This window comes from Monodon monoceros, unplaced genomic scaffold, assembly GCF_005190385.1.
Source record: "Monodon monoceros isolate NGI ecotype Baffin Bay Population unplaced genomic scaffold, NGI_Narwhal_1 Super_Scaffold_1, whole genome shotgun sequence".
NCBI lineage: Eukaryota > Metazoa > Chordata > Mammalia > Artiodactyla > Monodontidae > Monodon > Monodon monoceros.
Genome location: NW_021703765.1, coordinates 26,146,193 through 26,290,371, shown reverse-complemented (window position 1 = coordinate 26,290,371; position 144,179 = coordinate 26,146,193). Strand labels below are relative to the sequence as shown.

The following is a 144,179-nucleotide window of genomic DNA, read 5'->3' as shown; positions in this document are numbered from 1 at the left end:
CCTTCCTTATTCTATTTTCCTTTAAAAGAATCCATCTCTTGCTCAGGTGAAAATTGAAGAAGCAAAGCGAGAATTAGTAAGTAGTTCCATTTTTCCTTCCGATTTTTAAAAAATAAATGCTGACATAGCTAAAGCTCCCTTTCTCCTCCTTCTTTCCTTTCTACTCAGAGGTGAGCCACAGTCCCAGACTTGCTGTGTATCATTACCATGCATCTTTTAATACTTTTTTGGCATATACGTATCTTTTTTTTCATAAAAAATACATAGTGGTCTTTTAAAATTTTGTATAGATTTTCCTGTATGGAAAAGGAGGGTTGAGAGACATAGAATATTCTAGGCAGAAGGAATTAACAAAAGCATAAGAGCTGAAAAATGGAGGACTTTTTCAAGCTTCGGCCAGTGAAGCAGTCCAGCTGCTTAGGAGTATGCAGTGGAAGATAGGGCTGAAGAAGGTCAATTGGTTTATGAGATGAAGGACCTTAAATATAAAGAAGGTTGTTCTTGGAGGCTGTAGGGGACCACTGAAAGTTGTTCTGTGTTACCTTGTTTTTTAAGCTAAAGAAAATGTGATAAAGGTTATGCTTTTTGATCAGGCCAGTTGTTTAAGAAGATTTTTCTGGAATCAGTGTATAGGGTGGATTGGAGGAGGGAAAAAGAAAATTGCAGAAACTAGTTGGCCTGTTTAGGCCAGATGAGAAGTAATGAGAACAGTGGCAATGAGATTGGAAAAGAGTGATGTGAGAGACATTGCAGAAGTATGTTGCTTAAGGAGTAAAAGTCAGAAAAATCTATTCAAGTATCACTGCAGTCATTCACCTCTCTAAAGGTTCCCCCCCCACCTTTTAATGTTTAATAGCATCAGGAGTCTGAAAACTTTTGGGGTGTGGGAAGTGGGGAGATATAAAAGCAAGGGGAATATCTCAAAGAATATTTAATATTTTGTAATGGTATTTTTAAAAATTTCTGTTTCAATGTTTTTCCTTTTTGCTTCCCGTATTTTAAATAACATTACAAGTTAGAGCACCTTCTTTATGTCCTTATTTATAATATTTATGCTGTTTCTTTCTTCCTTTAGGATACTGTTGAAGCTGAACTTACAAAGAAAGTAAACATGATGGAACTGTGACCAGAGCCAAATAAATTTCATCTTAACAAAGTAAACTGAATAGGACTTCAAAGAATTATTTCCTCATGGCATTCCTTACACCTTAATTTCTGTGTTCTTAGATGAGATAATAATGTCATTATTGATAGAATAGTGGTTTCTGATTGTGTATTAAATTTTTATGCTCAAATACAGTTTTCATATGAAAAAACATTGGTTTTCTATGCTGTTGGTGGTTAAATGTCCTTCAGTAGTTCTCTTAGGTGAACTGTGACTGTTGTCCTGCAGTCGCTCACTAGGTCAGCTAAGTGAAGGGGAAAGGTTCTGCAACTTCAGTTATGTTTCTCCCACACCCCCGATCAGCTTACCTGCCTACCTCCAAATGTTAATATATGCAGGAATTTGGTTTATGAGAAAGATGACCTTTTAAATCAGTAGTAGAGAGATAGGTAATTCAACACATGGTGCTAGATCTGTACTTCACCCCTTATATCAGGGTAATTTCAAGGGATCAAAGATTTAAATATTTTTTTAAAAAGTTAGTAAAAGAAATCATGGAGGAGTTTTAATGTTTTGATTTTTAAATAATCACAGAGTCAGAAACTTATGACAAATCCAGGAGCCATAAAAAAACGATTGAAATGTTTGAAAATTTTGAAATACCAAAACTTCCTGTATGGCAAAATCTTTCATAAATAAAATCAAACCATGACAAGTGTAGTGTAGAGAAGAAGAGAGATTTTTCACTATGTAGCTTTTTGGACTTCAAAAAATTTTGTACCATGGAATCAAGAAGCAATTAGTTTTTTAAAGATTATCTAATTGACCTTAAAAATTTCCCTCCTTTTCCACAAATATATGGCTAAAGACATTTGTATTTCCTTTTTTGGAGACTGTCCATTTCCTTTAGCCATTTAGGTATGGTGGTTTGATCTTTTTCTTAACAGTTTAAGACAGCTCCTGATGTGTTAGCTATATTTGAATTGTAAATATTTTCCAAGTTTGTCGTTTGTCTTTTAACTTAATTGCAGTGCTTTTGGTAAGGTAACTTGGTAGGTTGACTGTAGAAATAACCACCATAATTCTTCCCATGCCTGTGCACTCACCCTTTGTATTGTGACCTTGCTACTTCTCCCGTTGAGAGGTGGAGTCTATATCTAGCAAATATTAGAAAAACAGAGGATTAAAAACTGGTTGTGTGGGACTTCCCTGGTAGTCCAGTGTTTAAGAACCACCTTCCAAATTAGGGGATGCGGATTTGGACCCTGGTCGGGGAACTAAGATCCCACATGCCATAGGGCAATTAAGCCTGTGCACCACAACTAGAGAGGAACCCACACACCACAACAAAGAGCCTGTGCACCACAACTAAGACCCGATGCAGCCAAATAAATAAAATAAAAAACAAAACAAAACTGGTTTTGCATTGGATCTTGCCCTCTCTTACTGCTCTAGAATTCTGAGACTATCATGTGAAGAAGCCTGGACTATTGGAGGATGAGCTGAGACAAGTAATTCCAGCTGAGCCCTGTTCCCACCCCAAGACCAGACAGGCTGCCAACTGCCAAATATGTGAATGAGTCCTTCTTATACTGTCCAGCCCCACTTGAGCCACTAGCAGACTGCAGAGATCAACCACACTGATGCAGGCTAGATGCCAACAGAGTCAACCCTTAGAATCATGAGAAATAAGAAATGATTGTTGTTTGAAGCTTATTTTAAGTTCGGGGCTGGTTGTTAGCTGCAGTAGCTAGTTGATAAAATAGCTTTTGAAACTTATGTTCAAAGAAAAAGGAGAGCAAAAAATGTACAATATAAGAATCAAAAAAGAGGGACTTCTCTGGTGGTCCAATAGGTAAGGCTCCTTGCCAGTGCAGGGGGTCTGGGTTTGATCCCTGGTTGGCGAACTAGATCCTGCATGCGTGCCGCAACTAAGAGTCTGCTTGCCACAAGTAAGAAGTCTACATGCTGCAACTAAGACCCGGCACAGCTTAAATAAATAAATAAATAAATAATCAAAGACAGAGGCAAGCCAGATTTGGCTCACAGACTGTATTTGTCAACTCCTGCCCTACAACAATAGCTATAAAATGAAAACAAAGAGGTATAGCTAATACATCAATTGTGGAGTTAGCATGGAATCATAAAAAATGCTCAGTCCAAAAGAAGTCAGGAAATGAAAAAAAAGGAAAAGAGACAAATAGAAAACAAGATGGTAGATTTACACACAGCCATATCAATAATCGCATTAACTGTAAATGATTTAAATACTCCAATTAAGAAGCAGAGATTGTCAGCTTGAATAAAAATATCAAGACAGTTAAATGCTGTCCCCAAGCAACCCACTTTAAAGATACAGGTAGACTGGGCTTCCCTGGTGGCGCAGTGGTTGAGAGTGTGCCTGCCGATGCAGGGGACACGGTTTCGTGCCCCGGTCCGGGAAGATCCCATATGCCGCGGAGCGGCTGGGCCCATGAGTCATGGCAGCTGAGCCTGCGCGTCCAGAGCCTGTGCTCCGCAACGGGAGAGGCCACAACAGTGAGAGGCCCGTGTACCACACACACAAAAAAAAATACAGGTAGATTAAAAGTAAAATCGTGGAAAATATATACAATGTAAATAGTAACTATAAGTTTACAGTAATGTCAAAATAGATGTTAGAACAGGAAATAAAGTTGTACATTTCATAGTGATAAAGAAGCCAAAAGCATCCAATGGGGAAAGAATAGTCTTATGGTGCTGGGACAATTAGATGTCCAAATGCAAAAAATAAGGTTGGACCCTTAGCTCACAGTGTATATAGAAGCTAAAAATGAATCAAAACCTTCAATATGAGCTAAAACTATAAAACTCTTAGAAGAAAAGTTAGAGACAAGTCACGATCTTGGATATGACAAAGGATTCTTAGATATGAAGCCAAAAGCACAACCAACAAAAGAAAAAAATAGTTAAATTGGACTTTATGAAAATTGAAAACGTTTGTGTTTCAGAGGACACCATTAAGAAAGTGAGTAGGCAATCTACAGAATGTGGGGAAATATTTGCAAATCATATGTCTGATAAGGGACTTGTACCAGAATCTATAAAAACTCACAACTCAATAATAAAAGACAAATAACCCAATTAAAAATGGGTAAGGGATTTGAATAGACATTTCTCCAGTCTAGATATATATGAATGCTTAATTAGCACATGAAAAGATGCTTGACATTAATTATCAGGGAAATAAAAATCAAAAACTCAGTGAGACACCATCTCATACCCACTAAGATGGATAGAATAAAAGAGACATAATGACAAGTGTTGGTGAGGATGTGGACAAATTGGAACCCTCATACACTAATGGTAGGATGGTAATATGGTACAGTCATTTCGGAAAACAGTTTGGAAGGGTCTCAAATTACTAAATATCGAGTTACCTTCTGACCCAGCAACTCAACTCCCAGCTGTATACCCAAGAGAAGTGAAAACACATGTACATACAAAAATTTATGCATGAATGTTTGCAGCAGCATTATTCATAACAATGCGAATGCCCATCAATGGGCAAACAATGTGGTATAGCCATACAATGGAATATTATTTAGTCATAAAAAGGAATGAAGTACCCAGACATGATACAACATGGATGAAACTTGAAACCATATGCTAAGGGAAAGAAGCCAGTCACAAAAAATCACATATTGTAGGATTCCATTCATATGAAATGTCCTGAAATATATAGAGATAGAAAGCAAATTGATGACTGAAGGATGAGGGATAGGAGGTAATAGCTAAAGGGTACAGAGTTCCTTTTGAAGTAATGGTTGCAAATGTCTGTGAATACATTGAAAACCATTGAATTATATACACTTAATTTTTTTAAAGATAGCTATTATTATTGGCTGCATTTGGTCTTTGTTGCTGTGCGGGGACTTTCTCTAGTTGCAGCAAGCAGGGGCTACTGTTCGTTGCAGTGCACGGGTTTCTTATTGCAGTGGCTTCTCTTGTGGAGCACGGGCTCTAGGCGTGTGGGCTTCAGTAGTTGCAGCACACGGGCTCAGTAGTTGTGGCTCACGGGCTCTAGGGTGCATGGGCTTCAGTAGTTGTGGCACGCAGGCTCTAGGGTACGCAGGCTTCAGTAGTTGTGGCATACAGGCTTAGTTGCTCCGTGGCATGTGGGATCTTCCCAGACCAGGGCTCGAACCCGTGTCCCCTGCATTGGCAGGCGGATTCTTAACCACTGTGCCACCAGGGAAGTTCTATATACACTTTAAGTGGGTGAATTGTAGGGTAAGTGAATTATATCTCAATAAAGCTGCTGAAGAGAAGGTATACAGATTAAAAAGGAAGAAGTAAAACCATTTTTATTCACAAATGGAGTTAGTAAAGTGAGCATCCATGCCAGAAAGGTAGGAAAATAAGAGCAAGATAAACCCAAAGAAACTAGCAGGAAATAATGAAGATATGAGCAAAAATTAATAAAGCAAAAGAAATACAATAGAGAGGATCAACAAAGCGAAGAGTTGGTTCTGTAAAAAAAATAAACTAGAAATCTGCCGCGTCATCTACATTTTTTTTTTTTTTTTTTGGCCGCACCACACAGAATGTGGGATCTTAGTTCCCCGACCAGGGATCAAACCCGCATCCCCTGCATTAGAGTCTTAACCACTGGACCACTAGGGAAGTCACTCGTCTAAATTTTTAAGTGTATAGATATAGCATTGTTGTTTATATCCTCTATTTCCATTATCTGAAGTGAATCCCCTTTGGTTACTTGTTCCAGTAGGATTGGGGGTTTTAAAAAAGAGCTGGTCTAGGAAGCCAGGAAACCTGGATACAGAGGGCAAAGAGAAATAGACTAGGTCATGGAGGAGTCAGGGGCATGGCTCAGGCTGACAGTCCGCCCATTTGTAGATGTGCCAGGAGGGATGTGAGGTGTGGGCAAGCAAGCATCTAAAGCAGCCCCTAATTAAACCTTCTTGCTCTAATTCCATTTCTAGGTCTCTAACCTGCATATTTCTTGGAAATATCAAATATACCCATATGTATGGGTGTGTGTGTGTGAAAGGGACCTCTCTTCTTTTGTCTCTAGTTCTGACTGCATGTCTGTCTATGAGAACCACACCCCTACATACTTCTGCATTTATTCCAATGAACAAAGACACTCTTGGATAATCACAGCAAAATGATCAAATTTAGGAAATTTAACATTGATAAAATTGTATTATCTAGTGTATAGTCCATACTCAAATTCCTCTAATTGTCTCAATGTGCTTCATAACAATTGTTTTTCCAATCCAAGATCATACATTGTATGTAGTTGTGTCTGTCTTAATCCAGTTTTTCATATCTGATTCTGACCATTTTGCCTTTACTGTTTCATTAGACCCGCATTTCTAGGTCTATGAAACTCCCCCCACTCCAATTCAGCTGTCTGAGCGAGTCCAGTCAGGGTGGCACATACCTAGAGACTATTGCATATATAGGTCCAAGCCCTGCAGAGTCACTATCCTTTGCCCAAAGTTCTGCCCTGTGGGCGAGGGAGGGGGAGGTGCTGTACTGTCAATAGATTTGCCTTTATCTATACTAAATTAAAAACTCATTGGGCTTCCCTGGTGGCGCAGTGGTTGAGAGTCCACCTGCCGATGGAGGGGACACGGGTTCGTGCCCCGGTCCGGGAAGATCCCACATGCAGAGGAGCGACTGGGCCCGTGAGCCATGGCCCGCAGAGCCTGCACGTCCGGAGCCTGTGCTCCGCAACGGGAGAGGCCACAACAGTGACAGACGCGCGTACAGCAAAAAAAAAGAAAAAAAGAAAGAACTCATGACCTTGGCAGGGGCTTGAGTTACCAGCAGAATGGGATTAGCTATTACAGCTTCTGCTCCTTGGGAAGCATGTGAAACTGAATATTGAGTAAGAAGTGCAGCTTGAATGAAAAGATGCTCCTCATCAAATGTGTCTGAAGCTATTTTAAGAGAAGACTGAGGATTGTGTGTGGATGTCCTTGGAGCCTGTTTGGTTGCCAGGGGAACTTTTTCTTGTGAGTTATCACAGGAGCACGTGACAGCTGGCTCACCATAGTCTGGCTCTGACCCTGTTCCAGGACAGCTGATGCCCGGGCTTTGATGACACACCACTCAAAAAGGCTGCTCTGCCAGCTTTATTTAGTACTATGATGCATGGATGTCCTCTTATTAGCACAGCTTCCTCTCACACTGTGCAGGTTTATGTTTTCAGGTTTATCTTACAGTGCTCAGATCTCATATTTACAGTTTTCTTTCAGTTCTGCAGCAACAGTTGTGGGCTGACAGCCTGCCTCCACTGCGTTGGGAGGGAGAATTGCTGTATTTTCCACAGCATGTTCAGACACTGAGCTTAAAACCTGGCTCTTATACTACCTAGCAATGTGACCTTAAAGACATCATGTAAACTTAGGTATCGAATGGATATAATAGTCGCCCTACCTGCCCTGTTATTTGTTCTTTCACTTATTTATTAACAAATTTTATTAAATACTATGTGTTGGGTACTTAGGCCACAAAGATAAATAAGAATTTCCCCTCAATCTCAGAGAGACAGCTTATACATTTACAGAATATCAGACTGGAAGTGATTGTTCAGTCCAAATTTTAGTCTTACAGACAAGGATATTGAGGCCCAAAGAAATAAAATGACTGCCCAGTTGTCACACCCAGTCACTGACCAAGTTGGGATGGGAACCCAGATTGCTTATTTCCCAACCCAAAGATCTTTCTTCTGTATCACCTACTTTTGGCTAAACTGTAATAAGTCTCAATATCCTTGCTTAGCTTTTTTAAAAAAATTAATTTATTTATTCATTGCTGCACGCAGATTTTCTTTAGTTGCATCAAGCAGGGGTTATTCTTCATTGGGTACACGGGTTTCAGTAGTTGTGGCACGCAGGCTCAGTAGTTGTGGTGCACGGGCTTAGTTGCTCCACAGCATGTGGGATCTTCCCGGACCAGGGCTCGAACCCATGTTGCATTGGCATTGGCAATGGCAGGCAGATTCTTAACCACTGCGCCACCAGCGAAGCCTTCCCTGCTTAGCTTTTAACTACTTTAGAAATGTAGACTGGGGATGCCCAAGCTCCTCAAATGTTAGAAGAAAAAATTTCCTTAAGAAAATAACAAAAAACTCCAAACTACTTGTAACCACAAAAGTAATATCTGTTTATTACAAATAATTCCAACAATTCAAAAGTATATAAAATTTGAAGTCTAAGCTCCTTCCTACTCCTAGCCCCAATTCTACTTCCCAAGAGTAACTGACCACTTATTCTCTACTATCATTAGAGTGAATCATTCTACACTTATCTATGCAAATCCAACATGTACACATATATATTTTTTAAATATTTATTTATTTATTTATTTATTTATTTATTTATTTGTCTGCGTCGGGTCTTAGTTGGGGCATGTGGGATATTTATTTGTGGCATGCAAACTCTTAGTTGCAGCATGTAGGATCTAATTCCCTGGCCAGGGATTGAACCCGGGCCCCCAGCATTGGGAGCACAGAGTCTTAGCCACTGGACCACGAGGGAAGTCCCCACATATTTTTATATTTTTTGTAACACTGTAGTATTTCAACGTACAGATATATTATACTTTATGACTTTCAGATAGCTCCAATTCAAAATACTTTATAAACATCAAAAATTATCAGATATTCCCTCCCCCTTTAGGGTTGTAAAATTAGTAACCAATGATTGAGAAAGTATACAATAACAAAAAGCTAATATTATTCAGAAATTAAGACTTTATATCAATTTGAACTTATTCATCAAACAGCAGCCCTAGATATTTGAAAAATAGTTGTCATATATGTGTGTGAGATATGGTATATATTCAGCCTGAAGCTTTTTCTGTGTGTATGTATAGATTCTGGGTCCTTTTGATAACTTTGTTGCCCCTGTCCCATCCCCTGTTCCTTTGTTAAGGGCCACTGCTCTAATGCTGCCAAGGATCATTAGCACAAGTTTATACTGTAGTACCAAATGCTCTCTATTGGCCAGCAGGTCCCTCTGAGTCATTGTGTCGGTTTTGAATTGCATTTAGCTGCATATAACAAAAAATGCAAAGAAATGCTTGTCTCTTTCTTGTAAAATGCCAGAAGCAGGCAGTTCAAGGTAGAGATGGGGACTTCTCTAGTCATCAGGGAAATCGGCTCCTTCTTTGTGGTTCACATGGTTTTAGCACTGGTTTCTATCCTCAAGGTCACCTCACAGTCATATGATGGCTGCTGTAGCACCAACTTTCATGTCTACATCACTTTGGACAATCCTACCTGCAAAGGGTAGGGGGCTGAAAAATGTAGTATTTTTATGGGCACATTGTTGCACAGAATAAATTTGGGTTTCTATTAGTTAAGAAAGAGTGAGAATGAGGATTAACAAGTAGGGACTTCTAGTTACCCACCCTAATTACAGACAAAATTCTTTTACCTACCAGTCCTGGGTTGAATTTTCTTTTAGCTTCCATTCTCTTCTTTGTGGAAATAAGATTTCCTTTCTTTTTATTCAGCTTTGTCACTTCTCTTTCTGCCATTTTTTGTTCTAACAAAGCTCAATTATTCTTTCTCTTCCAATTTGAGAATTGAGCTCCCTTCTGTTTGTATGTATGTATGTATGTATGTATGTATGTATGTATGTATGTATGTATTTATGGCTGCATTGGGTCTTCGTTGCGGTGCGTGGGTTTCTCATTGCTGTGGCTTCTCTTGTTGTGGAGCACGGGCTCTAGGCATGTGGGCTTCAGTATTTGTGGGCTCAGTAGTTGTGGCACGCAGGCTCAGTATTTGTGGCTCGCAGGCTCTAGAGTACAGGCTCAGTAGTTGTGGTGCACGGGCTTAGTTGCTCTACAGCATGTGGGATCTTCCCGGACCAGGCCTCAAACCCATGTCCCTTGTATTGGCGGGTGGATTCTTAACCACTGTGCCACCAGGGAAGCCCCTGTTTGTATTTTTAAAGTAAATCTTTTAGAGATAAATGTGAAATGGATGAGTAAGCAAGTCACAGAACTGTGGATGATTAGTAATGATGAAATTATTAGAGGGGAGATTATAAGAAAAAAAGCACGTAAGTTTGGAATTTTGTAAATGTGAAAACATCATTAATGAAAGGTATAGACCATAGATAATAGTAGATACAAACTCATGTAAATTTAATTCAAAGTTTTTGGTGCGATATAATCTAGAATACTGGGTGAACAATAAATCTGGGCATTACATGTGACCTAAAAATAAATAAGTAAGTAAGTAAAGTAACTCTTTTAAAGAATAATTTCTCTCTTCAACTCTAGGTTTACAAATATGTATTATTCTTAAGCAACTTGTTTTTAGAGTTAATTAATTTATTTATTTTTGGCTGAGTTGGGTCTTTGTTGCTGCGTGCAGGCTTTCTCTAGTTTCAGCGAGTGGGGGCTACTCTTCGTTGTAGTGCGCGGGCTTCTCATTGCGGTGGCTTCTCTTGTTGTGGAGTACGGGCTCTAGGCGTGCAGGCTTCAGTAGTTGAGGCTCACGGGCTCTAGATCGCAGGCTCAGTAGTTGTGACGCACGGGCTTAGTTGATCCGCGGCATGCGGGATCTTCCCGGACCAGGGCTCGAACCCGTGTTCCCTGCATTGGCAGGCAGATTCTTAACCTCTGCGCCACCAGGGAAACCCTAAGTAACTTTTTTCGAAGCAGAGTACATATAGCAAAATCATAAGGGTATATAGCTTGATGAATTTTCACAAGGTGAACACACCCATGTGCACATCACCCAGATTAGGTTGTGTATAGAATATCACCAAGGGGCCACTTCCATATGCCCCGTTCCAGTCATTACTCTCACAAAGGTAATGAAAATCCCAACTTCTGTCAGGCAGATTAATTCACTCTGTCTTAGAACTTTAAGTGAAATCATACCGCATGTACTCTTGTGTCTAGCTGTTTTCACACATTATATATTTGACCTTTGTCTACAATGTCGCATATTGCAGAAGTTTGCCTATTTTGATTGCTTTAGAGCAGTGATTCTCAATCGGGGGGGTGGTAATAATCCCCCCAGGAGACATTTGGCAATAGTTGTAGACATTTTTGGTTGTCACAACTAGGAGAGTGCTACTGTCATCTAGTGGGCAAAGGCCAGGGGTGCTGTTAAATATACTACAGTCTTCACAACAAAGAATTATCTGGTCCAAAAGAATTATCCGTGCCCTACTTTAGAATACTTCATTGTTTTATTTATCCATTCTACTGTGGATGGACGTTTGTGTTGCTTCCATTTGGGGTTATTATGAATAAAGTTGCTATGTATGTTCTCATACATGTCTTTTGGTGCACATATGTTTGCATGTATGTGAAGAATACACCTTGAACATGTGAAGAATATGTTCAAATTTAGAAAATACCGCGAAAACAATCCCAAAATGAGTGTATTAATTTGCATTCTCACCAGCTGTATGTGAGTTCCAGTTGTTCCACATCTTCATAAATCCTTGGTATTATCATTAAAAAAATTTAAACCATTTTTTGGGTGGTATTATCCCCCTTGTAGTGTTAATTTGCAATTTCTTGGTGACTAATGAGGGTGGAACGTTTTCACGTGCTTGTTGGCTATTTAGGTACTTTATTTTGTGAATTGCCTGTTTAGTCTTTTGCCCATTTTTCTGTTAGGCTGTTTGCCTTTTTCTTATTGGTATGTAAGAGTTATTTATATCTTCTGGATATGAGTTTTTTAATCAGCTATAAGTATTGCAAATATCTCCTCTCATTCTGGGACTTGTCGCTTTACTCGTTTAATAGCAGCTTTTGATGAACAGAATTAATGTTAATATCCAATTTATCAATCTTTCTCTTTTCATTAGTGCTTTTCACCTTCATTTTAAAACCTGTGTTCACTGGGTTTATAGTTATAGGTTGGCAGTTATTTTCTTTTAACACTTTATTTTTTGTTTGTTTTTTTTTAAATATTTATTTATTTTTGGCTGCATCGAGGGATCTTTCGTTGCGGCGCATGGGCTCTTTGTTGTGGCACACGGGTTTCTCTCTAGCTGTAGCACACAGGCTCCAGGGCGCGTGGGCTCTGTAGTTAGCTCACTAAGCCGCTTCGTTGCCCCGAGGCATGTGGGATCTTAGTTCCCCAACCAGAGATCGAACCCTCATCCCCTGCATTGGAAGGCAGATTCTTAACCACTGGACCACCAGGGAAGTCCCTTAACTCTTTAAATATATAATTCAAGTATTTCCTTACTTCCATCATGTATTAGTTTTCTATTGCTGTGTAACAATATTACAGCTAACTTAGAATCTTAAAACAAAACACATTTATTATCTCATAGTTTCTGGGGGTCAGGCATCTGGACACAGCTTATTTGGGTCCTCGACAGCGCTACAATTAAGATGTTGGTCAGGACTGGTTCTCTTCTGGGGCTTGACTAGGAAAAGGATCCACTTCTCTGTTCATTTAGTCTGTTAGCCGAATTCAGCTCTTGAGGTTGTAGGCATACAGGCAGCAGTTTCTTGCTAGCTACTAGCTGAGGCCACCCGAAGTCCCTTGCCAAATGAGATTCCCCAACATGGCCACTTACTTCTCAAAGCCAGCAAGGGTGATAAGACCTCAGTAAGAGGGGCACCATGATCTAATGTAATATAATCATGCAACCTCATAATTAACATAATGTACTCACACACGTAATCGTGTACATCTTGTCACCTTTGCCTTATTCTGTTGGTTAGAAGCAAGTCACAGGCCCTGCCCATGCTCAAGGGTGGATGAGACCAGGATGTGAACACCAGGAGGCAAGGACCATGGGGGACCCCCTGAGTCTATACACACATTTCTGCTAAGAAGTCCCCTGTGTTAACATGGTTCATTTGAAAGTAATGTGTGTATTTTTTCTGTGACTGCTTTTGGTTCTCAGCAATCCTATGATGTTCTAAGTGTGTTTTTCTTTGAACTTCTCTTAATTAAGGATCATAGAACTTCTTGTACTAGTGGCTTAATATTTTTCATCTATTTGGGAAAATTCAGCCATTGTGTCTTCAAGTACTGCTTCTGCTTCATTTTCTCTCCCCTTTCTGGTACTCCCAATTACCTAGATGTTAGACTGTCTCACTGTAGCTCATATATCTTACATGCTTTTCTGTATTTTCCATTCTTTTTTTTCTTTCAATTTTTTTCCATCTTTTTTCTCTCCTTCAGTATGGATATTTTTACTAACCGATCTTACATATTACTAGTCTTGTTCTTAATCTGCTGTTAGACACATCTATTTCATTAAGTTCAGTTATTGTATTTTTCAGTTTATAATTTCCATTTTGTTCTTTTTAAAAAACATGTAACTTCCAGTTCTCTGGTGAAGTTCTCCATCTTGTCTTTTCTTGAACACATCAGTCACATTTACCACCTCAGTTCAAATCCTTTTATAGGAAGCAAACATCATCTCACAATCCTGATATCAATTGGGCTGTGAGGTAATACATCCATCAGTACATATATTTATAACTTACAGACCTCAGCAACACTTTGAACATATAAAGTGCAAACACTGTAATTCATCTTTCATCTTCCATTTTATTATTCACATAGGACGCCAGTGATAACACACCCATTCACTTCAACACTGGCTAGATGAAAACCTAGTGGGAAAAACTCTAAGCCCTTGGTTCATCTAATAAAATCATTGCCCAGGGAAGAAATTCTGGAGGGGAGGTACCCAGGCTTGCTCTCTGAGCAACAGTGTCTATTTGGAATAAAATGGATTTCTTAGGAAAATTTATGAATGAGAGTATGACAGCAGCCTCTGGATGTCCCCAACGACCCCTGCCTTCTGGGATCCTCTGTGTTGTCTACACCCCTCCCTTTGAGTGTGGGCTGAGCTTAATGACTTCATTCTAACAAATAGGACCCATGAGGCACAGTTATGCTAAAACTTTCTTTGTTGTTTAGCTGATATTCAAAGTTAACGGGGTGTCTTGTATTTTGTTTTATTTGCTAAACTGGCAACCAGTGTGTATTCTCCACTGATAATGTCTCTAAATTAAAATTCCAATTGTGAGTAGCCAATGGAAGTAGCCAATTCCAATTGTGAGTAGCCAACTTTGGTCATTTATGCAAGTAAAAGTAGAAAGAAATTAGGTTTTGGACTTCCCTGGTTGTCCAGTGGTTAAGACTCCACGCTTCCACTGCAGGGGGCATGGGTTCAGTGCCTGGCTGGGGAAGTTCTGCATGCCGTGTGGTGAGGCCAAAAAAAAAAAAAAAGAAAGAAAGAAATCAAGTTTTGAACCTAGTCCCTTACTGAATTCTCTCATTGTTCTAATACTTTTTCAGTTGAATCTCTTGGCTTTTCCAGATATGTAATTATTTCACATGCAAATAATGATAAATTTACTTCCTCCTTATCAATTTTGGTTCTTCTAATTTTTTTCTCAGGCAGTACTATCATACCAACGTGCTAACGGTAGTAACAGCAAAAGTTTTAGTAATTGTTAATGTGTAATGAACTCTCCCAAATGGCATAAAACAATCATGGATTCTGTGGGTGAGAAATCTGGGCGAGGCACCGTGAGCATTTTTCATCTTTGCTCCTTACTATGTGGAGCCTCAAGTTGGGCAGATTTAAAGGCTGGGGATGGTTAAAGAGCTGAGGGGCAGAATCACCAGAGGTGTCTTCAGTCACTGGCCTGGCAGTTTTTGCTGGCTTTGGGCTGGGTCTCAAGCTGTCAGCCTCTGGCTAAAACACTTACACATGACCTCTCTGTGTGGTCTCTTCATGATGGCTGGTTTGGGCTTCTTTCTAATATGATAGCTGGCTTTTAAGAGAACATTTTGGGCTTCCCTGGTGGTGCAGTGGTTGGGAATCCGCCTGCCAATGCAGGGGACACGGGTTCGATCCCTGGTCTGGGAAGATCCCACATGCTGCGGAGCAACTAAGCCTGAGCTCTAGAGCCTGCGAGCCACAACCACTGAAGCCCGCGTGCCTACAGCCTGTGCTCCACAGCAAGAGAAGCCACCGCAATGAGAAGCCCGCGCACCGTAACGAAGAGTAGCCCCCGCTACCACAGCTAGAGAAAGCCCATGTGCAGCAATGAAGACCCAACGCAGCCAAAAAAAAAAAGAGTGAACATTTTAACAGAGCAAGCAGAAGTGTAATAGCATTCTTATGATCAACTTTGAATGTCACAAAGCCTCACTTCCATCATTACTGTATCAAAGTCCACCCACAGAGTCAAGAGAAAGGGACATAGACTCCCTAGCCAGTGGGTGGATTGTCAGGATTACATTCTAAGAGGAGCATGTGGGATGGAAGATATCACTGTGGTTGTCTTTGGAAAATACAACCTGCTAAAAGGAACAGCTTTGCTGTGTTGCTGAGTTGAGTGGAGATTCTTCTACTAAAGGGGCTTTACCTTTAAGCCTGGGTTCAGATTTATTTATTAACATGTCAAGGAAGTCCCTCTATTCTGAAATTATTGAGTTTTTAAAAAATAAATAATAGATGGTGAATTTTTTCAAATGCTTTTTCAGCATCTATGAAGAGGCAGTGAAATAAGGTAAAAATGAGTGAGGTTGTGGTTGCTCCGTTTGAGGCAGGTCTGCAGTTCATCCATTCATTCAGTATGTTTCTGAGCACTTACTGTGTGCCAGACACTTTGCTAGACACTAGGATGAAACACTGAACTCAAACAGAAGTGGTTCCCAGCCCTCATGAAGTTTATAGCCGAAACGATCCAGATCCAATTAACTGCCTGATCTGGTTTTTGTGCCAGCAAGCACAGAAAAAGTTGTCCCCTTCTGCTCTCCTACCCTAATCCCAAACAAACTCAGTAACCGGATCAGCAATTCTCTCATTCCTGTGACAGGAATCTCTTGTCTGGATTGTGTTTGAAGGACATTGGGTATTTACATATATAATTTTGGCCACCAGGGGGCAGTCATATTTTAAAAATACGTTCAAAGGCGAAGAAAACGGACAAACCCATTCCTTGAAAGGCTAGCCCTGGGGTTCTGGGGCCAGAGTCAAAAATCACATGGTGGGATTCACTCCAACGGGGACACAGCACAGCACTATCCCACTTCAGGCCTGCAGATTGCACCAATTTGTCATGAGGCCCTGGCGCCTTGAGTGGAGGATGATGTAATGAAACCTGACCCAGGTTGTAATGAAGTAGATCAGAGGGTCTCCCAAACCAAACACGTCAGAGGAAGTTAACTGCACGGGAACTCCTGGAGGGAGAGGCCTAGAGCACCTCCCACCCCCATCACCTTTCAAGTCCTCCCTGAAGAGTGAGCATTTACTAAGCACTATCTATTCAGCTGCCCGGTCTGTATCGGGCAGGAGAAAAGCAGACGTTCTGGCTACAAAGCAAGGCCTCGCTTGCACAACATTATGAGAGAGCAGTAAGGACAGCCGGAGCCAAACAGAGTCCAGTCAGGAGTCCCCCACCACGCCCCCCGGAGAAGCACACAGAGCACCCAGGCCCCCAGCTTCTCCAGGGGCAGCATGAGCCCTTACCCTTGGGGTCCTGCCAGCATAGCTGTGCTTCCAGGAGCTCCAACTCTTCTCTGTTCTCTCTGTAGCCTAGGGTGAGGCATCTATTTCCAGTGTATTGATTTGTCTTATTTTGGTTTTTGCTTGTGTCCAAAGTGGTTTATCAAAGCCCCACATCCCCTCCCCATCTGGGGCTGGAGCAGTTTTGGGAACAGAGAAGCAGGAGAGACTCTCAGGCTGCTTCCCCACCCAACCTCCCCCTGTTAGCAAGGCTGTTGCCCCAGAATCATAGCCCTGCCCCTCCCTCAAATAGAAACCAATTGCTCTTATCTAAGTTTTAGGAAAAAGCTTCGAAGAGAAAAAAACAGTTCGAACAAACTAGGCCCAAAATGGCGGAATAACTATAGCTCTTCGTAATGCATTAGCAACTAAATGACACACCCACAGGCGCCGTGACAATTGACAATTGCCATGACGACTACTGGAAAAGCCCATACCAGGGCTGAAAAGGAGAGTTGTATCAGTACCAGGTCCAAATCACACCCTTATTCTCAGATAATTCATTAATACTCCTCCCACTCTTTCCAAATCCCTCCCTTTTACTTGATCCTGCTATACTGTATATTTGGTGTCTCTGCCCTAACTGGGTTGAGAAGTTGATTTCTGAACTAGGTTCCTGCCTCTCCATTCTTTGGCCATTGAATAAAGCTTGTGCTATTCCAGTCTTAGCGTCAGTTTTGTTATCGGCTGCACAAATTCGATTGGAAAAAGAACCTCCCTGGTTGAGACAAGGGGTCTCAGCCTGGGCTGGGACCCCAGAGCAGGTCCAGTCAACCAATTTGGTAACACCAAGTCAATGAGGGCAGAGCCCACTTGAATGAGAAGAAGGAAAAAGGAGGAAAATAGTTAATATCTTAAAAATATTCTCCATCCACAGGGTTGTGAGAATGCACAAATCTTAGCCCAAATCTGGTGTGAGCAGGAACTCAATGAGTATTAGTTATTAGATGTCTACAATCCCTTACTGGAATTTCCGAAGCCCCAAAGCTCTAAAAACCTAAAAGTCTTTCATAATTCATTTGGCAAAACCCAATCTGACCTGTACTTATTTTGTGGCAAAACTGCATCTGAACCACCATGCAGCTAATTTTGGTCTACGTGTACCACTTGGTGTGAGTAATCATGTTTCACTGCAGAAATCTACAGTGTTTGATTGGAGTCCTGTCCCAGACTGCACCGCGGGTGTTGTGAGTCTAAGGTGTGGCTGATTGTCTTTTTAAAATCTGGAACAATCTGAATCCTGAAACATAACTGGTCCCTGAAACCTGTTTCTGTATGAAACCTAGGTTCTATATCTTATTTCTGCTTTTATCTAGCTATGTGACATGTCATGTGGTGAACCTAAGCTCCACATCTCCTGCATTTATTCCTGCCCTGTAAGATCCATGCCCTTTGAGTGTGGGCTGGACCTGTGACTTGCTTCTAACTAATAGAATATGACAAAGGTGAAGAGATTTTGAGGATGTAATTAAGATCCCAAATCAGTTGGTTTTTATTTAATCAAAGAGGAAATGATCCTAAGTGGGCCTGACTTAATCAGGTAAAAGCTTTAAAAGAGGGACTGGGCCCTCCCTGGGGCCAAGACTCTCTCACTTGTTGGCTTTGAAGAACTTTCCATGCTGTGAAAGGGCCTATGGAGAGGCCATTGGCGAAGAACTGTGGGCAGATTTTAGTCGCTGAGAGCACTTGGCTGACTACCAGCAAGAAAAAAAAGACCTCAGTTCTGCAGCAGCAGGCAGAGGAAGTCTGTCAATAGCCTGAGGGAGCTTGGAAACATCTTTCCCCGCGTGAGACTCTGATGAGATGGCAGCCCAGTTGATACCTTGATTGCAACATATCAAAACTCTGAAGCAGAGGACCCAGCTAAGTCAAACTCAGACTCCTGACCTATGGAAACTGAGCTAGTAAATGTGTGTTGTCTTCATCCACTGGATCGTGGTTGTTGGTTATGCAACACAGAGAACTAGCACATCAGAGACGGTCCTTAACCTCCATGAGCCCCAGCTGCTCATCTGCAAACTGGGGAAATGGGTAGACTAAGGTCACATCTAGGAGTCTTTCTGGCTGTAGCTTTTGGAGACTCTGAGATGCTGGGTGCTTTGGTTTGGGCAGAAGAGATAATGGTCCTTTAGTGGGTGAGCAGATGTGAGGCAGGGGGCTGTGGGTTCCAAAACAATGCACAGGCAGAGAAAATGCAGACAGCTGAGGACTCCCCCTGAGTCCCTGGCGACCCACCTCCCAGGCTGGACACTGCCCACAGCTGGCACCACTCCTGGCTGCAGAGGCAATCGTCTTTCAAAAGCAGGAAAAACAAACATCCTCTTTTCCCTGCTCTGTAAGGGAATCTCCAACACACTGGACACTGCCCCATCTCTATCAGTTTAGTAAGGGCAAAAGTCCATTCCCAGCAATCTTCATCTCAAGACACCTAAAGCTCTTGGGCTGGTGGTCTCAGGACGGGGAACTCGCAGGGAGCTGAGTCAGGGAGGGCGTCAGGTTTCCTGTGAGTTCTTGGCAAACCTCTGAAGAGGGTAAGCTTTTACTTCTGTGTTTTCCCACTGAGCCCACTGGCCATGTGTCCCTGCTTTCTACACTCCTGCCTCCTGTCACAGGGGCCCCAGACTACCAATGTGCCCCAGAGGTAGAGCAGCCTTCCCTCCTGCAAAGACTCACTCAGACACAGCTGACACTCTCATTTCACTGGCTGAAGCGATGGTCCCTTATTAAATTCCTTGGGGGATGACCTCATTAAGCCTTGTTATGGGTCACTTCTATTTTAGGGAGAATAAATTTCCTGGAATCTTTCTATGGACATCTAGTTAATTGAAACCTGAAGTAGGGGTTGGGGGAAGGGTGGGCACGAGTGAGGAGGTGGAGGAAGCCTGAAAGGGTGAGGAGTGGGGAGCTGGTTGGAAGGAGGACGCAGGGGGTACATATGAGGGGAAACGATAAGGAGGAAGACACAGGCCGAGGAGAGGGAGGGAACACAAAACAAGCGTCCACTGCAGCCTGATCTGCTGAGATAGCCTCCTAGCTGCCTCGCAGGCCTCCGCGCTCAACCCTGCCCAGACACGTAAGTCCAGACCAGCGTGATACGATAAGGGCCTAGGCCAGGATATGGCAACAGAGATGGAAAAGAAGGAGATATGAGAGAACTTGGAAACAAATTTGATATAGGGCTGGAGGAGAGGAAAGAACCCAAGATGACCTTGAAAGATCCTTGCAGAATGGGGAGAGGTGCCAGAGTACAAGCCCAGTAGAGACCTCAGGTCAATGCCAAGTCCAGGGCTCTATTGTTTGAAGAATCTCTCTTCACCCACTTCTGAAAAAGCGACATTTCCTGTCTCCAGTCTTCTGGCTCTTCAGCCATTCATGCATGCATGCAGCTAACGTGAATTCAGTACTTACCAGATTGGACCCAGGCTGAGGACTGGGCAATGCAAATGTAAACACACTTCTTAGGCCAAGTGACTTGAGTCCATTCAGAGCAGTTAGCGACTCAGAATCTCTTTTACTTCAATTCCCTCTTCAAACAGTTGTGCTGATCCTTAGGATAGGTGCCGCAGAGAAGCGGATATAAAGAGGGAAGAAAGTTTTGTGTTGGGGACCTTAAAGTCAAGTGAACTTATGGCATGTGACAGTGCTGGAAGACAGGTGACCACGAATTAATTGTGTGGCTCTTGGCTGGACTCCAACCAGGCCTGGGTTCTTTCATCTGTAAAAGGAGGGAGTATGGTTAGATGATTTCTGAAAACTCCTACCTTTGTTTTATGCTTTGTTTTTGATGTGAAAGTGTTATGAAAAGTTTGGTTTCTACATAGATGTGATGTAGTCCTTTATTTCAGAAAACAATAATAATGTGAGTACCCACAGAGGGATGTGGGGTGTGACCTGGAACTCTGTTCCTCACTCCGATGCGTCCATATGGAGGGGGCTTCATTTGAGCCACAGTCCCGGTGTCGCTCTTCGGAAGAAAGACATCTGACAGCAAAGTTTGAGGGAAGGACCTGAGCATGCTCTGCTAAAACCAGCTGTGTACCTGTTATGGGCTGAATTGTGTTCCCCCCAAATCCATATGTTGAAGCTCTAACTCCCAGGACTTCAGAATGTGACTGTATTTGGAAATAGGACCTTTAAAGAGATAATTAAGTTAAAAAAAAAAAAAAAGAGATAATTAAGTTAAAACGGGGTTGTTGGGTTGGGCCCTAATGTACTTTGATTGGTGTCCTTGTAAGAGGAGATTAGGACACAGACAATACTGACTGAGGGGTGACCATGTGAAGACACAGCAGGGAGGAGGCCAACTGTAAGCCTCGGAAGAAACTGAACCAACTGACACCTTGATCGTGGAATTCTAGACTCTAGAACTATGAGGAAATACATTTCTGTTAAGTCACCAATCTATGGCACTTCATTATGGCAGTCCCAGTGAATTAACATATCACTCTAGGGCCTGCCCCACTGCAGAGAGGGTATATTCTGGGCTGCTCACCAGGCAGTAAATCCACTACTTGGGAGAAGGGCTGAGGTTGTCCAGTCTGTCGACAGGGGCCGTGACATATCATGAAGTCTGTGGGGCCTGCACATTTAAACCGTGTCCTCCAATCTAGCTTTTATTTATCATAAAGTTGACACTTAAATGTTCACCTGTTGCCTGTGTCTTATTTCTCAACTGGTTCCGAACTTTTATGGTTTTTTTGGTTCCAAACTTGAGGAGAGGGAGAGAGAGGGTTATTTATTGCACCTCCATCCCCGAACCTAGCAAGAAAAAAGGAAAGAAAAAAACCATCTCAGACCATGTTACAGATAAGTCTTCCCTGGGGATTTTGTTCTTTTTTCTAAACTCCTTGTTCACTGTTGCCCTCATCACTCCTGAATGAGCATTCTGACTCCGGCCGGGCCCACACATTCCCAGAATGGCTTGGCTCTTTTTTTTTTTTTTTTTTTGCGGTACACGGGCCTCTCACTGTTGTGGCCTCTCCCGATGCGGAGCACAGGCTCTGGACGCGCAGGCTCAGCGGCCATGGCTCACGGGCCCAGCCGCTCTGCGGCATGTGGGATCCTCCCGGACCGGGGCACGAACCCGTGTCCCCTGCATCGGCAGGCGGACTCTCAACCACGGCGCCACCAGGGAAACCCTTAGCTTTTTTGATTCCATTGTGACATCTGCCTAGAAGCCTTTCCTCCTCTTTTCTATGCTGCAAATTCTCTTCATTCTCAGAGTCTTGGTTCAGAGTTCTCCTCCCAGGTGTGTCCTTCCTGGGCACAGGCCAAGTTTGCAGCTTCCTGGTCTCCTATTATGACTCTGTGTGCACATTCCCATTATGTTGTCACATGCTCCTAATGTTAGGTGACATTGGAAGGGCTGTACCTGGAAGGGCTTTTGTGTCTTGTGTCCTCAGTGCTAGCACGGTGCTTGGCTGCAAAGCATGTGTGCATAAAGTGCTGGAGAATGAATGAGTGGCAGGATGTTTTTTTTAAAATAAATTTATTTATTTATTTTTGGCTTTGCTGGGTCTTCACTGCTGCGTGCGGGCTTTCTCTAGTTGCGGTGAGCGGGGGCTGCTCTTCGTTGCAGTGCACGTGCTTCTTATTGCAGTGGCTTCTCTTGTTGCAGAGTACGGGCTCTAGGCTCACGGGCTTCAGTAGTTGTGGCACGTGGGCTCAGTCTTTGTGGCTCATGGGCTCTAGAGTGCAGGCTCAGTAGTTGTGGCACACGGGGTTAGTTGCTCCACGGCATGTGGGATCTTCCCAGACCAGGGGTCAAACCTGTGTCCCCTGCATTGGCAGACGGATTCTTAACCACTGCGTCACCAGGGAAGTCCCAGGATGCTGGTTTTTTTTTTTTTTTTTTTGCGGTACGTGGGCCTCTCACTGCCGCGGCCTCTCCCGTTGCGGAGCACAGGCTCCGGACGCGCAGGCCCAGCGGCCACGGCTCACGGGCCCAGCCGCCCCGCGGCACGCGGGATCCTCCCGGACCGGGGCACGAACCTGTGCCCCCCGCATCGGCAGGCGGACTCTCAACCCCTGCGCTACCAGGGAAGCCCCCAGGATGCTGTTTTGACATACTAATTTGTGTGTTTCTTATAGTATTCTGCCTGCCCCTTCCATTTCAAGTAGACAGCAAGGTTGGTAATTTCTTGTTTCCGTGATTCAGGTTGGGTGCAAAGCAGGAGGTTGAGGTCAGTGACTCTTGTCCTCTGAAAAAAATCTAAGCTCACTGGGTTTCATGTGTGTTGTAGGGGGATGGGAGACGGCCTTTGAGAGAGAAGAAATCATGGGGGCCTGGAAGGTAAGAGAGGTGTGGGTGATCTCATCCCTGCACAGCCGTCCATGATGGAGGTGGCCCATCCTCCTTCGTGGAGTGGGAGGCCTTTGAGGATCCAGCCTTGGCAAAGATTTCTCCCCATGCATAACATGGAAAGAGACCCCAGCTACTGCCCACCACTGGGCTTTGGCAAATGACAGATCTGTGTGGATGGGAGACTAGACCCTATCCTAACTTTACAGGCACTTGTGGGTGCTGAGTGGGGAAGGGAAATGAAGCTTCAGCAATGACTGACATGGTCTTTCCTGCCAGGAGGGGGACTTAGGGTAGAAATTAAATTGGTTTATAGGACATAAAGAAAGTGAGCTGGGGGCTTCCCTGGTGGCACAGTGGTTGAGAGTCTGCCTGCCGATGCAGGGGACATGGGTTCGTGCCCCAGTCCGGGAGGATCCCACATGCTGCGGAGCGGCTAGGCCCATGAGCCATGGCCGCTGAACCTGTGCGTCTGGAGCCTGTGCTCCACAATGGGAGAGGCCACAACAGTCAGAGGCCCGCATACCGCAAAAAAAAAAAAAAAAAAAAAAAAGAAAGTGCGCTGGCTTCAGATGGCCAACAGGCCCATGAAAAGATGCTCAACATTGCTAATTATTAGAGAAATACAAATCAAAACTGCAATGAGGTATCACCTCATACTGGTCAGAACTGCTGTCATTAAAAAGGCTACAAATAATAAATGCTGGAGAGAGTGTGGAGAAAGGGAACCCTCCCTCACTGTTGGTGGGAATGTAAGTTTATGCAGCCAATATGGAAAACAGTATGGAGATTCCTCAAAAAACTAAAAATACAGTTGCCATATGATCCAGCAATCCCACTCCTGGGCATATATCTGGACAAAACTATAATTTAAAAGGATACATGCACCCCTATGTTCATAGCAGCACTATTCATAATAGCCAAGACATGGAAACAACCTAAATGTCCATCAACAGATGAATGGATAAAGAAAATGTGGTACATATATACAATGGAATACTACTCAGCCATAAAAATGAAATAATGCCACCTGCAGCAACATGGATGGACTTAGAGATTATCATTCTAAGTGAAGTAAGTCAGAAAGAGAAAGACAAATACCATATGATATCACTTATATGTAGAATTTAAAATATGATACAAATGAACCTATCCAGGAAATAGAAACAGACTCACAGACATAGAGAACAGACTTGTGGTTGCCTAGGGGGAGAGGGGTGGGGGAGGGATGGAGTGGGAGTTTGGGGTTAGCAGATGCAAACTATTATATAGAGAATGAATAAACAATAAGGTCCTACTGTATAGCACAGGGAACTATGTTCAATAACCTGTGATAAACCATAATGGAAAAGAATATAAAAAGAATGTATATATATATATATATATATATATATGTATACCTAAATCACTGCTGTACAGCAGAAATTAACACAACATTGTAAATCAACTATACTTCAATTAAAAAAAAAAGACTCAAAAAAGAAAAGAAAAGGAAAGAAATTGAGTTGGAGGGCTTAGATTATCATCCACTAGGGGGAGTTCCCTGGTGGTCCAGCAGTTAAGACTCTGTGCTCCCAATGCAGGGGGCCCAGTTTCGATCCATGGTCAGGGAACTAGATCCCGCATACATGCCACAACTAAAGATCCCGTGTGCTGCAACTAAGACCTGGAGCAGCCAAAATAAATAAATAAATAAGTAAATAAACATTTTTTAAAAAAATAAAAAGAAAGAAATGAACTCTGGATCCTTTGTTTAGGTCCTGATATGTTGCTTCCCCTTCCCCATCTTCCGCTCCAGAATTTTTTTTTCTTTCGGCCTAACCGCATGCTTGCGGGACCTCAGTTCTGTGACCAGGGATTGAACCCTGGCCACGGCAACGAAAGCCCAGGGTCCTAACCATTAGGCCACCGGGGAACTCCCAGGAAATTTTGCTAAGGGCTGAACTGGCCCATAATTTACTTCATCGTCACCTTACCTGTTGCCTGGAATGTGGCAGTTTGGGGAGTGTGTTATCATTCTTGAGACTGTACAAGTGCCCTCACAGTAGCCTGGGGCAGCCCCAGAAGGAGAATCCTTCAGCCAATGGATGTTTCCTGCCGGAGACTAAAGGCCCCAGTGGGGAAGGTTCTTCTATTTTCCCCTCAATGAGGTGGAGAGTGGAGCAGCTGGAGGAGAAGCTCCCCCCGGGGTGTGTGGGGGGACTGAGGCCGGTGGGGTGGGGGGTGAGGGGGAGGCTGTACAGGATGGGAAGATCCCTCCAGGGCGCACGGTGCTGGGGACCATGAGACACACAGATCTCTCTCCATGCTGAGCCACCTCCAGCCCAGTTAAGACTCCTTAGAAACAGCCAGCACCTCTCTTCTCTCTTTAGCCCCACCTTGTCCCCTCTGCTCTCCCCTCCCTCCATGCAGCGACCAGGCTCCCCAGGAACAGTGTGGTGAGGGAATCTCTACCTGCTCCCTGGTGGTCGGCCTTGGGGACATACCGTCTGGTGGTGGGGAGGGGAGGGTAGGACAAACAGGAACAGTCCCTGTTTCGGGGAGAGATAGGAGCTGGGCAGAGGCAGCGCAAGAGCAGCAGAACAGGCACTGGCTGGGGTGAGCCCTCTATGTCAGTCTCTTCTGTCCCTATATTCTGGCAGGCCCTCTGGCAGGGACAGGGTCACCTTGGCAGTGACTGTTCATCCCACACCCTTGTAGACAGGGGCAATGTCTTTTGGGCCTCCCAGGAAGATAAGCTCTCTCCTAGCTGTTCCCGGCTTTTGCAGTTCAACAACGTCAATTTAGGGTTTTGGCTGAGAACACATGTCTCCAAAGGGGCAGTTGAAGGCACATGATTATCCAAAAGGATGTGGCCAGCTAGCCTGGAAGCAAGCTTCCTGCAGTCCTTGTGGCAACGGGAAATCCAGTTTGCGTGATATGAGGAGAGAGGCTCTTGAAACTTCTGAAGTTTAAAAAGCCTGGAACATTCCATATTTGTATTCTACCTACACTTTAGACCCAGTCTCATCCCACCATAGAGTGGGACTCTTCCCACACAACATCAATCTTTTCCTTCTCTGAGTTATTTGAGCACTAATAACCAATAACACAGACTTAGTTCTCAGCTCTCCTCCTATTGTTCTTTCTCTTTGAGTTATTTTTGACCTTTTGGATTGTAAATTCTAGAGCTTCTTGGTATTTCCCAGGTTCCTGGTATAACGGGAATGCAGAAACAGTTGGCTTTGGGGCTCGGTGAGAACGCACAGATGACTGTTTGTCGGATTGGCTCTCCCAGGTCATCAGCGTGTTGTGATTTGAGAATGCTGAAAAACCTGGTGAACCAAAAATATCTTCCTCTCCCCAACTGACCTGCCTTCCTTTTATGTCACTTCCTGACAGCTTCTAGAGAAGTGCTTATTTTATTTTAATTTTTTTTAAACATTCACCTTTTTCTAATAAATTTATTTATTTATTTTTGGCTGCATTGGGTCTTCATTGCCGTGTGTGGGCTTTCTCTAGTTGCGGTGAGCAGGGGCTACTCTTCTTTGCAGTGCGCGACCTTCTCATTGCGGTGGCTTCTCTTGTTGCAGAGCACGGGCTCTAGGTGCACGGGCTTCAGTAGTTGTGGCAGGTGGGCTCAGTAGCTGTGGCTCGCGGGCTCTAGAGCGCAGGCTCAGTAGTTGTGGCGAACGGACTTATTTGCTCTGTGGCACACGGGATCTTCCCGGACCAGGGCTTGAAGCTGTGTCCCCTGAATTGGCAGGCAGATTCTTAACCACTGCACCACCAGGAAAGCCCAAGAAGTGTTTATTTTATTTGGACAAAGTATTCTGTCACCTGAGAGGGGTAATATGTTAGTCAGCTACCACTCTAGCAAGAATTAGGTTCCTTAATTAATTGTTTTTAAGACAAAAAGAGTAGAAGCCTTAGAGACTGAGTCCTAGACCAGGAAGTTTTGGGTGTCAGAAGGTGGGGGAGAGAGGCAAGGAGGGCTAAAGTCCTAAGGCCTTGAGTGGTGGGAGGTAAAGGCACTGACTGGGTCAGGGAGGGTCCTGGACACGAGTAAACACACACCAAAGACAAACTGATTTTATTGTTTCGCCTTCTGTAAGGCCGCCTGTATAGCAGAGGTAACTCATTCAGGAGACACTGTCTTATCCATTAGTTCTCTGAGGGCAGGGATGGCCAGTGTACATCCCTCAATCTGATCCACAGTACATGAGTGCATGTTCTCTTGGGTGACAAGAATGGAGCCAGCTTTGCACTTGCTCTCCAACTTTGTAAACATACTGGACTTGTGGTGGGCCTGACTTCACTCAGTGAGGCCTCCCTATTGCCCCAGAAAGGGATCTTGAGATGCCTCCCTGCAGAGCTGGACTCGTACCCTTCTAGTGCCTCTGAAGGACTCGTGGCAGAAACCACAAGCAGAATTAAAAAGCCAGAACAGCTCTACTAAGTGCTTTAAGGAACACATTTTTTCAAAAAAGTATAATTAGTAAAAATATACTGGTTTTCTGCAAAACAAGAGGGTGATCTCTAAGCCTCCTTCTTAGGCCTGGTGGTTACTCGTGGTTCCCATTGAATCACAGTTGCTCGAGATGGGGGAGGCCTTTGGAAGCTGTCTGGTGTCCTGTGCTCCCGGGAACCTGTACGCCTGGCTGGTGGGGCTCTCCCAGACTGCTGACACCCCCATAATTTCTGTAAATCTCTGTTTGTCTTTCTCCTCGGGGACCCTATCCTGTTTTCCCAAAGCCTGGTTCCTTTGCACTGACTCCTCAAGAGAGGAGTCACATGAGATACTCTGCTTCATTTAATTTTAGGTTATTGTTGCTGCTGTCAGTCTATTGAAGTTCTGTAATGAATGCCTGTATTGTTCTCAGTCCCCAAGCCTTTTTCAAATGATCAGCACATTATAAAACACAATAATGAGTCTAATTCCCCACCCCCTAATACACACACGCGTGCACACACACACACACACAAAATGACACTGCTAAGTCCTCCAGACATGAACGGTAGTGGAAAGAGTCTGGGATTTGGAGGCAACGGAGCAAGGTCACCAGCACTAAATGGTCATCCATTTAGTGCTGGTGACCTTGGGCAAGTCGTTCATTCATTCATTCATTCATTCAGAATAAGCATTTATTCAGAATCTCCTTGTGTCAGTCTGCTATATAATCTCTGCAAAATGTTAACAACACCCGCCCCACTACCTTCCAGGACAGTTTGGAGGAGCTAATGAAGTCATACTTATGAAGTGGTCAAGGTAAACACTAAACAAGAGTACGTTGACAGTATTAATCGGCAAAAAGATAAAAACAAAATTGGAGCGTGGGGGACAAGGGCCCCAACCGCAACACCTGATATATCGCTTGTGTGAGAAATACACCTATTCTGCTGTCCGGTGGTACTTGCGCTTTTGGAGCCCAGCCTTTCCTCAAGCTGGACCTACTTTGCCCGGGATACCTTTCTCTACATTTCTGTCTTTGGAAGCCCTGCTCTTTCTCCAAGGCCCTGGTCAAAACTTCCTCTTCGAAGAGGAATTAATTTCTCCCTCCCTCATGCCCCTCCTCTGCGTCTGCGATTTGTTTCTAGATGGAGCCCTGTTACCACACTGACCAATGGTCTCGAGGGAGGTGACATGTTCTCCTCCAGGACTCCTGGCTCTGCCCTTTAGCTCATGTGACCCTGGCCAGGTGCACTGTCTTCTCTGGGCCTCTGTGTCCTCTTCTGTAAAACCTCCCTCCCCTTGCTGACTGTGTGCCTTGTGCTCAGGGGGCAGGCCTCTGATGGGTGTCTTCTGAACGAGACTGAATGGCACGCATACCTTGCTGCTCTCCTAAGAGTGCAGAGGAGGTTCCACTTAACTGTGTGCGAGTGCAAATGAGGAATGCTAGGATCAGACCCACCCAGCATGTGCTTCCTGCACCGTCGCCAGGAAAGAGGAATTCCTCTTCAGAGGCACTCCTTTATGTTTCCATACCCCTGTGCGAGGTAAGCATTAAACTACTCAGCCTTCCAGAGGCTTGGGTGTGAGCAGCACTGACTGCCAGCAAAGAGTTGGACGTGGTCACAGGGAAAGGAGGTGAGGAGTCTGAAGAGAGATTTGGCCTAGGACTGGTCTTGCTTAATGTCACATGTTTATTTGAAGCCAAATGTAACATATTTATTTAAAGTCAAAGTTTAGGATCCTGTGTGGTTGCTTTTCTGACACCAATTCTCCAACAACTGGGTGTCCAACCATTCAGTTCAGTTGTGACACTAACTGCCCAGAATTAGTGCAGATCCCACAGGTTCAGGGCTCGGTCCCATGAGACTGTCCCACTTCAGACGCCAGCCACAAGCAGGGGCCCTGGGCTACCCACACTTATATTCTGCAGACTATAAATTCAGGGGTTCCCATGGCTCCTCCTTAAGTTTGATAACTTGCTAGAATGACTCACAGAACTCAAGAAAGCACTTTCCTTACTATTGCTGGTTTATTATAAAGGAAACAAGCCAGGAACAGCCTGTGGAAGAGGAATGTGGGAGTGGGACTGCCAACCTGGTAGCTCTCTCAACTCCATCACGTAGGGGTTATTATCCAGGTTTTATTATGTAGGCATTGTTAATTAAATCATTAGCCATTGGTGATTGAAGTCAATCTCCTTCCCGGAGGTGGGGGAGGGGCTGAAAGTTCCAACCCTTTCTCTCTTCAAAGGTTAGTTCCTCTGAGAAGCTGCCCCCCTCCTGAAGCTACCCCAGGGGCCAATCAAGAATCACCTCCTTAGCAAATCAACTATACTTCAATTAAAAAAAAAAAAATCACCTCCTTAGCATAAACTCAGGTCTCTTGCAAATAACAAAAGGCACTCCTATCACCCAGGAAATTCCAAGCATTTTAAAGGAGCTCTGTGCCAGAGACCTGGGACAAAGACCAGATACGTGTTTTTAATTATACACAGATCCCCTGATGTTGTTCTTTCTTAAATACTGCAGTGTTTGGAGCTGCAGGGAAGGTGCAGGACTGGAGATGTTCTCCTCAAAGCTGATGTTGATCAGAAGCTTTTACAAGTCCTTTCTTCCAGATCATTCTGTGTCTTTGGAAGGCATCCTACCTGCCACCCACAGGGAAGGTCCCTAGGGCTACAGGCCCTTCCCTTCTTTCCTAACACCTTCTTTCTCGCTTGCAGACTGCAGTTCTTGGCAGTTCTCGCTTCTCCCCTCCCTCCGCTCCCGGAGGTCCACATGTCCCCTGCGGTGGTCAGCCTGGGGTCAGTGCTCTCCTTCCTCTCCAAGTTGTTAGTGGGCCACGACAATATGCTTTCTGCTGGCTTTGACCGGAACATTCCCTAGAAGTCTGCTGAGAACTTCGGACCCTGCTTGCCCCATTAGTGCTTAAAAATGAAGCCCAGACTCCTTCCACTCACATTAAGCCCCAGACATGCCTGCTAGCCGTCTCCCGCTTCATCCCTCGCTGTCCAGTCACAGGCAGCCGGGCCCTTGGATTGTTGTCCTTCAAACATCCCAGGGGCTTTTCCACCTCTTGTTCCTTTTCCCTGTTGACTTAAAAAAAATGCACAACATAGGGAGTGGCTGCAGTCTGATGGCTGCTAGATGGCAGGTATTCTTTCCCTTCCTGAGTTCCCTCAGGACTCACCAGCTCATCAGCTGGCAGTGGCTGTAATTGCTGATGACTGTGACATCCTTTGTTTACAGGAAAGATTCTATTTCTCCTCCCCCAAATGTCAGCTTCTCTGCACAGCTGTCCTTCAGTCACAGACATTTATTTCCTTGCTCTGTCTGCCATTCCCTGTGCTGGACACCAAGGGAGCTGAGGGAGGACTGCCTAAGCTTTGCCCTTGAGGCACTGACTCTTCTTCCTTTTCAACAACTGTCAGGCCTCCTACCCTCCTCACAGCCTCTCACCCACTTGGCATCTGGTGCCACTTCCTTGTTTTGACATCTTTTCAGTTTCCTGTGTCTCCCCAGCTAGATGCTTAGATGGATTTCCTCCATCCACACCTGTGCTGAGTGTGTCCACTACAGAGCAGGACAACATGACCCGGCTCCCTTGCTACTCTTTGGTGTGTCAGATGGATGAGAAAGAATATGCATGGCAGGTGCAAAGGAGGGTAAATGTTATGAGGGGAACAAGCAGGTGTGGTGACGGGTGGTGGGTGCTAGTTTAGATGGGGTGTCAGAGGAACTCCTCACCCCTCCCACCCCAGAGGTCCCACAAAGCTATTCTTTTATTAAAAAAGAGGCCAAAACATACTTGTTGAAAAATTTAATACTGTCCTTTGCATTTATTTCCATTTTTTAATAGACTTACAGACTTTCCATATAGAAGGGGTGTCACCTGATTGGAAAGAGGAACTTGGAGCCCAAGACAGAGGCACCTCCACCATCCACCCCAGAGAACTGTATGGGGGCTGCGGGTGGTGCCGCTCCCAGACACCCCTGGCCACCGCGTGACTCCACCTTCACGGCATCCCTCTGCCCTCTTTCATTCTGGTTCCGCGTGAACTTGTTGCTCTGGAAATATGAGTCCCTAGACACCGTACTTGACCAGTGTGAGTCTGTGCTTGTAGGAGGTGCTGGCCTGGAGTGTTGCCATCAGAACAACGGCCTTGTTGAGAGTGTTCTCTCTGAGCCAAGAGTTCTGCTGAGAGCTTTACACAAGCTCATTTCGCCCTCACCCCTCGCAAGAACCTGCAAAGTAGTATCAGTTTTCGCCATGTTTGACAGGTGAGGACGCTGAGGCACAGCGAGGTTGCAGAAGTGCCCAGAGGTCACTCTGCTGAGGGAGGCAGAACCCGGTCCAAATCCAAATCTGTCAGGCTCCAGAGCTCTCGGTCCTGGAGACCATGTCACCTTCCACTACTTGGAATTCTCAGGCTGCTTCCGGATGGCCTTCCATATGGAGGGCATAATTTAATTCTGCGGAATAATGCCGTGGGGCAGGACAGGTGATGCTAACTCTGGACATGGTGACTTGTCTGCAATTATGTGGCCACCGGGGTCAAGAGGTTCAACATCACCCCTCCTCCCCATTCAACTGTTCAACTGTCTTATAGCAGGTGCTGGGGGATTGTAGTGGATGCTGGTTTTGCGGGTGGGAGGGGGGAGGTAATGGTGGTTACACTGAGGGAGGGGTAGCCTAGAGCTGAGGTGAGGGTTCCATCCCTTGGATCTCCCGTTTTCCTTATCTAACGAGTGGTTCTAAAAACAGCATCCACCTTACAGGGGCAAATTTTGGAAGCTGCCTGCTCAGTCAGAGAGAACAGACTATAGTCAAAGCAAGGCCAGCCACATTGTGATGCTACTGCTTAGGCCACGGTTTCTAACAGGCACCTGCTGCAAGCCCAGCCCCAGTCCCAGTGGTGCATCAGGTGCAAGCAATGAAGCTGAAGGGTGATTCAGATGGGCTTGGCCTTGGCCTCCAGGGTTTATAAAAGAAATTGAGCATAGAACCACTGATATGATCCAGTAGTAATACTACAGATAGGCCAAGGGGTGGACATGTTGGTAGGACAGTGTCTGTGAGCAGAGGAATCTTGAGAGAAATTTCCATAGAGGCAACAGGATGGAGGGTGGGTGATGGTGTGATTTGGACTGGGCTGGTTTTATGGGGATGGGATTTCAGGGGCTGGGAGAGCTGAGTATGTAGTGCAAAGGAGATTCTAGGAGACAATTCCAAGGCAGAAGTAGGATCAACTGCCCAGCCCTTCCTGCTCCTACAGAAGGGGAAGAAGAAAGCAAGTGCCCTATTTAGCAATCTAAATATGGCAGTAATAGGGATGTTAGTAATTAGTATATCAAACATCCCAGACTCTGAAAAAAAGCAGTCCATTCACTGTAGGGACTTGACTTGTTGGTATCAAACAGAAGGAGCCAAGATGGTACTTCAGTAGTCAGGGGCCTACCTCAGCATCTCTACAGCATTGATGAGATAAGACCATCGAGGGGCCATTTTAAAACTGAATGTATTTGTCCATATTCATTCATTCATTTCCAGACTGACAGCTGTGATTTTAATAGTTAGTTCTTTTCTTTTCTCTTTTTCTCCTGAAAGAGACTGGGCTCTTGTCATTACCCCACAAATTCTCAAATTCCTTGAGGACTAAGGAAGCAGGGAAATAAATAAATAAATAAATGAGTGAAATAACATACAGAGACAAAATGTTTATCTGGCACACAGTATGTTCTCAGTGAATTTCAAGGAGGCAGTGGGTAGTGGTGGTTGAGAATGCAGGCTCCTGACACTTACTGATGTGTGACCTTGGGCAGGTCACTTTATCACTCTGTCTGGTTCCACTTTTGTCATCTGGGGCCAGGAATACCACCAAACCCATAGACTTGTGAGGATTAAATGAATGAATCCACTTAGATGCATAGTATAGTGCCTTGCACATAATAGGCATTCAGAGAAGTTAGCTATTAATTGTAAAACTATTTTATCAATTTACTCATTTAGGGATGGAAAATTCCCATGCTTGTGGGCAGTTAGCATAAATGAGAGAAATGGGGGAGCTGGGGGGCCGGATCTAAACGGGAGACTGATGTTAAGGGGAGCGTGGAGCCGGCGCTGTGATTTTCAGAATCTCCTCTAGGGGAGTGTCACCCCAGGTCCCAGCATGGCTCCTGAAAAGGTAAATGCCTTTTACATTTTCTCTTCAAGCCCTTATGTATTCATTTATTTCTCAAAACCCTGCTTTTAGCGAGCGCAAAGCCTTGTCCAGATCTTGAGTTGTGAGGTTTGTTCTTTCTCCTTAAGCCCACCTTACCTTTCTTCCGGGTAAGAGTCCCCACGTTTCCTTCACGATCTCAGACCTCAACGAAGGGCGTCGAAAACTCAGGGCTCGCTGGTGCAAATCAGGAGTGACTGCAGAGGTGGAATTTGGGGCGTCTGCATCGCGCGTAGGGGCGGAGCGGGGTCTCCCTGCGGGACCCTGACTCACCAGCAGGTGGCGATCTGTCTGCGAGGCGTGCAAGGTTCATCCAGAAACTTGAACGGGATGTTGATGCCACTGCATGAGAGGAGCACAGCCAAATCTCGCCGAGCCGAGCTGTCGGCATCCGCGAAAAGGTGGGGAGAGAACGGAGCGCACTCCCTCCTGGAGTGACACCACAAGTTTCATTCGGGAAGGCTTCAGGAGGGGTGAGTACTGAGCAGCGAACGGAAAATGGAGCGACGTCCTTTTCTTAGGGCATTGTCCGTGGCTTGTATTGACTGGCTTTCCGGCCCTTTGGGAAATTTCTGGAAGGGAGCTGCCTGAGCAGATGAAGGGAGAGCGGGAAAGAAGCCCAGGAAGCCTGTGCTCCCACGCCGGGCGCTCTGCAGCTGTAGGAGCGCGGGTCAGCCCAGCCAGATGGCGCTGTCTGGCTTTCCCTGGGCCTCCCGTTCGAGTCCCTAGTGGTCCCAGCCGCAGCGGCCCCTCTAGCCGACCGGCTCAGGCTCTGTGGTTCCGGGCGGAAGTGAGGCGCCGAGCGGAACGGCCTCTGGTGACATTTTCTCCGGGCGGCTCGGACGAGTGAAGGGACTTGGCGGTGGAGGCTGCGGAGGCGGCGAGATTCGCTTTGGCCCCGGTGGGGCTCTGACCGCGACCCCCTGCTCGCCGCCGGGGCTTGTGCCGAGGAAGAGAAGGCGGCGGTGGCCGTGACGTTCAGAGTCGCCGCGGCCCGGAGAGACCTGGCCCGGGGGGTCGGTGTGTGCCCCGACGGGGCGCGCGGAGCGAGCGAGGAGGTGCGGGGCCGCCGCGGAGCGCAGGTGAGGTAGGAAGGGGCGCAGGGCCGCGGCCGGCTACCGGTCGAGCCGCGGGACCCGGGCTGCTTCCCGGGAAGGGTCGGGTTGAGTCGGAGGGGTGCGGGCCGCGGGCCGCGGGCGAGGCTCTGCGGCGTCTGGGCGTCCGGGTCGTGACGGGCAGGGCTGTCGGACGCCGGGTGTTTGAGCCCGGGCGTGGCGGGAGGCGCGGCCCGGGTGGGGGCCAGCGAGAGGGGCGGAACAGCCCGACCCTTGGCTTGCTCGCTCGCTGGTAACCCTCGCGCCCTCCGGGCCCGGCCGAGTTGGCGGGCCGAGGCCCCCTCCTCTTCCCTGGCCCGGCGGGTTCCTTTACCAGGCGGCGGAGAGGAGGCTGGAGGTGCCGCAGCCCGTGGGCCGCGCGGGGGAGCGGCTTCGCCGCACTGGAGTTGTCTTCACGCAACTTTCTGGGGCCCCAGGTCGCTGGGGGAGCGGCGGCGGCGGCGGCGGCTTTGCCAGCTGTGCTGGCCCCGCGAGCCGGGATCTGGCGCCGACACCTGCCCCGACTCTCGAGAGCCCGGGCGGCCGCCCCAGCACCGCGGCTGCCGAGGCCTAGGAGGAGGGAGGAAGGCTTTCTCCGGCGTGGCGCCGCCTGCGTTTCGGCAGTGCTTCCACTACCTTCGGCCTCCGGTCAATGGGAGGGATGTGTCAGTCTCCAAAATTGATCTCTTCTGGCCGGTTTGTCAACTTTATTTAGAAACCTGGCGAGGATGTAAACTGACGAGCCTCAGCTTAAAGATCATCGTCTTCTCTGACTCTTTTCAGAGAGAATTCTCCTCTTTTCCGCAGTAGTACTTCGTACTTTATTAATTGTAGCACCGATCTCAGTGTATTGTTGGGGCAGCAACCCCCAACAGAACTTCACGTCATTCATTCTCCCTTTTAAATCGTCCTCTTCGCTGTCACAGAATAGATGCTCACAGGTTGAAGGAATGAACGTCTGTACTTGTTCCAGATTGAACCGCTTGAACAGTTTGTGCTGGATGTGCTTTTCGTTTCTCGCCTGAGCTTCTGCTTTCTGAATCCTTCCACCCAGTAGGATGAAAAACCCACTGATGATGATGCTTTTGTCAAGGTTGGACCTTTTAATTACAAATACATCTGGCAGTTTTGCTTAGGCTGTTATTGTGTAGTGTCGTTGGGCACAAGTTAACAGTTTGAATTACTCCTTTTCTTCTCCTGGGATAGTTTAAGGATGGAGGCTATTAACTTTATAATGCGGTGTTGCTGATTCTAGCAATCAAGATTCCTTCAGTAAGAGCATTGCCTTTTGATTTAACAAGCATTTTTAGAGGCCTACAATTATTACCTGATGTCCTGAGGAGTCACAATGCTGATCTTTTTTAGTAGGAAGTGTAATATTTTGGCCAAATAATCTGGCTAATAAAATGCCTAATTGAGTGCTTTATGCATAGTAGGTGCTGAATAAATAAAATTATGAATTAAATTTGAAATCAGGAAACTAAGATGGTATTTACTGTGATGACCTGTATGCTACTTTGTGAAGAACCTTAATGAAATTTCATGCAGTTCCATAAAATGAGAAATAAAAATATTTTTAGATATTTCTAAATCAGATTCTTTCAGAGTGCTTTTCAGTAATCTTAAAACTTCAAACCATATCTTTTTCATAATGTTAACAAAGTTTCCAAATAGGTGATAAAATATGAAAGGAAGGGAGAAACTTCAAGGTAATTATACTTGAGGTATCAGCTAAATATGATTTTCTAATGGAAAATTTTTTTTTCTGAATCATTTTGTGAAAAATGAGATGGACTAAACTGGAAACTTTCCCTACTGTTAGCTTCATATTAAGTTCACAGTGTAGTTGTTACATTACTCACTAATTCAGTTTATATTACTCTTAATTGCATTTATGAAAGTGTCATAAATGCTTTTTGTTTATAGTCTTCATGATTAAAGATAGGTTTAGCTTTAGATTCTAATTTAATGCAGTTCTGAGAGAACTGAGTGCTCAATGTTTGTCCTTCAAAGATTTCTGTTTCATATATGACATTGGTACCTTAAGTGTCCTTAGTGTATGACTAGTAATTTCTGGGAGGTGGTGTAGTTACTCATTCAAGGGATTGTTTTGCCGGGATCTTCAGTCTTATGGTTTTTTTTTTTATGGTTTTATTTTAATGTGTGCATGAATAAAGCTGATATATGGGCGATTAGAATGTTTTTGTTTTTTCTTTTTAAAGCTTGGAACTGGTGTGTGTGTGTGTGTGTGTGTGTGTGTGTGTGTGTCACACACACACAGTAGAGACCGAGACCGTATGTTTATAACTTCGGTAAATCATCTTAATTTTCCTCCAGGTAACTAGCAACATGAAAACAGTGTATATTCTTGTCTACTGAATTGACAATACTTAAGAAAATCTGTAAAAGGTGGAAAATGTTGTACTATTAATGTGTTTTCTTTTGAACCACACTGATTTCGGTATTCTGTATTATTTTAGAAAAGAGTTTAGGGCCAAATAAAGTTTCTTGTGTAATTGAGAATTAAAAATGAAATAGATGTATTGATAACTGGGTAAAAAGCTATGAGACTATAGAAGAGGGGAAGAGCTATTGAGGAAACAACAAAACTTTCAGGTGGAACTTCTTTATTCTCACAGCACTAATTTATTGATTGCTTACTGTGTGCCAGTAGTGCTCTAGTTACTGGTGCTCTAGTGGTGAATATGACTGTCAGGTCTTGATGCTAAAGAAACTTACACTTTTTTTAAAATTTTAAGTTTACATTACTGTTTATGCTTTGTGTTGGACATTCTGTAGGTTTGGATAAATGTATAATGACATGTATCCATCATTATGGCATCATACAGAGTATTTTCACTGCCCTAAAAATGCTCTGCCTGTCCTTCGCTCCTCCACCCCACCCTACCCCCAACAGCCCCTGGCAACCACTGATCTTTTCATTGTTGCCACTGTTTTGCCTTTTCTGTGACGTCATATAGTTGGAATCATACAGTATGTAGCCTTTTCAGATTGGCTTCTTTCACTTAGTAATGCATATCTAAGCTGCTTCTGTGTTTTTTCATGGCCTGGTAGATCATTTCTTTATAGGGTCGAATAATATTCCATTGTCCGGATCTACCACTGTTTATTTATTTATTCACCTCCTGAAGCATATCTTGGTTGAAGGAACTTACACATTTAAACCTGGAGTTTGAGATGGATTTACACGTGGGCATTCCAGGCTAGGGAACAGCCTAAGCAAAGTTGTGAGTATCAGTGATCTTGGATGGTGTGGCCAGTGCCTTGAGTTTACAGAGGGATAGATGTAAACTCTGTGGGGTAGAGGAAGGTAGAGCCAGGATTATAAAAGTACTTTAGTCTGCTAGTGGGTTATTAATTTTTTTCTTTAAGGGGAATATGAAGGATGAGGTAGACATTCGTTGAAAGATTTTTCTGTATCCTTAAGTTCACTGAGTAGAAGTTTTGTTGGTATTATTTCTTTATTATGGGTTGATTCTTGACAGCCAGACTAAAGTAATTTGATAGTTATTTTTCTTTTAGTTGTCAAATTCCAGTCTTAAGTTTAAATTTGATTGGTGTCATGAAACTTTTCTCAATCCTGTTTTAGCCTTTATCTTTATTTATTTTTCTTTAAATATTTATTTATTTAGGCTGCTCTGGGTCTTAGTTGCGGCGTGCAGACTTCTTAGTTGTAGCATGTGAACTCTTAGTTGCAGCATGCATGTGGGATCTAGTTCCTTGACCAGGGATCGGACCTGGGTCCCCTGCATTGGAAGCTCGGAGTCTTACCCATTGAACCATCAGGGAAGTCCGAGCCTTTATCTTTAACTGAAACTAACTTACCTTACTCTTTCAGAACTAATGATTGAACTTAGGGAAGTATATGTTTTCTGCTTCTGTGCGGACACCTTCTCTTAGCAGAAGTGGGACTGATGTTCAGTCAGTTTTCACACATAGCCTACCGGCCCTTGTGATGAAAGGAAGGAGCAGGGTGAAACTAAAATTATCTTGCTTGTTTTACTCTCTTATATTCCTAAACTGCTAGGAGAGAAAATGTGTATTATATATATTGTACATATTTATCATAACATATTAGTAGAAGCCAATAATAGTAACTGTGATTTAAAAATACTGTGAAGTGACCAGTATGACTCGGGTTTGGTGGTTGTCTTATTTAAAACTTGTGGCGTTAATTTACAGTGAGTGTTTTTTATTGAAGTATAGTTGATTTACAATGTTGTGTTAATGTCTGCTGTACAGCAAAGTGATTCAGCTGTACATATATATATACATTCTTTTTTACGTTCTTTTCCACTGTGGCTTATCACAGGTTATTGAATGTAGTTCCCTGTGCTATACAGCAGGACCCCATTGTCCATCCATTCCACATAATACTAGTGGGCATCTGATAACCCCAATCTCACTCCATCCCCTCCTCCCACCTTGCCCTGGCAACCACAAGTCTGTTTTCTATGTTACGGTGTTTGTTTTAAGTTTTGTTTCTATTCTCTTTTATGTCTTTATTCCAGATAGATACCTCATACCTCTTTGCTCAGATTCTGTCACTTAAAATAGCCAATAGATGGTGTAAGTCCTAAGTTACTAATTTGACTTTAATTTAAAAACTACCTGAATGAGTATTTTCTAGTTAAGATTAATCAAAAGTAGAAATTGGGGCTTCCCTGGTGGCGCAGTGGTTGGGAGTCTGCCTACCGATGCAGGCCGGTCCGGGAAGATCCCACATGCCGCGGAGTGGCTGGGCCCGTGAGCCATGGCCACTGGGCCTGCGCGTCCGGAGCCTGTGCTCCGCAGCAGGAGAGGCCACAACAGTGAGAGGCCCGCGTACCGCAAAAAAAAAAAAAAAAAAAAAAAGTAGAAATATATTCGAAGAACTTAATTTGTATGTGGGGGCAGTTATACCTGGTTAAATTAAAAACCCATTTACTGAGCACTCAGGTGCCCAGGTGGAGATGGGTACAAAGATAAAAGAAATTTCTGCTCAAGGAACTCAAATCTAGGGAACCAGATGATTTCTAAGTTTCTTTCCGGCTCTGAAATGTGGAGAAGAAAAGTAGGCTGTAGGACAAAAAGTACTGTACAAAATAACTAGAGTATGGAGTTAGTTTTTTTCTTTATAAAATAATTTAAAATTAGGTATTGGAAAATAGCATTTTTTTCTTAAATGGGTCTCTAAGATTAAAAGAAAATGATTGGAGACTTGAATGCTCATTTTTGTACTGCCAGTTCATGTACAAAATAACTTTTTCCTATGCCTGGAATACAAGTCCATGTATTAGTAAATTAGTTCTGATTGTTGTCCAAAGAGCAACAAAATTAAATGTTAGAACTTATTATAGCAGCCATTCCCAAGAATGTGGATAAACTAGGATTGTGTTTAGATAATCTAAAAATTCAAGTTTTCATCAGCATGGTTAATATTAGGGAAACCAGATACTGGCGAAAGGGATCAGTAGAAGTTATTTTTTACTGAGTTGTCTGGCTTAAAAAAATTAACTTCTGTGATGTTCAGAGTCAGCATTTTGTTAGGTGCCTTATAATTAGAGAAAGGTATTTTTGGGGATAGGGAAGTTGGGTATGGACTAAAACTCTAGGAAAACAGGACTGTTTTCCTTTCTGTACTAAGAACAAAAACCTCACGTGGTTAGAATTTTAAGCAGTATCTTGTCTGCCTTAGTTTTGACCTAGCATAGAAGCATAGTTTAGTCTTAAATCAGCATTATATCATCAAGGGTTTCCCATTATTTATGTCCACTGCGATCCACTAAACAATTTGCTCTGAGCCTGAGGGCATGTATAGTAGATAGGATTTTGGCAGTATTTATTTTGGGGACCTCAGATCCCAGCATGTGGTGACCCCTCTTTATTTGTACTGTCTTCTGAGGGAGATAGAAAATGGCCAGAGGGAAATCTAGAAACCTGTGTTTTAAATTATTCTTGATTTACGCTGATGGTGCTTTTGAGTCTCTCATTAGCAACGGTGCATTCTTTGCATTTGGTAACTTCCTTGGCTTCTTACTTGATGCTAGTTTATTCACAGCCCTGGTGCTAGGCCAGATACTCGTCAGTAGTAGTATCCGCAACATGAAGTGATTTGAGCAGCCATTATCACTCGTGGCCTATTTATAGAGCTTATATCAGTGGAGAAAAGGTTGGCTGGCAAGCAAGCAAAGCTGCTCCCTTCCCGTGGTTGCAGTCTTGCAATTTATATTTCAGTTCCAGGTAGGCCACATCTATTCATCTGCATTAAGTTTTAGTGTTCCCTTTCTGTACTCCAAACCTTTTGCACTCCAATTTCTTTCTTTTTTTTTAAAAAAATTATTTATTTATTTATTTTTGGCTGCGTTGGGTCTTCATTGATGCGCGCAGTCTTTCTCCAGTTGCGGCGAGCGTGAGCTACTCTTCATTGGGGTGCGTGGGCTTCTCGTTGCTGTGGCTTCTCTTGCTGGGGACACAGGCTCTAGGCCCGCGGGCTCAGTAATTGTGGCCCACGGGCTTAGTTGCTCCGCACGGGCTTAGTTACTCTGTGGCATGTGGGATCTTCCCGGACCAGGGCTTGAACCCGTGTCCCCTGCATTGGCAGGCAGATTCTTAACCACTGTGCCACCAGAGAAGCCCTGTAGATGTTTTTATTTCAGTTTCAATTTTTGATTCCTGTACTGTCCACATTATCCATGCTACAACTTCCTCAGTGGAAAAACTTACCCTGAATCCTGACAAATAATTGAAAGAAGACCTTCGAAAGCAGAATTTGTCTTAAGATGGTGCTTATTTAAGATAAGAATACTGTTGTCATTAAAGTATCTTAGTATTTATGTATACAAATTAGAAAAGAGGTTAATTTTTCTATTTCAAACAGTTTGAGAGCATCACTGTTAAAGATGCATAGAATCTCTTCCTAAAACTGAATATCTGGGGAGAGGGGGTTTCATTTTGATTTTTGATACAATACTGCTTTTTACATTATTTGTGTTATGTGGCTTAAGATAGTTTCTGGTTTTGCATCTTTATAAATATACAATCACTTTATATAGTGTTCTCAATGTAAGGAGGCAGCTTTACTAGGCTGTTAGCAGTTGTGTCTGTTTTGTCTTATGTTTTTTTTTAAAATAAATTTATTTATTTAATTTATTTTTGGCTGTGTTGAGTCTTCGTTGCTGTGTACGGGCTTTCTCTAATTGTAGCAAGCGGGGGCTACTCTTTGTTGCAGTGTGCAGGCTTCTCATTGTGGTGGCTTCTCTTGCTGTGGAGCACGGGCTCTAGGCACGCGGGCTTCAGTAGTTGCAGCACGTGGGCTCAGTAGTTGTGGCTCGCGGGCTCTAGAGTACAGGCTCAGTAGTTGTGATGCATGGGCTTAGTTGCTTCGTGGCATGTGGGATCTTCCTGGACCAGGGCTCGAACCCATGTCCCCTGCATTGACAGGCGAATTCTCACCCACTGTGCCACCAGGGAAGCCCTTGTCTTATGTTTTTATCTGGAAAGATAAAATAAAAGGGGAGTTACTCTATCAGAAATCATGCTGATTCTATGTAATGGAATATATATATTTTTTAAACTTCCCTATTTTAATTAATTAATTTATTTATTTATTGGCTGCCATGTAGCATGCAGGATCTTTAGTTCCCTGACCAGGGATCGAACCCATGCCCCCTGCAGTGGAAGCACGGAGTCTTAACCATTGGACCACCAGAGAAGTCTCTGTAATAGAATATATTTTTATATACAAGTCACTAGTACTATTAAGCAAACAAGGTATGTATTTCATTAGTGGTCTTGGTGATATTTAGAAATGATTCGGTTCATCAACCAATATTTGTTAAATATTATGTGTTAGGAACTGAGAGCGAACCGAAGATGATTAACGTAATCTCTGTTTTCAAAGAAGATTGTGATATAATGGGGCTGAGGAGGGTGAGTAAAACATTTATACCAATAAGTTGTATCTTTTTTTGTTGTTGTTTTTTGTTTTTGTTTTTGTTTTGCGTTACGTGGGTCTCTCACTGTTGTGGCCTCTCCCGTTGCGGAGCACAGGCTCCGAACGCGCAGGCTCAGCGGCCATGGCTCACGGGCCCAGCCGCTCCGTAGCATGTGGGATCTTCCCGGACCGGGGCACGAACCCGTGTCCCCTGCATCGGCAGGCGGACTCTCTCAACCATTGCGCCACCAGGGAAGCCCTTTGTTTTTTTTTTCTTTCTCGGTACGCGGGCCTCTCACTGTTGTGGCGTCTCCCGTTGCGGTGCACAGGCTCCGGGATGCACAGGCTCAGCGGCCATGGCTCACGGGCCCAGCCACTCCGCGGCATGTGGGATCCTCCCAGACCAGGGCACGAACCCGTGTCCCCTGCATCGGCAGGCGAACTCTCAACCGCTGCGCCACCAGAGAAGCCCCAGTTGTATCTTTTTAATTGCTTTCCTCATGGTGTGTTATTTCCCTTCTCCCTCATGTATAAGGTTAGCTCTTAATTTCTTGGGGTTAAATGTTCTCAGTGCTTTGTGTGTGTGTGTGGTTTGCTTTAAAAATCACCCTCTTACAGCAGTGTATTTGTGTGCCACAAGTAGAAAATTCAGGTAATAATTGTTAGGTGCTAATTTTTTTGATGATTACTGGTATTGTGATTCTCTCCCACCATTAGAATTAGATTGTCACAATATCTATTTTGATATTGAACTTGTCTAACACTGTAGAATCACATTATAATCTTTCTGTGACAATTGCCCACACCAGCAGGAAGTAGGCACACAATACTTTTTGAAAGCCCTGCTTCATTCTAGTTTTATCTTCACGGGTTGCAGTTTGTCTCTGGTCCTGGTCTCCTGTTCTTGTTTATATTTGAAAAACAAAACCAAGCAAAACTTCAGAACTCTTTAGGCCTTTTTTTAAAGTTTCTGGGTGTAGAGTAGGCAAATTTTGACAAAAACCTAAGAGAGTGGTTTTAAAAACCCATGACTGATTGTCATGGATTTTTTTTTTAAACCTTGGTCCCAATTACATGTTAGGGAAGTTACTACTGCTTAAAAAAATGAGTTAGCAGTAGACGCAAGCTATAATCTATTTCATATCATAACTGTCACGAAAGCAGAAACTTCTGTTATCTTAGAGTTAGCTACATTCTTATTGGTGGTCTCATGACTTTTTTTTTTAAGTCTCATCCATGTAAGAAGTAAATATTTTAACAAAAGTATAGAAACAGTCCAATTGATTTGATTTTTACTGCTGGGAGAGTGCATCATTTTTGAATCATAAGTTCAGTAATAAACACGCATAGTTGAATATTTGAACTGTAAGGCAGCTAACAATTTTTAGATTTTGAAGCTAAACCTATTTAAAAAAAAAAATAGAAAACTTGTTTAGGGACTTCCCTGGCGATTCAGTGGTTAGGACTTGGTGATTTCACTGCTGTGACCCTGGGTTCAGTCCCTGGTAGGGGACCTAAGGTCCCGCAAGCTGTGTGGTGTGGCCAAATAAAAATTAAAAAATAAAAGTAGGGACTTCCCTGGTGATGCAGTGGTTTAGAATCCGCCTGCCAATGCAGGGGACACGGGTTCGATCCCTGGTCCGGGAAGATCCCACATACTGTGGAGCAGCTAAGCCCGTGCCCCACAACCACGGAAGCCCGTGTGCCTAAAGCCGGTGCTCCGCAACAAGGGAAGCCACCGCAATGAGTAGCCTGTGCACCGCAATGAAGAGTAGCCCCCCCTCTCCGCAACGAGAGAAAGCCAGCGCTCAGCAATGAAGACGCAACGCAGCCAAAAATAAATAGAAAATAAGTAAATTTTAAAAATAAATAAATAAATAATTCGTTTAGACTAGATTGCTGTGAGGCTATTTAAACTGCAGCTCCTTTGCTTAATGATTCCTCTTTTTCCTCCTTACATGGCATAGTTTTTACTTTCATTGATTAACCATTTCACATCATTGGGCATAACGTTAAGTCAATGCGTATGGAAAACTATACCATTTTCTTCAAATATAAAGATACTGAAGAAATGGTGGTTTTGTGGTTTCTATAAGATGAATTAAAACAAAGGATGTTTTGTTTTTAGGGAGAACTATCAAAGGAGCAGTCTTGTGTACCTTCTTGAGTGTAAAATGTAGATATACCTTGATTTACACAAAAGATGTGTATTTGTGGGCGAAGCCAAATTATGAAGTGGCTTGGGTTTTTTATTTTTTAGCTACGCCGCAGGGCATGTGGGATCCTAGTTCCCTGACCAGGGATGGAACTCGTGCTCCCTGCAGTGGAAGTTCCTCAGAGTCCTAACCACTGGACTGCCAGGGAATTCCTGGTATTTGTTATTTAAATATTACTAGCTTGTACTAATTGAGCCATAGATCTAAGCAAAGATATGGCATGCATTTGCATATCTGGTAGCTGCTGTTTTGAAAAAATAAATCATTTCTAAAGCCTTGTATCATTATTATGCATATCTGAAAGGACTCATGCTATGCTAATGATGCGTTTGTAGTTAAAGTCAGTGCTGAAGTAACTGCACTGTAGCAGAGTTTGTACTTAAAATTTTTAAATGGTTTGGACGTTATTAACAAATATGTGAGATTTTAAAATGTCCACTTAAAAAAAAATCCAGATGTCCTTAAGATTCTATTTTAGTAAAACATTTAATTTTTAAGTGATATGGGCCTTATCCACAGCGCCTAGCAAAATGTCTTTTGCTTAATAAATTCTGACTGTAAGTATATGTTCAAGAACGGGACGGCACTGGTGGTCCAGTGCTCAAGACTCTGCGCGTCCACTCCACGGGGCACAGGTTTGATCCCTGGTTAGGGAACTAAGATCCTGCATGCCGTGTGGCGCAGCCCCCCCCAAAAAAAGTATATGTTCAAGAAATATTAAGTGTCTCCTGTGTGTTGGGTATTTTTCTAGTGGTGCTGGTATAGTAATCAAGGAGACAAAATCCTTGCCCTCTTGTGTCTTACATTCTCTGAAGCAGATAGGCAATAACCTAGACACATAAATAAGCAAGATAATTTTAGACACTTTAAAAAAAGAGAATAATGGGGTATGGGTGAGAGGATGCATTTAATGCATTCAGGGAAGGCCTTTGTAATGTAAATTTGAATTGATGCCTGAAATATGAGAGCCAGCCTGAAAAAGAGCTAGGGGAGTGCTTTCCTGGCAGTGTGAACAGCAAGTGCAAAATACCCTGAATCAGAAAAATTGAAGATTTTGGAGCCTAAAGAGACAAAATGATGCTGAAATGAGGATTGAGCAAGACATACCTTGTAAGCCTCAAAAAAAAAATTCAAATTTTATTCTAATCGTCAGGAAATATATATAAAGAAACTGTGGGTCTAAGCAAGGAGCAGTCTTGTTTACCCTCTCCAGGGTAAAATGTAGATGTGCCTTGATTTACACAGGAGATATATTCTTGTATATTTGTGGGCAAAACCAAATTTTAGCACCAGGTTCCCCACGAATGTGTGTGTGTGATGGGTGGCCTTTCTGGCTGCCCAGGGACAGGTTATCTGTAAATGGTTTAGCAACAAAAAATGAATTTTAAATATCAGACTTCAAATATATTACAGAAACTTGTTTTAAAGGAACCTGTATTAAAACCTTATCTTTTAAATATATAACCTACTTTATCTTTTGTAAAGATCTGTGTGTTCAGAACTTTTATTTTGGTTACAGGAGGCTACTTGTGTAGCATGATCTAGTCTTAGGTTAAGAAGCAGGTTGGAAATTTGGAAACAGTTCTAAATATATCTGTCTAAATATATCTAAATATAACTTGGCCATTGACCTACATATTCTTTTCTTAGAAATGAGGATTATACATTTCAGGTTAACTAGGAGCAATAATTAATAAAAATAATTAAAATGCTCTGAAAACCTAAATAGAATTGTTTAGATATGTTGTCAGTGTGGGTAGACCACTTTATTCTGTGTATCTTTTTAAATTACAGCTTTTATAAAGGCCTACAAATAAGCAATAAAACATTTATCAATTTCTTTTAAAAAATTGTTAGTGACTGAAAGAAACATTCTTTTAGTGGGTTTTTAAAATGTAATTGACTCTATCTTTTTAAAATAATCCTTGAAACTTTTTGAAAACATTGAGGTCTTGGCTAATTCATGGTTGAGTATTTTATGCTGTGGCTAAAATTGACCAGCAGCACCCGTAGTGCCACTTGGAGGCACTAGTTTTCTGATGCTGAGAAGTAAAGGCCAGGGTAATGCAGATTGCGCTCATGTTACCTTTTCCATGAAGTCTACAAGGAGAGCTGCTAACTACAGGGTTTTCTATATGCTGTGACCCTAGTTCCTATGAAGCTGTTTATTCAGGAGATGACTAAAACGTGTGTGTGATCATACACATTTTTTAAAAAGCAAAAATGAGATTTAATAGGTTAATTTAACTGTGGTAACTCCAGTGTGCATCTGGCCTAGCTGGATCTAGGAGTTCATTTGATATAATCTGAGCACTATTTTTCTCTCTTGTATACTGGCTCTTTATTGCTTTTACTTGTGGGCTTAATTTCTAGCCAGGCTTTCCTCTCATGAGGACAGAGTTGGCCCCCCCAGCAGCTCCAAGCCAACAAGTTTCCTCAGCATTAAAAAAAACCTAATAGACTTTATTTTTTAGATCAGTTTTAGGTTTGCAGAAAAATTTAACAAAGTACAGAGAGTTACTTTAACTCCCCTCCCCAGTTTCTCCTGTTATTAACATCTTGCATTAGTTTGGTACATTTGTTACAGTTGATGAGCTAATATTGATACATTGTTAAAGTTCAAGTTTATATTAGGGGTCACTCTTTGTGTTGAAAAAGAGATACTCTGTTGAGTAGCGTGAAATAACAGTTCTGTGGGTTTTGACCAATGCCTATCCATCATTATAGTATCTAACAGTAGTTTCACTTCCCTGAAGATCTCATCTTATTAATTCCTCCCTCTTCACCACCCTCTGGCAACTTCTGATTTTTTTTTTTACAGACTATTTACTTATTTATTTTAATTGACTTAATTTTTTAAGAGCAGTTTTAGGTTCACAGCAAAATTGAATGTAAATTCAGAGATTTCCCATGTACTCCTTGCCCCATACATGCATAGTCTCCTCTATTATCAACGGTCTCCCCCCCCCCCGCGCCCCCCCAGTGGTACATTTGTTATAACTGAGGAACCTACATTAACACGTTATCACCCAGAGTCCATAGTTGACTTTAGGGATCACTCTTGGTGGTGTTTATGGATTTGGATAAATTTATAATGACATGTTTCCACAATTACAGTTTCACTGCCCTGAAAATCTTCTGTGCTCTGCCTATCCATCTCTCCCTACCCCAAATCCCTGGCAACCACTGGTGGTTTTACTATCTCTCCATAGTTTTGCCCTTTCCAGAATGTCATACAGTTGGAATTATACACTATGTAGCCTTTTCAGACGGGCTTCTTTCACTTAGTAATATGCATTTAAGTTTCTTCAGTGTCTTTTCATGGCTTGAGAGGTCATTTATTTTTAGTGCTGAATAATATTCCATTGTCCCAATGTAACAACTTATTCATTCACCTACTAAAGCAGCCGTCTCCAACCTTTTTGGCACCAGGGACTGGTTGGTGGAAGACAGTTTTTCCACTGATGGGGTTGGGGGGAGATGGTTCAGTAATGTGAGTGATGGGGAGCGGCAGATGAAGCTTTGCTCGCCCACCTGCCGCTCACCGCTTGCTGTGTGGCCCGGTTCCTAACAGGCCACGGACCAGTACTGGGGGTTGGGGACCCCTGTACTAAAGGATGTCTTCTTGGTTGCTTCCAGTTTTTGGCAGTATATTCTTAAGCATTTTTGGCTGAAAATCAGTGTTAAAAGTAGAATTATAGCAGAAGCACACTTCTTTTTTGATTATTACTATCACCAATAGTAAATATTTATTGAACACATTATTTTAAGGTATGGTGCTAGGTGGGTTATACTTTGGAGTGATGAGTAGGGAAGAACTTGGACTCTGAAGTTGCTTTAGTTAAAATTCTGACTCCAGTATTGGCTCTGTGAGTTTGTGCAAATTGCCTAACTTTGTACCTATCTTTAAAATGGGTTAATAGTACAGTTGATCCTTGAACAAAATGAGTTTGGACTGTGTGGGTCCACTTATGGGTATTTTTTTTTCCAGTAGTAAATATTACAGTACTACATGAGCCAAGGATACGGAGGTCCCGAGGATATGGAAGAAAGGAGTATAGGGAAGGCTGACTATATTATACTGGATTTTTGACTGTGAGTAGGGTTGGGGTTGGGGGTGGGTTATGCATTTAAATGCTTAGCTGATTTTCTAGAGAGTAGAGTGCTTGATTTTAATAGTTACTGAGCATATATGCACACATCCACCCCCCCACCCCCCACAGATAGATTGTATCCTTGGCCATCAAACAATCGATCCAGTCATGCCAAAGGCTGAATTATTTGCAGTTATTTTTACAAGAATGTAAGATTAGTACTAAAATACTACTTAAACAACTGTTCTGCTTTCCTACACCCATACAGGGTATATATATTGAGAGGTGTCTGAGCTGTGTAGTGCTTTAGACTTTTTAAAGCATTCTGTAAACATTGTCATGTGTACATGTTTGTTGCCCTTAATAACCATTAGAGTCTGTATCCTTACTCCCTACTTCTTCTTTTTTTTCTTTTAAGGCTTGTATATTAGGAACTAAAGAAAAAAGATACTCATCCTTATTTATATAGTTAATGGTAGACCTAAGATTAGAATTCAAGTTTCTTAAATTATTTTTTTTCTCTACTTTGCTGCCTTTATTTTTCATCTGTCATTACTTTTGAGTATGATGAGAGTCAGCTGCAGAGAAATAGAAGAAAATGGTACTGATTCTCAAAGATTTGAATTTTTCCAGTTCATGATTTTATTTCATGTTTTCTTAGGAATGCCAAGGATATTTTAGTATTATTGGCAGGAGAATACATCCTCACCTCTCCCAAGCATTAGATCTAAATATTAAATATCTTAGTGCTTCCTCAACATTTCTTTACATGTCTCAAAGGTACTTTTAAAAAAAATTGAAGTATAGTTGATTTACAATGTCTTGTTAGTTTCAGGTGTACAGCACAGTGATTCAGTTTTATATATATATATATTTACACACACACACACACACACATATCCTTTTTCAGATTCTTTTCCCTTATATGTTATTACAAAATATTGAGTATAGTTCCCTGTGCTCTACAGCAGGTTCTTGTTGGTTATCTACTTTATATATAGTAGTGTGTATATGTTAATCCCATCCTCCTAATTTATCCCTTCCCTCACCTTCCCTGTTGGTAACCATAAGTTTGTTTTCTGTGTCTGTGGCTCTATTTCTGTTTAGTAAATAAGTTTATTTGTATCTTTTTTTTTTCAGATTTCACATATAAGTGATACCGTATGATATTTATCTTTGTCTGGTTTACTTCACTTAGTATGATAATCTCTAGGTCCATCCATGTTGCTGCAAATGGCATTATTTCATTCTTTTTTATGGCTGAGTAATATTCCAGTGTGTGTGTGTGTGTGTGTGTGTGTGTGTGTGCACGCGTGCGTGTGTACCATGTTTTCTTTATCCATTCATCTGTCGATGGACATTTAGGTTTCTTTCATGTCTTGGCTATTGTAAATAGTGCTGCAATGAACATTGGGGCGCATGTATCTTTTTGAATTAGTTTTCTCCAGATATATGCCCAGGAGTGGGATTACTGGATCATATGGTAACTCTCTTTTTAGTTTTTTAAAGAACCTCCATATCAAAGGAACTTTAAACTCCCTATGCCTGATACTAAAGTCTTGATGTCCCTTTCCCCTCTCCATTCACTACACAGGTCTTTCATGTTCCCTTAGTGATTGGTTCTTCCATCAGTCTAGTTGCAGAATCTAGAAACCAAGAACTTGTCGTTGATACCTGTCTTGATTTATTGATTGATTGATTGTATTGGGTCTTCATCGCTGTGAGCAGGCTTTCTCTAGTTGCGGCAAGTGAGGGCTACTCTTTGTTGCGGTGCGCGGGCTTCTCATTGCAGTGGCTTCTCTTGTTGCAGAGCACAGGCTCTAGGCGTGTGGGCTTCCGTAGCTGTGGCTCACAGGCTCTAGAGCGCAGGCTTGGTAGTTGTGGCACATGGGCTTAGTTGCTCTGCGGCATGCTCTAGGCGTGTGGGCTTCAGTAGCTGTGGCTCGCAGGCTCTAGAGCACAGGCTCAGTATTTGTGGTGCACGGGCTTAGTTGCTCCACGGCATGTGGGATCTTCCCAGACCAGGGCTCAAACCCGTGTCCCCTGCATTAGCAGGCGGATTCTTAACCACTGTGCCACCAGGCAAGTCCCGATACCTGCCTTTTTCACCTCCCGTATTTGCTCTGTGATCTCTCATATTCACCCATATCTCTCTGTTGCCACTACAGCCAGTCTAGAGTTACTGAAATTTTTAGCCTTGCCTTTGAATTGTTCAGCTGACATTTACTCTTACCTTCCTTTTCCATCCATTCTCCACTGTGCAGCCAGAGTGGTCTTTTTATATTTATTTATTTGTTTATTTATTTGGCTGCGTTGGGTCTTTGTTGCTGCTTGTGGGCTTTCTCTAATTGTGGCGAGCGGGGGCTACTCTTCTTTGTGGTGTGCGGGCTTCTCATTGTGGTGACTTGTCTTGTTGTGGAGCACCGACTCTAGGTGCACGGGCTTCAGTAGTTGCAGCACGTGGGCTTCCGTAGTTGTGGTGCACAGGCTTAGTTGCTCCGTGGCATGTGGGATCTTCCTGGACCAGGGATTTGAACCCGTGTCCTCTGCATTGGCAGGCGGATTCTTAACCCAGAATGGTCTTTTTAAAGTACAAATCAGCTTAAATCTATGTCTGCCTTCCCTATTTGAAACAGTGGGTTCCTATTTATTCCTCAGGAAGCCGTCCTAGATCTCCCAGACTATGTTACATTCCTCTTCTTTTTCTCCTTTCATGGTGCCAACATACGTTTTCTCTGCTGGACTTACCGCAGAAATAAATTTAATATTTGCGTGATTATTCACTTGTGTGATTATTTGATTGTCTCTCCCTTAGACTCTAAGTTCCATTAGGAATATACCATATATTTCCCAGTGCCTGGCGTAGTAGCTAACACTAGGTACTCAATAAATATGTGTTGAAAGCCTGAATGAATCCTCATGACTTTGGTTGTAGAGAAGTGACTTGTTTGTTCTGTGATGGACTTGAAGTGAAGAGGAAGAAGAGAGAATAAAAATATTAAAAAACACTATTTCTTGAAATTTGACTTTGTGCTTGTTATGTACTAGGTGCTTTAAGTGTCATTTATTTCATCCTACCAAGAAGTGAAGTTTTACAAACAAGGAAAACCAATGTTAGAGAACATCAGTTTGCCAGTGGACACAGCATTTCCCTTTTCTCACCTTATGACTGGTGTTTTTATGAACTTTTATTTTCATATTTGAAAGACGTTGGATTACCATATCTCATGGCTATTACCATATTGTGTTAGTGCTTAGAGTGACATTGATAAAAACTGGCAGCAGTTTTGTTTCTGTAGGATTATTGTCTTTGCCAGAATAGACCTGTCATCTAAATGTAATCAACTTTTAAAGTAACTCAAATGAAACTTTGAAGTTCCTTCTTGGGTTTTAAGTCAAGTACCTTTGACCTTTCTTGTTTCCTTTGATTTTTTTCCCTCATGTCTCTCATTATGGAATATAGGTTAAGGTTTTGTAGTAGCTCTGTTACTCTTGTTTTTATTTTTTATATTTTTAATAAATTTATTTATTTATTTTTGGCTGTGTTGGGTCTTCATTGCTGTGCGTGGGCTTTCTCTAGTTGCGGTGAGTGGGGGCTACTCTGTTGCAGTGCGCAGGCTTCTCATTGCGGTGGCTTCTCTCATTGCAGAGCATGGGCTCTAGGCGCGCGGGCTTTAGTAGTTGTGGCTCGCGGGCCCTAGAGCACAGGCTCAGTAGTTGTTGCGTACGGGTTTAGTTGCTCCGTGGCATGCGGGATCTTCCCAGACCAGGGCTCGAACCCGTGTCCCCTGCATTGGCAGGCGGATTCTTAACCACTGCACCACCAGGGAAACCCTCTTGTTTTTATTTATCGAAATCATTCTTATCTTTCCAACCCAGTTACATTATTATCCTCTTTGTAGACACTTTTTCTAGTTCTGATCTTATGAATGTCCAGAGTTCTTTACACTTTCCTGTAGTACTTACCTAATTCTGTCCTACTTGTACTCAACCAGTTCATTTGTGTGAACTACTTACTGTCTTTAATTGCCCTGAAACATTTGAATAGTAAGTTTTCAACAGATCTTTATTTTTGATTACACTTGAGTGTGAGTACCGTGACTTTTTCATTTTGTAGTCCCAAAGCTAGCATGTTGCCTGACACAATAAGTACTTAATACATATTAGCTGAATTAAATAACGTCTGTCGTAGTCTTTTAAAAATGGTTTTAGGGCTTCCCTGGTGGCGCAGTGGTTGGGAGTCCGCCTGCCGGTGCAGGGGACACGGGTTCGTGCCGCGGTCCGGGAAGATCGCACATGCCGCAGAGCGGCTGGGCCCGTGAGCCATGGCCGCTGAGCCTGCGCGTCCGGAGCCTGTGCTCCGCAACGGGAGAGGCCACAACAGTGAGAGGCCCGCGTACTGCAAAAACAAAACGAAACAAAACAAAAACCCCCAAAACTTAGAGGAGAGTGTGACTGCTTTGAATTAAAGAGCGGAGAACCCAGTACCCAAATTTGTTTTTTAGTGGTCTGATGCCTATGTACTAGTTTTGAAAATTTGTGGGTATAGATTTTTTAGGGGGAAGAGAAGTGACTAAAAAATTTAAACATTGAAATTAAGAGCAGACTCACATGAAGATTGATCTTTATTGTGTTTCTTGTAGACTGTTTTTATGTTGGGTGGTTTTGGGTCACAGATGTAGATAGCTTTTTAGTATCAATTTTAAATAAAATGAATGGCTGCAGTAGACTAAATCTTGGAAAAAAACATGTTATAAATTCTATTTGGAACATAGTGATCTCTCAAGGGAGGTTGGTATAAGCCCTATCACTTGGTACTTGAAGCTAGATTAGATAAAACAGTAGAAGGTCACCTGTTTGGACCAATCCTGCATTGCAAGGGAATAGACAGGATCAGTTGTAAGACTTTTTGTTTTAAACTTAAATTTCTGTGACAGGGAAAATGTTATAGCCTCTACTCAAACGGGCAGAAAAGAATTCTTATTTTGTCAGTAAAACATTGACAAACTTTAAACAACCCTCTTTAAAGTTGCTTTTTTGTCTAAATAGAAAGCTGTTTGTTTTGTGCAAGAGAGCAAAGTGGGAATTCATGAATTATCTAATGCTATGGCTCGTACATGTCAGGAAGCAGTGTAAGTTAACTGGTTCATCTAGCTCATGTTTGAGGCATTACCTGCTTGTGTTTCTTACAGTTCTAGGATGGTGATATGAAATAAAGATGCAGGAGTTCCCCATTTTGTAGACTGTCGAGCAAAATCTTGCCTAGAAGCAGTTTCACTTAGTGGGCTGTGCTTGTGTCAATTTGTGGTTTCAACGGAAAAAGTGCCTGTAGTAACAGTAAACTTGTAACAGCAAATGACTTGTTTGCATTTGCCGCATGAGGAAGGACAATACAGTGTCAGTTTATTCATTCATTTTTGTGTCATTTCATGCAGTGGTGTTAAAGAATGGTTAACGATGGTTGTTCAAGGGCTTAAAATGAGAAGTGTGAACGGCAAGACTTTCTTATGTTAGGTGCTTAATGATTTTATACATAGCTATGTCAAAATCCTCAGGAGGGTTCCCTATAGTGGTCTCATCTTAGATAAGACCTCACTTATCATGGCCCTTTCTCACAACTCTAAGCGTACTGGAAGTTGTTAAACATCCAAGAATATACTACAAGAAGGAAGACTTTCTTCTCTGGGTGTGTTTTATGGATGTCTTTGTGGTTTTTCTTCTTCCAAAGATAATTTCTTACCTACCAGTTTATAGACTAAAGCAGCTGGTTCACAGTTGTTTTTTTAAATTATAAATTTATTTATTTTAGTTTTGGCTGCATTGGGTCTTTGCTGCACACGGGCTTTCTTTAATTGCAGCGAGCGGGAGCTACTCTTCATTGCAGTGGCTTCTCTTGTTGAGGAGCACTGGCTCTAGGCGCAATGGCTTCAGTAGTTGTGGCACGCGGGCTCAGTAGCTGTGGCTCACAGGCTCTAGAGCGCAGGCTCAGTAGCTGTGGCACATGGGCTTAGTTGCTCCGCGGCGTGTGGGATCTTTCCGGACCAGGGCTTGAACCCGTGTACCCTGCCTTGGCAGGAGGATTCTTAACCACTGCGCCACCAGGGAAGCCCCTGATTCACAATTTTTAAAAAAGACTGTTAAAGTCTCTTCTCTGTTCACTCTGTTTTCTCCCTGGATGAGCTGATATATTCAGCTATCACCTCTGCTTATATTGATAATGTCCAAGTTTGTATTTCTGTTTTTTTTTTTTTTCTTTGAGACCGGTATTCCTATGAGCATTATCTAATTCAAATCAAAGTTGATTACTTCTCTTTTTACTCTTCCTATAGACCACATCTTAGTTGGGGGGTTACCCTGTACCCAGCTGTATATGCCAGTAACCACCCAAGGAGTGGAGTATTATATGTGTCTTATGGGTTGAGTTTGTGAATAATGTTCAAAACTTCTATATTTTTGCTGATTTTCCGCCTAGTTTTATACATTTAGAATGAGGAATTGAAATCTGCAGCTGTTAGTGTTGAATTATCTTCTTTCTATTCTGTCAGTTTTTGCTTCATGTATTTTGGACCTTTGTTAAGTGCATATATATTTATAAGTAATGTATACATTTATAATTTTTATATTTTCCTGGTGTCATTTCCTTTGTATCGTTATGAAATGTCCCTCTTTGTCTCTAGCAACATTTCTTAAAGTCAGTTTTTTCTGATGATGTTGTGTTTTAGCTTTCCTATGTTTACTCTTTGCATAGTATAGCCTTTTCCATTCTTTTCTTTCAACCTATTATATCTTTGAATCTAAGATATGTCTTTTGCAAACTGCATAAAATTAGATATTTTTTATCCAGTTTGACAATCTCTGCATTTTTTTTTTGCGGTACGCGGGCCTCTCACTGTTGTGGCCTCTCCCGTTGGCGGAGCACAGGCTCCGGATGCGCAGGCTCAGTGGCCATGGCTCACGGGCCTAGCCGCTCAGCGGCATGTGGGATCTTCCCGGACCGGGGCACGAACCCACGTCCCCTGCATCAGCAGGCGGACTCTCAACCACTGCGCCACCAGGGAAGCCCCTATCTCTGCCTTTTGATTGGAGTGTTTAGGACATTTATATTTAATGTAACTATTAATATGGTTGGATTTACTTTTGCCATTTTATTATTTTCTAATGTCTCCTTTTTGTGTTGTTGTTCCTTTGTACCACTTTCAGTGCTTTTTTTGGGGGGGGGTGTTTTTTAACTGTATTTTTGGAGTTATTTTCTTAGTGGTTGCTTTGAGAATTACATCTGTATCTTCATTTACTGTATTCTTCTTCAGATTAATACTTAATTCCAACAATATACAGAAACAGTACCCCAGTATAGGAGAGCTCCATCTCCTCCCTCCTTTTTATGCTATTATTTTTATACATGTAACATCTGTGTATATCATAAATGTAGCAGTACAGTGTTATAATCATTGCTTTGTACAGTCTTGTATTTTTTAAAAGAAGGTAAGAGAGAAGTAAAAATTATTTATATCAATAGAATCTTTTATGTTAACTTACGTAGTTATTGCTTTTCATTGTCCGAATTTATTTTTGTGGATTTAAGTCATCACAGTATGGTGTCATTTCTTTTCAGCCTAAAGACTTTCCTTTATTATTTCTTGTAAAGCAGGTCTGCTACCAATGAAGTCTCTTAGTCACTGTTTATCTGTGAATTTTCTTTGTTCCCTCCCTCCCTCCCCCGCTCCACCTTCATTCTGAAAGAACAGTTCTGCTGGATATAGAATTCTTCCCCCACTTCCCCCCAGCCCTTTGAATATTATTCTACTACCTTCTGGCCTCCAGAGCTTTGGATGAAAAATCAACTGTTAATCTAATTGTGGTTTCCTTGTATGTAATGAGTTATTTTTCTTGTACTCCTTTCAGTATTTTTCTCTTTCACTTGTTTGACTATGATGTGTCTGTGTGGACCTCTGTTTATTTTACTTGAGATTCGTTGAGCTTCTTTGATGTGTGGAATAATGTTTTTCATCAGATTTAGAGGTTTTGAGCTATTATGTTTTAATACATCTTTTCTATCTTTTTCTTAATCTCTTTATGGGATTCCTGTTGCACACATGTTGGCATTCTTGATGTCGGCATTCTTGATGTCCCATAAGTTTCTGAGGTCTGTTCATTTTTCTTTAATCTTTTTTATTCTTCAGATTGTGTAATTCCTGTTGAGCTCTCATCATATTCACTGAATTTTTAAAAAATTTATTTACTTTATTTATTTATATTTTTGGTTGTATTAGGTCTTTGTTGCTGTGTGTGGGCTTTCTAGTTGTGGCGAGCAGGCTCTAGAGCGCAGGCTCAGTAGTTGTGGCGCAGGGGCTTAGTTGCTTTGTGGCATGTGGGATCTTCCTGGACCAGCGCTCGAACCCGTGTCCCCTGCATTGGAAGCTGGATTCTTAACCACTGCACCACCAGGGAAGCCCCTCACTGATTCTTTATTCTTCCATCTTGAATCTGCTATTGAGCCTTTCTAGTGAATTTTTCCTTTCAAATGGAGAAAATGTCCATTTGGTTCTCTTTCAATGATTTGTCTTATTGAGGTTCTCTGTGGAATCATTGTCATCATACCTTCCTGTAATATTTTTAATAAATTTATTTTATTTATTTATTTTTGGCTGCATTGGGTCTTCATTGCTGCGCATGGGCTTTCTCTGGTTGCAGCGAACGGGGGCTACTTTTTGTTGTGCGCGGGCTTCTCATTGCGGTGGTTTCTCTTGTTGTGGAGCATGGGCTCTAGGAGCATGGGCTTCAGTAGTTGCGGCACGCGGGCTCAGTTGCTCTGCGGCATGTGGGATCTTCCCAGACCAGGGCTCGAACCCATGTCCCCTGCATTGGCAGGTAGATTCTTAACCACTGCGCCACCAGGGAAGCCCCTTCCCTGTAATTTTTAAATCATATTTTTCTTTAGTTCTTTGAACATATTTGAAATAACTTTTGAAGCCTTTGTCTGCCAAGTCCAACATCTGGGGATACTCATTTTTCTAGTGACTTTTTTGTTTGTTTGTTTTTTAAGGCTGCACCACGCGGCTTGCAGGATCTCAGTTCCCCAACCAGGGATCAAATCCGGCCGGCAGTGAAAGCACCGAGTCCTAACCACTGGACCGCCAGGGAATTCCCTCTGTTGACTTTTTATCTCCAGTGTATGGGGCACATTTCCTGTTTCTTTGAAAGTCTCTTAATTTTTTGTTGAAAACTGGACATTTTAGATAATATTGTAGCAACTTTGGATTCTGATTGTTTTTCCCTTTGAAAATGTTGCTATTTCTTCGTTTAGATAACTGGGGTAAATTTGGGAAATCTGTCTCTCCTGCAGTGTGTTGTTGCTTATGTCTCTGCTTTTTTGTTTTTTCCTGTTTAAAATTTTAAGCCTGGCCTTCTAGTGGTTGCTCTTGTCCTTTCTAGCATAGCTTATTGGTCAGCTAATGCTTGGGCGGAGTTGTGCTCAAACACCTAATTCCAGGAAGGATTTTTATTCTCTGCTGATGGATCTATATGTGGTTGGGGGAGTGCATTTTAAAGTTCAGGCCATTTTCTTTTTTGTTGTTGTTTTTTTTTTTTTTTTGCGGTACCCAGGCCTCTCACTGTTGTGGCCTCTCCCATTGCGGAGCACAGGCTCCGCGGCCATGGCTCACGGGCCTAGCCGCTCCGCGGCATGTGGGATCTTCCCGGACAAGGGCATGAACCCGTGTCCCCTGCATCGGCAGGCGGACTCTCAACCACTGCGCCACCAGGGAAGCCCTGTAGTGGTCTTTTATTTGTTTCACTTCTATATATGCTCCTTCATTGTAGGAATTTACCACAATTTATTTTACCGTTCTGTTGTTAATAGATGTTTGGTTTTTGTTTTGTCTATCACAAAACAGTGCTTTTATGACACATATGTTTCTCTAGACAGTGTTTTTCAAGCTTCAGGTTGCCAACTATTAGTTGTGAAATCATTTTACTGAGTCATGACCAGCACCAAATTTTTTAACTATGTAGAATGGAAAAGAAAATATCTGAGTACTTTACATAAGTTTTTTGTTTCATGAATATCACAAGAAGCTCCAGACTCCTTAGTCACCCCGTTTCCTGCACTCTAATCTCCAGAAAGCACTGCACATTCCCTGTTCTGTTTCTTCCCCTCCGTCTTCAGCTTCCTTCCACTTTGGTTTATCATCAGCAAAGTCACCAATATTCTCAACCTCCTCTCTGAACTTTCCCTTTATCTTCTGATACTAATAACAGTTTGGCTTTCCCCTGAGGGCACTGCTTCACCTTGCAAGGGGTGGCTGTGCTTTGTTTTTGTTTTTTAAAAAATATATTTTATTTATTTATTTAGGCTGTGTCAGGTCTTTGTTGTGGCATGCGGGATCATTAGTTGGCGGCATGTGAGCTGGGCACGTGGACTTCTTAGTTGCAGCATGCGTGTGGGGTCTAGCTCCCTGACCAGGGATTGAACCTGGGGCCCCTGCATTTGGAGCGTGGAGTCTTAACCACTGTGCCACCAGGGAAGTCCCGCCATTGACCCCTTTATATTGTGATGATTTTTGTTCCTTGCTTAGTGTCATTTTGTCCATTATTACTTTTGTCTTAATTCTTGGTCATTTCAATATACGCATAGATGCTTCCTCTGACACTGCTCACTCAGTTCCCGTAATGGTTTTGTTCTCTTGCCTACCTCAGCCACGTATTTCCATAGTCATACTCTAACCTATGTTTCTTGAACTGTCTGTTGTAAAGGGCCATTATATTTTTATTTACAATCCATCATTGGTGGATTTTTTGGGTAAAATACAGTCGAAATCAGATACTAGGAAATCAAAATGCTCTTTGGTTGTCATGACAATATCAAATTGCTGTAAATTTCTAATCAGTTACTCTTAATTTCTACACTTCCCTCATTGCAGACAGTCATTCAAGGACAGCACTTTGAGTGCTATTTTAGATCTTGTTAGTTACCAGTAACTGCAACCCTTCTGTAATCTCAGTTTCATTCACAGTGCTCTTGGACTACCACCTTCTATCTTTCCAGTTCAGTGTATACCCTTACTGCACTGGGATGTCCATTCTGTTTGTCCTAGCACATTTTCACTACCCCATACCTTCTTAATGTGATCATTTAAATCATATTCTTGTACACACTTGCTTTTTCTTGCTTTGTTCTAGTTGCTTGGTGAAACTACAGTTCAGGTTAAATCCAGTGTCTACCTCCTCTGCACTTGGACTTATACAGCTGAACTTGAAAGGAGGAGACAGATCCATGTATACCAGTTTCACTTTACATTCATGGCTATAGCCCTTAGAGTGGGCCCTTATTATTGTCTGGAAATCATATACTGTACTTGCCTAGTTTCTTCACTTTCTCACTGTTGTTTCACACCTGGTCCTCTGATCAGCCTCACCACCATCTTACTCATCCTCACTCTTAACTGATGACCTTGCTTTCTACTTTCTTGAGAAACTTGTAGCCAGAAGAAAACTTCCACAGATTCCCATCATGTTTATCTTTGGGCCATGCAAGATTAGAATGACACCTTTTGTTTTGATGATAATTTTTGCGTTAAGGTCTCTTTTGCCTGTTAATCATACAGATAAATCAGCTGGGGGGAGTGGTTATATAATTTTCAGTTATTTTCCTTTAAACCTTTGTATGTCCTTACGTATGGGGGATGGACATTAAACAATGACACAATTACTTAACTACAGTTATGCAAAGTGTCCTGAAGGAAAATAGGTGTGTAATATGTAGATAACAAGGATCTTATTAGTCTGTGAGGTACCCACGCTACCCCCAAGGAAGCAGTGTTTATTCTGATAACCTGCAAAGAGTAGCCAGCAAGAGGTCTGGCACAAAATGAGTGTGAAAGGCCAGAGATCTGAAAAAATTGTTTTTGTGACAGTTTTTGTAGCTAAAGAGAGCTGGGGTGTGAGTGGCCCAAGATGAAACTAGAGATGTGGACAGAGGTTTTGAGCAGGGAAGAACAATCACATTTTACCTCAAGTTTCTGTTAATGGTTTCTACATAGTTTAGAAATTGAGTATTGTGAATTCTTTTTCACCCTGTTTAAGTCATTGTATTTAGCAGTTTTATTCTTTGTCAGATTTTCTGTAACGTATGTTAAACCCTTTTCCATTTTTCACAAACCCCCAAACCTGCCTTATTTTTCACCTTGTATTATGCTTTGCTGACCAAGAAGGAGGTCTGATATGATACAAACTCCCTCCAGATTTTCCCAGTAGCCTAATTTACTCTTATACTTACCACTTCCTTATCTCCTCAGAGCAGGCAGTGTACTGCTTCCTTACCATGGTTTAACTTTTCTTCCTGTCCCCAAATTCTTTTGTGTTACTTTCTTAATTGTTACAGGACTAATAAAATAGTGCATTTTCATTGTCCAGAATTGACAGCCAGGTTTTGAAAATTATTGCATATGATTCTTTTTTTCTCTTTTTCCCTGTGTTGGGTCTTCGTTGCTGTGGCGGGCTTTCTCTAGTTGCGGCTAGTGGGGGCTACTCTTTATTGCGGAGCATGGGTTCTAGTCATGCAGTCTTCAGTAGTTGTGGCAAGCGGGCCCTGGAGTGTGTGGGCTTCAGCAGTTGTGGTGCGTGGGCTCAGTAGTTGTGGTGCATGGACTTTGGGGGGGCCCAGGCTTCAGTAGTTGTGCCTCGTGGGCTCTAGAGCTCAGGCTCAGTAGTTGTGGCTCACGGGCTCTAGAGAGCAGGCTCAGTAGTTGTGGCACATGGGCTTAGTTGCTCCGCGGCCTGTGGGATCTTCCCGGACCAGGGATCGAACCCGTGTTCCCTGCATTGGCAGGCGGATTCATAACCACTGCGCCACCAGGGAAGTCTGCATATAATTCTTTTAAAGGGAGAGAGAAAAACATCAGATAAAGCTCAAGTTGCCTTTTTTTTTTTAAAATTTATTTATTTTTGGCTGCATTGGGTCTTAGTTACTGCACGCGGGCTTTTCTCTAATTATGGCGAGCAGGGTACTACTCTTTGTTGTGGCACGCAGGCTTCTCACTGAGGTGGCTTCTCTTGCTGTGGAGCACAGGCTCTAGGTGCATGGGCTTCAGTAGTTGTGGCATGCGGGCTCAGTAGTTGTGGCTCGCGGGATCCAGAGCGCAGACTCAGTAGCTGTGGCGCACGGGCCCGGTTGCTCCGCGGCATGTGGGATCTTCCCGGACCAGGGCTCCAACCCATGTACCCTGCATTGGCAGGCAGATTCTCAACCACTGCGCCACCAGGGAAAGCCCTCAAGTTGCCTTTAACTACTCTCTCCTCTTGGTCAACCCCCACCCCCAACCTTATAGGACATTTAAAAAATACTTACAGAAAGTATGTGAAATCTTAAAAAAAATACTTTCTCATATAAACATGTCATATTTGCCTTGTAAAGGTATTGTTCTGCCTGTTCTGTGGAGAACAGGTTGGTGGGTAGGAGCAAGACTGAATATAGAGAGACAGGAGTTAACTCTCAGTCATTCCATTGAAAAATAAGTGATGGAGGTTGTGTTTAGAGTGATTGACAGTGGAGATAGAGAATAGTGGACAAGCTAGAAATCTAAGGATGTAGGATTGATAGGAATTAGTGATTGGTGGGATGCAATGAGTAAAGGAGAAAGCACTGTCAAGGATAATCCTCAGGTTTTTGGCATGAACAACTGAGATAATAGTGCTATTAACTGAGCTAGGGAAAGCTAGAGAAGGAGCAGAGTGGGGTAGTTCAAAGATTGATGTAGTGAATTGATTGTCTTTGTGAATCTAAATGACGTCAAGTGGATATTTGAGTGGACTGGTATAGAACTCAGAGAAAGTCTAAGTTGGAGAAACAAAATCACTAGTATAGGGATGGTAGTGGAAACTGTGAGTGGAGAATAGATCACTTTGGTGGGTGGGAAGAAGACTTTGCCCAAGGACTAAACTACTGAGGGGTTTGGTAGAGCGTTAAGCCTACAAAGTAGGCTGAGAAAGAGCAGCCAGAAGAATAGGGTGACCTGGAAGCCGAAGAAAGACAGTTTAAGGAGGAGAAAAGTGTGGTTAGGCATAGAATGCTGCTTATACATTCAGTAAGATGAAGGCCAGACTTTTGTCTGTTGGATTTAGAGATATGGGAGTCATCAATGACCCTGGTAAGAACTGTGTTACTGGTTTGATAGAAGCAGATATCAGGTGGGATTTGGCTGGAGAGGGAGTGTGAGAGGTAAGAAAATAGAGGAAGGGAGGTTAGACAACTCTCTTAATAAGGTTGGCTGTGAAAGAAGAGAATAGTACCCGCAGGAGGAGATGTGAGGTTGAAGTAGTAGATAGAAGGAGGATTTTAAAAATGTTTTAATGAATGAGTGAATGAATGAATGGATGGTCTAGATGAATGTGAGAGGTTGATGAGTGCCAAGGAATAATCAATAATGTAAGGTTCTAGGGAGATGAGGGGATGAGTTGTACTAACATATACATGTACGCATATATACATATACACAGAAGGGGATTGCCTTTAGATTGGAGGGAAGAACAGCATGGGAGGAAATGCTGTTCTAATAGGATAAATGCTATCTTGTATATTTCATACTTGAATGTAAATTTACTGTGAACATTAAATCAGAGGGTTGAGAGACTTTATCTCAAGGATGCAACTCCCATTTGATAGTTTTATCTTTTCTACTGCCAACTACATTTGACTACCTCTACCAGGAACATCCCACTTTTCCCCCGATCAAAAACAATATATGCAGTAAATAATCTGATTGTTTGGGAAGATTAATCTGTACTTCATTTTTATTCCGTTGCAGGGAGTTTTGTCAGAGCTTGTATTTCTATTTCCTGTGATTTTTTTTTCTTGTGTTTTATGAGTTACAACAAAATTCCACTATGGGGGGAAATTCTAATAGAATTCACTGACTAAATTTGACCCAAATAGTAGTTGGTGTCCTGAGCAGAAAAAAGTACAACTCCTTTTTTCTTCAGAAGACTTTTCAGTAGATTTTATGTTAGAATGGAGTTTTGAATAGGTAATAACTTATACGGGATACAGAATTCAAGAGGTACAAAACTATATACAGTAAAAAGTCTTTGACTCCTGTTCCTTCATTCACTCTCTTTCCTTGCCAAGGCAGCTGGTGTTACCATTTTCTTAAGTATCCTCCTAGAGATTTCTGTGCATCTATAGACAAACTCATATATAATTTTGTTCTTTATTTACACAAATGGTATAATGTATCTTTCTTGTTCATTTAACATTATGTGTTGGAAATTGCTCCATATTAGTATATGGAGAACCTTTTCATTCTTTTTTGCCACATAGTATGGGCATACCATGATGAGCTAACTGATGTCCTATTTATGGTTGATGCCAGTGTTTGTGATTGATATGGGCATATTTAATTGGTTTTGACTGCAATACTGGTTTCTTTTTTAGGCAGCAGAAGTCACTGTAAATCTCAACACTTAAATTTAAGGAAGTTGAAAGATAATTGATGTGTCATATTGAAAGACATTGATAATTGTCATGTTTTCTTAAAGGAAAAACAGACTAGATGCGTTTGTGTTACCCACATTATTTAGTTGAAGAAATGAGTTTTAAGGATCATTTTAACAAATTTTTCATTTGAGTACATTTCTCAGATATTTCAGCTTTAAGAAAAATTTTATTCCAGAATATAACTTCATTCTCTACAAAAGAATCAACTCTTATGTTTATTCAGTTAGAAAATCTGTTTTATTCCTCATACCTGGGGGTATTGCATATCTATGAATATTTTATTTCCTGGTTTTTTTTTTTTGTCAACATGCTTTATTTAAGACACTGGCAGTTTGTTGGTTTAACTTTTACTCTGTCTGTTGGCTTTCAGTGGTGTTGCATTCCTTTTGGAATGGTGTTTGGAATGACGTTTATGCTTATTTTCTTTCAGCTCAAAAATTAGTAATGGTACAAATACGCTTATGAAATAGACTACACATGGGATTAGGTTTTTTTCTCCCTTAATTTTATTTATTTATTTGTTTATTTATTTATTTATTTATTGCTGCTTGGGTCTTCATTGCTGCTCGCCGGCTTTCTCTAGTTGCGGCGATTGGGGGCTACTCTTTGTTGTGGTGCACAGGCTTCTCACTGCGATGGCTTCTCTTGTTGCGGAGCACGGGCTCTAGGTGCACAGGCTTCAGTAGTTGTGGCTCGCGGGCTCTAGAGCGCAGGCTCAGTAGTTGTGGCACACGGGCTTAGTTGCTCCGCGGCATGTGGGATCTTCCCGGACCAGGGCTCGAACCCGTGTCCCCTGCATTGGCAGGCGGATTCTTAACCACTGAGCCACCAGGGAAGCTCCATGAGATTGTTTTTAACTTACAAATGTTTCCAGTGGCCATGAATGTTCTGGTTTTCATGAATGTGTTAAGGAAAATTCATCAGAATGCCTGTTTTATCAGCAGCTGAGAACAGGACCTGAAAAAAACCTCAGATATATAGAACATTTATGTTTACAGTAAGCAAAAAAGTAAGCTTGTCATGTTAGATCAATAAATAACTCCATTTTTCAGATATCTTCTAGTTGCTATCTACCATATAGTGAACTATCAAGTAACTTGATGGAATGAAGTGACGGAGATGTCTTATTGTGCCTCACTGACATACCATCTAGCTTAATGTTTGTGTCTGTCTGTGACTTATGGCACATGATCATTGCCTTCTTTAACATCAGTTGTTCAGGGTGAGGTATTTACTTGCTTTGCACATTGTTAGCATCCTCTTAAAAAACCACTAGTTAATGAAGTTTGCACTGTATAGGTCACAACTCTTGTGGCTAATGATTATGTCCTGTTTCTCTGTGATTAAGTGGAGTTGTAGCACACACAGTGGTGGAAAGATATTAGGTTCTAAAGTTAGCATAGGAGGTGGAGAATGTGTGTAGGGGGTTTTCTTTTAACCCCCTTAAGTCATTCATAGAATAGAGAGTTTTAGGTTTTTTGGGTTCACAAAGTAGTTAATCTGTATTTAGTGGCTATTGTTTATGAAACAAAACATATGTTTAAACATTAGACTCATCATATTCAGCATGAGGAGAGGTTTGTGGGAACTAGGAAGAACTGAGGAAACAGCAGATTCAGGTTTTTCATCTTAATGCCCCTCTAGAGCAACTCCTGTTGAGAGGAATGACAACTTTGATGCATGTAATTACTTTTGTTGCCCACTTGCCAAATGCACTTAATTGATGGGTTTTTTTCCCTTTAACATAAGTGTACATTTGATGTCACTCCACTGTAACTCACTCCCTTGCTTCCTTTCTTTGAGGATTTGAATGTAAAAGTAATCATTCCAGTTCACTTGTTGTAGACCAGTTTTTTTGGAACATTCCTTTTCATTTACAGTTTACATACTTGCTAACTATATCAAAGCTTTGAGGATCCTTTTCTTGAACAGTTTAAATAAAGTTTTAAAGTTGAAAATCCTTGTTTGGTTGCTTGCTGGTCTTGCAAGTTCAGTAATAGAAGATTAATATTGTGCCATTTTTAGTAGCTGTGTATGCCAGTATTTTGGTCGTATTAAGTCCTTTGAATTTGACTGTTGTTCAAGCAAATAATAGATACATGTATTTTAAAGGCCTATATGATGGTAACTTTTGCTGCCCACTTAGAAAGGTAGGAATGTTGTGTTGATTAAATAATCTGCCATTTCCGTTTATTGATTTTTGTGTGTTTTTGTACAGGTTGCTTTCCCGTTGCATCTTTGACATAGTTTCCTAGACTCTGCTCCATGATTTAACTTGAAAGTCTGAAATGAAGATGGAGGAGGCAGTGGGAAAAGTTGAAGAACTCATTGAGTCTGAAGTCCCACCAAAAACATCCGAACAAGAGACAGCTAAGGAGGAAGATGGATCTGTAGAACTGGAATCTCAAGTTCCGAAAGATGGTGTGGTGGATTCTACAGTTCTTTCTTCAATGCCCTGCTTGTTGATGGAACTGAGAAGGGACTCTTCTGAGTCTCAGTTGGCATCCACGGAAAGTGACAAGCCGACAACTGGTCGAGTTTATGAGAGTGACTCCTCTAACCACTGCATGCTTTCCCCTTCCTCTAGTGGTCACCTGGCCGATTCAGATACACTGTCTTCTGCAGAGGAGAATGAACCCTCCCAGGCAGAAACAGCGGTAGAAGGAGACCCTTCCGGAGTGTCTGGTGCCACAGTTGGGCGCAAGTCTCGCCGGTCCCGATCTGAAAGTGAAACATCCACCATGGCTGCCAAGAAAAACCGGCAATCCAGTGATAAACAGAATGGCCGAGTCGCCAAGGTTAAAGGTCATCGGAGCCAAAAGCACAAGGAGAGAATCAGGCTACTGAGGCAGAAACGGGAGGCTGCTGCACGAAAGAAATATAACTTGTTGCAGGACAGTAGTACCAGTGATAGTGACCTGACTTGTGACTCAAGCACGAGCTCATCAGATGATGATGAAGAAGTTTCAGGGAGCAGCAAGACAATCACTGCAGAGATACCAGGTAGAGGATGTTTTTTAAACTGACTGTAGAGCACCTGATGGCATTTCTCAGCTCTCAGGCTCAGTTAGATGAGTGACACTTGAAAAAATCCAGGAGACCTGCAGCTCTGTGTAAATTTGAAGACTGCAGTGTATTAACAAGACATGGCCAATTTAAAAACCTGTTCTGAGGTTTCCAGTGCACTTTAGCACAACAGCCAAAAAAAATACTTAATGATCGGGACAGGATTATTTTTAAGTAATGGAATTTCTCACAAGTCTCTTTCTCTGTAACACATTACCTGAATTCCCATCATTGCCTTTCTAGCACTACTTAGATTTAATACTCACTGTTCAGCATTATTACTAAGTACGTTTTCCTCAGGAATAGGCACCTTGCTTTATTATATAGCCACTGCACTCGAGCTTATGGTGTCTGAAATAACATGTTCTACCTTTCGTTAAAGGTTTCTAATAACTATTCCTTCTAAAACAGTAGTTTTATGTGTCCCCCCCCATTCAGTGCATGTTTAGCTAGTTGTCACTTGCATTGAAAGGAATGTTTTTTGCAAAATTTCCCCCTTAACGCCCCCAAGTTTAAAAAGTACAGAAAAATCTGCTGTTCCAGCTCTTATTGGTATAAGAGTCTGTAATTTATTACATGTTTGACACATCTGCTTTCTCCATATTACTACGTCTGGTACTGTGTATGTACTACAAAGGCAGTCTTGAGATTTCATAGTGGAAGAAAGGTGAGGTCTGAATGGTTCTTGGGTGAATTCTCATTATTGAAGAGACTCGATTAGGAACATTCTGTAAAGTACATGGCATTTAATAGATCATGACAGCATTATTTATTGCTACGTTAAAGGGGGATGTTTTGGTTTTCAAAGTTTTATGGGTGACTGTTCTTTCCTCCTAGTTTTCTGAAATGTTTGTTTCTATACGTCAGCATATTGCTGCTATACAAAGAATATTTCAAGATAAATCATATTGGTTAATTAAACCTATAGCTAACCAAACTTACAGAAACTCAGTAATAAGAATGATTTTATAGGTGTTCAACTTAAAATAAAAGCATCATCCATATAGTGTATTAAATATGAGTTTTTAACCATCATTGGAAATGCTTACTGTTTTAATATCTATTGAATTCCTTTGGTAGTTCCTTATGTTAAAATTACTGGGGGAGGGGATTTAATTGAAGCTCATCAGATGACTGCATGAGAGAAGCAAACTTTGGGGTTGTTCTAAGGCAGGTTCTAGGTGTATTTCAGATTTACATTTAATATTTTAAAGAAAGCTATATTAACACCTATACAATTGTTTATGCATTCTTATGTCCTGTTCTAAGCTATTAATCAGGATCATGATGGATCTCTTGATATAGTGCTTACTTAATTCCACTCACTAAATAGATTTTTATGTAACTGCTCAATACTTTGTCTTTTTATGGAAAGGGAGAAGGTGGGTGAACAAAGTGCTCTTTGAAGATAGACCCCATTGTAGAGGTGGCATGAAAAATATCTTCGTGGGCATTCTCCCTATTTGGCTTAAATAGGTTAGGTGTGCTTTGTTCATATTTTCCAAACCTCTTTGCTAATTGACTACCTTGACCAGTGTCTAAAACTTCTAAAACATCAGTCTTCTGTTTCTTGTCTATTCTGAATTGTATACTAACCAAAACACCAAATTATCTGAATCTGTAATTTAGTTTCTGTTGTGCACACCACTTAATAAGTTGGTGGATTTTGAAAATATGAAGAGTTTTCTAAGGTAATCATGGAGAATCAAATGGGAGGTAAGCTGTAGGGCCACTGTATATGACTGCCTAGGCTGTGCACCACAGAGTTACAGAAGGCGCTGTACACATAAGCAGCTGTGAATGGTCTTTCCTGGAATTATGCAAAGCAAAGGTAGAACATCCTAAGTTTAAATATTAGGAAGTTCATTTCAATTATCCACATTGTTACGCCCGAAAAATTTTGACATTTTTCATTGCTGATGTCATAATTATGTATACCTCAGTTTCTTGAATCAGATTATAACTTTGGGGCAGGGGGGATACACTCTACCTTATAGCAAGGCAGTTGTTGAAAAGTTGTATAGATTGTAAAGATAGGATAAATTGTGAACTGACTTATAAGATGAGTGCAACACCATGGACATTCAGGTGAACTTAAACTGGATGTACCTAACAGCAAATCTCTTGGAATTTGAAATTTGAATCCAGCTGTTTATACAGAATGGAAACCAAGAGGAAAAGTAAAAACTGAGATTCTTGCTATATGCTTTCATCAAGGTACAACTAATTTAGTAATTCAGAATTGCTGTATTTATAAACTTTTTTTGGCAGCAGCTTAGACATTGAAGGAATTATGCTAAATATTCACTTATGCCAAACAGTTGAACAATTAATGCATTTTCTTTTAAAGAGTGGAAATAATTAATGCTGCAGACTTATATAGTGCATGGTGATGATTAATAATTGAGTTTGATATTTGGACAGTAGATGTTTATGAAGTGGTTTTGTTGTTGTTGCTTTAGTTAACAGTTAACTGACAGGCAGCTTAGTATCCACACTAGATCATTCTTTCCTTGAAGTTTTTGAAACTATATTGCTCTTTTAAGAATCTGGAGGTATCATATCAAGATAATTCTGGCACTTCTTTCATTTGGGGGACTTAGAGATGAGCAAAAATAGAGTATTTTGTAGTGCATATTAATGTGAAAATACTATGTGGTAGTCTTGAGTATTCAAGGCTTTTGTTGAGTGTCTCATTTATAGGTGATATTTTTGTATTATTAATCTTTGTACTTTATTATTAGAGCATTATTTCTGCGGGGGTTGGGGGGGTCAGTTTTTCTGTAAAATCACTTTGAGACTAGAGCTGTAAAGTCTGCTCTTGCAGGGATTTTTTTTTTTTTTTTTTGGCCATGACACACGGCTTGTGGGATCTTGGTTCCCCGACCAGGGATTGAACCTGGGCCCTCAGCAGTGAAAACTCAGAGCCTTAACAATTGGACTGCCAGGGAATTCCCTGCAGGGAATTTTGATTTTAGTGAATGTGAATAAGTCTGTGACATCAGACTTCAATTCAAAAATTCTCCGAACAGACCAGCTTACATGCATCATTGTAGGTGGGCAGCAGGGAAGAGTTTTTCCAGTGACTGTTGTTTTTCATAATATTTAGTATAGAATAAACCTCAGGGTAGCTTCATCTTGTCTTGGCTATAATGACCTGCTTTTGTGTGGTTTAATAGTCCACCATGCAAGTGCCCACTCAGACTGAGGTTCCAAAAATAGTATCCACCTTGGTAGGTAAGGGTCAGTTGTCTTGGCTGCTTTGCATTTTAGAAAATCTAATCGGTCTTTGTTGGAGAATGTCAGGGAGGCTGTTGAGGACACCTGTTTAAGATCATCTGAATCCTCAATCCATGTGGCCAGGCGCAGCTCAGTCCTACTGAAGCTAGGATCTCAGCACTCACTACTCACCACACACAATTATACAGTGAAATTCCTCATGATAAGCTATCATTTTACCTTACAGTTTTTCTGAGGTAGAGACTTATTACGCTTGATCAATTAACTCTTACTTGGAAATGAAAAAAATTTCTTTAGTAAATCCTTTGTAGGAAATTTTGAAAATAGAAAAATGTGATGTATAAGATTAAAATCCTACTTTCGTTAACATTTAAGTATATTGCCTTCCATAATATGTAACAAAATTTATCATACTATGTATACTTCTTTCTTTCCCTCTAACATTGCATTTTGAGCCTTTAACCAAAACACAATTGTCTCCCTAAAACCATGTATGGATTTTGAATAATTTAGCTAACTATAAAATAACTTCCCTACTCCTGGCCCTTTGGGCTGTTCTTAGTTTTTGCTATTATGAGGAAGGGTATGAACACTTGAAGGCTCTTGACACATACTGCCAAACTACTTTTTAATACTTTATTAAGTTTATTCCATCCAGGAGCTTGAGTATTTGTTGCATTATATTCTTTCTATTGAGTGTTTATAAAAATGTTGCTGGTTTGATGGATGAACTGTATCTTTAATTTGCATTTCTTTGATTACTAATGAAGTTGAAAAATCATATTGGCCATTTGTATTCTTTTGGTAAACAGTCTATTCATGTTCTTTGCACATTTTCCTCTTGCTACACTTGTTTTTTTATTTTAATTGATTTGTGAGGATTCTTAACCTACTGGGGATTGAATTACTTGAAAAATATTATTATTAATTTAAGCAGTAGCAACTCATGGTAGAAGATAAGACCCCCAAACCCATGTTAGGAATTCCATGACCTTTTTCCTATATTGAATATGAAGTGACTAAAAGCCCCATGTCCCCAGTTTAAGCCTCTGTAATCTGATTGTATTTTGGTAGCTGTTTAGGAGACTCACTAAATACATTGATAACAAGACACCGAGACTGAGTAATCAGTTGAAGACTGCCTGAAAAGTGATTAGTAAATGCAAACAAAGCAGGTAATATCTGTGCAGTTTTCAGTCTGGCTATATGTTAGAATCACTTGTTGGGGGTTGGGAGCATTTAAAACTTATGATGCCCAGACCCCACTGCAGACGAATTAAATCAGAATCTCTGGATCTGACCCAGGCATCAGCATTTTTCTCCCAGCTTTTTTGAGATACAGTTGACATATAACATTGTGTAAGTTTAAGTAAGGTATACAACGTGTTGATGTGATAAATGTATATACTGCGAAATGATTAGCACAGTAGGGTTAGTTAACACGCCTCTCACTTCACGTAGTTATAATTTGTGTGTTGGGAAGTTTTAAGATCTGCTCTCTTAGCAACTCTCAAATATACAATACAGTATTGTTAACTATAGCCACCATGCTGTATTACATCCCCAGAACTTATTCATCTTATAACTGGAAGTTTGTCCTATTTGATCACCTTCACTCATCCTTGCTGCACCCCGTACTCTCCACCAAACTACTCTGTTTTTTTGAATTTGTTTTTTTTAAGATTCCACATGCAAGTGAGATCATACAGTGTTTGTCTTTCTCGGACTTATTTCACTTAGCATAAAGGCACCAGCATTTTTAAGCTCCCAGGTGATGACAGTGGGCAGCCAGGCTGAGAACTACTCAGTTAAGCAAAGTGATATGTTAAGTCTCCCATAGCTAAAAATCATTGTAAAACTGGTAGTCTGCTTCTGTTAAGTTCTGAACAGTGTCATCTAGTTTTTAAATATGTTATTAGTGATTAATAAACATAAGCACCTTTAAATTTTACTCCATTTAAGTGATTATTTTAAAAGCATGCATTGTTTAAATGTGGTTTTCTCTATGCTACAGTGTCTAGATAATGTTACCTTAAATTTAGAAGCTTTGAAATCTTACTGGTGGGTATCCTTTGGCAATCTCTAATGTTAAAGCACCAAGGTATTATTTTCAGCCTGCTTTTCCTAGCTTATTTCCTAAAGTGGGTGCCTTTAAAAACTTTGTGTATGCAAAAGCATAAGCTTTGCTTTTGATGTCTTTCTCAAAGTAGGATATATTTTAGTGTTAATAAAAGGACATATGTGTGTTTAAGGTGAGAATATGGTCCCTGGTTGTTGTTTGTTTTTTTTAATGTATTTTTTAGAGCAGTTGTAGGTTCACAGCAAAATTAAGCAGAAGGTACAGAGATTTCCCACTTATTCCTGTCCTCACATGCGTACAGCCTCTTGCGCTATCAACACCCCCACAGAATGGTACATTTCTTATAATTGATGAACGTAGATTGACATATTATCACTCAGAGTCCACAGTTTACATTAGGGTTCACACTTGGTGTTGTGCATTCTGTGGGTTTTGTTTGACACGTATCATTGGGTCCTCTTTTTAAGACTTCAAAATGTCTTGTTTTCAGTATTTATTGCTGGTAGTCATCTTTATGAGGCTGCAACTTATCTCACTGTCCTTAGCATAAGTATTCTCACACCAGTTTTTTGAATTCAGCTTTTAAATACTCATTTTCCAGTGTTTGTTGAAAAATAAGCAGTGCCAGAATCTGAAACATCAAAGTAGCCATATCATTTCCTGTCCTATACACTTCAGTTTACCCAGCAGTTATAATGGGGATAAACTGTTTAAAAGAAAGTTTAGTATTCTTTAAATTCCATTTAGACTTTCCATAAGCTAAATATGTTACACTTCGGGGAAAGGTATGCCCTTCTTGAGGAAGTTTACTTATAAATAAGGTGTTTTTAAAAAAAATAAATTTATTTTATTTATTTTTGGCTGCGTTGGGTCTTCGTTGCCGCGGGCAGGCTCTCTAGTTGCGGCTAGCGGGGAGGCTACTCTTTGTTGCGGTGCGCGAGCTTCTCACTGCGGTGGCTTCTCTTGTTGCGGAGCACGGGCTCTAGGCACGTGGGCTTCAGTAGTTGTGGCTCATGGGCTCTAGAGTGCGGGCTCAGTAGTTGTGGTGCATGGGCTTAGTTGCTCCGTGGCATGTGGGATCTTCCCGGACCAGGGCTTGAACCCATGTCCCCTGCATTGGCAGGCGGATTCGTAACCACTGTGCCACCAAGGAAGCCCTTTTTTTTTTTTTTTAATGTGAAGAAAGGGGATGGAATGCAGTAATCAGGGGAGGAGGAATGAAATGAAGTTAGAGGGAAAGTTGATAACAATAAACTTTATGAGGTTTTTGTTTGCTAGGTAGAATTGGGCTAAAAATTTGTCCCATAGCCTTTTAGGCATTGAAAAGAGGTGGCATGACATAAGCAGTTCTCATTTTCTAGGAGAAACACTTCTTTTCTTGATACTGAGACCTGGGAAATTTTTCTTTTGTCTATTCATAAAAAATCACTATGAGATAAAGTAAACCATATTTTCAGAAATACCCTGAGATAAATGCAACAGAGCATTTCATAGGGTAGTTCTTTATAAGACTTCTTGGTATAGGTAGATGGTATAAGGCCAAGATTGATTGATTCCATCAGTCATTCATTCAGCAAATATTTGGGCACCTACTATGCGGCATTGGGAATGCAATAGTGAATGAAAAGTCCTTGCCCTCATGAAACTTAAATCTTTTCTGAGGAGACAGATAATAAATGAATTCATCATATGCTATCAGGTGGGGATATACACTATGATAATAAAGCAGGATATAAGAGATGAGATAAAGATGGACTAAGGATGGGGTAGAAAAGCTTTTTTTTTTTTTTTTTCCTGTACATAGGCCTCTCACTGCTGTGGCCTCTCCCGTTGCGGAGCACAGGCTCCGGACGCGCAGGCTCAGCGGCCGTGGCTCACAGGCCCAGCCGCTCTGCGGCATGTGGGATCAGCCCGGACCAGGGCACGAACCCGTGTCCCCTGCATTGGCAGGCGGACTCTCAACCACTGCGCCACCAGAGAAGCCCAGAAAAGCTATTTTAGATATTGTAGTCAAGAGTGGTCTGAGGAGGTAACATTTTTAATAGCTCCCTGAAGAAATGAAGAGTTCAGTATAATTAGTTTTATTAGAAACCCAAAGTATATGGGACCCAAACAAAAGCTGATCTGGCCTAGTTCAAGGATAAAACACTGTATGTAGAGGAGCATATCCTGAAACTAGAATCCTATGAAACCACTGTTCTACTTGCTATTAATAGCTGTACACTATTCACACGTTTGGGAAGTGCTGGATCATGTGGAAGCAGATTTCTTTACTGCAGGACAACTCGGAGCCGTTAATGTGCTCTCCAGTGTGGGGAGGATATGATTTGTAGCATATCCCAAACTTAACCACAAAACTTTTTGTTTTTGAGGCATACCTTTTAGCACCTTGCACAGACCAGGATTTATAAAAAACTGACCCAGAGGTACACATGGATTATGCATATCCTCTGTGGGGTTTTTTGTTTTTTTTTTTAAATTTGGCTAAGTCAGGTCTTAGTTGCGGCACGTGGGATCTTCATTGTGGCATGTGGGAGTTTTCCTTTTGGCACTCAGGCTCTAGAGTGCGCAACCTCAGTAGTTGCAGCATGTGGGCTCTCTACTTGTGGCACGTGGGCTCTAGAGCGCGTAGGCTTAGTTGCCCTGCGGCATGTGGGATCTTAGTTCCCCAACCAGGGATCGAACTCATGTCCCTGCATTGGAAGGCAGATTCTTAACCACTGGACCACCAGGGAAGTCCCCTCTATGTGGTTTTTCCATAAGGAAAAAAAAAATTTTAACTTAAAACAAGAGCATTTGATAAAAATCAATTAGCTGACAATGATTGTATACTGATTTATTATGGGTCAGCTGTCAAAACAACTTTTAGAATTTTAAAGTTATGGTGTGAAAATATTCAGGGATGCAGTGGTTTTCAATTAAGGCTGTACATTAGAATCACCTGGGGAGCTTAAAACAAAGAACCTGTAATGTCTGGGAGCCACCTAGGTTTTGGTATTTGTTAAACCATTCCAGGTCTTTATGTTCAGCAAAGGTTGAAAAACACTGTTACAGATTAATAGTTAGTTGTATAGTAACAATACACAATCCTCCACAGATTCAGTGAAGCTATGAAAAATGGTAGTATCATGTTGTGTTTCTCAGTATTACCAACTTTTGTTTGGTTAATTAATTAAAGTGCCCCTTATGAGTGCTATACCTATATGGCTGTTCTTAGTAATGCTTATGCCATTTTCCTGAATAAGCTTGTCTTAATAAAAATACAGTTTTCTGATTTAACCATGTTTTATCAAATGGCCTCAATGTCTTTAAAGCTGACTTCAGTTGTGCTGGGGGATCTGAAGGAGCGCCCAGGGAAATTCCAGGATTACTTGACAGGGGTGCTGTGTGTGATAGGGTGCTGCATAGGCAGTGTCCTAGAAGAGGCCATGAGCTGTTTTTCCAAGATGCAGAGGCAGAAAGAGGAGAAGTTCCTGGTGTGGATGGAAAAGCTAACTCTACTTGACACTGGTGAAGAGAACAAGCAGCTACTGGAACCCAGGGAACTTAAAATGCAACTAGTTGGCCAAAGAATTTCCCCTGTCACCCAATCAGGTGCTTACATGCAGATGCCTGATTCCCAAGAACTGCCACGGCAGCCCTTTGTGACTTGTCACAATGTTGACAGTACATTAGCGTTCTCAAAGACATTACAGTTTTCCAATTAACTTTGCTGAAAATGGGAATATTACAGAACAACCTTTATCTGCTTTTTGAATTGTGTAAGAAAGAATATGCTTTTGCCCATTGTAAGTTTCTTTTGATGATGTTTAAAAAATGATAATAGTAAACAGTTTCTTTTTAAAAAATTAGATATTCAGAACAGAGTTTGATAAATTCTAGCTTGAGTTTTGTTACATGTGGTTGGAACATAGAACCATATTTATACGATGGTAGGGGTGATCCTCATCTTTATGCTTTTTTCATGCAAAAATATAAATAAAATATAAAATAGGGAATCTTAGTGAATCCAAGGTGGGTAAGTAGTTAATTCCCTGAGAGTCTCTTAGCATTATTCTCTACAAACACTGTTGACTCCCTTCTGATTCCAATAGGAGGAATGATGTAATTAATCCCGCTCTGGAGGTCAGGAGTGAATATATTGCGTGAACACTTTTCTGTCATTCTTTCGTATGTCATTTAATGAACTAATTTGTTGCTAGTCTTTAATGAATTATATTAAATAGCCTTTGTATGCAGGAAGAATGAATTATTTTCGAGCAAATTAATGCTCTGTACCTACTATGCAAGATACTGTAGGGAAAGCGGATTAGAAAGGAGTTTGATTTCATGCATGAGAAAAATAGTAGTTTTCATTGTTACATAGATAAATTTTTTTTTTGAGCTTTAACTTAAAGCTCAGTGCCTGAGCCAGTAACCTGGCAGACATCATCCAGAGGAATTGTTTGGTACTCTGATGTAAAGGGTACCTCTAGAGGATACAGATGAAATGGTCACTCTATTAAGGGTGTGTATTGAATGGGTTTTTAAATTACTAGTGACTAAGTGTATTGGCTAATGTACTACCAATTTAATTTTGTTTTCAATCCCTGGACTGAAAATAAAAGGCATGTTAAAGAGCCCATGGAGTGTGTCAAAGGGGAGAAAATAGCACAGCATTGAAAGGTTTTGCAACATGATAGATTTTTAATGTGTGGCCTAGGACTGGGAGATACTGGTATTTTATCTTTTCTGGGTTGGTAGGAATATTGTGAGAAAAAGCTAAATTAGGAAGAAAATTTTCAGTAGGAATATATAACTTTGCTAACATTACCTGTTTTTTTAAAATTGTACTTTCTACTGGGTTTACTTACAATAAAAATTTAGTAGTCTTTCCCTTCAAATTTATAACCTAATAACTTCTCAATATGAATAAGGTTAATTATTTTAATATTTAATGTAGTTGCAACTTTGGAAAAGATCTAATTCTGTGTTTTGCAAGAGGAAAGATAGGTGGCATATTTGGAGTTTCATGTATAGTTAACACAAGAACAACAGGAGTTTGAACTGCATAGGTCCACTTATATGCAGATTTTTTTCACTAAATATGTGCTGTAGTTCTATACGATCTGAGCTTGATTGAGTTCGTGGATGCAGAACCAGAGACTGTAACATTTTATGTGGATTTTCTTCAACTGTGCAGCGGGTGGGAGCCCCAACCCTTGCGTTGTTCAAGGGTCTACTGTATAAACAATAAAGACCTCTGTTTTATTTTAGTAATTTACCAGTAACCACTCAGAAAAATTGTCACCACTTTTTCTATTTAGCTCTATATTCAGACATTTATACCTTGTAAATTAACTGTAATAGACTGAGTCAATTTATTTTGCTCTTCTAGTTTTGAAGTGAAAAATGACTATTGTGGTTTTTTTCTTTTTAGAACTTGATATATGAGAATTGGGAGTTTCTCTGAAATGATAGTGCAACACTTGTAAACTACTTCAGCCAATTTTTTTTTTAATTGAGTTTTATGTCAACAGGAAGAGCAGATTGGTTTTGTGTGACTGACAGGTTTTTAACTAATCTGTAATCTTTACTTGTAGTTGCGATGTTTTCAGGGAAGTTTGTTCTGTCTTCAAATTCTCCCTGGCATCACAGATTTTACTAGACATGGATTCTTAGATATAAGAAAATGTTAATTTAATTTCAGCATGTTAACATGACTGCTTTTCCATGCATGTATAAACTGCTTCAGGCACTTAACAGATTTCTTTTTTGTTTCATGATTTAATATTTCATATATTAAGCATATAGTGGAATGCCTTTTAATTTTAAAATAGAAAATAATTAATGAATCCTTTAAGAATAACATATAGACATATTCCTAGTATTGACTGGGATGTATTCTAATTCTTGTTGTTACTAGATAACAGAGTAGGAGATCTACAGATATTTTTTTGCCTTTTAGAGAAAAATGTCAATTTAATGGAATTATCAGACATAGGTTTTAATAATTGATATTCAAGGTAAAAATAATATTTTGAATATTTGAGAAGGTGTTAATAATTTTGGGAAGCCTTTTCTACATAATTTTGGATAAAGATGTGGACAGAGAGCTTTTGATAGAAAGAAAAGGAACACCAGAATATATTGATTTAATTCATAGAATATATGCCAAAATATTAAAATTTATTCTGAAGTAAAAATTGACATTTTGTGGTTTTGAGAGTTTAACCTTAAGAATAATTTTATAGCAGAAACATATATACAGATTTCCCCCTGATTTTCAGTTTCTCACAGTGCCTTGAAAATGTGTTGCTGTCTTAAAGAGTATTGTTTTGAAAAACAGTAGTTTTTTTTAATATGAGTTGTGCTTTAAAGTGATTATACCTTTTCCAGATTGCACAATTTAAAAACGCTTCTTTCAGAAAAATTTGTTTTTGTATTATGGACAAAGAAGTATTAAGTATTTGAAGTAGTTTTAAAAAAACTTGACTACTGTTGTGGATTGTTGAATTCTCTTTCACTGAGGCAAAGTCTGTATTCCTAAGATTATAGTACTTATATGTACTAATACAAAGAAGTGGGAATTATTTTTGGATTATGTGGTGGCATTTTTATGTAGGTATTGTTTTAGAAGTGCCTAGTGGTCTTCCCTTAACTTCCCTTTAATTCCCTTAATTTTCCTAGAATTTTAAGAAGGTTAAGAAATATATCCTGTTTGGACTTTTTGTAGTGTATAAAGGGCTAATGCTGGACAGAAACTTCTTTCAAGTTATAGCATTAATCTAGACATGGTCCAAATGCTTTTTATTTAAGAATATAATCCCGTATCTGGATTATGTCATCTCTAATGGGTACATATGGAATTTAGTTGCTGGTATTTAAAAGGGGGGGCAGTGAAGATAAATGTTTTCTAATAATCTGTCTATAGACTGTTTTCTGCCTAGTTTATACTAGTTCAGTGTTCTAGGACATTAGATTTCTAATCATTTTAAGAGAATTTAATCAGCAGGTTAGAATTATCAGGTTATTCGAGCCACTCATTAGATGATAACTTTTAATTATATTGATGTGTACTTTGTGTGCTTATTAAAACTTGAGTGTAATAAGAGCTCAAATAAAATTTTAATTTAGAACACAGTTCAGTAAAATTAAAATCTTAAAACTTAATATTTTGCATGAAGTGTTTTTTTTTTTTTAATTTAGAATAAAGTTTCTGTCATTTTGGGGCTCCAAGAGAAAGCCTGTTTTTTGTTACCAAGTCAAAGGAATAAGCCTAGTCTCAAGGGGGTATGTTGGTGCACGTGCTCGTGTATGTGTACCTACCTTCAGAATTTTGAAATAATTCTGTATTTTTATTAATGTTATAGTTGGCAGGTTGCTGGAGACATAACTATGCAATAGTCTACAGGGATTTTAATGGATTCAGGTCATTAATATATCCATTTATTGCTTCCTAAATGTGTGTTGAAAAAAAGTTGCCCACATACTAGTTAGGGTGATTAGTTAAAGGGAAAAATTTATTTCTTAGATTATCAAGTAAAAAGGTTTGGACCACTTGTTTGTTTCATTAGCCAACTGAGTAAAAGAATATACATGAACTAGTTTATTTTGCATCATTGCTTTTTGTCATTCCTTAGTGTTAGGTATATTTAACAGCAGAGACTCTAGTCTCTGGGTCAAGGTATAGCTCAATTTAATTAGATTTATTACTTAAAATTTGTATGCAAGTCAGAATATTAGAAATGAAGTCATTTTAAATGTATTAAATCTGCTGTTAATGAAAGAAATGCTATAGTGATTTCTTTTGTTGAGCAAAACAAAGCACCCAGATTGATATTACTGATAATTTTCATTTTTAATATACAGCTAAATTTGCCTGATGGTACAGTTATATGAAAATTATAGGAAAGATGGTGAATAGACTTCATGCTATGTATCATCATTTGTTTAGAGTAACGTATTATAGGCAAGTTATTTTACAGAAGGTGACTTTTAAAAATAATTACCTGTTATATTTTGTTTAACTTGTATTGATTTCCTCTCTTCTGTTGGTATTATTTAAATGGTACAGTGAGGGCACAATGAAAAAGATTTTGTGGCGTTCCACATGTCAGAAAATACAGTATCAAAACAATTTCAACAAATTTATTAAACTGAAAATTTATTAATTTATTATTAAATTTGTTCTAATAAAAATTGTTCTCAAAGAATAATTCTCAAAATCTTCTCTAAAAATGGTGTATGTGCCCTTAATCATTGTACAGATAAGAAACTTGTCTTTTTAATTTGTCTAGAACAGTTGTATGAGTACATTAATTGTAATCAACGTGAATGACTTCCGAGTTCTATACTTTTCATTTTTTTCTTGATTTCTGTTTTTAATTTCTCTGAAGTTTAGGAAAGTTAGTGGGGATTGAAACCAAACTGTTAGTTTACTAGTAATGAGTAGATCTTTTCATAGTATCTTAAATTACTACATCTTAAAGTAGAAGACATCCTAAGAAATGAAGGAATAATAATCCACGAGGAAATGTATTCTTTGGTAATGAAGAAATTCATATTATAACTTTAAGATTTGGGAAGAATGTTATCAAATTACTGTGATTTTAATTTTTATTGCATTTTCTTTATATCTTTTACCTAACTCTGCATTTGAAGTGTATCAACTAACCTAGATAAATAAAAATTTTAAAAAAGAAATGTTTCTTGTTACTCTATTTAGGATCATATTGCATTAGTTATAGTGATTCCCTGCCAGTTAATTCACATTAGGTGTTCCTGAGTCAGGAAACCTGCTTTTCCATAATGGAATGAATGGCATTGGTTTGTAGGTATCACTAATAATAGATTTTACACGATGTTTTTCGGATAATTTTCAGGTTTTTTTGTAGTTGGTATATCAAAAAAGAAAATAACAAAATACCAGTGTTAACATAAAAGGTGGAAGTTCTTCTCTTTTATATGTCCTTCTAAGTTATCCTATTAAAAATTTAGGAATATTTAGAAAATATCAAAATTTAGACTACATTGAGGAATAATCAAAAAGCCAGAATGGATGTGTCTTTTGCAGGGTACATAGACATGAGGATGTAGCTAAAGTCATATCTAATTTTCATCTTCTTCCTTCGTGTATGTAGTGCAGATATTTTAGTTTTGTTCTCTATAGATCTGAATCCTCAAAGCAGTAGGTTGTGGATTTGTCCCTGAGATACAAAGATAAATTGAAAGATGGTGACCTCTTCAAGTGCCCTGTTTTCTGTATTTAATCTTGAATATTTCCTTTTACTTCCTCTTTGATACTTTCAAAGTTAACTCTTCATCAGTATCGTAGGTAACTTTTCTGGGTGGGCAAAATGACCTGTTTTTTGTCAGTATGATGTAAGAACAGATGTAATCCTTAAAACTTTATTCCTCCCTTGGAAACTTTAACATCTAAATTTTTAATAATTGAGATGAGTATAATGCGAAAAGTACAAAACAGTTATTGACTCAATTTTATTTTAAAAATGTTTTTTTAACTCTTAAACATAAAATTTCAGTGCATATTGCTGCATTTCATTTTCATTTAGCACTATCTTATTTTTCTTTTTTCTAAAAGAGCTTTATGCTACTATTATAAAGAAAAGATACACAGTTTTTGGTATTTAAAGTTGTTTTTCTAGAGATGGCCCTTTTCTATATAGATTTTTTGTCTTTTCTGGTTGATGTAGTTATCTTTTCCAAGAGATGCTTTAAAAATGACTGTTTTCTTTTTATTCAAATTGTTCTCTCTCCATGTGTGTATATGTATTGATTGATAGTAATAAAATACAGCATATGTATTCTCAAGTAATTTTTCTCATTTGCAAAATAATCAGTTTTCATCTTGGTAAATATTTAGATGTGTAATGAAAAAGCTGTTTTCTTATTGGGTAGGTTCTACCAAAATGCACATTCCCTTCTGCAACTCTTGAGGTTTTTCCTTTTTCTCAGTCCCTCAGGCCCACACCTTATTCCCCCTACACTTCTTTTCCTTACTTAGTCACCACACACATGCTCCTCCTTCTTAGACTCCTCGCCTAGGTAATTTCTAAGACCTCTTCTTTTAGATGTAACTTTTTGAATCTCACTATCTGGATTGAGGCTGAGTGTGATTTCCACCCCCTCCCACTCTCTCTAGATGTTGTGGATAATGGCACTGGGTTTATTAGGCCCTTTAATGACTGGGGCAACAGAACCTCTGTGGGGTCCTTTGCAGCAAGGTGGATTTTTTTTCTCTCCTAGTGAGGGGTTTGGGGAGATTGGCTGTAGTAAAGAGGAGAGAAGGGATTTATTCTGGGTTTTATTGTATATTACTATAGCCATTGAAATGGGAATTGAATGAGCAAACACTGTATTTGTCCATTTGCCCCCCCTTTTCTTGGGCCTAAGACTTAGCAATAGAGAGAGAAGAAGGAGTGGTGTTTCCAGATGTCTCTGGGATACAAGAGGAATTCCTGTTTCCTAGATTTGATTAGATTTCATACTGGGAGACTGACAAAACTTGTGTTAGTGCAAGGGCTCTCTCTGTAGGCAAGAATGATGCCAAATATGAAATAATCCCAAATGATCTCTATTTGGCTTTGAAACACTTTCATATGAATACATCCAAGCTGGCATTTCACTTCAAACAAAAATAAAAATACGAAAGCCACATGTGTGATGACCTCATTAATCCCAGCAAAGCATTTACTTAACAAGTGGGTTAATCTATGACCAATAGAAGGCACCAGCCCAGTCAGTGATGATTTCTCAAAGCTTCTTGCTTGCAGGCTGTGTACAGCAGAGTTTACATACAAAGATAAGCAAGCAAATAATGAAGTAGGGTAGGTGCTAATTATAATGGAAAGGTGGGGCATTGGACCAGTGTTTGAACTATTGTGTTCTGTGTTATATCTTTAACCTTAACCATAACCCTGTGAACAAACAGTCATACAGTTTAGAAGTAGGCAGGACTTTAACCTACGTATTTGCTGCCAAAAACCTGTGTACTTCCTATGCTGCTCCCAGTCTCATTCTGTATATTTCCCATTCCCTCATCACTGATAACAACTGTAAACTATTCTGGTTTCACCTACCGAGGACTCAAATTTCTCATCTGTAAAATGAGCCTGGTAAATTATGTATTCTGTAGTTCCAAAATTCTGTGCTTTTTGTTGTTAACTTTGAAAAGAGGGATTTGTCAGAGATAAACGTAGTAGAGGATGTTAGGCTTTGTTTTGCTTTGGTTTTTTGTTTCTGTGATTCAAATTTTTTCCATGAGATTTAGAAGAGAACATATTTGAATAAAAGGAAACTAATTCATAAAATTAAACATTTGTCGATAATAATACAGAAGGTTTAAAGTCACACAGGGGTAAACTTCACTGTATCAGGAATGTGTGATGAACAGATACATCTGTATTTTGGTATTTGAAAAGTTAGAACCTGTTTATAGACTAGGAAGTCAGAGAGAGGACACAAACCTATCTAGCATAATATAGACAAGTTGATGTTCTGAAATAAAACAGTCGGTGGATTGCTTGACCTTTTATTTTTCTTCCCTTGTAATGAGCAGCAAAAATTTCAAGATATTTCAATCAGGAGAAGAAACAGCACTTGGATTAATTACAGACCAAGTAGTTATAAAATAATTGTGTTAAATTTACCTTTATAGAGATGCTCTTAATGACTATAGAAAAACTAGTTAAGTTCATCATTATAAATTGATGTTGTAAGATTGACAGATACCAAATGGGAGAATGTACGGTTTGGATAACCTTTTATGTTGTAAACATGGACTGCTTAGTGACTACATTTTAAATTGGAAATGTTTCCATGTGTAATTTTACTTGAAGTGACTATTTTGATGTTTTTGAAAGTCAAAATAACCTTAGTAGCGGTGCAGTTGTTTTAACAGTCAGTGAGAGGAAGGACAGTAGCTTCATGTTTATTCCATCCTGTAATGAATTGGTGGAGTCAAACTGGAAGTGTAGCTAGCTGCTTCTGTTATTAATATGCTGAGTTTTTCTAGCTCCTCCTCAGTGGTTTGATTTTATTTTTTCCTTCAAGAGATACTTATTTTAAAAGGATCTTACCTGTCTCTTAATTCTGCTGTGTAGCAAGAATCGTGTTTTTAAAGAATATCACAGGTTGTCCCCATCAGTTAGCTAATATTCACACTTAGTGGTTCAAAGTCCAAGCCCTGAGGCTAAGTGCTTTAAACATATCTTATTTAATTTTGGTTTGCTAATAAGTATAAGATGACTTTGGAACACAAGATCCTTAATTGTGGTTTCTTGTTGGAAGGCAGAGTTGGAAAGGCAACCTTTCCTTTACTTTATTAAAGTTGATATAGTACTGACTTGTCATTGTTTGAATATACTAGATATAAAAATTGACAGTGATAATTTATTTTAATTTTTAAGTATAATTAAAATGTGAAAATATTACTGTCTTTGTTTATGATGAATACTAAATTTAAGCTAAGCTATAAGGTGTGCTGTTTGGAAATATGGAAGATACAAGAATGAAGCCAGATAACAAGTTTATGCTTGTATATCCTACTGATGAAGACTTTCAGACAAGTTATTTCCATGGGTAGGTGATGTTACTCTGCATGTACATATACACTTATACTTTTTGCATGATTTCACATGTAGTAGGAGTGGTACAATTTTGACTTGACTGTTGACCTGTTGCCTCAATTTGGTTGTGGTGGGGGGAATGTGAGGGCAAGAGGTTGTGAATGGTATTTGTGATATAAATTTTAAAATAAATCACTATTTTTTTTTCAAACACAAAACACTTAATAAAGCCCTTTTAAAAATAGAACATTTGGTCAAATAGTCAATATTGTACTTGACCCTCATATTTTCTGCAACCAACTATTTGGACATCACACAGTATCTTGATTCCATAATAATCATTTTGAACTCTGACGAGAACTCCATAAATGTTACAGCTTTCTTTTCTTTTTTAGAAAAGAAAAACCTCAGACATGAACCAGTTTTTTGCTATTTGATCTAAAATCCATTACTAACTGATACTGAGGCCACACTCTTGAATTTTATGAACATGATTTACCCTTTTGGGAATTGGAAATTATTCTTAAGTAGTCAACTGAAAATTGTCATGATCGTCAGAATTTCATATTGTGACATGTCTGTTCCTTATACGGTGGCACTTAACAACTCATTTGCTTTTATGTTTGGTCATTTTTTATTTTAAAAATGTTGCTACATAAACCTATGGCTTGGGAACTTAGTCTTAAGGGATAAGTACCCCAAGTGTGTTCCATATTTTGTTTAGTGACAGTTTACACAATGGATGTTTGTATTAAAACAGTAATCCTTCATTGTATTCTATTTTAATGATTCGTTGGCATATGTATTCCTTCATAGTCAAGAGTTTCATAAAATAGGTCTGTTTAATGTTAATTTGTTGGATTATATTAAGAAATCTTTATGGAAATAAGTGATTTGCTTGCACTTCATAAATAGCTCTTGGGGGAGGAAAAGCATTTTATTTTAAAATGGCAGTAGTAGTAAGGGATGTGTTTCATAGTTGACTGAAAACTTTATTTTTGCTTTCTGCTTTTATATTAGAAAAGGGTAGCATTTTAAAGCATGTATCTATTCTACAAGCATGAATATTGAATTATTTTAGCATGAGTCACTGCAGTATAATTACTTCAGAGCTCAGCTGCCATTTTCAGCTAGTTAGGGTGATTTGGAGGTAGAAGGGATCTCTTTTTTCTAAGAATTTTAACATCTTCCTCTCAAGTAACCCATAAGGTTGTGTATCATTTCCTTGGAGTGTGAGCTGGTTGTTTTTCTCAGGGAAAATAAAATAGAAATATCCCTCATAAGACATCCAAAGCAAAATCCTGAAGATGGATTTCATGAGCATTGTCTTTTTGTAGAATATTGTAAGATGCATAACATCCCTAATATTATAAAAGAGCTTTACTGGAAATAGATGTCAGTCAAGTAGAGCTCTTAAAGTAGAAAAATATATATTTGATTTTCTTCTCTGAATCTATTAGGGACTTCTAGTATTAGCTACTAAGAGGAAGAAACTAGATTCATTCTCTTAAAATATAAATTGAGCTTAATAGTTTGCATCAGTGTTTTTCTTTAAAAAACCAGTTTCACTTTCACTGTAGAGTCTTCCCCTTTTTCTTAATCTTTTGCTCTTTAGCAGAATGACAGGAATTCAGTGTAACTTTTGTTCAGTGTATTCTTGTCTTTGTTCTTCATAATAACACCCTTTTTCCTCCTTCCCAAATGTGTCGCTCATCTTTGTAAGCTCGGGTTATCTCTTTCACTTCCATATCATGTACAAAATATTAGATTGTATAAAGTGCAGCTTTTCTGACCATGTAGAATCATAAGATAAAGACAGCTGGCATTTAGGGGGCTCTTAGTTGCAGAAGTATTTTTCACCCCACAAGTTAGATACAAGTATACATTTTCTTTCCTCCCTAGATGGACCTCCAGTTGTAGCTCATTATGATATGTCTGACACCAGCTCTGAGCCAGAAGTGGTAAATGTGGACAATTTATTGGCGGCTGCAGTAGTTCAAGAGCACAGTAATTCTGTAGGAGGCCAGGACACAGGAGCTACCTGGAGGACCAGCGGGCTTCTAGAGGAGCTGAATGCAGAGGCAGGTTGGTTTCCCTCCCCCGCTCCCCCCTTTCTCTGATGGTATAGTATGCATGTGTCCTGGCAGCTATTTTCCTTCCTGAGGAGAGCAGGCCAACTAAGAGACATCTGGCATTAGATGATTGTGGCTTCCAGGGTGCCCTTTGTAACAGAAAAGATTTGGGTAGCATGTCATTCGTCTTTCCTAATCACAAGAAAGCAAAAATGAGAATATCTAAGACAGTAATTGTAGGCATCGGTAGATTTCAGTATATGTACTTCTTGAGTTAAAAATGCCTAACATGTAAAAATTACCCAGATGACCTGATACTACTACCTCCCACCCCCACCCGCAATCCCATCCCCACTTCTTAGTGGTTTCACTCACTTATGGACCTTATAGTTTGGGGAGGGAGCTGTTACAATTTGTCCTGTGGGGCTGTTGCAGTGCAGTGCTGCACTGTTTCTTCTGCCTCTCAGTGTGCAGTGTCCCTGTTAATTTCTTTACAGTTGTTCTCATTTTGTCTTTTCCAACTCCTTTCCGTTGCTGTCTCTGTTATCTCAGGAAAATCTCTCTACCTGTCTTGCATTGTTTATCTTGGTTCTGTGATGATTCTTAAGAGTGATATTTTATTCTCTGAGAAACCTATTGCTGTTACCTTTGAAAACCTTGCACAGTGCCTCCAAGTTTCCTTCATTATGTTCCTCAAAACTCTTTCTTCCAACATTCTTTCTAATTTAAACCTTTTTCTAAAAGTACTAGTGCTTTTAGAAAAGTTTAAGAAAAGAGGTAGAGGGAATTGAGAGACACACTGCTTATGTAGTGTGTATTTTCTTTAGTGCCATAGAAGGATTATAGTTTTCTAGTTAAATTATAAATTGCGTTGGCTTAATAACTACCTAAAATACTATTTTTATGGGAAATGAGTTTTTATTACAAAAATAACAGTGGGTTATAATTTAGAATTTTTTATATTTAAATTGTTAGGAAGTAAAAGGGGAGACGGAACTCCACAGATCATTGTCATTAATTGTTCATTTCATAATCTTTGATTGAAACTGAATAAAAAAGTTTCTCTTATTTGTTGAGCTTCTGATTAATTTATTGTGACTAATTTTGGAACAGGACCTGGATTTAGTTTTAACTGTGTTGTGACTGCTAACTGCCTATTTAACCTTGGACAAGGTGATTCTCCTCTGGACTTCAGTTTTTATATGTATAAGTGCTTGATTTGCCCAACAAGGATCTTTTAAGTATTTATTGATGTGTATAAGTACTTTGAAAAGAATTAAGTAGTAATACTTTATATCAAAGGGGAGTAGTTTATCTTAATTTTCATCCATTGACAGTTAAGTGATCCTTTCTACTTCAATTTTACTACCCTGTTTCCTTAGTCTTGCCATGAAATGTAGACCACTTTATAGTAAATTCTTAGGAAAAATATGAACAATTACTTTTTGTTATTTTGCTTTTCATACAGAGAATTTTAATATTAGTTTGAACTATATGGAATTGTTAATATTTGACTTTCTCATCTACAACAAATTTAGCAGTTTAATATGAGTTAAGCTACAAGTGCAAGGCTTGGGGTCTTACAGTATCATTAAAGTCACTAGCATTGGGTGGGTGGGGGGGGTAGCATCACATTTTCAGGTTCAAGTAATTGTTAGCTTGATTATTTAAAAATACCACTAGCCTTTGGTGCTTAGCTCTAAGAAATAAAACATGGCAAAAATATTTGAGGAGGGAAACAGCCCCTCTCTACTCCAAAGCTCCCCTGAATTTGGTATTTAATGTCTGGTATTCCTGTGTATTCCTCCATACTTCTGCTGCATTTGTTTTGTATCTGTAAACAAGCATGTTTTAATACTAATTAGTATTACATAGAAGTAAATCATTTGCAACTTGCTTTTTTAGTTCAACATGTTGTGAAGTTTGTTCTTGTTGATGTGTTGCTATAGTTCATTTACTTTTCACTGCTATTTAGTATTCCAGTGTATGACTATATCATAATAGACTTACCCATTGTCTTCTTGGACATTTAGGGTACTATTCCAAATGATGCTGCCATTGACATTTCCTGTACATGTCTCTTGGTACATGTGTAGAGAAAGCACATGTGTGTGCTTTCTCTATATATTACAAATCATGTGTAGATCTTTGTATATTGTAGGACATGGACATCACTGTTCAAGAGATCCCCATGATATTTTCTTATGAAGCCATTTATTGTCTCATTCAAAGTTTTGGGTTTTTTTAATATCTAACATGCAGGTCTGTGAGTAATAAATAAAACTTAATAATACACTGTAGTCTTGATGTAATTATCATAGTGGGAACCCATCTTGTGAATTTGAATATACTTACCATATCATAACAAAATGTTCATAGAATTTATTCTCAATTGCCAGTTTATAGTTTTGATACTTGGGAGTATTAGTATCAATTAGATGGTCATTCTTGAGTTTGGAGTTTAAGATAAATGTTGTAATGGTTAATCTGAGTCTTCCTTCTCTCCCTCCCAATAAAATAAAAACCCAGTCACTGAACTAATTAATTAATAGCAGCAGTGGCTAACTGATAGCAGCATCTCAGACCAGGTCTGCAGTCCCACTCCATTTAGAATCACATAAGCAATCATTAGGGATAGAGTAGCTTATCTCTTTTTCTAAGCAATTAGATGTTGTTCTTGTATGCAAAATAGTTTTTACTGTTTAGTTTTAGTTTCAACCAAGGAAAAAGAGTTGAAATTAGGAAAGCCATTGGTCAAGAAAACTTTCTGACCCAGAAAACTTTCTGAACTTTCCATTTCAGCTCTTGCCATATGTTTACTCCTTCTTACTTGATGCTAGAAGTGGACAGTATAGTGGGTGGCAGCCTGCTGCCAGCAAACAGCCTGATTTTGAACCAGCAGAGCCAGTTGCATACTGTGTGACTTCAGGTAAATTATGTAAAGCCTCAGTTTCCCCTGTCTACAAAACTTGGATAAAACTAGTATCCACCCCAAGAGGTTATTATACTGTTATGTGGAATAACATATAATGTGATTCATATAGGATGAAGTACACAGCAGGGCCTCAGGAATGCTAACTGGCATTATGTTAATATATTTATGCTGAAGTAGACTAAGGAAGTGATTTATGGACCCAGTCAGTGGATTTCTAATTTATTCTCCTGCCCTGGAATGAGTTGCTCTTGCTGCAGTATTTCCTAAACTTTACCTGAGCATAGAAATTACCTGGAGTGCTTATAAATATTCAAACTCCTAGATTTCTCCCTGAAAATCTTGTAAATAGATCTGAAATGGTGTCTGGGAATCTGTTTTTAATAACTTTTGCATCGGACATGTTTAGGAAACTGTACCAGTATATCTGAAAATAGCTTGATTTTTGCTTATTGCTAATAACAGCTCACTGTAAACATAAATGTAGATGAGGCTAAAAGAAGCAGAAGTCTGAAGTACTCTTGGTGTGGAAGGCTTATAATTATTACACTAAATTTATTTATGTATTTATGCCCCCGGAAATTAAAAATTCTAAACAAATGATCTCATTTTTTCCATCAGCCTTCTTATTAAGAAGGTAGACTATGAGCATTTTCCCCATCCTTAAAATAGGTCTGGTAATCTTGATTTGTCCATAATACAAGCTTAGTTGTAGTGAAGAGAAAAAAATCTTGGGTTTCCTGTTCTTAGAGTAGGGCTTTTTATGATCAGACCAGAATGACCATGTTTCTATTGTTAGCACTATTATTTTTTAACATGTTTGTTTATTTACTTATGGCTGTGTTAGGTCTACGTTGCTGCGCGCAGGCTTTCCCTAGTTGCAGTGAGTGGGGGCTACTCTTCGTTGCTGTGCGTGGGCTTCTCATTGTGGTGGCTTCTCTTGCTGCGGAGCACGGGCTCTAGGTGCGCAGGTTTCAGTAGTTGTGGCGTGGGGGCTCAGTAGTGGTGGCTTGGAGGCTCTAGAGCGCAGGCTTCGTAGTTGTGGTGCACGGGCTTAGTTGCTCCGCGGCATGTGAGATCTTCCTGGATCAGGGCTCGAACCTGTGTCCCCTGCATTGGCAGGCGGATTCTTAACCACTGCGCCACCAGGGAAGCCCTCTATTGTTAGCACTTTAAAATCATTGTATCAAGTCTTGTGAAGGAGATCAAGTTTCCTCTTGTTCAGCTGGTACATGTGGACTGTAAGATTTTAGATTTCTGATCTCCTTTTCTCCCACTTTTTAAAGTTTTTAATATTTTTGTTGAAAAAATTTAACACACGGTAATAATTTGTTTGCTTTAAAGCTAAATGAGTAGTGATTTAAGATAGTAATCTTTTTTATACCTAGCATGCCACTGTCATCCAGTATGTAATAATTTTATATACTTCAAATAGTCTTAGGACTAGTTCTTAGTAGATATATGATTTAAAAAGAAAATGTTTGCCGTGATAATTTAATTACTACCTTTTCTACTTTCTGATTTATTTATGTGTTGAAAAGATCTGTAGTGGGAGGACAAAAATTTAGAATTTTCTTATAGAGTGAAAGCAGTTATCTTTCCAAAGAGCTACACAGGGAAAGACCTACACAGAGACAGCCAGCTGCCACAATAACTAAATATAAATCCTCTGCTTTATTTTCAGTTTAATATATGGTAATTGTGGTATTTACACTTTTTCTACAGAGCTTATTCTTGTTCTAGAATAGGAGTAGATTACTACCACTGACAGTATTTGAAGAACCTTATAACATCTTTGACTCACTTTTGTGTATGCTTTAGGCACTGCTTTGCTATTGGATTCCTTTGAGGTCAAGGGGGGCTGGTGCAGTGTGCGTATGGCCCAAAGGCCAGAAGAGTGTTGGGCTCTGCACTAGAGCTTCCAAAAGAATGTGTGACTTGCTGAAGAGGGTTACATTGAGAGAAAAGGACTAATTGTCCTGGCTCTGAAATAGAGGAGGGGATGCATTCCTGGCTGTTGGAGAACGCCATGGTGTCTCTTACAGAGCATGGGATCCCACAGATTTTGGTGTGGATCCCAGCTGACTTGTTACCTGAGTGGCACATTTTATTTAATGGCTCTGAGAGGAAATGTGGTAGAACACTCACACCATTAGTCTAGAGTTGTTAACACTCACCAGGAAATTTGTTTGTACCCTCCCACTCCACCTCACCCCCCGCCCTGCCCGCCTCCCCTGTTTTATCTTGTACTGACTTTTAGACCAAGCAATAAAGATAATGGCTACAAGAGCAGACCCTGATTTTAAGTGATCAGTTTTAGAGCATCATACAGGTTCTTTAACAATACTAAATGCCAGCAAGTTTGGATTATAAATTTTATGGCCAAAAGTGCACCGCCAAAATGGTTTGGATTGATCTGATAATGTAAAAGCAATATGTAAATTATTAGTTTCTGAATACATAATGGATGAATAAAGTTAGAAGAATCTTAAATTTTGGTGATAGTTAACTTGCTTTTTTTAAAGATTTTAAAAAAATATTTATTTATTATTATTTATTTTTTGGCTGTGTTGGGTCTTCGCTGCTGCGCGCGGGCAGGGGCTACTCTTCATTGTGGTGCACAGGCTTCTCATTGCAGTGGCTTCTCTTATTGCAGACCACAGGCTCTAGGCACGTGGGCTTCACTAGTTGTGGCACGCGGGCTCAGTAGTTGTGGCTCGCGGGCTCTAGAGCACAGGCTCAGTAGTTGTGGTGCACAGGCTTAGTTGCTCCGAGGCATGTGGGATCTTCCTGGACCAGGGCTCGAACCCGTGTCCCCTGCATTGGCAGGCAAATTCTTAACCACTGCACCACCATGGAAGCCCCTGCTTTTCTTAAGATATAAAACTATGAGCAAAAGTTAGCATAGTAATTTTTCATTTCGTCCCTCTTTAAAAAAGAAAAAGGCAGAGTGATGATATTTCCTGATCTGAATTGAGGCTATGTAGGTGATAGGGTCAGGATGAGGGGCCTAATCAATGAAGACTCGTTATTTGGAAATATTGATGACTGTGACATTTCACAGAACATTCCACAATTTGGAATTATAAATTAGAACTGTGGAAATAGAGCTGGACACAGAGCTACTAAGAATTAACTAATTCTGTCATGTTCTTGTTGTGTTTTCTTAATTTCTGTTGTTTAAAAGCATTGAGTAATCAAGGAAGAAGAGTTAGGTTATAGCAACCATGACTTCTTACAATTTGCCTTTTCAGTTTGGTTTAATTCAATTAGCTTCTTTATTTTTAGTATGGTTAGGGCTGAGCCCCTTGCTGTGAGTCTGTGAAAACCCCACAGGGGGTTTTAAGTATCTCTTGGGGCTCTCTACTCTTTGCTTCTTAGTGAGTAGGCATGGAGAGCTTGTGGGTGGCTGTCCATACAAATAATGAGCATTCATATAGTAATGAGTAATAGTGATAGCAGGACTTAAAGTGGAGAGGGGAAGGAGAGAGGGGGAAGAAAGAAAGAAACTAAGTGCCAATAATGTTTCACATTGAGTGAAACCTCTAGAGTGAAAGGAAAACTTGGAAGATAAGGACTGCTGGTGTTGGTACTTGAGGATGGAGGACAGTAGTTTGTAAGTGATCCTGATCCCCAGCCTGAGGTGTAGGAGTCAGAGGCCTGCAGGGGAGGCAGCATTTTCAGGAAAGTCAGGTTTCCACAAGGAGGTGAAGAGAAGGTTCAGTGCCATTTTCCATAGAGCTAGCACTCCAGAGGGCAGTGGAGTGGAAGAGTTGTAGGAAGGGGAGTAATAGGTGGCTGGGCAAAGGAGAATAACAGCTGAGTAGGGGACAAGACAGACAAATGGATGGTCCCAGAGGGTTGTATATTTTATGAGTGGCGAGGAGGGTGGAAGTACGTTTTACTTCTCATAACCATTGGTTTTCCTCCTACCTCTTCCTGATGCTTTCTCATTTCGCACTGGCGGCATTTTTGGACTCATACTGTTACTTCCACTGCACTATTCCTCTACCTCATTGAACCTATCACCCAGTCCTTTTTCACCTCCCCCAGCTGCATTTCTTTCCCTATCTAGCATATGTTAAGCCCAACTCTCCTTTACCGATATCCTCAGCTCCTCGTATAGTTGGCTTTCCTGTTGTACCCAGCTGGCCAAGTCTGATATCTGGATGCACACTCACAGCCTTTATCCACACTGGAGATGATTTTTCATGTAGTTGGAAAGTTGTGGGTCATATTAACTTCCTAATCTGCAATCTCATCCTGGCTCTCAGTGCTGCCCAGCCCCTTCCCCCTTTCCTTAGGCAGCATTCTTTCTTCACAGTGGCTACTTCACTTTTCTAAGCCACCTCTGCTGCCCTACCCACACCTGTGCTCTGCAGATGGTCTTTCTGCATTCTTTTTTCTTTCTTTTTGCGGTACGTGAGCCTCTCACTGTTGTGGCCTCTCCCGTTGCGGAGCACAGTCTCCGGACGCACAGGCTCAGCGGCCATGGCTCACGGGCCCAGCTGCTCTGTGGCATGTGGGATCTTCCCAGACCGGGGCACGAACCCGTGTCCCCTGCATCGACAGGCGGACTCCCAACCACTGCACCACTAGGGAAGCCCCTTTCTGCATTCTTTACAGATCAAGATTACCTCAGCTTTCTGCCATCAAAGCTATCCTCTGCCTTTTTTTCTAAATATGGCCAGTAAAAATACTACATATACATACGCATCCCCCTCCCTCAAACCCATATTCCTCTCAGTACCGTCTATTGCCTTTTCCTCCATAGCCAGACTTCTTAAAATGTGTCTGCTTTTCCTTCCCTTCCATTCTTCTTCGACTTGCTTTGCTACATTAGCTTCAGCCCCATCATTCCTCTGAGGTTCCCCTGGCCAAGGTCATGTATGGTCATCCTTATCACCAATTCTAGTGGCCTCTACTTAGTTCCTCCTCTTACTGGGCCTCTGTATTAGGCATTGTTAAGCACTTCTTCCTAGAAATGCTCTTTTTATGGTGCCCTGGCTTCATATCTTCAGGTTTTCTTTCTCTGTCTCTTGCTGAACCTTGGTGAGCTCCTCTTCCTGTGCCCGTCCCTTAATTATTGGTGTTTATCAAGGTTCTCTTCTAAGCCCCCTTCACTCCTCTAGATGACCTTCATCTCCCCACCTGCTGGGAGGACTTATCAAATCTGTTATTTCCTCTCTAGACCTCTGACCTGAGCTTTAGAACAGTAGTACCTTCAACTGCCTATTGGACATCTCAAAAGCACATTATCACCCTAAGCAACCACCCTCACATGTTCATTGGTGCACTGAATGGCACTGTATCCAGTTACCTAAATCAGAAACCTAGGCATCGTTTTTACTTTGCCTGATTCCCAACATTACTCACCCTTTGTACTTAGAGAAACACAATATTTCTCCTTTTGTTTCTTTCCTAGTTCAGCCATAGTTGTTTCTCACCCAGGAAACTATAGCAGTCTAACTGGTCTCCTTGCCTCTAGTATTTCTTGCCCTGCTACTGGTTCCATTTCCATACTCCAAAAGGAAAAATTTCAAAATACAAAATCAGATCATGTCATTCCTCTGCTGAAATCCTTCATTGGCTTCCTACTTCTTAAGGTCAAGTCCAGACTCCTTACCTGTGATCTGACCTCTGCTGACTTTGCCAGCTCATTTCTCATTACTTTTTTTTTTTTACTACCATTATCCCAAATCTCACCAAACTTTTATACCCTCAAGGGCACACAGTGTTCCTTATGGTACTTCCCTTCACCTGTGCCTACTCTTCCCCGAGAGCTCAGTGTCCTTGATTATCCTCAAGTCCAGGAAACATTCCTTTTCTCTGTGCATCCAGGGCATTATTATTTACTTCCTTATCAGACTAGTTTTCAAGCCATAATGCAATGGACTGCTTTTTATTATCCCTGACTATATTGTAAGCTCGTTGAGGGTGGAAACTGCCTCCCTTGTTTATTCCCTGTAGTATTCCTGGCACTGAGCACAGTGCACAGCATATCATAAACAAATATTTATTTTAGAAACAAATAGATAAAGTAGACTGTTATAGCTGCGCAAAGCAAGGCTGCTCAAAATACTGAATATGGGCAAGTTGAAGGTTTGGGAAAAAGGGAGACTCAATTTGTATTCCTCCGTAGCAGTGCCGTAGGAGCCGTGTTCATGACGACAGTCTTAACTACAACATTTAAGTAGAAATTGGATAAAAGACTTGGCCGCAAGCAAAGTATTGGGGTCAGAGCAAGAATCTAGGTATACCAAATCCAGACTTAACCAACTGCACTTAAGTAACCACCCTAGCTTTAACAAAACTGGGTTTTGTCTGGTGGATGCCACCTTTTGTATGCTTGTAGGGTTCAGTACCACTGCCCACACCACGTAGAATCCTATCTAGATTATTTTTTAATACAGAAGGTTAACAAGCCTATGCAGACTGTAATACAATCTCAATCACCAGTTGTATCTAGAAGCCTTTTTAATCTTCTGTTTTCTCATATGTGCATCATTTTCAATGGAAGAAAAAGAGTAAAAATAATATTAGAGAATTGTAAAAAGAGACCCACAATCATATTCAAATTTGATTACTTTTCATAGCTTTTAACTAGCCCATACATATTTTTATCTTGTTATATGTAACTTTGTATGCTATACATACACTTTTCCCAAATTTCTACATAGCACTCCAGTGACTATCGTTTGACATCATGACACTTTGCTTATTTAAAGTTTTTGCTGTTAGGCTAAATTCTCAGAGATGGGATTATAGGGTCAGAGTGTAAAAATTGTAAGGCTTTTGCTTTGGGATTGTCCATGATTTTCCAAAAGGGTTATACTAGAAGTTGGCAGGAGTATGAAAGTACAAGGTGTCTTAATGACCTTGAAGCACTGAAGTGAGTGAGGTGAGAGGGGGAAGAGAAAGCTGTGTACATAAAATCTTATTTATATTGGTTTAGCTTTTATGATGTGTCACAAAGGATTTTTTTTTAAGTAGGGAGAAATAATTTTGTATCAGATGACAATATGTTCAATTAAAAATACCCTTTAAAGAGTAAATGAAAATTTGTACCTGTTGCGACTCTATTTATTCCATGTTAACTCCTAGATATTCTAAAATTCATCCTTTTAAGTCAGAACATTCAAGAGCTGAGTACATAGGTTGAATTTTAACCCTTTTTTTTTTTTTTGGCCCCAACCGGGGATTGAACCCACACCCTCAGCAGTGAAAGCTTGGAGTCCTAACCATTGGACTGCCAGGGAACTCCCTTGGGTCCGATTTTGTCAAATCTACATTCCTTAGGAGAAAATTGTTAAAATTCTTTAAAATTGAGATAAGATTGTTAAATCTTTCATAAGGCATCCCAGTATAAATATGATATTAATGATTCTATTATTTACTCCATTTGTGCCGTTGAACTTGCTTGCTTGCTTGCTTGCTTGCTGCATTGGGTCTTCGTTGCTGCGCGTGGGCTTTTCTCTAGTTGTGGCGAGTGGGGGCTACTCTTCGTTGCAGTGCACGGGCTTCTTATTGCAGTAGCTTCTCTTGTTGCGGAGCACGGGCTCTAGGTACGCGGGCTTCAGTAGTTGTGGCACACGGGCTCAGTAGTTGTGGCACACGGGCTCAGTAGTTGTGGCTTGCGGGCTCCAGAGCGCAGGCTCAGCAGTTGTGGCGCATGGGCTTAGTTGCTCCGCAGCATGTGGGATCTTCCTGGACCAGGGCTCGAACCCATATCCCCTGCATTGGCAGGCGGATTCCTAACCACTGTGCCACCAGGGAAGTCCCCTTTTGAGCTTTTCTGGTTTAGAATTTTGTTCTATTAAAATGATAAGCAGTAGAGAACCCCATTGACCTCTAAGTGGTGACAAACCTGTCATATGCAGGTCATTTAAAAGCAGACTAGATTTGAATGCAAAAAGCATTATAGAATGAAGTAGAGTATAATTACAGTTTATATATACCTATAGTTAGATATACATATTTGTCAGAGTACTCCAAAGTTTTTTCTCCTAAGGGATGCGAGTAGAAAGTGAGAGACTTGAAGTTCTTACTTTTATATACGTCCATGTTGTTTTCAGCATTCATTTAACAATGTGCATGTATTCCGTTTAATAATTTTTTTTTTTAACAGAACACTGCCCAGTTTCCTTGACATGGGTAACAATTTCGCTGAGGCAAGCTTTCATGAGGGGATTCTGTTTCAGTGATTAAACTGGGAGGAGAAATCTGTCAGTGAGTTGTTTCTGCTGCTTATAAGGAGTCAAAATGTAGTGCTTATTTTTTTCCCTTTCTCTCTCAGGTCATTTGGATCCAGGATTCCTAGCAAGTGACAAAACACCTGCTGGCAATGCACCACTCAATGAAGAAATTAATATTGCTTCTTCAGATAGTGAAGTGGAGATTGTGGGAGTTCAGGAACATGCAAGGTAGGATATTAATTGGAGAGAAGAAAATGGTATGGCATGCCATGGCATGGCTGGCATGAATGGTGGGGCTATTTCTCAAATTCCTGTGGTTTAAGAAATACATTTTGATTATAGACACGTATGAGCTTCAGAATGTGTTGCATATTGTCTTATATCAAGAACGTCTCGGTCACACATGTATGTGAAACAGAACTAATGTTTGTCTCTTATTTTTAACAAATGTCTAGGTGACTTGACTGAGTTTTCTGGTATGGCATAAGTATCACCGTACTCCCCCCCACCCCCAATCCATATTTTCTTGCCTTTCACTTTATCTTGAAATATATTGGAAGCAAATAATTGAGATATCTGTATTTGACATCATACCTCTTCCTAGAGCACCTCTTTTTTTTTTTAACATCTTTATTGGAGTATAATTGCTTTACGTTATTGTGTTAGTTTCTGCTGTATAACAAAGTGAATCAGCTATATGTATACATATATCCCCATATCCCCTCCCTCTTGCGTCTCCCTCCCACCCTCCCTATCCCACCCATCTAGGTGGTCACAAAGCATGAGCTGATCTCCCTGTGCTATGCGGCTGCTTCCCACTAGCTAGCTATTTTACATTTGGTAGTGTATATATGTCCATGCCACTCTCACTTCTTCCCAGCTTACCCTTCCCCCTCCCTGTGTCCTCAGGTCCATTCTCTACGTCTGCGTCTTTATTCCTGTTCTGCCCCTAGGTTCTACAGAACTATTTTCTGTTTTAGATTCCATATATATGTGTTAGCATACGATATTTGTTTTTCTCTTTCTGACTTACTTCACTCTGTGTGACAGACTCTAGGTCCATCCACCTCACTACAAATAACTCAATTTCGTTTCTTTTTATGGCTGAGTAATATTCCATTGTATATATGTGTCACATCCTCTTTATCCATTCATCTGTCGATGGACACTTAGGTTGCTTCCATGTCCTGGTAGAGCACCTCTCCTTATCTTTCATGAAAGGTTGCAAGTTACTTTGGTCAGTTCCTGATAGTGTATTTCTAGTGATGTTTGTGTGATTTAGGGAATCTTGTTCCTTAGGAATTAAAAAAAAAAAGCCACAAGACATCAAATTAGTGTACAGTATTATGGAAATAATTTTATAAGTTTTGTCATTCTTTAAGGTAGTGGTGAGCAGATTACAGCCCATGGGCCAGATCTGGCCTGCTGCCTGTTTTTATATGGACCTCAAGCTAAGAATGGTTTTTACATTTTTAAATGGGGGAAAAAAATCGAAAGAAGACATGTTTTGTGACATGAAAATTGTATGAAATTCAAATAGAATTTATTTATCCATAAATAAAGTTTTGTTGGAATAGAGCCATGTTTGTTCACTTACATATTGTCTATGGCTGTTTTGCACTCCAGTGGCAGAATTGAGACGTTTCATCAGACACCCTAGGGCCTGCCGAGCCAAAGATATTTACTGTCTAGCTCTTTGCAGGAAAACTTTACTGACTCTTGCTTTAAGATACAGTCCTAAGAATTAGTTGCAGCCCTCTCAGAGGTATACCTGAGGAACATTTAACACACACACATACATACACAACAAAATCTAGTCTTTGGAAAAATCTGTATTCTATGTAGAAATTTTCTCCTATGCCACAAGAGTTAAGTTGTGATTTCCTCAAGTAGGTATATAACATAGTATCTTACCTTATTTTTAGATCTGATTTTAATCTTTGGTTAGGAAGGTAATAAAACATTCACCAGCATTCTTCTGTTACTTATTTAAAAGGTGAATTTAGGAGTGGAGAGTGGGGGCAAAATAGACATGCACATAAATTGAGGATCCTTCTTCTAATGAGAACTGATTATACTTTCTGAAAGCATTTTTTAGTTAAACAATTGGGACTTTAAGTATGTAGATTTAAGTCATAATTTAACATGCCATCTCCCCAGAAGTGGCTAATTCTCTGTCAGAACTAGTATTGTCCCAGCACTTCATCCTCTATCCTATATTTATGCTCTACGTATGCCTGTATAGCTGCTTCCTTTTTTCTTTCTAAACGGTTATTTCCCCTATTCTGGTGGGAAAGAATTTTCATTCTTTAATCTTTCCTTTACCTCATTCTTTTTTCTCCTTTTTTCTGCCTTAGTCAAAAACTTTTTCCTATGAAGTTCTCTTTCATTTCCCCATCTGTTTCCTTCAAGCTGACTTATCCATGAGATGAAGAAGATAGAACTCTTGTTTTCTTCCTTTACTTCAGTATATGTTAGTCATTATTTTATTTCAGCATTATATAAGTATAGAAGACATTATTATATTTTTAAGCCCCATGCGAAGATCTTTGTAGAATATTACAGTATTTTTCATTTCAGACTGTGTACTATAAAACTTATTCTGCATATTGACTGATAGATTGATGTAGGTAAATTATCGTCAGTTGTGCCAGGAGCACATTATCCAGTTACCAACTTCCTCTTGACTTACTTTTCAAATTTTAATTCAGTGTTACTCATGTGTTCCTACTCAAGTAGGAAAGAATAGGTTATAACCTGTGCTGTCTTGTCTAATCTCTTACTCTGTTCTGAGACATATCAGTGATATGGTCCAGTTCTCTATTAACTCCTACTGACTCTCCCTTCTTTATTGTCTCCTTGTGCCTAGAAACGTTACAGAGTGAGCTACCCTTCTTTTCAGATTCTTTGTTAAACTTTCCTTCCGTAATGATATCTTGAGCTTCTTTTTCTACAAATATTTTTGTTATCTGGAGTTGAAATTACTATATTTCTATTAAAACTTGGAAATTTAAATTCCAAGTTTCTCTCACCTCCAGCACACACACATGCACACAGATTATCTCTAGTACACCCTTCTCTGAACTTGTTAAAGTCTTTTATCCAGATTGTCATTTTACCCTATAAACATCTTTGTTTCACTCTTAACTAAGTCAAGTGACTTTGGGTACATTTTAAATAACATGCTATAGCATTACTTTCAGGGACTTTTTCATACAGGTTCTGAAGCATAAAGATGTGTTTTTTTGGTTTTTTAAATTCTGATCCTTTAATTTGAATCCTGGAGAAATCATATCTTGGAGGTGACAGATCTATCTTGAAATCTCAGTGGTGGTTAATAACTGTCCATAAAATGGAATGTAGAGTTGACAAATTCTGTTGGAGTACTTTGAATGGACTCTTGTATCATTTTGAGGGGATCTTTTATTTTGGCCCTTGGGTCTAGGACTGAGTAGGATCTCACTGACTCTGCTGTATCTTTCTGAAAGATTTTTCAGCAGTTTCTTTAGAAGAAGCATGATAATCTTTCAAACATTGAGATTAAAAAGCTGAGAAGTGGGACTTCCCTGGTGGCGCAGTGGTTGGGAATCCGCCTGCCAATGCAGGGGACACGGGTTCGAGCCCTGGTCTGGGAAGATCCCGCGTGCTGCGGAGCAACTAAGCCCGTGTGCCACAACTACTGAGCCTGTGTGCCACAGCTACTGAGGCCTGCATGCCTAGAGCCCGTGCTCCGCAACAAGAGAGGCCACTGCAATGAGAAGTGCACCACAACAAAGAGTAGCCCCTGCTCACTGCAGCTAGAGGGCCCGCGCACAGCAGCAAAGACCCAAAGAATAAAAAAAAAAAAAAAGCTGAGAAGCAGGTTGGGGGGAGAGCCTTTCTTGTTGGTTGCTTCAGAATTTCCCCTTTAGCTGCCTGTATCTCATCTGGAATTTATTTCTTTTACAGGTCTAGGGTTGCAGTTATGAAGTATTGATGGGCTTCTGGCAGGGTTATCGCTTGGAAGAAGGTTTTAGGTTTTGATCCACATCTTTTTGTTCTAATTCGATTTGCATGCATAGATGTTTTGTTTGGATTTAGTTGTCCTGTTCTTATTTTTCCTTTTGGTATTCTACCTTGTGGGCTTTCTGAGAGCTTAAAAAAACTCAGACTTGGTTCTTGAGTTGTTCTTTTTGGGACTGTGGTTGCTCTGACTTGAGTTTGGGTGCCATTGTTCCATATTGGAAGCATTCCGGTTTGTTGACCTTTATATCAGTAATTCTAGTTGTGATGTGCCTCTTTTTTCTTTTCTTTTTTTTTTTTTGTTAAACAGTTGTTTTTCTTTTCTTGCATGCTAACATCTTCCCCTGCTCTTTTCTTTTAGATTTTGATATGTTCACTTAGCTTCTGTGTTTCTTCTAGTCATAGACTAGAAGGCATGCCTGCCTAACTAATGGTTGAATGCATCTTTTATGGCTGCCTTGGATTGCTGTGATGAACTCCTGTCATTACCTAGATGTCATTTCTAGGTGTTAATTTTTGGACAGTCCAGTTTCACAAGATGCTCTTTGCCAGTGAGATGGAGACTTTTCCATCATCTCTAGTTCTTCTGTGCCCACTTAATTTTGCCATAAGTTTTAACTTATGACCCTGTTGCTAATATTTTTCTTTATCCTTGTTCCATTTTCCTTCTTTTCTTCTGCAAGCTTCATTGGTAATTGCCCTAGGAAGATGAATGCATGTATCTTTATGTTATGGAACTGTGCTGAAACAGTTCTTTCAGTACCTGTTCTCTGAAGCTTTTATGAATAATCAGACCCTTACCTCCTTTCACATGGTCCTGTGGTCCATTGGTTAATGTTGGTTCACCCCTCTGCGGAAGAATTGCTGTGGGGAGTCTTTAGCGTTTAAGACTGATTGCTGCTTAGAACCAATTGCTAACATTAGCCCTAAAAAAAGCAAGGGAGGCAGATTAGCATTTTCCTGAAGCTACAAGGATTCACTCTACCTTCAGTTAGGAAAGATAAGTAGGAATGTTATCTAAGAGGTCACCTTGAGAATCTGTAAATGAGAGCAAAAATGATTAATTTTTAATGTTGTTTTCTTAGAATAGTAGGTTAACTGTATCAACAGCTGATCAACAGAGCCTGCCCTCTTTTTGTGTTTTTCTTCCTTTCTACTCTGAAGTCTCCTTTTTTTGGTTTTAGTATATGAAGAGCAGGAAATTATTCTATCAAAACTTATTGTTTATAAATAGTGGATTGGGGGGGGCGGTCTATGGAAGTGAGGCCTAAGCAGTTTTTCTTGGTTATAATACTCAAAATGGGACTCTAGTTGTGCACACCTATTGCCAGTCATATGCACATTAAATGCTTTGTGAGAAAAAAGCTTGTGTCTGTACTAGAATCTGATTGGACCAATTATAAAACAGCTGAGTATGTTCCCACCCCATATCTTTCATAATAGAAAAAGGATATGTGATAATACATGAAACTGTTCTTTGTTAGTTGCCTTAACAAAATTTTGAGCCTCTCACATCCTTCTTTAGAGGGCATCTCTGTAGGGCTTATAACAATTGTTGTAGTCGCATTTCCTCCTGAAATTTTTTCCCCCTCTGCATCTGGTATAAGTTATACCATCTTATAAAACAGGGCTCAACCTTTTTTCCCCTGTACTTAAAAAAAAATGTGTTAAAAGCCTTGTTCTGTCCTCATCCATCTCCTAGCTACCATTTTATTCAAGGTGGCTGAAGTCATTAAATCATAAAAAAAATTTTGAATGTTTTATTGGCTTATAACACACACAGAAAAGTAATAAGTGTATGCTTTAGCTTTTGTACCCATACCCAAGTAACCAGCTCTCAGATTAAGAAACAGAAGTCCTCTTGGCTCCACCTCGCCCTCTGTAACCACTATCCTGACTTCTAACAGGATAGGTTTGCCTGTATTCAGAATCTTATTAACATTCCTGACAGATGCCCCAGCAACTGCTTGAATGTTTAAAAGGCAGATTTTCTATTTTGTAGTGGCTGTAATTGTTGTGTAGTAATGATCATCCAAAAGTTGCCTTCTAGAAACTGATTCATGGTTGTTATTCTGCTCTCAAGATCTCTGTACTGGTGAAGGAGCTGCCTTCCATGATGATTCTCACTTCTTTGGCAATTGCCCTTCCAGTTGCAGTTAATAGGAGACAGGAAAGCTTTTGACCAAAGATAGGATCATCACATTCTCCAGAGAATCTAAAATTTTGAAGAGAAACAAACTAAGGATTGGGGCTTCAGTCAAATGAGTGAGGCCAAGTTGTTCCAGCATCATTAGGTTCTTTGAGGTACTCAAGTAAAGGTGCTTTTCCAGTAAATTTTCTTTTTTGCTTAAAGTAGCCCAATTTGGTTTCCAGTAACTGGAACTATTTATAACCTCTTTCAACCATTCCTCATTAGTAAATACCATCTCTAAACCTCTTACTCTCCTACTCTGGACACTTTCTAGAATCTGCTTTGCTCTTTATTGTATTACCCCCAGGGGCTAGGCAGTTCCCCTTACAATCAAACATATAGTGTATAGTAAGTACTTCGGAAGCAGTCTGAGAAAGATAGAGTTGGAAATAAACTCCCCAGTGGAGACCTGATTTTGTTCTGGTTCCATGCTTTACTTTCTTAAGACCCTGGGCAGTTGTCTTTTGGTTTTGGTTTTCTCTTCTGTAAAATGGGAAGATTGGATTAGATCCCTTTTAAAGCCACTACCTGATGTCCTGATGTTACATTGTATGATTACTTAAGGAGCAGTGCAGAGTAACAATTGGGACTAAATACTGCTTTTATTTCAGAGTTATTTCTAGGAATTCTGTCAATGATTACATTGACTTTTTTTGGTAGTCATTCATTCCCTGATTTTTCTAAGTTTCTAACCAACTTTACTTCAATTACTACTTGACAGATGAGCTTTTGAACTGTTGAAGAGCTTTATATTTTTAAATTGGTGGTCTGGGCCTGTCTTTGCACTCTGCTGACTCTTGCCTTGTTTTGCCTTACTGAATTTAATACACACATTTGTAAAGCAACAACATGATGTGGAAAGCATTGGACCAGAAATCAGACTTGGCCTGAAGTTCCTTTGCCTATACTTTCAAACAGTATGACCCTGGGCAAGTCATGTAACCTCTTTAACCCTCAGTTTCCCTGTCAGAGTATGGATAAGAACTTCCACATCTACCTCATAGGTCTGTCGGGCGTGTCAGATGAGGAGAAACTCCTTAATAATCTTAGTATTCTGTTGTCATCAGTCATCAAAACCGTTACTTTAAAATGTTGGATGGGGCTTCCCTGGTGGCGCAGTGGTTGAGAGTCCGCCTGCCGATGCAGGGGACACGGGTTCGTGCCCCGGTCTGGGAAGATCCCACTTGCCGCAGAGCGGCTAGGCCCGTGAGCCATGGCCGCTGAGCCTGTGCGTCCGGAGCCTGTGCTCCGCAACGGGAGAGGCCACAACAGTGAGAGGCCCGCGTACCACAAAAAAAATAAAAATTAAAAAAATAAAATGTTGGATGGACTCCTTTGGCTGACGTTTTTCCGTGACTACTCGGTCATTTAATCTGGGTGTATTTAAGGGGTGGACAGATTTGGATTAGACTTTGGACTTGTTTTTCTTTTTTTTTTAAAGGTTTAATTTTATTTATTTTTGGCTGCGTTGGGTGTTTGTTGCTGCGCTCGGGCTTTCTTTAGTTGAGGCGAGCGGGGGCTACTCTTCGTTGTGGTGCACAGGCTTCTCATTGCAGTGGCTTTTCTTGTTGCAGAGCATGGGCTCTAGGCACATGGGCTTCAGTAGTTACAGCACACGGGCTCAGTAATCGTGGCACACAGGCTCTAGAGTGCAGGCTCAGTAGTTGTGGTGCACTGGCTTAGTTGCTCCGTGGCATGTGGGACCTTCCTGGACCAGGGATCGAACCCGTGTCCCTTGCATTGGCAGGCAGATTCTTATCCACTGCACCACCGGGGAAGTCCCTGTGTATCTTATTTTAATGCTTTTTACTAGCTAATCTTTGAAAATATGGTCGCCTCTGGGTTAGTAGCTACTCTTAGCCCATTTCTGAAAAGATGATGGCCCTCTGGTACTGTAACAAATCTGCAGTCTACCCCTACTCTGGCCTCAAGGGATCTGTTTTTCGGCACCTCTCTTGGTAAGGGAGTCATTTTCAGGCTAGCCTTTGTAGGAGCAGGGCCTCTTTCCATAAGCCTAAGGGTCCTTAAGGGCAGTTCTGCAGCTAAACCTTGTCTGTTGTTACTCTAATGTTTTCTTTTGAACCTATAGGTTCAGGTAGCGTGGGGTCGAAGCTGGAGTTCTTAAGTGATTCAGCATCACTCATCGTATACATGTTGTCAGAACAGCTGCTCACGATCCATTGTAGTAGTTTGTGTGATTAGAATCATGCCACTTGTCACCTCTCACATATGCTGCAGGGAGACAGGTCTATAATTTACATGTGTGGACCTCAGGAGCAGTGATAGCTTGAGCTGCCTGCCTTCCTCTCATATGAATCAAAACTTACTCAGTGGTTCATCCTGGAGGTTCACAGTTCTATCATTTGACTGGAATGTGGAATTCAATATGTAGGTATTTCTGAAACAGTTCTCTCCCGAACAGTGAACTCATGAGATTTGTCAGCAAGGCAGTTCTGTCCCTCTTATAAGATACTTTTAGAGAATCTAAACTGAGTACTTCAGCCTTGTTATTTTCACTGAAGCATAAGTGGTTGTGATGAACTAGCCAGGTGTTTCTCTTGTCACCTTCAGGTTGAGGGAAATTGATCTTTAACTCATGACCTAGTACTTAAAGATGTTTAGACATCTAATCTGTAAAAGGGGTATTACTACTTCTGTTTTTGTAAGTACTATTAACAAATATGGCACAGAACTTACTTCAAGAACAAGTTTCACTTGTATTTCTTACTGTTTCATTAGCTCAGACTAAGATTGTCTGGGCATCTTAATTTTGCTCAGGATTTATATGCTGCCCTATCCTGAAGACCTCAGGGGCTTAAATTTAAGCCTCAGGGGCTTAAATGAATTCAGAGAAGCATCATCTTATCCATTTTCAGTACAGATCTAGACGTAACTCAGGACTTTGTGGCTGAGACAAAAATCTTGGCATTTTTAAGGCTAAACTGAGAGAGGTGGGGAGACAGACAGACATGGAGGGAAGGAGGAAAAGGGGGAGGGATATTGGTTATGGGTTTGATGAACTTGCATAGTAGGTTTATCTTAGTAAAAGTATTGGTCAATACAACTGAAGCCATTTTGCCTTCTGTAGGATTAACCATGCTTTTGCTCTTCATTTCAATTTCAGGTGTGTTCATCCTCGAGGAGGTGTGATTCAGAGTGTTTCTTCATGGAAGCACGGCTCTGGCACGCAGTATGTCAGCACCCGGCAAACACAGTCATGGACTGCTGTGACTCCCCAGCAGACTTGGGCGTCACCTGCAGAAGTTGTTGACCTTACATTGGATGAGGATAGCAGACGTAAATACCTACTGTAATGCAATGTCACTGTGTTTCCTCTGCACTGTTCCCTTCCACTTACTCCTCCTCCTCTTTGTGACATGGAAGTTCATTGTCATAGCTTCAGCTTCAGAAGCTGTTTGTGGCATTTGTATAATTGAAACTCATGGAAAATTGCCCCCTTCCCTTTTTTTTTTTTTTAAATTAAAAGAAGTCACTTAGGAAAGTAACTTATCACAGAGAAAAGAATTTCTTCTTTCCCTCAGTAGGAATCTGAGAATGATGAATTTTATTAGACAACTTCATTTTACTTGGTGACTTTCAATCTTAGGAAACTGCCTTCCTTTTAGAATGATATTTTAATTACCAGGTGAAATGGATTTCAGTTTTTGAATCTTGTATTTATTTTTCTGTGTAATAAAATTAATATGTAGACTTGACCACTGTCAGCCCACCCATTGGCACTCCTACCTTAGGGCATTTGCACACATATTAGTCAGTTCCTTTTTGGCACCTAGTAGGGCATGTGCATTGAAAACCTGTCCTTAAAAATAGAAGACAGAAGTGTTACTTTTCTTTTAGCTTAAGTCTTCTGCCTTCTTTCCTGACTTTGCTCCTGGCTGAATTCCCACAACACAAACAATTGACATGACCCTTTGTGTTTATAAATACTGCTAAGGTGACTTAGTTGATCTCCTTGTTGCAATAATTCATAACTCTGGAAAATATCTCCTTGTGAGGCAGAGGCATTTCAGATAGATACCCCACCATGAGGTTTGGGCATCTGAGGAGAGTATTGAGAGATCCCTTTTCTCCCCCTGGTTTGTTCAAATAATGGGAGAAACATAGAACCTGTTACTTAGGTAGAATATGAAAAGTTGTGTGACTTCTAAGGCTTTGGGCACTTGAAAAATCTGAGAGGGCAGTGCCGCCTTCTGTAGCTGGTCTCTCTGTAAAGGATGTAATGACAACTGTTTGATACTTGAGCTGAAGTTGACCTGTTGCTATATTTGAGTATTTTTCTCCTCTACCTTCTAAAAGTGGAAAATTCAAAATACATCATAAGAAACCAGATGCAAAACACATTAATGGCCCTGTAGGTTTTATAGTATCTAACAGGAATGACAAAGGGTAGTAGGAGCATCAGGGAATTCAGGAAATGCCGGTGTTGGAGTTTTGTGGCATTAGTTACTACGTTTTTTACTATAACATTGTAGTTACTAGTGAATTATTTTACAAGCAATACCTAGAATTAGAACACTATGTACTGTGCACAGGGAGGAGTGAAGTAATGCTGGCTTAGAAGACCTCACCGTTTGTTTTTCCACAGTTTTTGTCTGCTTTTTTGTTTGCTTTTGTTTCCATTTTTACCATATAATGGGGCTCTAGCCCTTTGCCTCCCTTCCCAAATGCCTTGGTGGCTCTTCCTTATCATACGAGCATGAGAACTACCATTTTCAGTTTCCACTCAGCGGACACACATTTATACCAAGTGCCTGTTCTGCCTAAGGCGCTGTGGTGGTGCTGTGGGGCTGCTGCGGAGAACAGGACACCCACCGCATGTGCGTGCGTCCGGCTGCCTGGCTCCAGCTGCCTGGCCTTGTCTCCTGTGTGTGTAAAGACTCGCTTATTTCTTTACCCTTCTTCCTGCTGCTTTAGTTCGTCCATACACCTCTTCCATGGGAGTGTATTTAAGCATGTGTTCTTTCACCTTCTCTGATAACATCGCACTTGATCTGGCCTCTGTTCTTCATCAACTTTTTATTTTCCTATCATTCTACTTTTAATAGATCAGGCTTTTAAAGAGATCTTGACTCTCCAGTTTTAGCACCTCATGTCTCAAGTCTCTCATGTGGCCACAATTCTAGACAAAAACCAAAGACCCAGAGGCCAGAGCGAAATAGGACCTTCTGCAGATTCACTACTGGTGTATCCTTGGACCTTCACATTTTACTTTAGAATTAATTTATTGAATTTTACTGTTACACGTTGTTTTTGACTTGAATTAAAATGCTAGACAGAGCAGAAATGTACAATTTCTGGTCTATATTTTCCAGGAAAATCATTGGGGAAAGAATAGAGTGGATTCTATGACTTGAAGTTTTTGCAGCTTATTTTCCCCCCACTATCAGGGCAGAGCCCCATTTTAAAGAACATTTTTGCATTACCTGTTCTTACGTTAGCAGTATGTTTTGTCCAATTCCGTATAGCAGGGGATTTCCCAGGGCATATTTTCTTTAGTCCCTAACAGTCATCCTCTAACGAGAATTCTTTGGGTGTGCTGTGTGCACTGTGGGTTGGGAGTGGAGAGCGGAGTTGTAACCAAGCTCTTTTCTGGCCTTTTGCTTTTATATTGGGTTACACTTTGCCCTCACCTGTCCCTTTTCCAGCACCCTATCTGGCTTGATGCACCAGAACAAAAATTAATATGCAAAAAGCGGGGAGGGGAAGGGATGGTAGAGATAGCTTTTCTCCCTACTAGGTTGGGACTTTTCCACCTACTAACTAACTATAGAGAGACTGTGTTTCAACTCTTCTTTCATTGCCAGATCCAGGAGAGTAGGGATGTAGTTTCTGGCAAGGTATTAATGATAAAATTCTGTGGTAACAGTGAGAGGCCCACGTACCGCAAAAAAAAAAAAAAAAATTCTGTGGTAAATTTAAAATTCTGACATTTAAAATTTCTTTTAAGGGGGTCTTTTTTAACCAAAGTTTTGCATTTGGTACCATAGACACTTTATGCTTCACCGTCTCTTCAAAGTAATATCTCCACTAAAATGGTATACTTGGGTCGCAGATTGGTTTTTGGCACTAACTTGGTTAAGTGCCCCCCTTCCCCCAATTGGAAACCACAGAGCGGTAACTTAGCTATTGCATCAGTACAGCAATATTGATACGTAGCTATTGCTCGCCAGTAGTTGTCTCTTCATTTTGATGGAAGAGGCCGGACTGAATGGACTCCATTATTCGTAACAATTGAGCATCACATAAATTCTGCTTTTATTATTATCAATTGTGAATATGAACCATCTGATTTGCTAATTTAGTCAATTGTTCATTGTTACTTTTAGCAGATTAGCACCATAGGCAATTTAAAAATGAATTTGTTGCCTGCATTTTATACTGTGTCACAAGGCTTTTGAAAAAGCTGGGGACACAGTATTGTCTTTCAGTTTAAAGGTTTTTTTTTTTAAAGGCAAAGAGCTCCCCTCCATCCCTGTTTTTCAGTATGTGTATGATGTGACTTCCATGTATATATAAAAATGATTGCGCCCTAACCAAACTTCCTCAGATTGTGCACTGTTTGTTTAAAATAATCACGTATTTTAGTCCAATGCTGTTGTATTTTTTCATTTTATTTAAAACACTACGTACTTCTTATTCTTTTAACAAGTTTTAAAGGGTAGTGATCTTAAAAAAAAAATCACTGGATAACTAGGAAATATTTTTGTTGTTTAAAGAGTACAAAGGTCGTTGAAGCCTTTTGCTCCTCTTACCGTGAAAATGAAATGTTAGCCATTGTATGGCTAGGAACCAATGCACTTGGTGGTTAACAGATCTGCTGTTGCTGGAGTGTGAGCGTGGACTTGATGCAGTGACGACAAATCATTGCTTAGAATTAATGTTTTAAAATGTGTGACTCTAGTTTTTAAAACAAAATTTGGTTCTTCTTTTCATTATTTAGTTTTTGTTTCCATTTAGTATTTAATGGTCTTTGGAGAAAAAAAATAATAAAACAGAGTGTTATATATATATTTTTTGGTGCAAGATAAGATTTTCTGTTTTTTGAAATAAGTCTGTAGCATAAAGGTTAAACTATTTTAAGACAAAATAAAATAGAGTGTATTTAAACAAAGATAATTTCTGAGGATTTTTTTTTTCCATCTGCTTCAGTTAATTAGATGGTGCCTGGAGCAGCTCCCAAGTTAGCTTTTGGATGTGAAAGTGAATTATATTTTGTTATCAGATCTTATTGTTAAAGTTGCCTGATTTTTTCCAAGCAACAGCTGTATCCTACTCCTAGAATGTTTTGCAGGTGGCCTTTGGTGTGTTAGATTTAGATAAAAATAGTTTTGCATTAGCTTTCCTGTAGCCCCCACTTCCCTTTCCAGTTAGAACCAGTGAGATTTCAAAGCTGGCGAAAGGCTCCCTAGTGCTAGGCCCCTTTGCTCCTGGGAACAAAACTCAGCTGACAGTTACTTCCCAGAGACCAACGTGCCAGGGTAAGATGCTGTGACTGTGTGCACTTTGCTCGTGGTTGAAGCAAATACAGGGTGTTTCAAAAATAGCCCAAAGAACTTTCCTCCTAATTTGGTTCTATTTTCAGGGTTAAAATATTTGGTTATCAAAATGAAAGGAACTACTTACTGCGTTAACATCTCATGACTTTTGTAACTTACTTCATGTAAAGGAGAATGAGGAACCAGACAGAGTAAAGCCTGTGTTTATTAAAATAATCACTCCTGGATTCCTTTATGTTCATCAAATTTTTAGTCCTACCTGCACTGGAAAAAGATCTGTTAACAGTTAGGAAGTACACTGTTAACAGTTAGGAAGTGTTTTTAGTTTTGGGAAATGGTTCTTTTATACTACTTTGTATCTGAGACCTAGACATGTTAGTGCCTATGAGAAACTTCTTTTCTTGGGCTCTAGAAGAAAATTTTTTGCTTAGGGTCTTGTTTTTGAACGCTTTTGCCCTTGGACGCTGCTTTTGAAGAATAGACAAAGCATGAGTAAGTAAAATAATCTGTGGCTAGTACTTAATCTCATTCTGGCTTCCTCTTTCTATTCTTTGCTGGCTTTTGGCCTTGCCTTCCCTTGTTTGTATGTTTTTCACAGTAGATGACAGCTATTTATAACGTTAGTCCAAACAGAAAAATTACATAAATCTTTACAAAATACATAAACGTCTCTTCAGCTCCAATTTTGCAATTGAAGTAAGGTGAATTTCTTCTAGGTTTAGGTTTTGTTTTAACCATTTTGCTGATCTATGGAGTGATCCTGCTAGGTCACTGGTAGGTATGATTTTCTTTACTTTCTTGACTCCGTGTTTGAGAGCAGTGATTTACAGAATTAGAGAAGTTCCTGGGCTATACAGTGGAGCTTTGGCTGGGAGAATATGCCTGGAGCAAAAGAAGGCAGTGTCAAATATTGGAAGGAGCAATGCGCTCAGAAAAAGATGCAGGTGATGGTCATGAACATGATAGTGATGTGGCAAGAGCATCCATTAGCCCAACAGAGGTTGTAACACTGCTGGCTCAATTCAACTGCCATTGCGCTACTTTGCGGGTAGCATGCCTTCTAGATGGAGATGGCTTTAGGCAAGGATCCCTTTGTGTGATGAGGATTCACCATTTCTTTCTTTCCTTTCTGCCAAGCCTTGAGATCTCATTTGGTAGGTGGATGTTAGTAAAGGATGAGAGCGAGTGCTGGCAGTGAAGTCAACCCTCAGAAAGAAGGTGGTGGCAGCAGCTTGTGTGATCTGCTCATAGATCCTGGCCTTCAGGGTGGGAACACCTCTTGGTTGTAAATTCTGTTGATCTAACTTCTTACTCTTTGGTAAAGGAAACTATTTGGTACCAGTTTTTTCGTTTGTGCTTTGATAATTGACACCTCGAAGGAGTCATTTCTGTTTCCTTTCCGTGGCTGCTCTGTCCTAAGAGTGGGAGGGTGAAGTGTTGTGCACCATTGAGCCCTCACTCTTGTGCTTGAGTCTAAAGCAAGCAAGTGTGACTTTAGGATGGATCTTGGCACCTGCAACAGGAGGGAAATCAGACCAGAGGGTAGAGGGACTGATGTTTAAAAAGCCTGTACCAGAGAGCAGGAGACTCCAGAGAAAGACTGTCTGACCGCTAAGGGATTTGATTTCTACGCCTTAAAATGGAGAATTTCTAAGATTTATTTTCTGAGACTGAAAGACAGGACTGTGTTATTTTAGGGAATAATTCATTGTTCTGCAGAGCCGTCGCTTTTCAGGCAGGAATTGAGGAGAGTGGCTTACTCCAGAAAGCTGTTTAAAGAACTACAGTTCTATCATCTCACTTAAGTTTTGGAAGGCGTTGGATGACTAACGCCCACAAAACCTTGAATTTCTACAAATTCTTTACTTTCAAAGTTTTAAAAGAATATGTATTTCAGAATTTTCACATGGGGGTAAGAAGTGGTACAGATTGTTATCCTGATTTTGCAGATTGGAAGACTGAGAACAGAAGAATAACATATCCAGATTTACATAGCTCAACTTAGCAAGAGTAGATTTTTTCTGTGGTCCAAATTAGGACTTTTTAGCTTTAAGAAAAACAAAGCCTCTTTTTTCCACCTGGTTTTTCCTTCATTGTTGTTGCTGCTGATTCTACTTTGTTCTGGCCTGAGAAGAATTGGAAGAAGTCTTCCTGAGAAGGTAATGTTTGATTGGTTCCCTTTTTTCTTGGGCAAGTGGTCACAGATTTAAACATCAGAACCACACACCTGCATATGCCTCTCAACTCAAGCTCAGGAATGGCCTTGGAAGCTTTTCCCATAGATAGATTCCCTGTCTCGATTCCCTGTCTCATAGTTTATGGAACAGGAAAATGTGGATGGTCAGTAAACATAAAAAAGATGCTCAGGCTCACTACTAATTATGGAAATACAAACTTACATTACAGGACACCATTTCACATAGGCAGAATCAGATAAGAATACATTTAAATCCAGTAAGGAGGCAGGACATTGGCAATTCACTTGTCTTCTTGTATGAGCATAATTTGCTACAATTATTTTGGAAAACAGTGGAATTGTCTAGTAAAAAGCTGAATATGTGCATACCTCAAGCTATGGACTGAAGGTTTGGGTTTCCCCTCCCTCCCATTCATATATTGAAACTCTACTCCCCAGTGTGATGTTATTTGGAGGTAAGGCCCTTGGGAGGTAATTAAGTTTATATGAGATCCTAAGGGCAGAGCCCCCATGATGGGATTAGCGCTCTTATTAGAAGAAGAGGAGACATGTAAGACACAGTAAGAAGGCAGCTGTCTGCTAGCCAGAAAGAGGGCTCTCATCCAAATCAGACCATGCTGGCACCCTGATCTTGGACTTGCAGCCTCCAGAACTGTGAGGAAAAAAAAAAAAGCCTGTTGTTTAAGCCACCTACTCTGTAGTATTTTGTTGTGGCAGCCGGAGCTGACTAAGACACCCATGACCCAGTAGTTACACTATCTGGGATGATACCCGTGAGCAACTTTTAAATTGTTGTGGTAGCCTAGGTAGGGAAGTCATGAAATCAGTTCAGTGTCTGTAAACCATCTTTTGTTTATTTAAGGAAATATTAACAACATAGAAATAACAGGAGACAATATTGTTACATGATACTTTTGTTATATACTGATAAACATCTACACACAAACATGTATGTGTACGTAGGGTCAAGATATAAAATGTATTTTATTTATTTTTACTGTGGGTTACAGTAAAAAGATATGGAAAGCCCTGGTTCTAGAGAAACTGGTTTACATGCTCAGAAATGTTTAGTGTCATTTTTCCCCAGTTTTTGGCTATTTCAACATGGATGTTCATCTATAGGATGGATAAACATTGTGTTTATAGAAGGTGTAGCCACTGTGAAAATTAATGAACTAGAGCAATATTTATACACTTATATTAGTTATATCAACATGGATAAACCTCAACACTGGAGTGGAAAAAAAGCAAGTTGCAGAATCTGCACTACATGATGCCATTTATATGAAGTTCAAAAAGACAAAACAATACTACATATTGGTAAAAAATTGATACACACATAATAAGAGTATAAAGAAATGCATGAGAACAATAAACACCAAATTCAGACTAATGGTTGCCTCTGGAGAGGGAGGTAAGGAGGGGTCACGGGGACTTCAACTTCACTGGCAAAATTTCTTAAGCTGGGTAGTGGGGACACAGATGTATGTTATTATTTGTACCTTTATGTATATCTTAAATATTTCATAATAAAAATTGTTCTCTGTCTCAAGCAGAAGGAATAAAAGCTCTTTATGACGTTCCAGATGATATTAGTGGAAATGAGTAAGATCTGAAGCTGATTCCTTTTAGATGCCCTCAGTACTTTTTGGATATGTCACCATAAGCAACAACAAAAAATAAATTTGATAAATTGGGCTTCAACAAAATTAATTTTGTGCTTCAAAGGATACCATCAAGAAAGTAAAATGACAGCCTGTGGAATTGGGACAAAATATTTGTAAATCCTATATCTGATAAGAGACTTGCATCTAGAATATATAAAAGCTCTTTCAATTCAATAATAAAAGACAAAAAGCCCAATTAAAAAAATCTGAATAGACGTGTCTCCAAGGAAGATATACAGCTGGTCAATAACACATGAGAAGATGCTCAACATCGTTAGTCATCAGGGAAATGCAAATCCAAACCACAATGAGATATCACTTCACACCTACTGGGATAACTAGAATCAAAAAGTCAAATAACAGCCACTGTTGGTAAGAAAGTAGAGAAATCAGAAGCTTCAGACATTGCTGATGGGAATGGTCCAGCCGCTTCAGAAAACAATTTGTTTCTCAAATGGTTAAACATAGAGTTTCCATGTGACTCAGCCATTCTATCCCTAGGTATACACCCAAAAGAAATGAAAACATATGTCCACAGAAAAACTTGTACACAAATGTTTATAGCAGCATTATTCATAATACCAAAAGGAGGCAACAGCCCAGATGTCTATCAGCTGATGACGCTTTATGCTACAGCATGGATGAACCTTGAAAACATAGGAAAAAAGCCAGTTACAAAAGACCCCACCACATATTCTTTCGTTTATAGAAAATGTCCAGAATAAACAAATCTATAGGAACAAAGAATAATGATTGCCAGGGGCTGGGGGGAGATGAAAGGAGGGAGTGATTGCTAATGGGTAAGAGGTTTCTTCTTGGGGGAGTGAAGAAAATATTCTGAAATTCCATAGTGGTGATGGCGCAGCACTCTGAATTACACATTTTAAAAGGGTGAATTTTATGGTATGTGAATTACATCTAACTAAAGCTGTTACTAAAAAAAATTCCCAATTACCTGAGGGTACCATGCTTTAAGCTGCTAAGACCTTGGCATGAATGGGTGCAGGCACACTGCAGAAAATGGATTTAGATAGTTGGGGCATAATGAGGAAGTTTCAACCCAGCTTTGAAAAGGGACTCAGGAGACCAACATGACAGTAATTGAAGCCAGGCATGACCAACTTTCTCACTGGGTGTGGCCTGCCCTGACCCTGAGATGCAATTTTAGGAGGGGATCTACCCTCTGTGGAGAGAGGTGTGGCTTGCTGAGGGTGAAGATTTTTCAGAAAGAAACCAGCCCTTCCCCACTGAAATGTAAGTGATTGCCCTCAAGGCAAGGTCAGGACCATTTCCTGTGAGCTCCTGGGACCTGCCCCTGGTTTTTGCCCAGAAAGTTTACAGCCACCCTGAGAGACCATTCCTGATAGCTGACATCCTGCTAGAGTGGCCCTGACTGCACCGTTTGGGCAGTGAGTCACGTGGGGTTAGAGTGGGGGCAGCGTCTCGCTAGCTACGCCCCTGCTGCCTGGGAGATCCTGCTTTAACTACTCACACCCGCTCTCTCGGTTGCCAGACCCGGAGAGTCGGTGTCACTGTTGAGAGTTTGTGGTGTCCTTCAGGGGTGCTGAGGCAGAAAACACGTTAGGACCTTAGTTTTATGCAGTGCTGGGTAGTACCTCTCCTCTTTCATCCAGTTGGTAATTTTCCACTTCCCAAAGTAGACGGCTGGATTCTACTGATTAGCTCTTTGGGCTCTTGGCAGAGTACATTCGTTTGTTGTGACATTAAAACTGTATACCATTAGAAATGTGAACCTTTCACTCAGCGGTGAAATATGCAAAACCTTCAGCACAGGCACCAACCAATCAGAATTAGCACTGGAAGTAGGGCTGGCACAACCTCCTGTGGCAGGTATGGGATTTACCCTCTCATTGCTAGACTGCAGATCCTGGGGAGCGACCAGGGCGGTGGGAAGGGCACTCCAGGCAGCTCCGGGAAGGGGCTCTTTGCCAACTGCGATTGAAATGTGGCATTATTTTAACAACTGATAGAACCAAAGTAATGTATACTGTCAGAGAGTCAGTCTTGCATTCACCTAACCTGTCTGTGCCTCTAGTTCCTAACTCATAAAATGGGGATGAGAGTACCCGCTTTATGGGATTGTCATAAGGAGTAAATGAATGGGGGCCATCAGTCGACGCCATCAGTCTCGCCAGCTTTGCACCAGTCAACATTGTTTGGCTAGCTCAGCCGGGAAGCGTGTAGACCAAATTAAACTTGTCTGTAGGCTACTAACAGTCTTACAGCAGCAAAGTTAAACCCCCACAGCATTTTTTTCAGAAGTGAAATACTTCAGAGAAAGCAATCAACAGTTTGTTTATGTGATAACTGGCATGGGGTGGTGAAAAATAAAATGTCCCAAGGTCTGCCTTAACTGCTAACAAGCTGTGTGACCTACCAAGGTCATCCTCCTCTCTGGATCTCAACTTCTTCATTTCTGAAGGGCCTGCCACTTGCAGGCCTACCACTGTGGTGGCGTGGGGCAATCAAATAAGGTAATAGAATAGTATAGGATGATTCAAAGCACTTTAGAAGTTTGAGACCCAACTGACTGTGGAAGCAAGGCTGTAATGGAAGTTAACACATTGGGCCAGACAAGTGGGGGACTGTGGCACACTGGAGAGCGCATATGCTTTGTCCAAAGGGGAGAGCTGTGACTTGTCATGAGAGAATACAGTCTTGATGTTGCCAGATCTGTGGATTTTTCAAGAAAAGACATCTGGATTTTAAAAACGTATATGTGAAATTTCTGATTTGTAGACACTCTTGTGTGGCCATGGTCGGACCTCCTGAGTATACAGCTTGAATAGAACTGTTGGTACAGGAGCACTCCCTTCAGTCCTTCAGGAATGGGATAAAAAGCGACGAGCCCGGGGTGGCCCAGTGAACTGACCCTTATTTTGTAGAGGCTGCTGAGACTACCAAGCTCCAGGTGCATCTCTGTTGTAAGGGACAGAGGATGCCTCAGGGAGCTGCGATCACTTCCCATCCTTGGTCTCGTGTGTTGCCTGAGTACATCTCTCTGGTTGGCTAGACAGTCAACTGAAGAGAATAGAGGCCAATTTCGTGTCATCAGTCTCACCAGCCCTGTAACCTAAATCAATCCTATTTGATCTAGCTCAGCCAGGGACTGTGTGGGCCAAATAAAACTTGTCTGCAGGCCTGATTTAGCCTGCAGGCTGCCAGTTTGCTGCCTGTGTACGATGCAGATTTCACTGGTTCAGCAAATACTAAATACTTGCTATGTGCTAGGCACTGGGCCAGACTCCAGGGACATAAAGGTGACTGGAAGTCAGTCTTCCCCCTCAAGTAACTTTGGTGTAACAAACCATTGTCACAAAGCCTGACAAGTGCTGAGACAGAGCTCAATGCAGTGGGAACAAAAAGAAGGCTCCCTGAACCAGCTTTGGGGTGGAGTGAGCAAATGGAGGAAGAGCTCCTGCAGAAGGTGATGGTGAGCTAAGTTTGCAGGATGGGTAGGAACTATGAGGTCAGAGGAGGTAGAAGGTGGAGGGTGTGGGTGGGTGCTGTTCCGAAGCTCAGGCAAAGCATGGAAGTGAGAAAGAAAGCATGGCTCATAGAGGAACTGCATTTTGGGGGAAAGGGGGTGAATGGTGGGGAGTAAGCTGGAGATATAGTTGGGAGCCATGAGGCAAAGGGCCTTGAATGCCTCACTAACATCTCACAGATGCTCTAGCTGTTGGTCTCCACTAATAGAACATGTATATTACTCTCTAAAAGCCTGCACTTTGAGGCGGAAAATGAACTTCTAAACACATACGTGCAGTGGAGGTGTACCTCTGGAATGACGGAAACACTAAAGTATTGTATGGAGGGGAGGAATAAGAGCACCTCCTCCTGGCAGTAAAATGGGGAGTGAATTAGAGGAGAATGGAGTTGGAAGTGGGGAATATGATTAGGAAGCTTCTGCAGGAATTGAACAGATAAGAGAACAAGGCTGTATCAGGTGGTGGGAAGGAGAAAAGGGGGGAGAGGTCAGGATGAAAAAATCAATTTAAGAGATTGACTCTGGAGGACTTGGTTATGGAGTGTTGGGGGTACTCAGCATGTGAGTGAGGAAGGAGGAGTCAGGAAGAGAGGCTCCCAGGTTATTACATCCACTGAGTAGGAAATGCAGAAAAGGGATCAGGTGTGGAGAATGTAGCAGAGGTTTTTGGGTGTCCCATGTCATAGACCTCTAAGACGAGGACAGGTTATTGCACTTTGTACTCTCTGCCTTAAGAAGGAGACGTAGCACTTGGTGGACCTCTTTGGCTTTGGGACACAATACATACCATATTTGGAAGTACCGTTCCCGCCCATTCATTGAGCGACTTAGAGCAAGGAAGGGCTCTGCAGCAAACCCAGGCTACAATGCAAGCTGCGTTGCTGCTTGGACCATTATGATACAGCAAATCCAGTGGTGCTAGAAGCATTCCTGGTGGATTAGAGTACAGTGTGGAGTCTCTGGCAAGCCCCAATAGGAGGGGTGTGTTATGGATCCTACAGGCTTTGGAGCAAGGCTATGCCTTCTGCAGCAGCGAGCTATTCACCATTTGTAAAGCAGCTCCCAGCTTGCTCTTGGGCCCTGACCATGCAACACCAAGTGACCAAAACATCAACTGCCCATCATGAGCTGGGTTTTGTACCATTCACATTATGAATCCAGGCAGGCCCAATGACAGTCCAGTCTAAGATGAAAGTCATACATCTAGGGCTGGGCAAAAGGCCAAGGGGCACAAGTAAGCTGCACAAATAGGCTAGCTGCACAGGCTTCTCCCTCAGACCTCCAAGGCAACCCCCCTGTTGTATAGATGACTCTCCCACAGTTCACACCAAGCATTTTCTTGTGACCAGCTGCTAGAGGAAGAAAGATCCCAGGCCTGGTTCAATGTGTTGGTGTTAGCCAAAAACAGGCTGCTGGTTTCACGAAAGCCCCAGTCAGGGTAGCCCTGAAGGACAGTGGTTAATGGAACCTCTCCCAGTGGGCAGAACTTCTAGAAGTATACCTGTCCATCAGTGTGGTCTAGAGGGAGAAGTCTGTATTCCATAAGGATATGTATTTTGAGCAGTGACAAAGGGCTTGGTTGGTCGGTCAGACCTGAAAGGAAAAAGAGAAGAGAGACAAGGAGGTCTGGGGAAGCGGCATGTGAGTGATCCTGTGGGAGTGGGCACAAAGCGTGTGGGTCTTTATTATGTTTCTGCTAATGCTTGTCAGAGAGCACCCAGCACAGAGGAGGTGCTGAACAGCATGATGCCCTGTGGAGGTCAGCCTTGACCTCAGCCATCCGGGGCTTGCACGACGAGCCCACGAATAGGGTAGCCATGGTGAGGCATGGAGGCTAGGCATGGGCCCAACAGTGTGAGCTCCCTCTCAAGGTGGCTCTGGTCACTGCCATTGCTGACTGGTCTGTCAGCACAGAGACAGGCCCTGAGTCCTTGACCAGCCAGCTACCTGATGACAGTTCATTACATTTGGCCCCTTCCACCTTGGAAAGAGCAGCGAATCCACCTTCCTGGGATTGATACCTATTCTAGCGTTCATCTGAGGGTTCACAAAGTACCTGATTTATTTACATACTGCCTCATAACATCACATCTGACTAAGAGGCGCATCTGACAGCAAAGGAAGTGTGACAACGGGTATGTGATCACAGAATCCACAGGTCTGGTATATACCAAATCGCTGGAAGCCGTGGACCTAACAGGATGATGGAATGGTTTGTAAAAAACTCAGCTAATGTTTTGGAGGCTGTCTTTTTTCATAACCAGTTGAGGAAGGAAATCATGATGCTGTGTACATCCTGAGCACCCAGATGCCAAGGATCTTATGGTGTCTTTGGAACTTCTCTATCAGTGGGCAAGGCTGTATTTTACAGATGGCGACAAGGTCATGAAGAAGAGATGTGAGGAGTTACGACAACTCACCAGGCTGCAGCCCATTCATTAGTGGATCCAGACTTAGGGCTTGAGAAGATTCTCTGCGTTTGCCCTGAGTCTCTGACATGTCAGCCCCGTGTAATAAACCTTGACTCTCCCTGACACCAGCAGGGATAGGTATAAGAGTTTGTCTCCCTTGTCGCTGAGCTGGATTTCCTGGTCACAAATGCCTCATTTAGAAGCCATAAAATGCAAGTCATTGTGCAGTAAGATAAATACCTCTAGAAAGAGCTAACTTGCTACCTTGTGGTTAAACTTGGAAAGTAGTTTGTACAGATTTCATGTCAGATAAGATTCAGCTTGGAAGGTGACCAACCCTCACTAATTACAACAGTGGAGAAAGGAACCATCTCTAAGATGAAGACATCTATTGACCCTGCACTGAAACACATTCACATCAATTAAAAACCTCATTTAGTTTATGCATAAAATTTTAATTTTGGTATAAAGTTACACATTAAAGTAGCAGTTTATTGGGGAAAATTGTGTTTTTTAACATTAAGAAATCTTTATTGCTAATTTTCAATGAAATTTTTAATGTTTTCCATAAAAACAACAACAACAACAAAAAACCTCAGCTATTGTCCCAGCTCAAGGATGACACTAGGGTTAGGTGCTGTCATCCAGAATAGAGCTGATCTATGGCACTGTGTCCCCAGTTGCTAGAATACACAGGTCCAGGAATCAAAGGTGGATGTAGAATTGGTCCCTCTCCCCATCACTCTCAGTGGTCCACTTGTACCAGGTGAGAGGATGTCTGGAACTCAGGAGATTCACTCAGGAATATGTCTAGAACTCAGGGCTTCCATGCCTGGTGACATCAGAAGAACAGGCCCTTGCAACAACTATGGCCTGACAAGGCCAAGTCCATTGAGGTCTCAGCCCTCTCAGGGATGTAGATCTGAGTCACCCCATCAGGCAAGCAACCTAGACCAGCTGACAATGAGGAAAATCTGGAATAGGTAGCGGAGAAGGAAGACCATGATCAGCAGTGTCAGCCTCTAGACCTGCTGCAGCTGTGAGTTGGGTTGTAACTTGTCCCACTAACTCTCCTGTACAAAGCATTTTCATTGGAACAATTATGGCTGGCCACTACCTTGAGGCCTCAGTGACTGAATAGACTTAATGTGGGGGCATAAGTGGATCCGAGTGGTGCAGAGGGCAGATTGAATAGACTATTTGGGGTGCCCTGCCTTGCATCCCCTTCATCAGTCTCTGATTTTAGCTGCAGCCGTGATAGTTCTTTGTGAGCTTAGACTCATGCTGACAGCACCCCGAATTTAAGCACATGTGTGCACCATTCTGATATCTATTCTAGAGCCTTCTTCAAAGCCACAGGGGTCTGTTTGGCTTGCATAGCACAAACACAGGCCAGAAGTTGGGGGAGCTAATGGCCCTGGAACAACCCTCTGTCATGGAGGATGGGAGCCAGTGGGTGGATGCTCCTGCCTCACCTGCCCTAGCTGGGGGATAAATGCCCAGCCTCACATTTTTTGCGGTGGTGGTTAGACAATTCTGGGAGGCATTCTGCATGCTTCTTAGGAGAGCCCAGTGGAACTGAGCCCCCACTGCTCACAGCAGTGACTTTGATGTTGGACCTTCGATACTGGCTTTTCCTCCTTTGCTCTCCCTCCTCCATTCCTCCCTCCTGTTTCATGAGACCACCTCCTAATTAAACTGCCTGCACCTGAGTGCTTGTCTCAGGCTCTGCTTCTGGGAGAATCTAAACTAAGACAGGGAGGAAGAGGCTGAGTTCACTCTGAACTTGACATGCTGTAGAGACATCCAGTGGAAATAGGCATCAGGCAGCGGCCATATGACTTTTGGAGGTGTAGACTTACATATTAGCGTAAGGTGGCAGATAAAAACCACAGCCACCCCTCCCCTCCTCCAAAAAAAAAAAAAAAAAAAAAAGAGGCCAGTGGAAGAAAGGCACCCTTCTAGGGCAGTGGTTCTCATCCAGGGGCCATTTGACAACGCCTGAGGTCATTTTTAGTTGTCTGCAATGTCGAGGTCGGGGATGGGAGATCGATGCTACTACTGGCATCTAGTGAGTAGAGGTCAGGGATGCTGCTAAACATCCTGCAATGCATAGGTCAGATCTCCATAACAAAGAATTGTCCAACCCCAAATGTCAATAGTGCTGAGGTTAAGAAACTGTTCTGAGAAGATTGCAAAGGAGCTGTGGTAGGAAGAAAACCAGGAGAGAGCAGTGCTGTGAAAGCCAGAGTTTCCTAGAGCCAGAAGGGCCAGCAGGTCAGTGCTACAGAGGGGCAGGAGAGAGAGGAACTGATAATCGTCCATTTAGTTTAGCAGCAAGGACATTTACTAATGTAGTTTCATCAGCAATATGGGGGCAGAAGTCAGTTTGGAGTCAGGAAAGGAGGACTGGAAGGCAGTTAGTGAAGACAAGGACAGACTCTTTCCAGGAGCTTTGAGATGAACAAAAAGGAAGGGGTGTTGGGATGAGCTACAAGGAGCTATAGAGTGGAGGAAGAGCTTAAGATATTGGAAAGACAAACACCCTGTAGATGCTGATGGTAAAGAACAAGTAGGGATTTGGAAAGGGCCATCTGCAGGGGAGAGGTAGTGGGGTAACAGGCTATGAATAACTACTTGTTGATTGATGATATACGGTCGTTTAGTGCATTGCGATTTGTATTGCTCTGCTCTCCCGAAGGAGTCTCCTTGGGGAATTCCCTGGCAGTCCAGTGGTTAGGACTCTGCGCTTCCACTGCAGGGGGCACAGGTTTGATCCCTGCTAGGGAACTAAGATCCCGTACGCTGCATGGTGCAGCCAAAAAAAAACAGTCTCCTTGGGGAGTTTGTCTGTTTCCTTGCCTGGTAGTTTTCAGAGGTGAGCACAAGGCTATTGAGGATACTCAGGTCCCCCCAGGATGTCAGCTGAGCCCGTCCTCTGTGGAATGCCTGGGAAATCCCAAGTTCCCTTCAAGATGTTTACGGACTTGGGTTTTAGGTTTTGGGGGTCACCTCTGTCTCTTGGTTCCTGTGTCTGTACGTGCACGCCCTGTTCTGCTGTGGATTTAAGCTTGAACATGAACTCCTTCTCTCATTCTGCAGAAATCACCCCACACCAAGCATTTGGGCGTGTGGCTGCGTCTGGGTTCTTGCGGTGCCCACACCTGTGCCATTTGGTAAACGCCTTACTCCTCCTCTTGCCTTCCCTGCTCCTCATCTGTCTCCTGCAAATTGCCCTCATCTCCAAATCCTTCTCCGCCCGTATACTCAGCCTTCCTGAGCTCCCAAACAGGCGTAGCCCAAATCATCCTGGTGCACAGTAGACAAGAATGCTTCTCTTAGGCAGATTCATCCTCCAGCAGAAAATGGTTATGGCTTAAAACTGTGAAAATGTGCTTTCTGTAAGACTGCAAATTCAGTCTTAGAGCGTTTGGGGACCTCTAAGATTTATGCCCAAACCCACGACAGTGACTCACTCTAAACCAGGAAAGCCCCATGCTTCAAGACTATTGTGTCACCTTGTAAGGTATCAGCTCCTCCAGCGACAGTGCAGGGAGAAGCTGGGAGCAAAGCTAGAGGCGAAGAAGAGGCCCGGCTGGGAAAAGGGCCCAATTACCTCGACTTCCTCCTCTGTCTCCAGGTGTGCTGGCCTAGAATTCAGCAGGCCCAGCTTCTGGAACTTGTTCCTCTTCAGCCTCGTGATCTCAAGCCCCGGTGTTCTCGTCTGTAAAGTGAGGATAATAAGGGAGGAACAAAGACTTGATGAAATAGGATCTATGAATACCTGCCTCATAGTAGCTACTTAATATGTTCTAGATGCCACGTCTCCCTCTGCTTTTGCAACCCATTTCTTGCCTGGGTGCTCAGAATTATTAGCTAAGTGTTTGGTGACCCTAGACAACTTCCTTCTTCAGTACTGGCCGATCAGTCAGCACGTGGGAGTGGAGCACCGCACCTCACCAGTGTCTCGGGTGGGACGCAAGGTCCCAGCGTGCCCCCAAGAGCTTCCGCTCTCCCTGGGGAGATGAGAGCAGTCAGAGCACAGGGAAGACACTGTGGAACTGATAACATTTCATTACAATTTTTATTGAAAATTTTTTTTTGTATTTTGAACTCCCATGAGGCAATTGGCGCTGCTTTCCACACCTACTCACCAAGTCAGGGCCAGGCCACCCCCAAGCTCACGGCGGTGGAGGCTCCTGGTGCAATACTGGCAGTGCCCAGCAGGGGCCGGCCTAGCTCTTCTCGGGCTGAGAGCCGCAGATGGAGATTTGATGGAGACTCTGCCTCTAAGAAAGGGATTTGCAGACTTTTTGGACCATGATCCACAGTAAGACATGCATTTTACCTCACGACCCAGTATAGGTCTGCGCGCACGTGTATTTTGCTAAACAATACTTACTCTTACTACCTGGGTGCATTCTGATCTAGTTTGTTCAGTTCTGTCCTGGATTAGATCATTTGAAAAATACCGCTGACACCTACCAATAGATGGAGACCTATACTCCGAAACTCACTGGGAATCTAAGATGGGGGAGTGGGGACAGCGGGGGGTGGGGAGATTAGGGGTCACCTAGGAAAGGACCCCTCGGTACAGCCGTTGAAAGTGTGGGCCTGGGGCTGCCACGTGTGATCCCAGCTCTGCCCTTTTCTCCATCTGTGGCCTGAATGACTTACTCCACCCCTCTGTGCTCAGTAAAAGACAGCACTGGTTATAATAACAGCTCCTTTCCCACTCAGAAGCAAGGATGGCTGCAGAGTGCCAGTCAAAGCTTGCCCGGTGTGTCGTGGGTTCATTGATTTAACAAGTGTTGACACCTGTCACTGAAGATAATGGAGTAGAAAGCTCCTGGCCTGGCCAAGGTGGCCAAGAAGCGCACAGACGATGACAACAGATGCGATGGGTGCAGAGGTGGTGATGATCACTGAGCACTCTGGGAACACATGGGTATCTGGAGGACTCCTTAGCTTAGGGCCTCTCCAAGCATGATCCCGGGGCAGCAGCAGAGCTCAGGAACTTGTTAGAAATGCACGCTCTCAGGTCTTAACCCAGGTACATGGAATCAGGAACTGGGGGCGGGCCTGGCTGTCTGTTTAATAAGCCCTCCTGCCAATGCTGATGCATATCCGAGATGCAATCCGAGAGCGACTGCCGCACCTTAGAGTCATCTTGGGGGCACCCAGAACCAATCTGATCACATCTGGGAGTGGGAGTCAGGCATCAGTAGTTTGAAAAAAGATTCCCAGGTGATTCCAATGTGTAGCAAAGTAGGGCAACCACTGCCCCCAGCCAAACCTATGGGGTGGGGCATCTGAGAAAGCTTCCTGGAGGAGGTGCCATGTAGGCAGAAGCCTTAAATGCATTGGGGGCTTGTGTGTAAACTTGGGATGGAGGGCTGATGGGGGTTCCTGGTGCCCATAGAAGTTTCCAAAGGGACCGTAATCTAGTTTGAAGAAGCTGGGCTCTGGAGACAAGCCATCTGGGTGTGAATCACACTGCACACTTACTGGCTAGTGTGACCTCAGGCAAGTCATCCCAACAGTAAGAAGTGAGGTTTCTTGTATGTGCTTAATCCTCACAGCGACCCCATATCTTGGGAGCTTAGTGTGACAAGACGTGACACTGGAGAGATGGGGGAACAAAGCCGCAGAAGGCGTTATCACCGTGCTCTTGACCTGAAGGCCCTGGGAAGCCACTGGAGAGTGTCAGTGCAGGGGAGGCGTGTGGAGATGTGTGGGGAGAATGTGCTAGAGAACAATATGCCTGGAGGAGAGTAGTCAAGGAGGGGGCCCGTCGCCACCACACAGGTCATATGTGACGGTGGCCCGCCTGCCAGAGGGATGATAGAAGACCTGTCAAGATGGTGAAATAGGCAGGACTTGGAGTTGAGGAAATGGCCCATTTCTGGGCTCGACGAACTGGGTGGTCTGTGTCCAGAGTTGGGGAACCCCCTACACCTAGCCCTACCAGTAGGTTTCCTCTTTGTTCTGTAGACGGAGGGCTGGAGATAGGCATGGTCAGAGCGGGCTTTTGACACCGTGGCACCCCGCCTCTGCACCCCACCACACACATACTTCCTGATAACGGTTTGGGCATCTTAGAGTCATTCCTTGGCTGAAGGCCGTGAAGGCCCGTCCAGGCGGGTTGACTTCTTGTCTCTGAATGTGTCATGCATGTTCCCACCCCCAGGCCTTGGCCCATGCCTCCCTCTCCTCCCTATCAGAATCCTGCCTTCAGTCCATCCTCCTCCACAGACACACTCCAGGGCTTGTGTCCTTGAAGCCCTCCTAAGCACAGTGACTGTCCTGCAAAGGACAGCGTCCCAGATGTGCCACTCAGTCCTGTTGTCAGGCCTGCACCTGTGGCACCTGGAACAGAAGCACCTGGAGTCTGAGGAGGGTCTGCACGCCTCTGCCTGTCCCACCAAGACTGGCCCAGTGTTTTGCTGAGCAGATGTGCGGGTAAGGCCCCCTGATTGGGTTGGGAGGAAAACACAGGATTCAATTACTGGCCAGGAAGGCCTTGTTGAGAATTAGATTATCAGAATTGTCAGCTGAGGCCTCAGGCCCTTAGAGGCTCAGTGGGAGAGAACAGAAGGTGGAAACTTGAGAGTGTCATCCTCCTAGGGTCTTAGGGGGCTGGGCACATCCCTCTGGTTTCTGTGATGTGGTCCCTTCTTCATCCTGAAGTGAGAGGTGGAGACAGCTGGGCCCTTGGTGCCTCCCTGCCCAGCCCCCTCCAAGGCAGCTTCTCCCAGCGGCTGGCCATGGAGGTGACGGATGCTGCCAGCTCCCAGCAAGAGACAGAACCAGGGGCAGTGTTCAAGAAAGACCAGTTAGCTGCTAAGGACCCACTGACTGTGCCTAAGGCCATGTTAGGTGCTGCCCAGGAGGTGCCAGAAATATTAAGGCCAAAGTTCCAGAAAACAATAAGAGAATGGTACAACGTGAAGGACTAAATTGTGTAACACAGGTGCTAATACCTGGGGGATAGGAAGTGAGAGCTCAGACTTTGGACCCAGACAAACCTGAGCTTGTTCACCAGCTAAGGGACACTGAGCAACACAGGAACCTAAACTTCTCTAAATCTCAGTTTCCTCATCTGCTAAATGGGGGTGATAATAGCACCTGTTATTCAGGTGATTAAAAGTTTATATATATTCAAAAGTATGATACAGTGATTAATTGATACACATGATAAAGGATGTAAAGTCTTTTAGCCAAGTGTATGGCACGGAACAAGCTCTAATAAGTGGTAGCTATTGCTATTGCTGCTGCTTCCTTCTGGTTATGAGTCATTACAGGAGTTCAGGAAAGGGTGAAGCCACTGAATGATCCTGATTGGCCTGAAGAGACAGGACTTGTAGGATGGGTTAGAGAAGAGAAGAAGGACTAACCAGCCAGAGGGAGCAAAATGTCCTGATTTTCAAAAGGAGAATAATATGGTTCCTGGGACATAAGCTTAATGTCACTCAACAGCATTCTAGAATTATTAAACAGATGGTCTGGGAGCACTTTACAGAGAACCATACTCATTCCAGAATTAATTCATTAAATCATGTCAAACCCAAATCCCCATTACCAAAGGATTTTTTTTCAATCATTCAACATATTTATTGTTAGCATGTTAGGAAAAGCAAAGGTTATCTTGGCAAGCACTGAGCGAAGCTTCCCTTGCTGTCCGTGTGGACATGAGAGAGGCATGTGAGCAAGGTGAAGCAGAGTGAGGTGAGGTCTGTAACAGTATGAACAGTTTTGCCCCAAGAGCTGGACCAGTGGATGGCTGTCAACCTGGAGCTCTGTCCCTGGCAGCAGCCACGGGACTCTGGTCCAGCCACTGAACAGCCAGCGGAACACGTGGTGGGAGGGAGGACACAGTAGAGTCATTGTGACACTTCAGGATTCAGCTAATTAGGAGCAAAAAATAATAACAGAACAGCAGAGAAATCACATTTTATGTTAAATGTTTTTTTCCAGTGAGATAAGCTCATGGTAGAGAATCTGGAAATTATAGAAGATCAGGAAGATGTACCTAAAAGATACCTGTAATTTTCCCTGAATGGCATAGTTTAATAGTATGACTGAGAAGAATGATGGTGAGAATGGGAATTCAGGGGATACCTAAGATGAAGGGAGTTCAGGATTGTTGAACCTAGAAAAGGGTTCATGCTGTATCAGTCTTTGAAGAGTGGACAGGCTAACAGGAGGAACGTGTAGGCTCTCCTGTAGTGTTCCAGAGAGCAGAACTAGAACACAGAGCCTCCCAGAGGCCCGTCTCTGCTCACCAGGAATGAAAGCACTGTCGAAGAAGCGCCCCCCAGTGGACAGGCTGCCTTGGGAGGGAGAGGTTCCCACTCATCAGGGGTATTTAAATGCAGAAGCTGGTTCTTAGGCACTCTCTTCTCTGCATGTTAACGAAGACCCCTTGCCCTGCTCTGGTCCCTTTCACCTCTCAGATTTGTGTATCTATAGGTGAAGACATGGAGGCAGAAGGCAATGTGTTATCACCGAGAGAAGAGAGCGTGTTGCAAAATGCTGTGCTCTCCACTTCGCTGAAAGCGGAAAGTTAAGCGTGTGTTCGTTGAAAAGAGATGGCAAGAAAATGAACATTAATGTTTGTACTGTGCTTTGGTTCGTTTTGGTTTTCCCAACTTTTCTACAATCGACCTGTTTAAAATACAGTCGACGTCATGTTAAAGTAAAGTAAATGTGTCTCTTACATGTGTGAGGCTACTTTTTCTTAATTTTTTGGCCGCACCGTGCAGCATGTGAGATCTTAGTTCCCCAACCAGCGATCAAACCTGTACCCCTCATTTTGGTAGCACGGAGTCGTAACCGTTGGACTGCCAGGGAATTCCGAGGCTACTTTCTTTGCTGAAACAGTAAACTAGGGAGGGGGTAAGAGGGAAGAGTCTAGATAAATATTTAGGGCGGGGTTGATTGTAGAAGGCCTTGAAAGTCAGGTAGACTGTTTAGGTTTGATGGTCACTACAATGGCAATGACAAGGTCAGCAAATGACTATTTGCTGGGCCAAACTAGGACTGATAATTGGACAGATAACAGCCTATTTGTGGGGATGAGAGGACAGAATACAGTATCTGAAACTGCAAAACTCACAGAAAAGCATTATCACAGTAGGAAGCCTTATGGAGTCCTTAAGGGAGTGATACTCATTTGCTGATTCATTCATTCAGTCGAGTATCATTTATTAAGCCCTATCTGTATGCCAGACACTGTGCTATGTGCCTGATGCAATTAGGTCCTTTGAGAGCTGAGTGCAGGACACACTAGAAGATAACGTGGGGATAAAATGTCCTATTAGATGGTCCCTGCAAATCTAGGTGAGATGTTCTGAGTCTCAGGAGTTGGGGTGGTGAGAATCGAAATTCTAGTGATACTTAGAGGTAGTCTTTGCTTGCCTTGCAGTTGCACTAAGGGTCCTTTTCAGCACTTTGACCAGGGTGGAGTGCACAGCAGGCACTCAACAAACATGTGGCAAGTAAATCAGAATGTGGTGGAAGAAGGGCTTGCAGTCACTTCATGTATACAGTCATCCCTCTGTATCCGTGGGGATGCTCAAATCTCTTACATAAAATGGTGTAGTAATTGCATATAACCTACAAACATCCTCCCATATATTTTAAATCATCTCCAGATCACTTATAATACCTAATACAATTTAAATGCTATGTAAATAGTTGTAAATAAAATATATTTAAATAGTTGCTGGGTGTGTGGCAAATTCAAGTTTTGCTTTTTGGAACTTTCTGGAAATTTTTTTCAAATATTTTGATCAGCAGTTGGTTGAATTTGAGGATGTGGAGCCTGAGAATATGGAGGACTGACTGTCGTTAGCTCATTGCTGGTCTTGCTGGTGTAGAAATGGCTACTGGGAACATTCCTGTGGCTCACTGTGAAAGGTGCAGGGCCAGAGATTGTATCACACTAAGTGTGTCCCCCTGAGGCTGGGCTGTGAACACGTGGGCACTGTAGGAGAATAAACTTTGAAATGATGAAGCCGGAAGCTAGTCTGGGGAACATTCTTCTGATCTTCAAATGCATAAAATCAAAAACTTTTGTTCTTATCAATTCCTATTCATAATGGAAGTGCAATCCTAGAATTGATAAAGATTCTCTCCTTGACCAAACCCTAGTCAGGCTCCTCTGAATTCCCTTATCAACTGGGCCCTCACTATTGGGCTTCTGTGTTTGTCTCTGCATTGCCCAGTTTTAACAAGAATCCTACTACATCAGTCAGTTTAGCCAGAATCCGCCCCTCCTTATCTGATCACCCTCGTCCTCCAGCATCCCCCACTGATGTCTGATCACCCTGTCCTGCCTTCTGCAAGAAACCCCTCCCCCTGATGCTTCCACTTAGTAATTTTCCATCCACTGACCAACACCCTGTTCCTTGGCTATAAATCCCACTTTCCTTGCTGTATTCAGAGTTGAGCCTGATCTCTCTCCCTTCTACAAACCCCATTGTAGTAGCCAGCCCCCCTTGAATAAAGTCTTCCTGACCATCTTTAACAAGTTTCAGGAATAATGATTTTTTTTAACATAATACACACTCTTTTTCAAAATAGGAATCACATGAAATAGAATTTATCAGATTTTTAGTGTTTAATTTTTTGGCTGATTTGAACAAGAAAACTTGAAATGCCCTGAATTCCTATAGTTTACATACAAAAGAAACTGATAGAGGTTTTCCCCAAATTTAGCAACAATCCCAAACATTTACATGCCAATACCCATAATAATTTGTGAATGTGAACATTTTCTAAACTATCCATAATCAAAATACAAGTTTGGATCAGCCACGTTAGAGGAAAGACTAGGCTATCTTTCCATTTTCTCTGTGGAGAACAAAACAGTTACAGAATTGTCTCAGGAAGAGGTATTCAAAGAGTATACAGCCAAAAAAAGATAGAAATACAGTAGAGGGACTTTCCTGGTGGTCCAGTGGTTAAGACTCTTCGCTCCCAATACAGGGGGCCCGGGTTCGATCCCTGGTCAGGGAACTAGATCCTGCATACATGCTGCAACTAAAGATCCCGTGTGCCGCAACTAAGACCCAGCGCAGCCAAATAAATTAAAAAAAAAAAAAAAAAGAAGTACAATAGAGGTAGATTGGGCTGGAAATTAATTAAAATGTTATGTTATTTTTCTGGATTTTGTGATGTTTGTGGTACTTCTTGGCTTTTTTCCCCTTTTTCTTTTTTGGCTGCACCGTGTGGCATGCAGGATCTTAGTTCCCCAACCAGGGATCGAACCCATGTCCCCTGCAGTGGAAGCACGGAGTCTTAACCACTGGACCGCCAGGGAAGTCCCCTCTTGGCTTTTTTTTTTTTTTTTTTTTTCCGGTACACGGGCCTCTCACTGCTGTGGCCTCTCCCGTTGAGGAGCACAGGCTCTGGACGTGCAGGCCTAGTGGCCATAGCTCACGGGCCCAGCTGCTCCGTGGCATGTGAGATCTTCCCAGACTGGGGCACGAACCCGCGTCCCCTGCATCGGCAGACGGACCCTCAACCACTGTGCCACCAGGGAAGCCCCGGCTTTTTAATATTTGTAATTTAGTATGCTTTTTGCCTCATTCTAGATAAATTTTCAGGTTTGTACTCATTTTAATTGTGTTTTTGTTATTTTGTATTCTTTTTCTTACAGAGCCCCCCCTTCAACCAAAACAAACGTACAAACAAACAAAATAACCACCCTGTGTAAGCTTCAGGCCCCTCTGTCCCTGCCCCACAGATGCATGACTTTGTGACTCTCGTTGGGCCTCCGTGTCTTTCCTCCCAGTAAGGGCTGTTGCCCTGAGCTTCCACCAGACGCTCTTCCAGGGAGAATTAAGAGATGAGCCAGATAATCCGGCTGTCAGGCCTCACGCCTGCACAGGCAAAGCACATGACATCCAGTATTTCATCTGATCCTTACTGCAAACCGTTCGGAATAAAACCCAATTTTTAATTACGGAAACGTTCACATTTACGCACAAGTAGGTGGACTAACTCCAGTCCATGCTATGGGCTGGGCTTGGTGAGGTGAGGGGAGTGCTGGGCTAGGCATGGGGGCCAGAAGTTAAATCTCTGCAGGCTGAATCCTCTATCTCTGCACCCCCTGCCCCATGCTTCTCGGCGCTGGGTGTGTGTGATTATGTGGTCACACCTGCACACTTCTGCCCGGCTTGGAAATGGGCAGAACCTCTGGTCCATGGGAAAGGTGCGAGAGGCCGCAGCAGCCTTGGGGCTCCTTCAAAACATGAGATGGGATTGAGGCTGCTTCTCCCAGGGGCCTGATGGGCACAGGTCCCCGGGTGGCAGGCCTGGGGACCAGCAGGGAAAGCACTGGAATCAATGGGGGAGCTTTTGCCACTTATGTGCTGTGCACCTCACGCAAGCCTATCCTGATACAAGCCGGAGAAGGGAGAGGACAGGGACATTTTGGAAAAGTTCTCAGGCAAATCTGATACCCACCCACTTTCCGCATGAGAACCATGGCCTGAGCGGCTCATGGGAGTAAATGGGAGCCTCTGGGGGGGGGGGGCAGACCTGCTCACCACTGAATGGAGCCACCCGCCCCTAGAGGAGCATGGAGTAGAGCTGAAAGCCAGGCCACCTGGGGTGAACGGCTGACCCACCTCCTCGCAAGCCATTTGACCCTGGCAAGTCGCTTGACCTTGGAATCTGCCTACTTATCTAAACAATGGAAGCAATCGAAGCACCTTACCTTAAATGTGATAATGCACATAATGCACTTAGCACCTAAAGAATTAGACACGAACCGCTCAAAAATGTTAGCCACGCTAACGTAAATTTCCTTCGTTGACATCAGCCACAGGTGAAGAGAAAGGTGTAAGTGGCGGGCTTTCCTCGCTCCTTCATATTGAGGAGGCAGGAGGCAAGATGAAGGCCAGAGGCCAGAGGCTCATCCTGAAATCCAGTCCAGCTTGAATCTCCTTCCAGCTCTGCTGGGACCACCCTCTTTTGTCTGAAGCTGGGGAGACGGGTTTGGGGGAATGAGTCTCTGTGTCATCCATTCCCATCCCTTCTGTGGGCAGCTGGGGGCTGTCCCAGGAGTGGGGAGAGCCCACAGACAGTCTTCCCTTGTCAGCTGGAACAGGTGGGAAGACTGGAACCAGAGGAGGGACTTGGGCTGGGGGGTGAGGGGCGGTGGGAACGGTGAAGGAGGCAGTTCTTCACAGGCGTCCCCTTCTCCCCTTTTCCCTCTTGTCTGGCAGCCCTGACCCCCCAGGTGCTCAGGTCTGCACACTACCAAAGTGCCCGCTCAGGAGGAAAGGGGCTTAAACTCATTTCATGAAGGTGTCAAGGACCAGATGCAGTTCATCTAAGACCAGGCGATGCCTTGGAGTGATTTTCAAATGGCAGCAGAACCCTTTCTCCAAATGCTCTCACTCAAGTGCTCAGACTGGGGGGGGACTGGGGGATTGGCACCCTCCCCGTGGTGCCTCTGGGGGCCCCTAGGGCTGAGGAAGCGAGTTCTACAAGGGAAGGTCTCCTCAGCCATGAGGCCCACTCGGCGCCCTCCCCTCCTGAAGCCAGTCAGGGCAGAGTCAGCACTTGATCAGTACTCTGTTTTCTACTCCTGTTGGGCCCTTGGCAGGTGGGCAGTAAGGACTGAGGCATGGCCTTCTTCAATACCCACCCTGCCAGGCAGCTCCTGGCCTGTGAGGCCCTCCTGGATGCTTGGACATGGACCCAGCGCCAGGCCTTCTCTGCCCCACACTCTGGGGTCAGAAGGCCAACACCTCTGAAATTAATCCAAGCTTAATTAGATGGACTGGGACACATGGCAGCCACAGCAGCCATTTGGTAATGCGGCTAAGGAGCTGCACCCTCCTGGAGATGAGACAAATCTAATGTCCAAGGGCCTCCGGGCTGCGCCCTTTCAGATAACTTACCGCGCCCACCCCACCGCTGGGCGCTCACAGGTCCTGTGTGCTGGCCACCAGGCTCCCTGTTCTATCCTCAGATGTGTGTGACGCCTCCCTGCACGCAGCAGTCACAAGTAACAGATTTGATGTACAGACAACCAAATGGAGGAGCTTAAAACAGAGCCGAGAGAAAGAAGTCAGAGAGGGAGATCCGTAACACAACCCATTTGCATTCATTAAAACTATATGGGGCCCAAACAAGAAGGTACATGTGTAAAAAATACGAAATCGGCTAGAAAGGTGCCCTATGCAGAGGAGACAGAGGGAAAAGGCAGTGGGACCAAGAGGAGATGAGAGACAGAGGGAGAAATGGATTTCTATTGTGTTCAAGCCCCTCCACATCTCAGGTCAGTTTATAACCGCAGTCCACCTGCCCTCCCAGCATAAGCAGCTTGCACCTGCTGGTGTCTGTCTCACCTTCCATCTCCACAGCTCCCACGGACCTTCCTTACTGTGCATGCAGTCTGTGCTGAGCGCTGGATCCATGTCTTTTCCTCGGGTTCTTCACACTCCCCACTGCCTCTCCAGCTTCTCTAAATCCCACTTGACTTTCACAGTCTAGTTCAGACCCCATGTCTGCCTGCAAGCCTTCCCTGACCATTTCAGGTCAAGCCTCTGATAGACTGTCCCTCCCTGCCCAGCGAATCCATGAGTCCCCTCCCTTTCCTGGGTGGAGAGGCGGGGGAGACAGGAATGTGAACCTCCCCAGCTTGGGATGGCGGGAGTCTCAGGTGGCAGAGGGAAGGCGAGTCCTAATTTTAGCTACAAACCCACAGGTTGTAGGCATGTGGAGGAAACATGACCTCTCGGTAATAGATTACACTCCTCGTGGATGTTCTTGGGCATATGCCCCCCCTCCACACACACACACACACACACACACACACACACGTCTTCAGGCCCACAAACAAGGCAGCAAGCCCAATTGTGCCTGAAACAGCTGAGCAGTTGGGTCTAAAGAGGTAAAGAACAAAATTCCACCCTCCTCCCCACTACTAGTGTAACCATCTTGGGTACACGAGAGTAGCTGTGGCAGCTGGCAGAACTATGACTCATGGAAGGACTCTGGGATGGCCCAGGAAGAGGGCTAGGTGGGAGGGGTCTGAGCTCACCCTCCAAGCCTAGGGGGTAAGAAGGTGCTGGAAAGGGCCCTGGAGCCTGGGCCATGCCTTCCTCTCCCCCAGTCTTTCCCCACTTGTGTCTGTTTGCCCTTCTACGTTTTGGAATTTTGATAGTTTTCTAAAGTTCACCTCCTCTGTGAAGCCTTCCTGGATTCCATCAGGCACAGAAGTTCCTCCTACCCTTTTCATGTCTCTATTATAACTTTTAGGACATTGTGTCAAATTCTTCTCTCATTCTAAACTATGACCATCCAGGTGTAGGATTCCTAGTCCCTAGTATGGTGCCTGGCACAGAGGAGGTAGATGCTACACAGCAATAATAAAATGAGATATCCCTAATATATAAAGAATAAAAACAGAAAGAAAAAAATATTAAAATTTTGTTTTAATCTTAAAAGAATTCTTGAAGATTTTTCTTTGTAGAAAAATGTGCCAAAGATATAACAGACAATTCACACACACAACACACAAAATGGTATAACAATAGCCCTTAAACAAGTGAAAGTATGAAGAGAAAGGCGAATTAAAACTACACCGAGATATGGATATCATTTATCATTCATCAGATAGGCAAAAATCCAGTCTTTTGATAATCTGTTCTGTTGGCGAGGCTGTGGGGAAATAGGTGGTCTTAGACATTGCTGGTGGGATTGCAGGATGTAAGACCCCATGAAGGAGAATTTGTCACACTGAAGAAAACTACGTACACTTTTACCCTCTACCCAGTAACCAAACTGCGGGAGCTGACCCTGAACATACACCTCAACCACATGGAAATACATAAGTACACGTGGTTCACAGCAGCATGATTTGTGATGCAAAATACAGGAAAGTACCTAGCTGTCAAAGCACGAGAGATTGGTTGAATAAACTGGGAAACATCCATCCAGTGGATCCACATCCACGCAACTGTGAAATGAGTGAGGAAGATCTCTTTGAACTGATATGAAGTGATTTTCAGGATGCACTAAGTGACAAAAGCAAAATGCAAAAAAGAGCATACAGTATACTACCTTTTATGTAAGAAAGGAGGCAAAAGAAAACATAACGATATCTGCTTATTTTTTTTCAAAAGACACAAAGGAAAGATAAACTACTGAAATTGGTTATCTACAAAGGGGTGGGGGGGAGGGAGGCCAGAGGGAAGTTTAGGAGAGTGATGCCTCGCTGAGTGTACCTTTTATGTCGTTTGACTTTGGGAATTATGTTAATATTCTATATATTTTTTTAAAAAAAACCTAGTATTAAATCAACCAGGATGGAGGGAGCTGTAAAACTGAGTTCAAATGGAAGTAAATGAATCCAACTGTATTTCAAATAAATAAACACACTGAAAGAAGAAAAGTAATCCATGTAATTTTTGAACACAGTGGTTTGTCCCTCAATCTACAGACAGAAAGAACCATAAATGTCTTAATCTCTTGCTAAACTTACTTTTTGTAGTGGTGTAAAGAACACTGGGGCCTGCCCAGCTGCACCGCAAAGGACACCAGCACCAAGAAGAGGAAGAGCAACGACACCGATGCCAAGGCGACCACCAGAGGGCTATCAGTTACCAGGGTGGAGTAATTCTCTACAGATGGCTTCAGGACAAAGGGGAGATTGTCTTGGATGGAGCACACCATCTTTGCATTGTTCCCTGAATCTGTCTCGAATCCTAAAAACAGCTATGACTGTCTCAGATATATAAATATTTTTCCTTTTTCTCTTTTTTTTTTTTAAAAGAAGATGTTGGGGGTAGGAGTTTATTAATTAATTTATGGCTGTGTTGGGTCTTCGTTTCTGTGCAAGGGCTTTCTCTAGTTGTGGCAAGCGGGGGCCACTCTTCATCGCGGTGTGCGGGACTCTCACTATTGCGGCCTCTCTTTGTGCAGAGCACGGGCTCCAGACGTGCAGGCTCAGTAGTTGTGGCTCATGGGCCTAGTTGCTCCGCGGCATGTGGGATCCTCCCAGACCAGGGCTCAAACCCGTGTCCCCTGCATTAGCAGGCAGATTCTCAACCACTGCGCCACCAGGGAAGCCCTCCTTTTTCTCTTTTTGTGAGTGTGTATGTGTATGCTTCTTTGTGTGATTTTGTCTCTATAGCTTTGCTTTTACCATTTGTCCTAGGTCTCTGTCTGTCCTTTTTTTTTAGTATAGTTTTTTTTTTTTTTTTTCCTGTGGTACATGGGCCTCTCACTGTTGTGGCCTCTCCCGTTGCGGAGCACAGGCTCCGGACGCACAGGCTCAGCGGCCATAGCTCACGGGCCCAGCTGCTCCGCGGCACATGGGATCCTCCCAGACTGGGGCACAAACCTGTGTCCCCTGCATTGGCAGGTGGACTCTCAACCGCTGTGCCACCAGGGAAGCCCTTTAGTATAGTTTTTAACGCTTGTTATCATTGGTGGATTTGTTTATTGGTTTGGTTGCTCTCTTCTTTGTTTATGAATTTTTAAATTTTTAATAATATATTTTTTATTTTAATAACTTTATTTTATTATTTTTTTCTTTCTTTTTTTTTTTCTCCCTTTTCTTCTGAGCCGTGTGGCTGACAGGGTCTTGGTGCTTTGGCTGGTGTCGGCCTGTGCCTCTGAGGTGGGAGAGCCGAGTTCAGGACATTGGTCCACCAGAGACCTCCTGGGTCCACATAATATCAAAAGGCGAAAGCTCTCCCAGAGATCCCCATCTCAACGCTAGGACCCAGCTCCACTCAACAACCAGCAAGCTACAGTTCTAGACATGCTATGCCAAACAACTAGCAAGATAGGAACACAACCCCACTCATTAGCAGAGAGGCTGCGTAAAATCATAATAAGGTCACAGACACCCCAAAACACACCGGACGCAGTTCTGCCCACCAGAAAGACAAGATCCAGCCTCATCCTCCAGAACACAGGCACCAGTCCCCTCCACCAGGAAGCCTACACAACCCACTGAACCAATCTTAGCAACTGGGGGCAGACACCAAAAACAATGGGAACTACGAACTTGCAGCCTGTGAAAAGGAGACCCCAAACACAGTAAGTTAAGCAAAATGAGAAGACAGAGAAACACACAGCAGATGAAGGAGCAAGGAAAAAACCCACTAGACCAAACAAATGAAGAGGAACTAGGCAGTCTACCTGAAAAAGAATTCAGAGTAATGATAGTAAAGATGATCCACAATCTTGGAAATAGAATGGAGAAAATACAAGAAACGTTTAGCAAGGACCTAGAAGAACAAAAGAGCAACTAAAGAGCATCATTTATTTTGATGAACAACACAATAAATAAAATTAAAAATTCTCTAGAAAGAATCAACAGCAGAATAACTGAGGGAGAAGAATGGATAAGTGACCTGGAAGATAAAATAGTGGAAATAACTACCGCAGAGCAGAATGAAGAAAAAAGAATGAAAAGACTTGAGGACAGTCTCAGAGACCTCTTGGACAACATTAAATGCACCAACATTCGAATTATAGAGGTCCCAGAAGAAGAAGAGAAAAAGAAAGGGACTGAAAAAATGTTTGAAGAGATTATAGTTGAAAACTTCCCTAATATGGGAAAGGAAACCGTCAATTGAGTCCAGGAAGCACAGGGAGTCCCATACAAGATAAATCCAAGGAGAAACACACCAAGACACATATTAATCAAACTATCAAAAATTAAATACAAAGAAAAAATATTAAAAGCAGCAAGGGAAAAACAACCAATAACATACAAGGGAATCCCCATAAGGTTAACAGCTGATGTTTCAGCAGAAACTCTGCAAGCCAGAAGGGAGTGGCAGGACATATTTAAAGTGATGAAAGGGAAAAACCTACAACCAAGATTACTCTACCCAGCAAGGATTTCATTCTGATTTGACAGAGAAATTAAAACCTTTACAGACAAGCAAAAGCTAAGAGAATTCAGCACCACCAAACCAGCTTTACAGCAAATGCTAAAGGAACTTCTCTAGGCAGGAAACACAAGAGAAGGAAAAAACCCACAATAACAAACCCAAATCAATTAAGAAAATGGTAATATGAACATACATATCAATAGCTACCTTAAATGTAAATGGATTAAATGCTCCAACCAAAAGACATAGACTGGCTGAATGGATACAAAAACAAGACCTGTAGATATGCTGTCTACAAGAGACCCACTTCAGATCTAGGGACACATACAGACTGAAAGTGAGGGGATGGAAAAAGATATTTCATGCAAATGGAAATCAAAAGAAAGCTGGAGTAGCAATTCTCATATCAGAGAAAATAGACTTTAAAATAAAGTCCATTACAAGAGACAAAGAAGGACACTACATAATGATCAAAGGATCGATCCAAGAAGAAGACAAAACAATTGTAAATATTTATGCACCCAACATAGGAGCACCTCAATACATAAGGCAAATGCTAACAGCCATAAAAGGGGAAATTGACAGTAACACAATCATAGTAGGGGACTTTAACACCCCACTTTCACCAATGGACAGATCATCCAAAATGAAAATAAATAAGGAAACACAAGCTTTAAATGATACATTAAACAAGATGGACTTAATGGATATTTATAGGACATTGCATCCAAAAACAACAGAATGCACTTTCTTCTCAAGTGCTCATGGAACATTCTCCAGGATAGACTATATCTTGAGTCACAACTCAAGCCTTGGTAAATTTAAGAAAATTGAAATCATATCAAGTATCTCTTCCAACCACAACACTATTAGACTAGATATCAGTTACAGGAAAAAATCTGTAAAAAATACGAACACATGGAGGCTAACCAATACACTACTAAATAACCAAGAGATCACTGAAGAAATCAAAGAGGAAATCAAAAAATACCTAGAAACAAATGGCAATAAAAACACGATTACCCAAAACCTATGGGAAGCAGCAAAAGCAGTTCAAAGAGGGAAGTTTATAGCAATACAATCCTACCTCAAGAATCAAGAAACATCTCAAATAAACAACCTGACCTTACACCTAAGGCAATTAGAAAAAGAAGAACAAAAAATGTTAGCAGAAGGAAAGAAATCATACAGATCAGATCAGAAATAAGTGAAAAAGAGATGGAGGAAATAATAGCAAAGATCAATGAAACTAGAAGTTGGTTCTTTGAGAAGATAAACAAAATTGATAAACCATTTTATCAATTTTCTTGATGAGCCAGACTCATCAAGAAAAAAAGAGAGAAGACTCAAATCAATAGAATTAGAAATGAAAAAGGAGAAGTAACAACTGACACTGCAGAAATACAAAGGATCATGAGAGACTACTACAAGCAACTACAGGCCAATAAAATGGACAACCTGGAAGAAATGGACAAATTCTTAGACTGAACCAGGAAGAAATAGAAAATATAAATAGACCAGTCACAAGCACTAAAAGTGAGACTGTGATTAAAAATCCTCCAACAAACAAAAGCCCAGGACTCGTTGGCTTCACAGGGGAATTCTATCAAACATTTAGAGAAGAGCTAACGCCTATCCTTCTCAAACTCTTTCAAAATATAGCAGAGGGAGGAACACTCCCAAACTCATTCTACAAGGCCACCATCACCCTGATACCAAAATCAGACAAAGATGTCACAAAGAAAGAAAGCTACAGGCCAATATCACTGATGAACATAGATGCAAAAATCCTCAACAAAATAATAGCAAACAGAATCCAACAGCACATTAAAGGGTCATACACCATGATCAAGTGGGGTTTATTCCAGGAATGCAAGGATTCTTCAATATATGCAAATCAATCAATGTGATATACCATATTAACAAATTGAAGGATAAAAACCATATGATCATCCCAACAGATGCAGAGAAAGCTTTCAACAAAATTCAACACGCATTTATGATACAAACCCTCCAGAAAGTAGGCATAGAGGGAACTTACCTCAACATAATAAAGGCCATATATGACAAACCCACAGCCAACATCATTCTCAATAGCGAAAAACTGAAACCATTTCCTCTAAGATCAGGAACAAGACAAGACTGTCCACTCTCACCACTATTATTCAACATAGTTTTGGAAGTTTTAGCTACAGCAATCAGAGAAGAAAAAGAGATAAAAGAAATCCAAATCGGAAAAGAAGTAAAGCTGTCACTGTTTGCAGATGACATGATACTATACATAGAGAATCCTAAAGATGCTACCAGAAAGCTACTAGAGCTAATTAATGAATTTGGTAAAGTAGCAGGATACAAAATTAATGCGCAGAAATCTCTTGCATTCCTATACACTAATGATGAAAAATCTGAAAGAGAAATTAAGGAAACACTCCCATTTACTACTGCAACAAAAAGAATAAAATACCTGGGAATAAACCTACCTAAGGAGACAAAAGACCTGTATGCAGAAAACTATAAGATGCTGATGAAAGAAATTAAAGATGATACAAATAGATGGAGAGATATACAATGTTCTTGGATTGGAAGAATCAACATTGTGAAAATGACTATACTACCCAAAGCAATCTACAGATTCAATGCAATCCCTATCAAACTACCAATGACATTTTTCACAGAACTGGAACAAAAAATTTCACAATTTGTATGGAAACACAAAAGACCCTGAATAGCCAAAGCAATCTTGAGAAAGAAAAACGGAGCTGGAGGAATCATGCTCCTGGACTTCAGACTATACTACGAAGCTACAGTAATGAAGACAGTATGGTACTGGCACAAAAACAGAAACATAGATCAATGGAACAGGATAGAAAGCCCAGGGATATACCCACGCACATAGGGTAAACTTATTTTTGATAAAGGAGGCAAGAATATACAATGGAGAAAAATCAGCCTCTTCAATAAGTGGTGCTGGGAAAACTGGACAGATACATGTAAAAGAATGAAATTAGAACACTTCCTAATACCACACACAAAAATAAACTCAAAATGGATTAAATACCTAAATGTAAGGCCAGACACTATAAAACTCTTAAAGGAAAACATAGGCAGAACACTTTATGACATAAATCACAGCAAGATCCTTTTTGACCCACCTCCTAGAGAAATGGAAATAAAAACAAAAATAAATGAATGGAACCTAATGAAACTTAAAAGTTTTTGCACAACAAAGA

General features: G+C 41.6%; 2 protein-coding genes across 4 annotated transcripts in view; both read left to right on the top strand.

Annotated features, from left to right (window-relative positions):
* HAUS1 (HAUS augmin like complex subunit 1) overlaps positions 1-1,328 on the top strand; it is a 15,914-nt gene extending 14,586 nt beyond the window's left edge. The window contains exons 8-9 of the mRNA XM_029226430.1: positions 29-76; positions 1,076-1,328. Of these exons, the coding sequence (XP_029082263.1) occupies positions 29-76; positions 1,076-1,126 (99 nt within the window). The 3' untranslated portion in view covers positions 1,127-1,328. The remainder of the gene's footprint in view (positions 1-28; positions 77-1,075) is intronic.
* A 32,713-nt stretch (positions 1,329-34,041) lies between these two features.
* CUNH18orf25 (chromosome unknown C18orf25 homolog) lies at positions 34,042-115,177 on the top strand. 3 transcript variants are annotated; one of them, XM_029227146.1, is made up of 5 exons: positions 34,042-34,070; positions 66,646-67,430; positions 87,285-87,467; positions 98,683-98,809; positions 107,899-115,177. In XM_029227146.1, exons 2-5 carry the CDS (start codon positions 66,716-66,718, stop codon positions 108,086-108,088), a joined length of 1,215 nt encoding a protein of 404 aa, XP_029082979.1. In that variant the 5' UTR covers positions 34,042-34,070; positions 66,646-66,715; the 3' UTR covers positions 108,089-115,177. The 3 variants fall into 3 exon arrangements, with proteins under 3 accessions (XP_029082979.1, XP_029082989.1, XP_029082974.1); XM_029227141.1 differs by lacking the exon at positions 34,042-34,070 and adding an exon at positions 34,407-34,679; XM_029227156.1 differs by lacking the exons at positions 34,042-34,070; positions 87,285-87,467 and adding an exon at positions 34,380-34,679.
* The last annotated feature ends 29,002 nt before the right edge of the window (positions 115,178-144,179 follow it).

Bases quoted from the DNA above. Each gene is read 5' to 3' on its own strand.
- CUNH18orf25 (XM_029227146.1), top strand. From the start codon at position 66,716: ATGAAGATGGAGGAGGCAGTGGGAAAAGTTGAAGAACTCATTGAGTCT. The intron at 87,468-98,682 runs GTTGGTTTCCCT...TTTCTCTCTCAG, and splicing joins GGAGCTGAATGCAGAGGCAG to GTCATTTGGATCCAGGATTC. The intron at 98,810-107,898 runs GTAGGATATTAA...TTTCAATTTCAG, and splicing joins GGAGTTCAGGAACATGCAAG to GTGTGTTCATCCTCGAGGAG.